This window comes from Pinus tabuliformis, chromosome 1_2 (genome assembly GCF_031772625.1).
Source record: "Pinus tabuliformis cultivar Carrire ecotype Pingquan chromosome 1_2, CPIR1, whole genome shotgun sequence".
Classification (NCBI taxonomy): domain Eukaryota; kingdom Viridiplantae; phylum Streptophyta; class Pinopsida; order Pinales; family Pinaceae; genus Pinus; species Pinus tabuliformis.
This window is the reverse complement of record NC_142298.1, coordinates 910,599,866-910,744,044: the sequence shown is the minus strand read 5'-3', so window position 1 is coordinate 910,744,044 and position 144,179 is coordinate 910,599,866. Positions and strand designations below refer to the sequence as shown.

The following is a 144,179-nucleotide window of genomic DNA, read 5'->3' as shown; positions in this document are numbered from 1 at the left end:
CTTCCACCTTTTAGGGATATGCATTATGAAAGGAAAGAAAAAAGTCTTGGCTCATTTTTTTTAAATCTAATTGCTTCTTTTTAAAATTTTAATGACAAGATGATAGTGGATTACTAGATTTTGTTTTAAATCATAGTATCAAGATGATAGTGGAATAATGGGTTCTTTGTTAACTTAGATGTAGTGGATTATGTAGCTCTGGCAATGTGGATTATGTTGTTGTTTAGCTAATGTGGATTATGGTTTTATTGTTCAGCTATAAATCTGACTACATCGTCCTCCATTGCAAGAGGACTATTTTCACATCCTACAATCCCATCCCTTTGTTGGAAACAAAAATGGAAATCTCTGATAGATCAATTAGTAATTCCAGAGAGATAGTGTAACCACCCGCTCCCACATTTACCCACTTTCACTGGCATGCTAAGGTAACACATGAGATGGAGAGCTATTATGACATGACTCAACCTCCTGAGTACAGTTAAGGAAGTGGAATCGACAACTGAGACCATACTAACCCTCCTCAGGAGCTACAAGACACCTAGGAGCCAACCAACCACTTCCAGTGCCCAAATCCTGAGTTGGAATAAATTTTTACTGACCCGGGTTCCCATGTGGTTGATGGCCTCTAAGCACATCATAAGCCTACTACGTAGTGGTTGTGACCCGAAATGTTCAATTCAGAGGGTGCGGTCCCAAATTCTGAGCCTAAATTCCAGGTCAGCCTCCAGACCACTGCCCAGAACTCAGTGAGACTTTCTAGAATGAATAATGACATGTGAACAATGCTAAACATACAAATTTGAATCAGAAACTTGACCTAACCAGGCCTAACCATGACAGTCATTTCGTCAAACATATCAAGAACATGTAATCTACATGTCATGAATGCATATTTGAACATAGGGGTCTAATACTTCTTTGAGAATCATCAAGAAGGTCTAATTCCCTCTCATAATAACTATAATAACATTTGTTAGGTCATGCATTCATTAGCCATTCATTAACAAATCAAACATATCAAGAGCCATAGTTAGAACCTGTTATGGAACCATGCTTATAACCAACATATAACCAAAATAAGAACCATGATAGAATAGCCATCAAAGCGACATAATAACAAGTACAAGTACTCATGGAATACAAGAGAAAAAGAGATTTTATTAACATATGCAAAAACCAACCATGTCAGGGACTTCCACGTACCACTCGACCATAGATTGGGTTGAACCAAATCTTTCTTTCAGCCAATCACCCCCGTGTCATATTCCAAGCATGAATGTGGGACTCAAGACAAAATCTACCAGGGCTTCCCGGAGATCAAACCACCTCCACCCTGAGGCTTTATCGCAATCCTGCCAAAACTGGTCAAGGGATTCCTAGGCCCAAAAAAGGGTATAAACAACCAGGCTTTAAAACAATCCCACCAAAACCGTGGGATTCCTAGGCCCATAAAAATAACATACACTACCAGGCTTTACCGCAATACCACCAAAATCGGTCAAGGGATCGCTAGGCCCAAAACAAGCCTTGATGCCTCCGGATTTCTTCACAAATACCTTGAGGAATTTTCCCATCTCCACCCTTAGGCTTTACTGCAATCCCACCAAAACCGGTCAAGGGATTCCTAGGACCTTGGGAATTTTCCCGAGACCACCTCACTTGATTCCAAAACCATTTGGAAATCCAAAGCTCAACCAAGTAAAAGAATCCCATCACACCATGGCTATTTGGAAATGACAAGACAAGGTTGAAACCAGTGTCACACCTCGCAAAACCCATGCCAATGACATCAAGAGAACCAAATACATACATGCATGTACCATGCATTCACTAACTAGCTAGGAATTCACACATGCAACCTATTACCTGCACATATTCCTGTTGAAGTTGCTTGATCCAAATTTTCCTTACTTGTCCCTTACTTTCCTTTGATTTCTTGACCTTCCTTTGCCTTCCTTTCTCCAATGCTAGAGTGCTCCAAGAATGCTTTAAGTGTGCAATAGTATGAGAGAATAGAGAGAGCTCCAAGCTAAAACTGACCAAAGGTGTTGAATTGATCCTCATAAGCCTTTTTATCATTGTGGCCTCTATTTTCTTCATTTTCCTCTATTTTTCCTTCAATTTCCCTCTCATTCAAACTTGTAACCTTTCATCTCCCTTTTCTCCCATTTTCCTTTATTTTCATAAATAAAATGCCAATTAATGCATCTTTGTCTTTCTATAGCCTTTGCCAATTTCCTTAACCATAATAAACCAGATGAACACCCACGGACGTTTTTTCCCAACATTCAACTTGGAATACATGTTCCATGACCTTGGTCTTATTTTTGCCTTTATTAATTTTATCACATGAACTTTTAACTTGGGGTTGTTGCAGATAGCTGATAGTACTTATCAAATGCTAAAGGTGGCACTGGCATTGAAGGGTATTGTAACAATAAAGGGATCTCGATTCTTTTGATTACTTTCATTTTTGAATTCCCAATGGCATTAGCATTCCCTCGCATCTCTTCCTCTCCTCTTGGGGTTGTTGAGTTGTGGTTTGTTTAGTCTTGTTTGGTTCATTTATTTGGAGCTCCATGTTATGTCTGTATGAGTCTCTTCTAGTCTAGTTTAAGTTGTCTTGTTTATATTTGTCTACATGTATATATCATTTGTTTAATGTGCATGTGTGCTAGGAGAGGTGGAGGTAGGACTTCTTGTAGATACTTTGTTTGGTATGCATGTGCACTCTAAGAGGTTGTGTGCATGTGTGCACTTCAATTTTCAAATTAGTAGAGGAGCACAAGGACTCAAATGCAATTAAGTGAGGTACATGCTTTGTGTGTCAAGTTTTGATTTTAAGGGCATGATTATGTTGTTCATGGAGATCTAAATCCTTATGCACATTGTATGGTTTAGGCCCCTAAGAATGATAAATATAGCATTATCCTTTATAGTGACTCTTAGTATGAACATTACTCATATCCATTCATGCCATCTCATATCCCACCTAAAGTAGCAATAAAGTAAGCCCATAAATACTAACACATTTGAGCCTCTATTGTAGAATGTCTCTATCTTGTCATAGATGAGAGTGTTCCTTTGAAGTCTAATGGTTTTCCCTTTCCTGATGGTTTAGAGTATGATCTTCGTGGTCACGGGAAAATATTTCTCTTAACCTTGCCTTTGATTCGAGTGACATGGGGCAATACCATGTGGTACATCTTGAAACCATGAGGATGGATCCATTGACCTTTTCTCATTTATTTCCCTAACCTACTCTTATTAATAGTATTTATGCCATTAATATATTGGACTTAGACTCATGGCATGCTACCACTCTTATTGTTTATCTAAATTATCCTTCTTTGAGGTCTTCCATGCACATATCCTCTATCTATGGCCTTTGCGTAATTCATATATTCTATGGGATTTCTATGCCAATGGGTATCTAAGCATCCATGATTCATAAAGATCCTCACATGAATAAATATCCTTTTGGTTCTTATTGATGACAAGGTATTATTTATTTTGGAGAAGGACAAATGCCCGCGAGCTTTATTTTTTTGTTTAATTAAACTTTCTTTGCTTTTTTTCTATGTAGAGTGATGTCTAATCCTTTGTAATACCCCCAATGGAAATTTTAACAGTAGATACCATAAATGAACTCGAACAACAAAATGATTGTAAATAGACACACAAACGAAAAATTGATGCACAAATAGATGTCAATAAAATCATTCATCCATTTTATTAATCCACTGAAAAGAGTACATCAACATGAAGGAATAGTGGAACCTTAGCTTTCCAAGAAAGCAGAGCAAACCCAGAAAATATCTCTGACCCAACTGATGAATGGCTCCGGCAATGATGTATATGGCCCAGTGAGAAGACTGATGCAAACCAGTTGCTGCAAAACTGCTTTCTCCAAATATCCAATGCAGCACTGTGAGATTTCCAAGTGAAATATCCTCAAGAGCATTGGGTTTTCTTCCAAAGCCCACTGGCACACCCGAGGGTTTTTGTCCTAGGGCTCCCAATGAAGTATAGAACCGAGTTCTTAGCCTCTCATACAAGAAGAAATATCAAATCCAAGATGTCCCTTAATGGCCTCCTCCTCCTCTTTTTATAGATCTGATGGACCCCTCTAGAACCTCCCATTTTATGATTATTTTAATCATTGAGCACTTTTCCCTCTTTTTATTTCAATTAAAATATTATTTTTAATGTAGGAAAAGGGTAGATTGGCCACAAAGCCTCCTAAGATCTCTGAAAATCACTTCTAACCATTCCATCCTGTAAATCTTCTTGTTCTTGTTCCAACGAGCTATTACACTAAGGTGTTTTGTCAAGTATTCCTCTCGAAATGCCACCTTAAGCGTAATTAACTGAGTTAGGCACAATAATAACCCTATTTTTTGAAAGTTGTCGGAATGCGACAGAAAGAAAGACAAGTTGTGAAAATGATGGAATACGCCAAACGACTGTCATAAAATCCCATAGAAACTCCTCAAAACCACATGAAACATCTCCAAAAGCCCATAGGATTGCTGATGAAGTAAACCTACACCTGTGACGTGTTTGCCTCCAACCCTGAAAGTCCATCCTAACCATGCCATGAGGAACACAAGAAAAAGGAACATTACAAGTCCTCCCACCCCAAGATTTCTTGCCCTCAAGCAATGCAAATTTTTGGACCAATTTGGTGGCCCAATGTAATTGAGACCCAATGCTCGGATCCCATACAAACCACTGATGATGCTTTGCCTCTGTGTCAACCCACCATGAGCGGACCCCTCAATGCCCAGATCCTAGACCATTCCCTTACTGAACCTGTTATCAACCAATCTTCCTGGACCCCAATGCCACCAAGAATAAGCATCAATGCTCCATGGCTACTTTTGTGTTATAACTCTAACCATGAGTGTTGCTCCATCCGTCGTGTACCAACTCATCACCTCTCTCCAATCAAACCCTTGGCATAGACCAAGGTCAATCTCACCATGTTGATGTTGTGTTGAAATATTGATGAGTGGCCAGCCTAGATCACACTGCCAACTGGAGCATGTAGTGTCCCTCACATCTAAGGGCTCCTACAGTGAAATGCTCCTAACTAAAAATGACACTCCATCAATAGGGTACCAACTCATGATCTCTCGCCAATCCAATGCATGGACATCTGTGTAAGAAACAAGTCTACTAAGTTGATATGCATCATTGCTCAACTTAGGATGCTCTATCTGGTCAATCAACAATATCCATCGAGAAAATTATGCCTCTCTCCCTATAATGGGTACAAGTGGCCAAACTGTGTTGCAAGCCCTATCTATGTTCTCCTAGAGAGGGCTACTCCTTGAATACCGCAACTCTGCCAACTCCGTGTGCATCCACTCACACCTCATAAGTGATTCGGACCAAAAATGGATGGACCACCATCTCCAACATCTCCTCCCTCCTCTGATTGGAAACTCCACACTCTTGTCATCTATTAGCCTCCTGCAAAACTACCCTATCAACCTCCAACACCTCCTGAGAACAAGTGCATGCAAATACTACCACCTTGCTAGTTATTTGTACATTTGTCTGCTCCTCATCAATGACTGACCCCAAGGGTGGTTGCACATCCTCCTCCATCTCGGGCTCAATATGAACCTCCAAATGGCTCTCCCCAAAAGGTTCATCATGCATATTGTGCACATCATCCTCCTCAGCTGACTCATGCTCCACCATATGCTGCTCATGTTGAATCATCACTGGTGACTCAACATCCTGAATGTCTCTAATAGGGTCCACCAAATTCTCATCATACACACCAGAATATAAATTGGGCCTGTTGTCAACAACTCCACATGAATCATGCTCCGAAGAGGAATCCTCATCTGAACCCATGGACTCATCCAAAGAAGAATACTCACCCTAAAAGCCAGAATGAATCTCCTCCTACTCTACCTCTATCATCTCCTCAGTGTTACTCAAGCATGAGTGGTCAGGTCCCCAAGGTCCATTGCAGATGAAGCAAGTCCCTTCCTCATCAGCTGATTCTTGTTGCATGATCCACCAAACCTGAGCAACTCCTCCCTGGTCAATTGTCTTCTGAACAACTCAATGTTCTGCTCAACCAACCGTTCGGCTAGTTCATAAGAAACGGGCGAGGCCAGCTGTTCTCTCCTCTAAATGGACAACAACTTAGACAATAACTTCTTGCAGATGGCATTACGATCTCGCATAACTGAAGACAAGATGGATTGCATGTGTGCTTTGACCGTGTTTGGATGATGTTTATAAATGCTAAAAATGGATTGGAACATTTGAAGAATCTGGTCATCACTCTCTAGATCAAACATGATGTCATAGGTACGAAGTTTGGCCATCTCCTCCAAAATCGAGAGCTTTTTCCCAAAGGTAAGACCCACAGTGCTATCCAAGTCCTAAAAGGTCTCTACTACCAATCTTAAAATTCTCCTCATAACATCATCATTATAAGGAGGTACAAGTGCGGTCAACTTCATAATGTTAATGATACAGGTTGCAACTAGAAGTCTAACCCCTTCACAAGGTTCCTCCAAGAACTTGTGTTGTATGAGAGAAAGCATACCTGGTTTTAGAGCCCAAATTAGTTTTTTCCCTTCTAACTGGTTCACTTCAGAAAGGAGTGCATCCAGTTCATCCAGTTTGAAAAGGACTTTCCATGTGACCTTCATGTGTTTCAAATTTGTTCCAAGTGCAAGGATTTTGTGTCAAATCTTTGGCTCCTTCTGCAAATCTCTTGGCTACTCATGGTTAAGAATGGCATGGATCTCTTTTGAGAAACGTCTATTGGCCAATTTTGTTTTCTGATCTATATTGCATCCCATTGAGGGAATGTTGTGTTGGTGCATGAGACATTTTAAATACTCCATTGTTACAAGGCTTATGGCAATAGTGGCATACAAGACAACTGCAATAATTCAAGACTGGACATTAACAAGCTAAGGGCCCTCTGCACATGATGTTTATACTCAATCCCAATTCTGCATGTATAGTGCAATATGCAACATTTCAAATAACCCCAGAACAAGAGATGTTCAGACTATACTCCAACAATGCATACTCTGAGTTTAGTGTGCCTTTAAATGAGAGATTTCATCATACAAGTGAAATGTCTACTACTATAGGTGTTTTTATTTTATTACACTTAGATAGAAACTTCAGTGATAATGGTAGTGCTATGCAATGTTATGATTTGATTATAAACTCAGAGAATAGTCAATGTTGGTACAGATGTATCAAACAATGAATCTTGGCATATCATCTATTAAGACCGGGAATACTTTAGTGTATCACGATATATTTTTTTGTTCAGTATGTCATATTAAGATTAGATTAAAACCTTATTTATGTTCAAATATTTTGAACTAGTATTATGTGGGATGTAGGTGTGCAGAAGAAATGTTCAAGGAAATGTATGTGAAGGCACAGAAAATTTTGAAAGAGATTTTCTCTTGTTTGCTTCATGCACTTGGCTTGAACGCATTATGACAATTAGCTTTGCTTCGTAACTTCAAAATTGCGTGTCAAGTCACTCGTAAATCAAATTTGGTTCATATTTTTTCGCAATTTGATATCAAATAAAATGAATCGGCATCAACATAGTGGTGGGGACTAGCTTAGCCATCAATTTGATTCATGGTGGAGGTAGTTGAGCACGTCTCTTCATAATATTTATTTGCAACTGTCCTTGCGCAATATTTTATTTACAGTTATTATTAAGAGTGTCTTAGATAATTTTATGATCACAGGTAATTCATATTTATTTTATATCGTGAATTTACATTTCTTATGACACGTATATCAATGATATTAAAGCAAGAGCAAAGCACAGAATAAATGGACAAGATGGTTTTGGAACTTCGAGATTTATTTCCATTACTTCCCGTAAATGTTGGTTTTGGTATCTTTAATTGTTACTTATTGAGAGTGTCATATGTAGAAATTTTCCCAAGAGTAATAGTAAGAGCTGGGGGTTGTGAAGAGAGCCATGAATTGTAAAGTTAAATAGGATTTGAGAACGTTATTCATTGACATGATATTTTTTAGTGCAAAGTGAAAATGGGTAACATAGGAAGGAAAGAGACTATTTGCAATTATATGATTAACTCACTTACTCATATTGATGAGAAATTTCACTAGTTGAAAAAGTATGAGTGGTATGTCCAACGAAAAAAGAAAAATAGAAGGAACAATATTTGGACTAGCAAATTAGCGAATGTTGCATGTGTTTTAGAAGTCTTTGCTTTCAGAGAAATTGTTTACCTATGCACAAACAATTTTGATTCAAGAGAAAGAACAATTATGCTAGAAGCGAGGAAGATTCCTCTAAATTCCAAATCATTCAGATGGTTACACAAGTTACCGGAACCGAATAAGTGTTTAAAAATGCATGATGTAGGTAGTTTCGTGAAGTCAAAAGAGAGCAAGGTCGACATTATTCAAGAATTCATTTCCCCAACTTCTCATGTTCCTTTTGATCTTTCTCTGCAAGATATTTATTTGTTTAGACAGTTGTTTAGGGACTTCTGATTGCTTTTTGTTGGTGTGATGGGTTGAGAAACTACAGCAAATGTTCCAAAATGTATTTTCTATATGATTTATCACTCATACAAAAAAAATTGTATATTTGATTAAGCCGATGTCATTTCAAATGAATTATATTTTCAATTAGTTAATTTTTCCAAGAGAAATAGATTCTTTATGATGGCATATTTGATAACAATTTTCGTGCCAAGCCATGTGTTTGATAACTTACCCTGTAATCCTAAACTTAATTTTAGTGAGGAACCAATGCAGTTCTGGTATCCTATATTATGGAAGCATTCAGCTTTTTTGATTTTTTGTTTAATTCAATATGTCTTTGTAAATCAAGTCAATTACATGATAATTGGACAAGAGCCTCCTCAAATATCTGGATAGGCTCAATCTTTCCTATTTGAAAAAGGCGAGCATGAAGAAAGAGAAAGTAATACGGTAATTTGAATTTATGGTTTTGAAGATAAGCCATTACTACTACCAAAAAAAAAAGTTAGATAAGTATTTTGTTGTTGAGTTTGCAGGCAATACCATCGTTGGCTAGTTATATTTGAAAAAAAAAAAGAAAAAAAATATATATTTCTTTTTCATTTATTGTTGGAGAAGTCACTGTGAAGAATATGGCTCATGCTATGAATCTTGCAAATTCTTTAGATCCTTTTAACTTAAGTGAATTTTAAGTCATTAAAGGCTTCGATCTAAGAGTTTTTTTTGGTGTGCACCTAGAGTCTGTTAGGTATGGGAACTTGTTTCCAAGAACTACAGAGAAAAGCGAGGAAAGTCAGTGCACCAACAAAAAATCTAGAGTTGTTAATAAATGCTAAAGGGATTGTTGAAGAAGATAACGTCAGCGTGGGAGAAAGATACAAACAAAGAGGCACAAAACCTATGGGGAAATTTAAATCTTGCACATGCAGTACTAGTTTGAGTTCATCTACAGTCAAAAAAAGAGAAAAAATACCACAAGTGAAAGATTGGTTAATGGTGGGATATCAGATGGTGAAGATGATGAAGAGCCTTCTCGTAGAGTCACTCCTAAAAGAGTGCACATGGATGAATCAGCCAAACCTAATAGTCCATGCAAAATAAGGATCATTGAAGAGGCTATGGACATGGAATTTGATAGTGTTACACTACCTAATTAGGTTAGTACTTGTTTGCAAGAAAATTAGAAAATGATGGAGCAAATTGCCGAAGAGGTCAGTACTTTCGATGACTGCCATGTCACATTGCAAAATGAAAATTATGAAAAGGTTCGTAAAAGATTGAGGATTGAAGGAGTAAAGGTTTGAAACAAAAAGGTTATTGATCGAGAAAAAATGGGTGGTGATGTGTCTAGGGTTAAAATGGCAGGGTTCATGAAATTACATCAAGCTACTAGTGATGTGCTTGCGGAGTCTATTATCCAATGAGAAGCAGAAACCTAAAACTAAAAGCAAGAATAGAAGAGCTAGAAGATTCTACAAACACAAATCCTTTGTTAATGATTCCACTATAAATACATGCACCTCCATTGGAAATTTACACTCCTAGAACATCCCATAGATTTGATAAACTCGTCAACCTCCTTAATACAATGAAATTGTATATTATTGGTAATAGATCTAAAAGACTATGAATTGTTGAGTATGCATGACAAAAATATTTCGATCTATGGCATTTATTCCACAGAATTATTCATCTGTCGAGTGGGTCAAAAGTGACCTCGAGGGAGATAAGGAATCCGTAGACAATGACTTAATTTTAGTCGCAATATTGATTTATTGTCTGATCTGGAGAAAGAGAAACAAATACTTTCGGATGTTGATAGAATGAAGCAGATCAAAGTTGCATGCTCTTAGAGAATCGTAACATCAAAGGACATTATTTCTAAATGTGGAAGCATATAAATTAGAAGAGCTAATGTGTACATCTAAGTGGTAGCAATTGTTTGAGCTTTAAAATGTCCATGCATTACATATGATTCTGGATTAATTTCGAAGGACAGGCTCATGTATGAATTTAAGAAGCTAAAATAATCAAAGGCAATAGAGTTCAATGATAACTAATTTTACTGCAGAGGAAATTAGGAAATGTCTAATTACTTGTGTTAGTGTTAACGAAGAGTACTATGCCTTGGTTGTGCAATTACAAGAAGTAGGGAGTTTGAGGAGGAGATATTTAATGAACGTGTCAAATAGTATATTTTTGTTATTGCAATGAGATATTTCATTAAATCTAAAGTGAAGGAATTCCTTGGATAAATTGTGATTATGAAAGACAGCTAGTAGTCAAACAATATCATATTATGCTTTTTCATATTGTAAGTGTTCTAAAATCTTAGAACATTTTTTTTTGTTTATATTATTTATTTATTAAAGTTTCTTGGATACATTACTATGAACTAATCTAATTCCTGGATGTAGTTTGTCATTTTTCGTTGCAAATGCCTTTTTGACATTATGGTTCACTAGAGCCCAATCTCAGTCCCCATTGGGACAAATGAATTTACTTTTGTGATTTAAGTATCAAGATTTTGGTAAGTGCTTTATGGAACAAATATCGTTCTCTTTATCAAGACTCTATAGTCAATCCTTATTTCAATTCTTATTATTGTGCATTCTAATTCCTAGTATGTTTATCAGTTATGTAAATAATTATGAGATAATGTTTTGCATGAAGTGTTGTATAGGTCTGAATTATGTGACATTGTGCAAAAACACTAATTGAATATATGTTTTTCAATATTTGCTTTGATCTTTTATATATTAGCTAATGTCCTGTAATTAATGATAATCAAAATGAATTTCTGAATACTTTGTTCTAATACTGAGACTATTTACCAATTTTGTTAAGAATTATTAGATAATGTTTTGCATATGAACTTGTATAGTTGTGGATTCTATAGCGTTCTCCAAGAACACTGATTGAACATAAGTTTATGAGCATATGCTTTTGAGATTTTATGTTGTATGTAATGGCCATTAATTAATGACAATGAGAATGAACATTTAGCAAGTATTTTGGATCTCATATATTTTTTCCATATGTAATGTTTATTTTAATCATAGCTATGGTGATTGGAATTTGAATCTGAATACATTTGTTGTTGTTGTAACTGTGTTGGTTAGTGTTCAAGGCTTCTCAAGCACAAATATTGATTACTTTGTTTCAGTTCTGAGTTTGTTTACTATTTTTGTGTAGAATTCTAAGATAATGTTTGTTCATAAGTTTTCAAGGATATACTTTGAGACTTTATTGATTTTTCTAATGGAGTGTGAAGGAAGAATATTGATAACGTTGATACATTGTGCAGAGTGCAGAGGAAGCTTTCTTCCTCTGCATCTCCACACTCGTTTCATAAGTACGTCGTGATTCAAGGCACAACCAAGCTATCTACATATAGTCTTATTGTTATAATTGGTATTGTTTGCAATGCAACAAATTCAACTCATTAATAAATATTATTGATCTTATGTTTTCGAAATGAAAATTTGGTGGTGTGCCACTTATGAATATCACTAAAGATGACTAGCAAGATTTTTTAGAAGAGAATCATTGGAAAAAAATATTTGGTTGTATGGAATTTTTGCACACAAAAATAGAACAAAAAATGCTTGAACGATTTGTTTTGTATTTTACAAAACACGAGTAATAATTTTGATTTAGCAAATAAATGCATCCATGAATATAAAGAATTGTGCAGAATCTTTATCATTGGGTGGTGTGCGAAGTGCAGTGAAAACTCCACACAATGAAAGCTCTTTGTGTTATGCATACTAAATTATTTCAGTTAATCCATCTGCTTAATATGAATTTCATTCCACATAATATGGAGGTGTAGTTTTTAGAAATGAGTGTGGGTCAATGTAAAGAAATTAAGGTATTGACTCGCGAGTAATCTTTGCAGAGATCCAAATAGGTCTAGGATTTAATGATATTCAAATATATAGATACTAAGGATAGTGAGATGTATTTAGCATGATACAAGTTATAGAATAGTACCAAGTGTCTGACGGTACTAAAAGATCCAATTGTAATTCTTATTGATTTCTTGAGCTTCGTTTCTACTTTTGATTATTGAAATTGTTAAAGCTTGTGCCCACAAATTTAAGTCCCCAAAAAATTAATGCATCAATTTCACTACCACATACAAATGTGCAGATGTGGATGTGTCGAAGAAACACAATAAAATCTTGTTACGCATCTCTGCACTTCGAAGAAATATATTTTGTATTGCTTGTGAAATATATTTTATAGAATCTTGAGCAAAGTTATAAAAAAATATCATAAACGAAGATCCTAAATACTATATGAATCATTAAATCCATGTAATAGTTTGCTTGTAGTTGGCTATTCATCATAGTGATCAGTATCGTCATTTCTTTTCGTATCTGTCTCATATGCATATACATCCTTGTTTTGATCAAAGACAACAAGCATTTTCAACAATTCAATTTTATTTGAAATAAAGCTTATCGTTTGGAAATTTTATTAATTAAATCAACTTCTCTTTGAATTTCCCATTACAGTTTATGCATAGTCATGATAACACTTTGACTTTCAATGTCAAATGCATCATATTAAATGTTTACAGATTTGTTAAAACTTAACCAAATGTTGCCAGTTTTCCAATCTTTACTTGTAACAGCATCCTCTTAATATTAAATTAAATAATATTTAATGCATGTTAAGATATGGAACATTGCGCGGAAAAAGCCTTTGTTCTTTGCTCTGCACACTTATTCTCTCACATAACACTTCTTCCTCACACACATTAAAAAGACAGTTAATTGAATATTTGGCAATAAGTATTTAATTCACAAATGTAAGAACACAAATTCATGTAGTATTTGTAAGCATGCGGAAAAATGGATGTGCAGAAGAAATTTTCTGACAAGAAATTTATGCGTAGGACCGCAACATTACACATGAAAGTTTTTGTCACATTACGAAATAAAGTTTATGTTCCTTGCTTTGCGCACCCGTTCTATCGTACAACACTCATTTCTTACACGCATCAAAAATACACTTCATTTAATATTTTATATTAAGTTTCTGCTTAAAGTTTAAATATTTTCATGTATACGAAATAAAATTCCCTCTGTAACATCATCCCACATTATTAATTGACTAATAATATGTATTTTCGTGGGGGAGAGACATGTGCGAAAGGAGGACCAAAACTTTGCATAAGAAATTATTTGTTTCTTTCTTTTCACACCCATTCTTTTGCACAACACTACTTGTTCACGTGCATTAAAAGACACTTAATTTAATATTGCATAATAATAGTAAGTATTTACTCCATAAATGTGAAATCACAAATGCATTCGTTATAGTATCCTTGAATAAGAGTTTAAAATGAAATAATAAAAGATAAACACATTATTAATACTTATCTTATTGTCAATGTCAGAGCACTAACCGAAGAAACGTCCCAACCCCCCCCCCCCCCTTCATTGGTTTCAATTGACATCATTAAGGAAATGCGTATGAAGCTTTCATTGTAATGAGTGCATAAGAAGCACAATGCAAGTGGAAAAAGCATAAAATTGCAAATTAGTGTCATGTATAATGGAAATATATTTCATTGTGTGGAGTGTGTGTTCATATTTCGTCTTCCACATAATGACATTTACTCAATACTAAGATGTTCTACATTCTTTCAACGAATCAACACGTAATGGAAAACAGGAAGTGTTTCCATGTACAAAAATGTTGTTTGTATCAAATAGAGCCAAATTAAATCGACATAGCAGTGGACGCCAGCCGAAATATGAACTTGTTTTGTAATAGAGGTAACTAGCCAAGTTTCCACACAATATTTCTTTGTGGTTGTCCTTGCACACCTTTCGACTTAGAGTTATTATTGACAGCATGTAGGCTAGTTATCATTATCAAAAATAATTCACATTTAGTTTGGTTCATAAACTTATGACACTTAGGATATGTATATCGATGATATTAAAGCGAGAGCAAAGTGTGAAGTAAATGAAGTAGATCGCTTTGGTATTTCGAGATTTATTTCTACTTCTTCCCGTAAGCATCGACTTTTCTATCTTGAATTTTTATTTATCGAGACTATCATATAAAACAAATTTCACACACAAAATAGTAACATATAGTAATTATTTGTGGCATATCGAGAAATGTGTACTTAAAGGACATTGAAAACGTTACTAATTGAGAGAATATTTTGAAAGTACAAAGCAGAAATCGCTAGCAGAGGAAGGAAAGAAGTTATTTTCACTGATACAATTAACTCACATGTGCTTATCGATGAGAGCTTTCAGTGGTGATTTGTGTATCAATGCTATGTGAATCTATCAAAGCAAGAGAAGAATAGAGATAATATTTGGTCTAGCGAATTAGCAAATGTTGCATGTGCTCTAGAAGTCTTCGACTTCATATAAATCATTTATTTATGTGCAAACAATTTTGATTCAAACACGAGAACAATCATGCTAGCAACAAAGAAGACTTCAATTACTCTGGAGGCATTCAGAGGCATATTCAAGTTACCGGGACTAAATATATGCTTAAAATTGTTGGAAGCAAATTTTTTTCTAGAGTCACAAGCAGGGAGCATGAACATCATTCAAAAATTCATTTCGCCAACTTCTCAGGTTCCTTTTGATCTTTCCATTCTAGATATTTATTTTTTTAGACGGTCATTTAGAGACTTTTGTTGGCTCTATGCCTGTCTGATGGGTCAAGAAACTACAGCCAATGTACCAAAATCTATTCTCTATCTGCTCTATTATTCATATAATAATAAAAAATGTTTATTTGACTGAGTTGATCTTATTTCAAATAAATTAGCTTTTTAGTTAGTCATTTTTTCCAAAAGAAATAGATTTTTTATGATGGCATACCTAATAATGACACTCTTCTCGACCCATGTCTTTCATGACTTACCCAATAAACCTAAATTCAATTCTAACGAAGAACTGATGCAGTTATGGCATCCCATATTGTGGAAGCAGGAAGCTGATTTAATTTTTTATCTAATACAAGATGTATTTGTAAAGCATATCATTTACATAATAACTAGACAAGAGCCCCATCAGATATATGTCTAACCCTAAATTTTCACGTGAGGAAAAGGGGTACATAAATAAAGAGAAAATAATACGATTATTCAAATTTATGCATTTATAGGTAAACCATTGTTGCTTCCAAGAATTTTTATAGATAGGTATTTTTTTGCTAATTGCAGACAATATCGTGATTCGTTAGTTATATTTGAATAGAAAAAAAATTATTTGCCATTTACCCTTGGACAAGTCACTATGAATAATGTGGTTCACATTGCAGAGCTTGCAAAGTCCTTGTGTTGTTTTAATTTAAGAGAAGTTGATTCTCAATGAGGATTTGATCCAAAAGGCATATTTACCACACACCTAAGTAGTGTTAAATATGAGAACTTGTTTACAACAGTTGCAAAGGAAAGCAAAGAGAGTCATAGTGCTCCAAGAAACAATCAAGAACTGGTAATGAACATTGAATAAATTGTTGAAGTAGTGAGCATCAACACGGAAACAAAGAACAAACAAAGAGGCACAAACCCTCCGCAACATATCCACCTTGCACATCCATTACTGGTCCAACTTTATCCTCTAGTCAAAGAAAAGAAAGGATACTGCAAGTGTAAAATTGATTCACATTCGGCTATCAGGTGGCGGAGATGACGAAGAGTCTCCTTGAACATTTATTCTAGCCAAAATGCACACGGTTGAATCAACCAAATCTAAAAGTGCCCCGAAAATAGGAAGCATAGAAAAAGCTACGAACGTGGAAATTGAAAGTGATGTGCTACCTGATTGGGTTAGTACTTGATTAGCAGAAAATCAAAAAATAATGGAGCAAATTTCCAAATAAGCCATTACTTTTGATGATCTCCCTATCACTTTGAAAAATGAAAACTATGACAAGGGCAATAAGGAAACGAAAATTACAAAAGTAAAGGTCCATAATAAAAAGGTTATTGATAAAGTACAAATGGATGTTGATGTGGTTGGAGTTGCATCTAGCAGATTGATCAGATTGCATCAATATATTTGTAACACACTTGCAATGTCTATTAGTCAACAAGAAGCAGAGAACTTGATACTGAAAGCAAGAATAAAAGAGCTAGAATATGCTCAAAATCAGGGTCCTTTGTTAATGACTCCACTTGCGATACGGACACTACCATCGAAAATTTCTACTTCCAACACATCCCATGGACCTAATAAAGCTTTGAAACTCCTTAACACAGCCAAATATCCTATTATCACTAATATATGCTAAATATTAAAAATCATTGAACATGCATGGCAAGTAGCTTATGATATGTTATGTTCAACGCTGGCAATTAACTCATAATTTTGCCAATTTGTTTAAAAGTAATATTAAGGAAGAAAATCATTTCTTTAACAATGACTTACTTTTAGTCAAAGGCTTGATTTGTTGTCTGATCTAGACAAAAAAAAAAATAGAGGACTTCCAAATGCTAATCAAATGAAGCAGATCAAAGTTGGATGGTCTAAAAGAATCAACACACTAGAAAACATTATTTTTGAATGTGAAAGAATAAACAATAGAGAGGTGATGTGTTTATAAAGGCAGTGCAAATTTTTCAATATCTAAATGATCCACAGAACATACGTGATTCTGAATTAATTACAAGAGATACACTAGTATCTGAATTGGAAAGGTTAAAAGAATCAACAAAAAGAGAGTTTGATGATATAATTGATTTTGTAACTACATAAGAAAATAGTAAATGGATAATTATTTTTGTTAGAATTAATGAAGAGAAGTTTGTCTTGGCTACTCAATTACAAAAAGAGGTTATAGAAATCGAGAAGCAAATATTCAATGAACATGTCAATCTAGAGATAGTTGGTCCATTGAAATATTTCATTAAAGCTATGTTACAGATATTTCTTCAAGGCATCATGGATCTGAAAGGCAATTGATAGTCAAACAATCATCGTATATGATTTCACATATAGTAAGTGTCCTTAAATCTTGGCACAATTATTTTTCTGTTTTCTAGTATTTAATTATTGAGATTTTCCAATTGTGTTAGCATCACATAAACTAATTGCTCCATCCATTTCCTTGTTTTCTTTTGAAATTGCCTTTTTTTCATGTTACGGTTCACGAGAACCCAATCCCAGTCCCAGTTAGGATGAACGCATTACTTTTACGACTAGGTAGCAGGATTTTATTGATTTTTTTATATGTTAAACATAAATGTAGGTTCAGTTATATAATCCCTTCCATTTGCACATGTCTTCCTTTTACCATGTATCTTTGTTTCAAAGATAAATTATAATTTGTTGTATTTACTCGTTTTCCTGGCAATGCAGGAGTGGATAGTTAAAGGGAAGATGTCATAATAGCATAGTGAATGATTTGATGAGTTGAGTTGTTGGGAATTTTATTTACCAATATAACTAACTTCCGTCGTAAATCAGGGTTCTTAAATGGATCTGAATTCTATGATGTTTCTCAAATAAATTAATAGAACATAATTTTTCGATGATATGTTTTTAACTTTTATATTATATTTGATCTTATATTACTGATCACAATGAAAATGAATAGTCAAGAATAGTTTTAGATTTCAGATATATGTTTCATGTATAATATTTATTTTAATCATAGCTATGATGATTGGAATTTGAATCTCGATACAGTTCTTGTTACTGTAATTGTGTTGCTTAATGTTCAAGCCTTATGCTTTGAGATCTTATATTATATCATACATACATCTGGAAATAATACATAATAAAAAATTAGTTAACAAGTTTTAATTTTAGTAGTTCTATTTGCTATGAAGTTCGAATAGTGTTGAATGTTTTAAACTTTTAAATTTGTGCGGAGTGAGGAGGTATGGGAAAGGCTTTCATCATGATTCCTCCATATCTCCATATTTCGCATAATGAAATCTTCGTCCGCACTTTGAAATGAAATTGATATACTAATTTTGTGCAACTTGGATTTCTGGGAATATAGTTGCTTAATATAAAATGTTTTAATCTTAAGCACAATGAGGACTTCCTCCACTTTGTTTTTTTGTTTTCAATGAACATGTGAACAAGAGAAGTTGCATAGAGCTATGAAACTTTATTCCATGGACAAGAAATTATTTTAACTTTAAACATAAAATTAGTATATAATATTAAATGAAGTCTTTTTTTAATGTGTAACTATTAACTATGTTCAATGGCTCTTAGTACAGAGATGCAAAATAGGCAAAATGAAAGATTATTCAGCATATCTGCACTCCACATAAATTTAAATCATTAAAACATATAAAAAAAAATCGAACTTTACATTAAAAAAAATTACAAGAGTTTCATTGTGGAAGTGTGTTATAGACATTTTTGGGCACTGCAACCCCAAGCATAAAATGTCCATAAACCAAGGGCTCCTAAGTCCCTAAAAGTGTTGTTCTAACCCCTAAAAGATCAAGGTCAACTGATTACAGCTTCTCCCAGAAGTTCTCCATGAAAAACTGCTCAGAATTAGTCAAAACAGGATCATTTCAGCTGCTCCATAGGCAAAGTGCGTTGCATCTCACCTAAACACACTGTGTGAGTGCGTTGCATTTCAAAAAGCCCTTCTATGGGGTGCGATGGGTGAGAAATGACAAATGGCAGTGTCATTCCGCGAGGTGGAGAGGCAATGGAAGCTTCCAGAAACTTCTCCTGTGACACTTGCCTCCCTGAATTCGACCAAGGATGAGTAAGAGATCATCAATCTCCAAGTGGAAGCAAGAACTATCAGAGGGAAGACACTAATCAAGTCACAAGCTGAATCATCTCCCTTACAGATATCTATATATGGATCCCTCATCCCAGAGATCCGGAAGCTGGAATTTTGCATATTGTAAGGAATTGTTGTTGGTTTCTTGAGACAAACATCAGATTGTTGGGTGATCTAAGCTTTGTATGAGATGAAGAGGGGCTTCCTTGCTGAGAGGATGATGTTGGGTTAGAACAACTGGTTGTAACTCCCCTTGGCTCTTTCTTGTTTATCAATAAAAGCTATTCAAGTTTTCCTCCATACTCTTGTGTCATTTATATTTACTGCATTTGTATGGTCAATTTACATCTAATCCTAGATTGTTTATGATTATAGATCCATGTTCTTGTATAGTGCTATGCTATTGTGATCTTACAGGTACTCTGTGGCTGGGCGTGCAAGGGAACAAGTAGCGAAAGACTATCAAGGAAGAGAGGAATCGAACTAGGAGATTAGCGTAAGACAGAGGTTGGTCTTCTTTGTTATTCTCTATCTATACTTCATAAAGGAAAAACGAAAGTAGCTTTACGTTGTTTGTTTCTAAGGCAGCTATCACACCTTAGTGGGATAAGCAGTTCTGAGTAGACACTTTTCCCTGTAACAAAATGGCGACTCCACTGGGGATAAATTAGTTTGTTTGTTTATCTTTCTTGTCGTCTATTTCATAAACTTACAGACGGAGCCTGAAGTCGAGCCAGGTAGCTTTCGAACTGCATTTGCTATGTAAATGCAAAGTAGATAAATGTCGCTTCAGTCAATCTCCGGGATCTGTTTATGATTTAAACAACTGATTCACAAACTCTCTAATTGCCCCTTGCGGTAGCTCTTAGATCCTCCTTAGATCTACCCCTGCTTGTTGCATTACCGATTACCTTTTGCTCGGCCAAAACCCATGAACTGAACTGCAAACTGTGACCCGGAACCCAAGCAAAGTCTCGTCTCTGGCCCAGCGCAGGTACTGTTATGAGAATCTGAAATTCAGCGCACTTCCCGAGTGTAGTAGGTGCGCTGCATTTCAAATTCCCTGTGTTACAGGTGCACTGATCAGACTAGGCATTGTGCAATTTTGGTTTCTGTGATTCATTCTTTCCAGTTCTATTCATGAATTTTGCTACCTGTGATCAGTATATCTCTGTCTGAAACCCCTTTTCCTTACTGTTATTCCACCTCCTTTGTACAAAAGAACTGTAAATGTTTTTGTGTGTTTGTTGAGTCATTTTCAGTTCTCCTTTGCAAAAAGTAACATAATCGCACTGTCATCCTTTGATTTGAAAGTGTCGCAAGTGTTGTTTTCAATCATAGGAAAGAATTTGATTGTTGTAGATAGTCGATTATCCTGTTACTATTGTTTTTGGTCTGAATTTGTAATTTTTCTAGGGTCGAAAACAAGTATTCATTTCAAAATCGTAAGGTGTTGCGATTGCCTCCATTTTTTATTTCGAAAAGAAACTTGTTGATAATTGTCTCTTGAAAAGAAATTCAAATTTGTGCATCAACTTGCTTTTTATCATTCATATACTAAGAAATTCGAAAACAAATACATGCATGTGCATTTGCATTTAGACTATCTGATTGGTTTGATTTAGGAAAGTGCATTTAGAGTGTGCTCTTTGCTCTTTGTGAAAGAATTATGTCTTTCTTTCCTTAGTAGCTAGGATTTTCATTGCACAAAGAAGATAAAAAGATTGTTTATCATCTTAGGTTGCATTTTAGGAATTATACTACATCTCGCGGTGAACCTGAAAGGAAAACTTCATAAACAAGATCAACTATAAAATAAATTCAATGAATCTAACAACGCTTTGGAACCTAACGCACAACATTTAGAAGTCTAGGCTAGAGACGTATTCCGGCGTCGTAAAGCCTGGTAACTGTTGTTCTCACTGATGGTTGGGTGATTCCTCCACTTTGAGACGATAAGTGTCAGTACGGACTTGTGCTCCCACGTACCGTAGAGTATATTTTGGGAGACCACAATAGGCTTAATCCTTTATCCATAGGAAGCCGTGTCTGCCGCCCTATCGATCGCAATGCACTGAACACAGCATTCGGGAAGATTGACTGTCGTACCGTAAAAAGTATTCTGCAGTTTTGCGATTGGTTTGGTAATCCCTCTACCTAGATTTCCAAAGCAGTCCCTTTCATTCCTTTTCAGACTCTTTAACACAAAAGGTCCATCTGAGCACTTGTCACTTCAGGCTCATTAGAAATCGAAGGCGACTAGAGTCATCTTTTTTTTTTTCTCGACTCTTAAAAATTGAAAAAACAAAGTTGTGTCAAAACATCTAAAATTTATTTTAAATGGAATATTCATCACCCTTTCCTACGTTGATCTTGGGTTGAGAAAATGGAATCCACCAACCAAGGAATTCCCCTTGGGGGAAATCCTAGTCCCTTCTCCTCTTGGGGAGATGTTGGTGCACCCCATATGGCCACATTGTCGCTTCCAGGACTGACATTCGGCTTTCCTGTATCGCTCTTCTCAACCTCTGTCGTTTAGAACACCGCAATTCCTGAACAATCGAGTCAGCAACTAGACAATTCCAGAGTTACCCACCGACCTTCTACTTCCTCCAATTCTTCCTCTCCTCCTTCTTCTTCGCTTGATAGAGCTGGTAAAGCCAAAATTCAAGTACCTAAGAAGAAGAAGGAAAAGAAGAAGAAAGAGAAGAAGAAGAAGGAGCCAAAAGCGAAAGGGGGCAACCAAGCATCGTCTAGCGAAAATCCACACACTGCACCGACCAGGCCTAAATTGCCATGTGTCATTTGCAAAGGAGACCATTATCATAGAGATTTTCCTTGCATCCCTCGGATCTTAAGGGACTGGTCTCCTCGTTTGCACAACCCGGTGTCGTCAACCTCTGATGATCATGTTGAAAACACACCGTTAACTAGTGAAAGTGAAGCCCCAGGACAAAAAGGAAAATATAGATTTCCTTGTAAATTGTGCGAAGGCGACCATGTCGTCCACCATTGTCCCTTCTTAGACGAGGCGAAAAGAGTTTTGGACGATCGTCCGGTTTCACCATTACGACTTCCTCCTGGATATAAAAAACTCTTGTCGAGTCTGTCACTAGTTGAAAAACCGACTGACCCGCTCAGGTGGTCGGCTAAAGCATCTATCATTGAAGACAACCCATCTAAACCCATACCAGAGGAAAGTCAAAAGGTCGAGGTGGCAGTTGACCCGGTCTTGCCTTCAGAGGTTCCATCTTCAGATGATATAGTCACCGAAGAGAACAAGGATGACACCGTCCAAATTCTTTTCGTAAGCACAGACTCCGATGAACATGGGGCCAATTTACCCATTCCTTTACCGCAGGAAGGAAGTTCGTCAGAGTCGTACCCGGCCGTCTATTCGGTCCCACCTCCAAGCAACCTAGTTGTCTCCTTTGACTGGAATCAACTAGGCAGACCCCGTTTACCGGCTAGTATACCATTCTGAATCATTGTTCAAATATATAGAATGGTTATGGCCGGTACCATCATAGATGAAGGGGCTTCTGTGAGTATCCTTTCCTCGACTGCTTGGAAAGCGCTTGGTTCGCCATCGCTTTTGCCTGAGATAAGAAATCTAACAGGCTTTGACAAAGGAACCAGTCGACCATTAGGGATCCTTCCCAATGTACCCATAACATTGAGAGGGAAAACCGTTCAAATGAACGTAATGGTAGTTCAAGGACCCCTGGATTATAATCTACTCCTTGGACGAGACTATATTTATTGCATGGGAGCGATTGTCTCCTCACTCTTTAGAGTAATGTGTTTTCCACACGAAGGAAGAGTGGTCAAGCTCGTAGACCAACTTTCATTTCCCGGATCACACAGAGCAAATAGTCATATGCCATCCCTGAATGGTCTTTTCACGCAAGAAATGTCTCAATCCCCAGTCCGTCCACCTGATGAGCGCGAGTGATTCGGGGGACATGACTGAAACCCAGGGGGCATGCACCCTGGTCTGCTTCGGCAGGAAAACTTCGGGTATAGGGTAGGTTTCCGTGAGAGTATATGACCTCCGTACTCCCGTCCGTGATTGGAAGAGGGAGTTGGACTGGAATAAGATTCTCTTGTCAAAGTTATGTGGGTTGGCAGGCATTGCCACTCACCTTTGTTTATTTCGATAAACATCGCCGAAGAAGTGTTTTGTTTACTCCGTGAATAGAACAATCTTTGGTAACCTGTAATAGGTATACCTTTCCTGATAAAACAAATGTTTTGTTAGTGATTTGAAGGGTGACCTTGAAACTCTGTTTTATACCTGGGGGCATGCAAACCTTTTGGCGTGCAAGCGAAGAGCGACTATTTATTTTTTAAATTTGTAGGTCCTCTAACCCTTTAAACTCGTAGGATTGGTCGTTTCCTAACTTGCATAAAGAAAGGATGTGGGGCAAAACTCTAAAAGTTGTCATTTTTATATATGAGACATTCTTATTATACGACTGGATTAATCGAGCAGTTTTAGCGCGGACTTCATGCTCGTTAAAAAATAAACATAAGCAATGAGCACATGTTCCTCCAGAGTTTAAGCTCATTAAAAAATGAACCAATTTCCGGTAAATAACCATCATGAATGTAATACTTCAGCCTTTAAAGCCTTGGTCGTGTTTGCACCATCACCTCCACTCTGTATTGGCCGATCATTCACCTCCATTTGATTGTTTACCCATTTTGAGGAACAGCTGCGAAGAGTGATCATGTTAGCCATCCTTGTAACACTGCCGTGATTGGAAAATTCCAAACCTTACCTGGAATCAGCTGCTACCCTTTTTATCACTCGTTCCTCAAAAGACGAGTCTCCTTTAAGCTCTTTTCAATTGACTCGTAAAATATGAAAAGATTGTCGAGCCATTGGCCTCTCCAGCTCGTTAAAGGGACCAGAAGTGTTATCCCTCCTCTAAATTTTAATCTTTTTGGACCTGAGGGATTATTACACAAAAAGATCGAGCGCTTGTTTTGTTCGGCTCGTTAAAAGGATCGAAAATTCATCCCTTCTGTATTGTTTTATACTTTTTCGGACTTAAGGGATTAGATGACGAAAAAGGAATTTTTGAGTTTCCTTTACGTTCCTTTTCAGACTCTCTAAAATTGAAAAGGACCGAGTTATCTTTGTCGTTAAACTCGTTAAAATTTTAATAGCGACAAACTTGTCTATAGACGAGAACGTTTCACTATCGCTAGGCTCGTTAAAACATAGCGATGGGTTTGCCCGAAGGGCAAATTATAGAACAAGAATATGTTATCCTCCTCAAGCTTGACAAAAATAAAGAGGTACTGGTCAGCAATGACTGGGGAAAAATTGGGAAGAAAACTTGAAGAAACTTTGTTGGTAGCAAGTCGCTCTTGAACATGACACTTTCACTCCGCATCCAAGTCAGGTTGGGTTGTTTCATTCACCGGTCACATCACCATAGTCCCATCATACCATCCACATTTGGGGTTAATGCTACCAATCCATCACGTCAGTGTCGCCGATATGTTCAAGAGAAGTCATTCAGAGAATTCACCTGTCTCTCACCCGCTACAATACATTTACACTCCATTTTTTCATGACCGCCACCCTGAACCTTATATCACCAGATCGTTTTCACCTCCATTAAAAACATTTGCTCCGTTCCGTGTCATTGATGTGGGATTCATTAAGGCCCTCCTGTGACGGATCGCTTCTTGTTGACATCAGCTCATTATCCAAGAAGTCGATCTAGGAACACCCCATTCAGTACTTTGAAGCTTGCATGCCTCAATGGCAAGTTTCTCACTTCCGGCGACAGGTTTACATCGATGGCCTTCGACCGAAAGATTTTGCGTGGTGTTCGACGCCAAGTCCTTTATTCACACCATGTGAATTGTACTGCAGTACCTTGAGGGTCATTATCATTATCGGTGATTCCTCTCGCGCCTGTTAACAGCTTACATCATTGGCTGGTAATCAGGTGATGTCTTTCCATGTTCGACTCCAGAACATCTCTCACATGGATCGACTTGTACTTTGAGTGAAGATCGAACAAGATTGAAAACCCTGGATCTAGTTTCATCCATCCGGGCTGCGATATATATTCAGGGAAATAAAGACATTAAATGTACATTGTTGCTACACAGATAATCATCCAATCAAAGGGATGATGGCTCTACTAGAATCATCAGTCTACACTCAGACGATTGTCTGTCCTATGTACATGAAAATGAATTTATAAAGTTGAGCATGGGAATACCTGCCTCAGCTAGATCATGAAAATATTATGAAGATAATGTATTGTATTGTATCTTATTACAGATCTCCTCCCAGCTTGAAAGAACTTCGGATCCTCATAATAAAGCATTTCACCCGACATCAAAAGATTAACGACCTCATGCTTTAGGGGGCAACTGTTATAGACATTTTTGGGCACTGCAACCCCAAGCATAAAATGTCCATAAAATGAGGGCTCCTAAGTCCCTAAAAGTGTTGTTCTAACCCCTAAAAGAGCAAGGTCAACTGATTACAGCTTCTCCCAAAAGTTCTCCATGAAAAACTGCTCAGAATTAGTCAAAACAGGATCATTTCAGCTGCTCCATAGGCAAAGTGCGTTGCATCTCACCTAAACACACTGTGTGGGTGCGTTGCATTTCAAAAAGCCCTTCTATGGGGTGCGATGAGCGAGAAATGACAAATGGCAGTGTCATTCCGCGAGGTGGAGAGGCAATGGAAGCTTCCAGAAACTTCTCCTGTGACACTTGCCTCTCTGAATTCGACAAAGGATGAGTAAGAGATCATCAATCTCCAAGTGGAAGCAAGAACTATCAGAGGGAAGACACTAATCAAGTCACAAGCTGACTCATCTCCCTTACAGATATCTATATATGGATCCCTCATCCCAGAGATTCGGAGGCTGGAATTTTGCATCTTGTAAGGAATTGCTGTTGGTTTCTTGAGACAAACATCAGATTGTTGGGTGATCTAAGCTTTGTATGAGGTGAAGAGGGGCTTCCTTGCTGAGAGGATGATGCTGGGTCAGAGCAACTGGTCGTAACTTCCCTTGGCTCTTTCTTGTTTATCAATAAAAGCTATTCAAGTTTTCCTCCATACTCTTGTGTCATTTATATTTACTGCATTTATATGTTCAATTTACATCTGATCCTAGATTGTTTATGATTATAGATCCATGTTCTTGTATAGTGCTATGCTACTGTGATCTTACAGGTACTCTGTGAAGCTGGGCGTGCAAGGGAACAAGTAGCGAAAGACTATCAAGGAAGAGAGGAATCGAACCAAGAGATTAGCGTAAGACAGAGGTCGGTCTTCTTTGTTCTTCTCTATCTATACTTCATAAAGGAAAAATGAAAGTAGCTTTACTTTGTTTGTTTCTAAGGCAGCTATCACACCTTAGTGGGATAAGCAGTTCTGAGTAGACACTTTTCCCTGTAACAAAGTGCGAGAACCTTTTCATTTCCCTTCTCTTGTATCTTCGTATTTAGCATAATGAAAGGTTCTTTCACACCTTTGTAGAGCGATAATCACACAATATACAAACGTTCACCTCCGCACACATTCCCCTCCGAACAAATTAATTGATATATAATATTGGTCAGTATTTACTCAATATGAGTTTCTCGACTCTACAAAATGTATGAATCCGCGGGTCCTCCACATTTCATACAATTTATCAAAAAATATTAATATTTCATTATAATTTTAATACACAATGTTAGACAAGTATAGAGTGCGAAGGTGCATATAAGGGGTATGTGTAGAGAAAGAGGAGTGTGGAGAAGCACTTTGTACAATGAAAGCTTCGACTCCACCTACATGCTCTGCACAATGAAAACGTTCACTGCCCTTCCACACTCCACACAATGAAAACATTCACCACTCCTCTGCACTTCGCACTTCTTGCACACCCTTACTCGTTCCTCCGCATATTTGTTCACCCCCCCCCCCCAAATCCCCCTTATGATCTGAGTTCGTATCCACTCTATTCATCTCGCACAAGAATCTCGAGTATTTCTATTTATTTTCTTTAAATAATCCATATATTTGTGCACTAGAGATATCTTGCGAGTTTTTAAACAAAGCAGTGGTTTAATTATTATAGACTCATATATTAAATCCGATTTCTTTTTTTTAACGTAATTAAATGTAAAAAGCGAGCACAAATGATAATTGCAATAAGATATACTTGTTCCTTCCCTATAATCATTACCTAAGCTAATTATTGTATCTGAATCAGGTGCTTTTAACTCAAAAGTATCTAAAATTTCCATGAAAAAATCTGAGCTACCAATGTTACATTGTTATTTCGTTTTCAATTTCCCAAAATTTAAAAACAAAGACATGTAAATAAAGTATACAATATGTTGCAATTAATATTAGACCATTCTTGGAAAGCTATTTGGAATAGTAAGTGGTGGCCGAAGATAGCCATATTTGCGTGGCTAGTTGGAAGAGAAAGAATCCTAACATGGGATAAGATCCAGAAGAGAGGCTTCTTCGGACCCCCGAGATGCAGCCTTTGCAAAATGGGGACTGAAACCCAGGAACACATTCTGAACGCCTGCCCATTCGCTCAGCATCAATGGGAAGAGGTCAGAAGACTCTTCGGAAAATCAAATAGAGACCCCAGTGACATAAAAAAGACCATCTTTCAATGGGGTAAGGGACAATTTTCATGTAGGGTTGTAAGGAGAATTTGGAATCTAGCGGTAGGATTTGTGATATGGTTCCTGTGGAAGGAACGAAATCGAAGGATTTTTCTAGACAAGATCAATAATCCAGAAAGGATATGGAAAGGAATTCAAAAATCAATTAGAGAAACTATTCTGGCCGAGATCTGGGAGGAGGAAGATTGGAAAGCGAACCCGGAAGAAGGAAGAATCTTAACAAAACTAAATATGGAATTCGGCATGGTATATCCTAGAAAAGAAATACAGCAACGAGCTCAAACTCAGAGTCCAGAACAGTTCAGATACCCTGGGAAAAATTTCATTAAGTTGAATTTTGACGGGGCTTCCAAAGGGAACCCAGGGCCGGCAGGCTTTGGGGGCATCTTTAGAGACAGTGAGAAACACACAAGATGGGTGTATGCGGAATGGGGAGGCGAAATGACCAACAATGAAGCAGAACTGTGGGCTGTTTATCAAGGTCTAAGGATAGCAGTAAGGAACGGCTACACGAATTTGGAAATAGAAGGCGACTCACAGATAGCAGTAGAAATGTTACGAAAACTCAACAACGGGAAAGACTGGGAGCAAGTAGCTAGAAGCTGGAGGACGGCTGGGATCGTCCAAGACTTGGCTGAATTATTAAAGAGAATAGAATACAAAATCATTAATCACGTCAGGAGGAAAGGAAACAAGGCTGCAGACTACCTTGCAAACTGGGGGAGTAAAGAACAGGAGGAAAAGATCGACAACAGCTGGCCAACAATAAGGAATAAACCGGGATGGGATGAACTCACCACCATAATCACTCAAGACCATAATGAATCCGCAACTCAATAAAAAAGACACCCAGAGACCCCCGATCGGGGTGATAATGACGGCGATCAGGGCAATTAATACAGATCAGGTAAGGAAGGATGACGAGGCAAAAGGTATTCAGGTAATGATGAAGGTGGACAGAGAGATCACCAGAAAAGGTATCATATCGAGGAGGGACGGCGATGAGGTAATGAAGGAAGAAGCTGGTGGAGGTAATGCGGCAGAGATTGGACGTGGGTACGACTGCACAGAAGAAGGACGAAGGGAGGTGGGCGGTGATGAAATCGGCAGGTGGCAGGTGAAGCGGGCGAGGAGAGATGAGGAGAATTGGCGGAGGAGACATCATAAAGAAGGAAGGCGAGACAAAGAGAGGAGGACGTTAAATGAATTTGCAGAGGAGTTGCGAAGAAGCAGGGTGGCGAAAGCTCTGGGTAGGTTAACAGAAAGGCAGAGGAGGCTGAGAAAACAAGCAGGCAACGCCGGAAGGAAGAATCGAATGGCAACAAGGAGGAGAATGAGAAGCGACGGGGACGAAGACAACAGAGGACGGAGAAGCCAGGAAAAGAAAGGGAAAGGAATCGAGGATGGAGAAATGGCAGAGAAGTATCAGACAGTTCAGGACGATACTGAAGATGAAGTGGAAATGTTTGATTCGGACCAGGATAGAGTGGAGCAACCGCGAAAGAAGATATGGAAGGACGTGGGGTCAACAAAGGACAAAACACAGGAGGACAGGGAGTATGGAGACAGGAGTAGCAAAGGGCGAGAGGAGGGAGGTGACTTCGGAAGCACCTCGGGCATGAAGAGTCGGGGAGGCAGGGGAAATTACAGGAACAGAGGAAGAGCAGGATGGGGACGAGGACGATGCAGCAGAGGAAGAGGATGGTCGGAAGGGAAATGGGAAGAGCATGAACCAGCACCAGCAAGAAAATACAGGAAAACACTGAAGAAGAAGATACAGTTTGCGGAGCAAGCCTACTGTGAGAACACCAATAAGGACATCAGAAGGATAATTCAGCAACTGGAGGAAGATGCGACCCAGGGTCAATCAGGATCAGAAATGGAAGATTGGGAATACCTCCTACCGGATCCAGGGAACACGAGAGGACGCATGACTCTGTATAAACAGGCCTTGCATGTATACTGGGTCATGAAAAGGCTGTTGGCTAAGGCTATGGAACAGGTGGCCATGGAGATGGCAGAATTGTCCCAGGGAATTCCAAATTTGAAGAAAGAATTGCAGAACATTCAGGTCACTCTGATAATGCAGGATAAAAAACTAGAAGAGATACAACAGCAGATAAAGGAGATCAACCCGGGCATAAAGAAAGAAGAGGAGCAGCAGGAAGTCATGGCGGTTTAATACTTGAAGATATGTATATGCTGTCTATAGTTTTTTGAAAGCGGTTGGATAGTTTCGTTTCTATTTTCAGTTTAGAATGCAAACAAGAAGCAGTAGTAATCTTTTCGAATGTTTAGTTTACATAGCCTGGACAAGAAGAATTAGTATTTTTTGTTTTTGGATGGCTGTCAAAAACTTAAGGTGGCCAATAGACTCGGTTTCCCCTCGGGGCGGGTTGAGGCCACCATGAAAATGTAATGGTTTCAATTCGAAGTAATGGAAAAAGAATGGTCCCTCCTTAGCTTACAAAAAGAAATATTGGACCATTCTTAATATTTCATTATAATTCTAATACATATTGTTGGGAAACCACATGTGTGGAGCGTGGAGATGCGGAGAAGGGGTATGTGTGAAGATATGGGAGTACAAAGAAGCATTTTTCATAATAAAAATTTTGACTCCACTTCCGCCCTTTGCACAATGAAAATGTGTGACTACCCCTCTGCATATTTTTTTAATCCCCCCCCAACCACCTTCGTTGTTAACCTCCAATATCAAGATTCAAAATTACCATCGCGATGGACAATTCATAAGATCCAACATTATGCACAGTGAAAACTTCGAACCTATAATAAAATTTATCTTTGCATCTCTTAGTGCAATTGGATCATAATGGACGAAGCTATGTAAAGATGTCTTTTATTATGTGGAATAAGAAGGTGTGAATGAAAGTTGTGTGAATGTAGATTTCATTGTGCAAATTACGAAGATGTGAATGCGTAAATAACGATAGATTGTGGAAATACGGGTATTCTCAAATAACAATAAAATGTAGACCCCACAAAAAGAAGCATGGCCTTACTCAATTAACTAGCAGTAAAGGGTGGAGTTAAGGGAGTACAAAGAAGCACTTTGTGCAATAAAGCTTTGCCTCCACCTTCGCATTCCGCGCAATGAAAATGCTCATTTCCCTTCTGCACTCTGCACTTTCCGCACACCCTTTCTCCTTCCTCTGCATATATGTTTAGCCCCACCCCCTCCATTGCAAAAATGTGTGCACAATCAAATAATGATAAAATGCGGGCCTCGTTGAAAGAAGCATGTCCCTAATAAATTAATTAGTGGTAGAGGGCAAAGATAAGGGAGTGAGGAGAAGCACTTTGTACAATAAAAGCATTGACTACACCTCTGCACTCTACACAATGAAAATGTTCACTTCCCCTCCGCACTCTGCACTTTCCACACACCCTTTCTTCTTCCTCCACATATATGATAGGTTCCTATAATGCTAGTGTATTCCCCCGTTATTATTGTCATTGTAGTCCCTTATTGTTATTGTTGTGCCCCTGTTGTCCCCATATTGTTACTATTGTGCCCCATAGAAGCCCACTATTGTTATTGTTGTGCCCTTACATTATTATTGTTATGTCATCTCTAACTATATTGTGACCCCTTAGACTCCTATATATAGAAAGAAGGTTTTGTCATTTGTATCATCTAAGAATTGTTCATTTGTGTAATGTAAATGAGGTTTCCCCCTTAAAGAGGCTAATTTTGAAGTCGTTGATCTATCTCTTATTCTATTTTGTGAGTTGGTTGCATAAAATTTGGTATCAGAGCTTGTCACCTATAACCTTCTTTATGGCTACAATATTTGGGTATGATAGCTTTTAATTTTCAAGAACTTTTCTTGAAAAAAAATTGGGAATGAAAGGAAGTTGAATTAAGGGGTATCACAGGGAAACTGGGAAAGATAATCATCTCTAATGGCATGAAAAAGCTTCTAAAGAAATAACAACGGGGTGTAATTGCACAATTAGGTTCACTAGAGGTTCAAAAAATATTGTCAGAACTTGACGAGGAAGGAAGAATCATATTGGAACCTGAAGCAATTATAGAAACAAGAACTCAAAAGCTACAAAATCGATCAATTTCATAGTATCTCATCAAGTGGAAGAACTTACCCGATGAAGATTCCACATGGGAGGATGAGAATTTTATACAGAAGCATCCAGAACTACTTAAGCGTTGAGGACAACACTTTTTTGAAGGAGAGGAGCATGTTAGGTCCCTATAATATTGGTGTATTCCCCCATTGTTATTGTCATTGTAGCTCCTTATTATTATTGTTGTGCCCCTATTGTCCTTGTATTGTTATTATTGTGCCCCATAGAAGCCCACTATTGTTATTGTTGTGCCCTTACATTATTATTGTTATGTTGGCGCTGATTATATTGTGACCCCTCAGACTCCTATATATAGAAAGGAGGTTTTTTCATTTGTATCATCTAAGAATTGTTCATTTGTGTAATGTAAAGGAGTTTTCCCCCTCGAAGAGGCTAATTTCGAAGTCATTAATTTATCGCTTATTCTATTTTGTGAGCTGGTTGCATAACAATATATGTTTAGACCCCTCCCCCTCTCCCTCCCCCTTATGGTCTGAGTGTGTATGTACACTCTTCATCCGGCACAAGTGTTCTGAATATTTTTGTATATCTTCTTTAAAGAATTCATATATCTATGCACCAGATATCTCTTGGGAAATGAGTTTTTAAACAATGCAGTGGCCTTATTATTACAGACTCAGTTATTGAATCGTATTTATTTTCTTGAACATAATTCAATTGCAAAAACGAGTACAAACGATAATCGCATTCAGACACACTTTTATGTGCTCTATAATCATGACCTAAGCTAATTCTTCTATCTGAATCAGGTGTTGAATCTGTATCTGAAATTTCCACGGGAAAATCAGAGCTAAAAATGTCACATTGTTATTTCATTTTCAGTTTCCAAAATTTTAAAAACAAATACGTGTAAATAAAGTATACAATATGTTGCAGTTAATACTTGCCCATTCTTAATATTTTGTTATAATTCTGAGACACGTTATTGGGCGACCAGATGTGCGGAGTGTGGAGTTGCGAAGAACGGGTATATGCGGAGATAAGGAAGTGCGGATAAGAACTTCGTACGATAAAAACTTCAACTCCACCTCCACACAATGAAAACGTTCACTGCCCCTCCACACAATGAAAACGTTCACTACCCCTCCGCACTCTGCATAATGAAAACATTCATTTCCCCTCCACACTCTGCACTTCCTTCACACCCTTTCTCCTTCCTCTACATATCTATCTGCAATGTTTTGATCTTTCGCATAAATTTTTCATCGAGAAATTTCTTCCACACTCCCGTTCTATCTTCTTACATTTATGAATTAAATACTAATTATTGAATATTTAATTGTGTCTTTTAATGTGTGTGTGGAAGAACGGGTGTGCAGAGCAAGGACAAGAAACACTGATACATTTTGCAGCGCCCTCACCTCAAATGCGAATGCGTAAATAACAACAAATTGCGGAAAATGTGGGCCCCGCAGACAAAAGCATGGCGTTAATCAATTAATTAGCAGTAGAGGCAGGGACTATGTTGTGTTGAATCTATTAATATTGTTTTATTTAAGTTGGAAGGAACTCTTATTCAGTGTTTTTCACATATTTTTATTTTTCTTACCAAGGGCAATTCTTGGAAGAGATTTGTAGATGACACAAGTGTCGTTTGGTCTCATGGTCATGTTGAGTTGGATCTTTTCTTCCGTCATCTCAATAATCAATCCTCCGCCATTAAATTCACTATGGAAAAGGAAGTCAATGGTTGTCTTCCGTTCCTGGATGTTCTCATCTCTAAGAATATGGATGGTTCCTTTTCCCACCAGGTATTTCGGAAGAAGACTCATACTAATCAATATCTCCATGCTAGCTCCCATCATTTCCCTGCTCAGAAGTTGGGCGTTCTCAGCACGCTTGCTACCCGTGCTTTAAGAATATCTGATGAAAAGAGCTTGGAAAAGGAGAAGGCTCATCTCCTAGATGTCTTTGTTAAAAATGGTTACAGTAGACACCTAGGTCAGAAAGCCTTCCTCAAGGCCCGAAAGGAGCCTTCAGTCCAAAAATATCCTAAAGATCGGGTCATGGGGGTTCACCTACCTTACATCCAAGGGACCACTGACAAGATTGCCAAGATTCTTAAGAAGCACAATGTCCCCGCGACCTTTAGACCTCTTAATACCATCCGTAGCTCCCTGAGATCTGTAAAAGATCCTGTCGACCCTAAAGACATGAAGGGTGTCTATGTCATTCCTTGTTCCTGTGGGACACCATACATTGGTGAGACCGGTCGTTCTATTAATCAAAGGATTAATGAGCACTCGGCAGACTTAAAGCATGGAAGGGCCAAGTCCTCGGCCCTTGCAGAGCATGCCGAGAAGACTAAACATCATGTTTGTATAGAAGAGGCTCGTGTCATTGCAAAAGTTGCGCAGTTTCACCATCGAAAATTTAGAGAGGCCCTTGAAATCGAGAAAAGGCCTAATAATCTTAATAGGGATGACGACTGGAAGATTAGTAGTTGCTGGATCCCAGCCCTGTCTTCCTAACCTCTTCATCCCTGCTTTCCTTTGTTTCGTGTTATCTTTTATCCTCCCTTGATCAGGTTTGAATTATATTGTATTACTCTTTAATATAATTAGTAATAAATGAATTTTTCACCCTCGGCCAATTTTCCTAGAAAAAGAAATTAACCTTATAATAAAAGTTATAGCATTAACAATTATAAATAAAAATAAATAAATAAAATAAAAAAATGTAGCCCTAGTAATAATATTAGTCTTTTAATAAAATTATTCAGATTATAAGCTAGTAATATTAGCTAAAAGTTAATAATAATAATAATATTACTATTAATTACTATATCATATTAGTAATATGATATTAGTTTATATTATTATTACTTTATCATAATAGTAATATTAGTATTAATAATATTAATATTATTTTATATATTAAAAAAAATATTATTAATTTTCTTAATTTCAATTATATTTTAAATTTAAATCTTACTTTTAATAATAGCAACAATGCGTATTTCATAATAATATTATTAATATCTTTATTAGACAATGGTCACTTAAAATTTGGGATTTACCATAAGACTAAGATCGTTAATATTAATATATTTATTCTATTAATTTATATGAATAATATTATTAACAATATAAATAATTTAATTAAAAGTTTTTTATCAACCTTGATCCCTCCCCGTGGGCCTTAGTCAAACCTAGCCGTTAGAGGTCTTGTTTATCCGTTACTCAGTAAATTTAACTTATCGCTCAGATTGGTTCTTCAACTTGTCCTGATGATGAACCACACTGGTTGGTTCGAAACGCGTCAACAAATGATTTTTTATTTGATTTTGCCGAAATTGTTCTCACAAACATATTATGGATCACAAAAGTCTAAATTCTATAACGGCCATTCTTGTTATATAAGAAAGTCAGTTAAAGATATCTAATGGTTAGATAAATTACATTATTAAGAAGCAAGAAAAGAAACATGAGTACAATAAAAACATAAGGCATGTAAAGAAGTAAATGACCAATCACATATAGTTTGAGTTTGATATTGAGGAAGGATCTTAAGAGTCAAATGAGGGGATTCTTAAAATCACACAAAGATATGTAAAAATGTTAAAATTATGTGTTAAAAGCAAAATTTATGTATATTTTTATAAATGGAAATATTACTAAATATTTCTTCATCGCATAAGAAATGAAGTAGTTAATGATTAAGTTCAGAAGAAAACAAAAATGACAGAACAAGACATTTATTAAAAGGCACTAGAATATAATAAATTAAATTTTGAAAAAATTAGGAGTGACAGGAGGGGGGGATTTTAATCAATAACTGAAGTAAAGATTCATGGGGCCTAGCAAGAAAAACTAACAATCAAGCTGAGATGTATGGGCTCCTGCAAGGTTTATTCATCGCCAAAGACAAGCGTGTGGAAGACATAATCATCTTAGGAGACTCATTGATTACGATATAGTATCTTCACAATGAAAACTATCCAAAAGACAACTCTCTTGCTAGGGTGCTCCATAGAATCAGAAATTTAATGGCATATTTTCACTCTAGGAACTTTTATCACATCCTCATAATCAACAATATGGAAGTCGATATGAAGGCAAACCGGGCTTTTCTATCTAGAAGAATCTGAGCTTGAAATCAATGAGGATAGGAACATATATCTGATCCCCTAATTGAATTAATGTATCTAAAAGAATGGATCTCCCTTAGCCCCTTTTACTATTGGAATATGGTTATATCAAGAAACATTATCAAATATATTACCTTTCCCATGTATCCCTATTCCCTTCATTCCATGCTCCTTGTAATTATTGCACTCAATCCAATCATGCATCTGTGAGGTTTTATGATGGCATGGTTTCTTTTCAAAACGTGTCAAAGTTTCGTAATTTTTCATCATGCAAAGGAATTTCCATCTGCCTCGCATGGTTGAAATATCAGTACTCACCTGCTCAAACATTGGAATTACCCTCCAATCAGTGTAATGATGAGCCTTCTTGGACAATGAACAAGGAAATTTATTATGGAGATGTAATTCGTGTGGAATAATAGGGGATGTAGTGTTAAATTGGAAGGATGCCTTTATTTTGTGTCATTCCATTCTACTATTCTCCCTTCAAGTGTGTCCTCTTCCCAGGCGATTGTGAATTTAGTTTTGGTTGGACTCCCAGATTTAATTGTGGCAGTGGTCTCCCTTTTGGAAACTTTGTGAAGAGCTCCAATTCAGACTTCAATTTCTCAACTAGGTAGTGTCAGGGTGGGTGATGCATTCCTTCTCGTGGGAACTCTAGCGTTCTAAGTTTGCTAGTTCATAGGCCAATCTGCCAAAACCGAGACAGTCTTAGCTCATGGGTCTCAGTCTAGCATGGACCTCATTTCAGGAATGTACATTTGAATTTCCAATTTTTAGTTTTGTTCTCCACATAAAATTGGGTCTGGATGGAAATTCCAAAGAATTAGGCTCCCAGATTGTTAATTAGAAAGTTAAATGTGTTTGTGACATCGTTGGTTGACCCGTCTCCTTGGGCGTCTTCTCCTTCTGGAAATCATTACAGGTCTTTGTGTTTGGGGTGGTGACACCACCTTATGCCCTCATTTTACAAGTTATGTTTGGTTTTTCCTGCGATTATGTTAACAGTATATGGGACTTCTGTCAATTCTCTAGTTCAAATTCATATTAGAAGGCTTATCGTGGAACGCTCGTCTCTCTGTATCAAAAGTCTAGAAGGCAACAGAAGGTCATTGGAGTTGCCGCCTACTGTCAACAATATGTGTTGAGTTTCTGCTTAGGGTGGTATAATGAACACCGATTCAGACTCAAATCCCTCCTTAACGGGCAGTCGATGTTCTCATTTTTTTCTTCCCATGAAGCACTCCACGAGGCAGATTATGATCTTCAAGTTAAATTCTATCAAATGTCTCACACCTATATTGATCTTACAAATAAGCTTCTGACTCTCCAATTTCAGTTTTCTCGTTTGGTTGACGAAGTCGATGCACTCAGGAATATTGTTATGGACCTTAAATTAAGTAAATAAGCTTAGGAAAATCTCGACAAGCATCAGGATGATACAGGTAATCGAGAGATAGATCTCAACAAGACAGCTACAGACAGTGATTAACATCTCTTGCAAGCTCGACATGTGGATTTTTGACTTTTTGTAATCATGTAGATTTGATAATAGTATGTCCTTTTACATGGATTTTTTACTTGTGTAATCATGCAAATATGATAATAGTCTACCCTCTGTTAGTTTTCTGGGGTATTTTTATGTAGAAGGTCAGTGTTGTCCATGAATAATAGTTAAAAGTGAATATTGAAGATGTATCCTTGGTGTATTTTGGTGCGACTGGGCATAGCTTTAACCATGAATTATAGTCAAAAATGAATATTGAAGATGTATCCTCCATGTATTTTGTTGCAACTAAGCATAAATTTAATACAATATTACTCATTTCGGTATTAAAAAAAAATGGGAAAATAAAAGTTTGAATAGTTGAAAGTGAAAGTGATGAGATGGTGTGTAAAAAGATAATAATAAATCATATACTAGTACGTGATAAAAATCAAATAGTTGGTAAATGCCCGTAGGTATCAAATCCATGATAAGCATCAAAACACTTACTCCATGATACATTTCAAATTACCAAGATTTAAAAAATTATAAAAATTAATTAAATTATAACTTTAATATTAATAATATTATTGATTATAAATCCCCCAAGGAGGATCCCCAGGAGCACCCGAGCACCCTCTGCCCCGCCCTTCCCTCCTTGATATGATCCTAGCTCACACTAAAAGGTGTTGCAAGTCTCACTATACTTGGCACATTCCATGTGGATCTGCCACTTCATCAATCATGGAACGAAGTCGTCACAAGGTTAAATGTCATTTGAATATTGTAGGTGGCATAGGAAGGCACATGAGGATTCAACAAGAGAATTCTATCAAATTCGCAGAGCTAGAGGAAAATTTTGATAGTATTGACTGCAAGTTGTTCATTCTAGCCAAGAGATCAGCCAACATCTCCTTCTCCTAAGATGAGGGTAGTGACAAGCTAATGAAAATGCTTAGAGATTTTTCTCATTAGTTGTAATGGCTCACTAGTTTTTTTTCTTACAGCACTAGTAGTGTTTTTTGTCTTCTCATGTTGATGTATATCAAGGTCTAGCACGGGGAACTTGTGTTTATAAGTTTCTATTTACAAGATGCTCTAGTTAGACAAGGTCTTAACAGCCCAAGACTATGAACTTATGTTATTGGTCTAGTTTCCCTTCAGACAGACCAATAGCAAAAAAAAATTGGTCTATGTAATCCTCATTTGACATAATACAAAGTGCCTAACTTCAAAAATATATACATATATTAATTATAAAAAGAATTAGTATATGAGTTAAAGATATATACATTTTAAAAATAAAAAAAAAAAACATATAACAAGATTCTCAACTAACAAGTTTTCTTACGATACCATGGCCACTATCATGACTTATCAATGCCACATGTCTAAAAAGCCATAACTCATTTCATATGACATCTTTTTTAATTAATCACTTTTTGAAAAAGGTAAAACGAGCATAACTACTTTTGAGATAAATTTCAACCTTTGATATGTGTCTACTACTCTGAGAATATTTCAAAATATTCCACACAATGCATATAATAATTATTAATAATTAAATTAAAATTCTTGAAGCCCTGTTCCAAAATAGACATGCCTATCGACATAATTAAAAAATCATAGTTACATACTTTGAAGGTAAATTAATCATTCTTGGGTGTTTCTCTTTGTTTAATAGGTCAACCATTATTTTAATATGTCAAAGTTATAGACAAATTAACCAAAATCTAATATTAGGGTAAATGATGAATTTACGTAAGTGTTAAGTACACAATTATATTAACACCACTTCTACTATTGTTGGACTTTCTATATCCTCTTTTTTAAAGGAAATGGGGGAGAATATTGAAAATATAAAAGGATATGGGCATAGTGGATCATTCTAGGTAGATCTGAGAATTTTATCTAATAGAGCAGGGTTGGTCATGGTGTTTGTAAATAATATTTGACGTACTTTTACAAGAGGACGTGTTTAGATCTATTTAGAATGTATAGATATGAGCATCCCAAGAACAACCTTGGTCAACACACACCTGATAAATGCAAACCCAATTTTAATTAGTTCGTTATGGGAACATGATATTCCTTATCATTGCTTTCATGTCCAATTTCAATCTTATTATCACAAGTTCCGCAAATTAAGTGTGAGATGTTAAAATTGGCAACTAGGGCCAAATTCCACTTTGGATATCTCATTTGATGGAGATGATGATTGCATTGAATTCCTCTTTCCGAGAGGACCAAAATCGACCTAAATATCATCAAATTTGGGCAAGCAGAAATGTGTTTTTTAATTTATCCTCGTACATGTGCAAATTGTTCAGGTCGGCCACATCATCATGTAGGCTCATGAAGCCCAAGAGACATGGCACTTCACCCTCAACGACTTGTATAAATACAAGTGACCTCACCTCATTTAGCATCATCATCACTCACACATTTTTCTCTCCTCCTCTCATTGGTACTTCACCCTCAACGACTTGTATAAATACAAGTGACCTCACCTCATTTAGCATCATCATCACTCACACATTCTTCTCTCCTCTCATTGGTTCATACAGTGATTGGGTAAATCTTTTCACTCACACGTGTGGCACAGAGGATGAATTTCAAGGCCAAAATTTTCAGAGTTTTCTGCAGTCTGGCTAGGGTTTGACTAGCATTGACTTTGGCTTTTTAAGCATCTTTTGACTTCAATTTTCAGGGCAAATTTTTGTCTCAGCAGACTGCATTTTTTGTCACAGGAACTAAGGCAAAAGGAGCACTTTGACTTGTGTTGACTACAGGCATGTTTGACCACAAGGTTGATTTTTGGTTGACCAAATTTGACCACAGATTTTATCGTTGTTTTGCGCTGAATTTGACCAACAAAGAAGGCCAAGTTTGACTTCAGATTTTATCATTGTTTTGCACTAAATTTGACCAACAAAGAAAGCCAAGTTTGACTAAGGTTGACCGAGCTCAAAGAGGTAAGTTTGACTATTGCGTTGACCATATTTGACTTTCTGGTTAGGGCTAAATTTCACTGTAGTTGACTGCAAATTTGATAGGGTTGTTCTGACTTTGATTTGGCAAGTCAATATTGACGTTTTGTACTCTCTTTATTGAACATTTGATATAATAATAAGAAGAATTAATCAAAGGGTTTTCCCCACATCCATCCGCCAAATTTGGTATCCTCTTGTCTTGGCTTGCCTTCTGTATTTTATTTTATGTTCTCTCTACATTTACTCTCAATGTGATTTATGGTTACTGTGATTGCTATTGGAAACTAATTTGGAAATTTTCATTTGGTTGCTTAAAGTACACTGAAGTAATTGTGCTAAGCATAGAACATACCATTGTTAGCTAAAATTAACAGATGTGTTCATGATGAGAGTTGTTCTAATTGTCACTCTCGTAGCTTTCTTGAATATATCAAACATTATTGTGATAAAGAGAACAAACAATTTTCTAATAATTTGACTTGTGTCAATGGAGCTTGGCAAATTTGTGAGGATTTTAAGTTGTGAGACATGTCATATGAACTATAAACTCTATTTATATACATTATATAGGTTATAAGTGCATTCAAAACCAACAGTGTGAAATTGAGATAATTATGCTTGTGTTTGTAGATAACATTGGTACACTTTAAAATTCTATAAAAGTATTAGTCTATACATTGTTACGTAGCAAGATTGATAAATGTTGAGTCTAAGGATTGTATTTTACCTTAGGTGTTTGGGTATATTTGATTTATTCGTCATTTTGAAAGAGATAAAAAAGAATGATCTTAATAAATTTTTGGATAGAAATGCTGTAAGGTAAATAGAGGGAATTCAAACAATTAAAAGGAAAGCATGCACCTAATTCAATTCAATTGTTATTGTGTTCAATGGAGACCTTTCGCTACTCGATCTTAATAAATCTCTCCATGCTCAATTTTGTCTGCTAAGAATATACCTTAGGTCAATTAATGCTCATTATAATACTTGTGCTCGTATCCATGCTAAGAAAATCACTAGGTGAAGATTAATTATGCCTTTTGTTGGATCAAAATAGATAAGGATATGATCAATGAGCCCTTTGAAATGTGAGCTCTACTCAATATATATTAGATAGGAATGGTGCCCAAATCCATCCACTTTGCTTTAATAAATATCTATATGTGTATCCTCAATAAATCAATCTAATCTCAAATAGGAATGGTGCTCTCTTGGTAAGGGCTTCAAGAATCTCTATAAAGCCAAACGTTAAGAGGTCTCTTTGTGCTGAATCTCTATAATCAATCTAGTTTTATATAATAAATTGGCCTACTTTTCCTTGAAATATTTTTCTATCCATTGAGAAGTGACACGTTCTTCTTAAAAAAAACAGAAATCTAAATAAAATGGAATATACAAATAAAACTAAATAAAATGAAATATACAAATAAAACTAATAGAACCCCAACTTAACTGAAATCTTTTACACTTAATTGTTTTCATTTTTTCTTTGCTTTATATATTCAATTGTTTTCATTTTTTCTTTGCTTTATATATTCAAAATAAAGATAGATTTATTATAATTAAAGTTATAATATATGTTTATTGTAAGTTTTTAACAAATATTTTTTGTAATCTTAGATTATTTAAATTAAATTTCAAATTATGTTAATCAATATACTATTCCGATATTTTGTCAATCTAATTGGAATAATATAATATTCAAATAAAATATGATATAATATAATATTCAAAATATATAAGTTTACACCATGTTATAATTTAATTATATTTGAAAGTTTTAGATTATTTATGTATATTTAAAAGTTTTGGATTATGAAACCCACTGTTTGATTTTTTAGACTTTTATAATATAATATTATATATTGATTTATTCAATTTATTAAAAGAATATATATAGTAACGTATTCTCTAATTCAACATTTAACTTTTCATTAAAATATTTTATTTTTCTAACGGCTATTTTTAAAACTGGATGCATCTCTCCTATTTAAACAAGATTACAGATTAGTTTTTTCCAGTTTTTCCCGTCTTGACAATGAACCACATTAGATGGTTCAAAAACTTATAACGTGATTAATCCGAAAACACTATCAAAATCAGAATACATCACAAAAATCTAAATTTAAAAAATCATAATAAAAAAATATTTAAACTTGGAATATATATATATATATAAACTCATTTTAATTTTCCCTCACATATAACTACCAATCATTTACTCTCTCAAGAATACATAGCCATCAATAATCATATCTCACAATATATATAAATTACACACTTTTATAAGAAATATAAAAGTTCTACACCTCTGAATGACCAATAGATTTAACCTTAAAACTATCTAGTATCATTTATTTTTCCCTAGTTGATTTATTACCAAAAATTTCAAAAATTTCTTGCATTTCAAATCAAGATTCACATATATAAATCAAGGACATTGGCAATCACTTATACCAAATATCTATGTTAATAAAATAAGTCTGTAATGACTAAGATAAACTGAATCGATGTATACAACTCAACTAGAAAATCAGTTACAAAACCAAGAAAGTCTAAAAGACATTGAGAATGACACTTAAAAAGTAGACTATTGTTATGGTTATCATTCAACTATCCAAAGAAAATGATAGGATGCTATCTTCACTATGGTCTCTAGTATAGACATCTCTCTAAAGTGGTTTCTAAAGTTGTATAGATAATGGGCTAGTCCCCTTAATTGCATTTTGGAATTCTTATAAAATACCGCTCCATAAATTGAGAATCAAATGAGCCTCAAATAAGCAAATTGGACTACCGTCTAATGTGCTGATTGAATTTGCTTCTTCAACAATAACTTTATTCGTCATTTGGGCAATTCCATTTAAGTGGCTGACAAGGTAAATATATTGGTGTTTATTAGAGAGTGAGTTTAATTAGTTCTTAAGAGTCTCACGGTATTGTTGTAAAACAAGTTATACAGCCACAGAACTCGGTTTGAATACCCGCTCAAGCAAATTGATACCACGGATCCTCACAAAAATTAGACAATACACATGCATTAACACGGGTACACAGAAATGAATTTGAAGACTTTTTAGAAAAAACTGAAGGAAAACAAACTGAATCTGAGTGGAAATCTCCTATTCAAATGGTGTAGGCAACGGAGAGAGCAGTTACTTAAGATAAAGAGTAGGGTATTTTGATTTAATAACATGTCCGGAGAAAGCTTGATGGCAAGCCCATGAATAGGGGTTAATAGTGGTAGTGGTTGAAAGCAACCATGTCACACAATTACAAAACTGGCCCAGTTACAGATTCCCCTAGTCACATATCAAGAATAAACACAACTGATAATTTGTTGGGCTATCATGAGAAGATTTTAACTCAAAAAGTGATACAATTTATCTGAAATACAAGAGTGAAAAAGTGTTTACAATGAAATGAAAAGGATATCAATGCACTGCAACCTTCAAAATATAACCATATTACATTTTCTACGATGGAAGAGCAATGGGGTATAAACATCAATGAATTTGAATGTCATGTTTTACGTTTTGGACAGCATATCTTCTATCAGCTACAAAAGCAATGGAAATCCTTTATGAATTTATCATGGGGGAATCACTCCATCGTCTTCATGAAGAAAATATTTCACCTCTAATTGGGCCTCAAAATAGGTTCAGAAGAGACATCATCTTGATGCTTCCAAATCCCACTTGCGAAACTCACTAGTCTAAAGGGGAAGCAATCAACATCAATGCAGAGACAGAAATCGGGATTAAAGGGTCACACGACTAAAGAGAGGCATTCACAAAACACAGGTCCTTCAGAAGCTCTAAATCACAAATCCAATAGAATTGACAACTAATCGGGTTACTCTGTTTATGTCCTGGGAGATTGTTCCCTGTAAATTCAAGTTAAAAGTTGTGATATAAGCAACACACAAAATAAAGAGCAAAAAAATATTGATGCAAGATAAGCAGTACTTAATAAAATATATAGCTAGGAATTCTGCTATGTATACAAATTTAAGTTTGTCAAATACAAAAATGATAGTATTTTGGAGAAAACCTACTAGTTAATGATTCAGATTAAAATTTGTAAGAGAACCAGAATGGAATACAACTTCCTAAATGTAATTAGAACTAATATGCATTATTGAAAATCATTCAAGCTTCTGTTAAAAGACCATTTAGCTAGAACGAAAAGACAAATTATGCTAGGACTCTCCCACCAGAATAAGAGGATCTACTATGAAATGGTTACACGAACCTGACCACGATTATTCATCAATGCAACCAGAAAGTTCCCCTCTCTTTAAAATACTTGGAAATGTAAGATATGAACAACTCTACCCAGGAAATTGATAATCTGGAATTTTGAAAAAGATGGGAGACTCCATGAAGATTGCCATAATGATTAATTCAAACAAGTTCTTAATGGAACACCAATCTTGCTCCATGACAGTGCACAAACTTGGTCGTTACCAAATCAACTCTATAGATGTTCCCACCCTTTAATTTTACAAATCAAGCTACATCTATGTTTTGGAGCCAACATTCATGAATGACAGGAGAAACCTGTTAGTAACATTCTTGATGCATAAATTATTTATTGCCATTCCACCCCTTTCTCACAGCTACCTCCATGTTGTACCACCAAGGCGGATCACATCTTGACTGCTTGAATCCTTTGGATGGGAAAGAACGTTTTCATCCTCTTTTTTGGCAGTTGAATCCCCATATAGATCATGCAACTTAGCAAGATTACTGGGTAAAGAGCTTTTCTCTTTAATAGTTTCCTTTAAAGGACTTCGTTGCCGTTCAGCACTTACACTCCTTTGATGCCTCCGTGGACTACGACTTCTACTCCTCCAAGAATCCCTATCACGAGATCTTCTCTCAGTTTCTCTTTCCCTTAACCTCCTATCATTGTCCCTGTCCCTACCTCTATCTCTGCCATCTCGATCATAATCCCTACTCCTTTCATGTTCTCTGTCACGCATGCGAGCATAATCCCTGTTCCTCTCCCTGTCACGCTCCCTGTCATAGTCTCTGGTCCTTTCCCTGTCATAATCTCTGTTCTTTTCCCTGTCATGTTCCTTGTCTCTGCTTTTTCTGCCTCTTTCATCTCTATCACGATCCCGATCATAATCTCTACTCCTCTCCCTATCATGGTCCCTAGCAGGATCCCTGCTCCTCTCCCTGTCACGATCCCTGCTCCTCTCTCTATCATGATCCCTGACACGATCCCTGCTCCTCTCCCTGTCATGTTCCTTGTCTCTGTTTCTGGTTTCCCTGTCTTGGTCTCTATCCCTCTCCCTTTCTGCATCACGATAACGATCACCATTGGTTGATTTTGGAATAGCATCACTGCCATTCCTGTCACGAGGCAGTGTTCGACGCACAGGTGAGGCATCTCGGGTAGAAGCACGATGTGGTGCACGCTGGCCAAATGACACAGATAAAGCAGCTTTAACTGATGGTGGCCTTCGGGCAGTGTCATCTGATCCATGGCGATTAGTATCACCAGTCACTCCTGCATGCCGAGTAGGAAGATTCATTCGTTCCAAATGAGCAGTAATTTGACGCATGATAGGTACCGGTATGCGAGGAAAAAGTGTATCAAAATAGTACTGCACAGAGATTGAGTCAGCGACGAGCGTGCATTAGCAAGCTTCATCACAAATATGACATGCCATTATAAAGGTAAACTTTTTGCAGTCAATGAATGACGTATCTCCATACAGATGAAATCAGACAACAACAATTTGAAAACCCATCAACCACAAACCCCACCACCCCACCCAAAGAAAGAAAAAAAAAATCCAATAGAACAAGCAAATCAGTTATGAAATTCATCAAAAAAAGGTTCTACATATGTGAGACTTGGCAATGACTTTTTTATGTCAAAACTGTCGGAAGATAACCATAACAAAATCACATTCCTTGTCCCCTTACAGAGAACAGTACATCACCAGCAAAACTTGACAATAATTCTGTATTTATTTGAATAGGGGCAGTCTATATATAGACTGAAATTAAAACCTTACAATAAAAGAGGGAGAGGACTTTTTCTGATATCCAGTAACCATACAAAATGTGCCTGTCAGCAAAGTAAGTTGCTGCAGGCCAGAATAAAAAACCCAAATCTTCATTTAAGCATGTTGTAGGAAATCAAAATTGTGTGGCCTGAGCATTCAGTTCCATTCAAACAACGAACATAAGAAGTATATCAAGATAAGGAGCACACATTTTCTGGTTTATAAAGAAAACTAAACAAGCAGAAGAAAGGAATACATTTATATCACAACAAAATATATAGATAGTATGGACACAAATGTGATGATTATTACATGATATCTACCATTCAGATTTCGAGAATAGTAAAGCACAAAAATCCAACATAGCAGATTGGTTCACATAACATGTTTGGACCATGTATCACTTCTTCAAGATCAACATTACAAACCTTTTACAGCGATGCTGATAAAGATCTGCTCGCGTTCTCTTTCAATAACACCTCCAGAGGATGATCCCATGCTCAAGGCTCACATGAACAACCATGAGTGGTCAAGAGAGCAAGACAATGAAACTGACATCCAAAATCTTTGCACCGAGATTACATATTAAATGACTGAATGTACTTCTCTAAAACACCAATCTTGAAATGGAAGCACCATACCAAAAACCAAATAAAGAATCTACACTTGCACAGGTAATTTCCTGAAGTTGCAAACAAAGATAAATTCACGGCATGGTCCTATGAGAAGGATTATAATGGAGTACTTGAAAAAAAAAAGTACATTAAGACTAATTTTGAAAAAATAAAATAAACTTTCAACCAAATGCATCAGACATCCACAACACAAGCTCATTCTTCCTTGGAGCGATACAGCTTTAAGGTTATGATACTAACCTGGCCTAGAAGTAAATCACGAACATAAACACCCATTGTGGTCATCCTTCCATTTGATCCTGGAGAAAATTCCTTGAAAAGGATATTACAAAAATAATGAAGTCAATAATATAGTGCTGTATAAAAGTAAGAAAGTCTAATAAACCATGTGATTAGAATATATGAAACAAAAGATAAGATTACTCGAGAGATTTAGCATATCATGCAATAGGTAAGTACTCCTAAAAATGAAATGAAATGAAATTATATGTATACTCTTGACGAAAGAAACGTCAATAGAATTCCAAGTTATGAACAGTACAAGTAGCAAAATAAGGAGTACCTAGCACATCGCCCAAGTAAACAAAAGCCACACTAACAACAATTCAAGTTCCAGGAAGGTAATACAAGGACAACCAAAAAAAAAATTAAAGTTGAAAGCTAAGGGTTTCACTGTAAAAAATCATAGGCAACATTGCAGGAACCAAAACTAGATATTTGCATTAGAAGTAGTGATTTGAATTTGTTATGAATATAATTTATAGAAAACATAAAAATAATGTAAACAATAATAATCATAATTAATGATTAAACTAACTAATAGTTAATATTGAAGAGACATGTCCATTTGTGAAGGGGCGCCTGCCTAAGCATATAAGCAAGTCCTCACCTTCATTTGTAATCATCTCATCAATTCTTTATATAATATTCAATATACAATTACTTGTCCTACAATGGATGTCTTTGTCTTCGAAGTATTCTAAAGATTACTCCGCTGCGTATACGAACCTTGTTCGTTACATTGGTATCAGAGCATTCCTCTGAAGTATACAAACTTTGTTCATTACATTGGTACCAGAGTTGTTCGATCCTTTGGCCGCTCAACCACTACACAACAACAGTCTGGCCCAGCCTGGCCTTTGGCCATCAAACTTTCGTCAACATTGTTGTCGTCAAGATTCAAGTGTTCCACTACATAGATTTCAGAGTTTCTCCATTCTGCCATCAAGCCTTTGGCCATTAAAAAAAATCAAAAAAAAAGTAGAATATAGATTACCTTTCCAAAATAAATTTAATAAAATAAAAAATTGAAAAGAAAAAAAGAATTATATATAAGGATAAAAATAAAGATTTTAAAAAAAATCATATAAAGAAGAAACCAAATACAAAAATTATAAAAATATTATAAAGAAGAAACCAAATAGGAAAGGGAAAGGGAAATTTCAAGTCAAAAACATAAAAGGAGAAATTGTTAAAAAAAAAAAAATCAATATTGAAGGAAAAATTCAATTTAAAAGAATTTTTTAGTTTATGAATTCAAGAAAAGAACAAAAGATGAGTTCCACACAACAATCATTATTTTGGACTAAATGTCCGTTTTGTATAACATACATTGAATATCCATGGATTCCTAAAAATTGTGAATTATGTTGTCCAACATGTGGAAAATTATTTAATGCAAAAGAATGTCAAGATGATGCACTGGTGCAAATGACAGAACAAGAGGAAAAACTTGCAAAATTGAAACAAAAATTAACAGAAAAGGACAAGGAAATTTTGCGTCTAAGGGACCATAATAAAAAACTACTTGAGAAGGTCAAGAAGTCCAAAGATTCCAGCAAAAACACAAAAAAAATGAAGGAAGAAAATGAATGTCTCGAGAATAAATTCAACAAGAATCTAGCATAAAAGGAAGAAGAAAATTTGCGTTTAAAAACCCTTAATCAAATGTTATTAGAACAAATCAAAATTTAAAGATGAGAAAGATACTAAGAATAAAGTCAACAATCTAGAAAGCAAAGAGCTTTTACGTCTAAGGAATCATAACCAAGCCCTGCTTATGCAAATAAAAAAGCTTAAAAGTGACAAGAAATCACTAAATGACAAATTAGAACAACTTACTCAAGAAGAAGTATTGAAGTCTCCAATTGTAACAGTCCAAGTCAAAGATAAAGGAACAAATACCGATCCAATCAATATCACAACTCAAGAAGAGGATAAATCAGTTGAAGTGAAAACATACTCAAAAGTTGCAGTCCAAACAACAAAAATTTCAAGTGAAGATCTCACAAATAATCAAGCAATTTCTGAACCTGAAAGAAATCAAATACCCCCAATAAAACAAGAAATCACCACAAACAAATTAGGGCAAGATCAAACCGCAAGAACCCCTTATCGACATCCAAATCACAAGAGCAAACAACTAAGTCAGTCTACATATTTGAACCATTCAGAATGGAAGCTACAAATTTATGTTCCAAGGAATGCAACAAAATTTATGTTCCAAGGAATACCGAAGTTTGCAAAATCCAATCCTATGATAACAATTCATTACAAAATTCCAGTGATTGGAAGATTCCACAGAAGATTAATCAAGGATAGTCAGATCCATTCTCAATCAAACAATTTAGTTTATCGCTCAGAGGATCATATCGTCTTGTGTCAACGAAGATGAAAGTAAGCATAGTTTTAAAAACCAATTGGCATGAACCGAAAAATGGTCGAATCGGTTGGTTCATTAGGGAACTGAATCGAATCAGGCAAAAAAACCTAGTTTAAGGGCTGACTTCGCCAAAAAAATCACAAAAATTAATCAAACTGGTCGATTTATGAAAAAACCGACCGATAAATGGTCAACCCAACTGGTTTTGTCATAAACCGGTCGGTTCATTGCCAAGGCCGCTGCAGATGGTGACGAACCCACAGAGTCTTTTTTGAAGCTTCTTGGGTGTTTTGGAGGGAAAGTAATGGTTGTTTCTGTTATGAAACCAGCTCACAAAAAGATAGAAAAGAGAGATCCACGCCTTAGAATTCAGCCTCTTCGAGGGGGCAACCTCCTTTACATTACATAAATGAACAATTCTTGGATGATACAAATGACAAAACCTCCTTTCTATATATAGGAGTCTAAGGAGTCACAATATAATCCAGCCGACCTAACAATAATAATATAAAGCCACAAAAATAACAATAGAGGGATTCTATGGGGCACAGAAATAACAATATGGGGGTAATAGGGGCACAACAATATAAATAGGGGTATAACTACAATAGTAATGGGGTAATCACTAGTATTATAGGGACCCAACATGCCCCTCTCCTTCAAAAAAGTGTTGTCCTCAACGCTTGAGTAGTTCTGGATACTTCTGCATAAAATTCTCATCCTCCCATGTGGAATCTTCAGCGGATAAGTTCTTCCACTTGATAAGATACTCTGAAATTGATCGATTTCGTAGCTGTCGAGTTCTTGTTTCTGTGACTGCTTCCGGTTCCAATATAATTTTTCCTTCCTCGTCAAGTTCTGGCAATATTGTTTGAATTGGGAGCTTGTCACCTATAACCTTCTTTAAACATGAAACATGGAAAACTGGGTGCAATCGAGAAGCTGCAGGAAGCTCCAATTTGTATGCCATAGTACCAATCTTTTGCAACACCTTGTACGGACCATAATACTTTGGTGATAATTTATTATCCTTCTTAGCTTGCTTTAGGGACATTTGCTTATATGGTTGTAGCCGTAGGAATACCCAATCACCTACATCAAAACTTCTTTCACTGCGATGTTGATCTGCCTGTTGTTTCATTCTATTTTGTGCCAACACGAGGTTATCCTTTAAGAGTTGGAGGACTTGTTGTTGATGTTCGATGTGATGTTCCACTGCCTGAACCTTAGAATTTTCTCTTAAATATGATGTGATGGATGGTGGTTGATACCCATAAAGTGCCATAAATGGGGTCATTTTTGTTGCTGTATGGAAGGAAGTGTTATACCACCATTCAGCCAGAGGCAACCATTTGACCCATTGTGTCTGTTTATCAGATACAAAGCAACGAAGATATCCTTCCAAACATTTGTTTACTATCTCAGTTTGCCCATCAGATTGAGGATGATAAGATGAGCTATGAGCTAACTGAGTACCAAGACAAGAAAATAATTCTGTCCAAAAATTTCCAGTGAAAATGGGATCTCTGTCACTTACAATAATCTTTGGGTTTCCATGTAGCTTTTGAACTGTTTCCATAAATGCAGTAGAAACTGTACTGGCTTTAAATGGATGTGATAATGCACAAAAGTGTGCATACTTGGTAAGTCTGTCAACTACCACCATGATGACACTCTTTCCCTCAGACTTGGGTAAACCTGTGATAAAATCCATTGAAACCTCCTCCCAACGTTGGCTTGGAATGGATAAAGGTTGTAATAGACCTGGTGTCTTAATTGTTTCAACTTTATTTTGTTGGCAAACCAAACATTCCGCCACAAACTTTTGAATATCTGATTTAAGGCCATCCCAAAAAAATTCCTTCTTAACCCTGTGGTAAGTTTTTAAAAATCCTGAGTGCCCTCCTAAGGGAGAAGTGTGCAATTCCATAAGAATCTTTTGTTTTAGCTGGGAATTCTTACAGAGGTATAAGCGATCTTTGTACCATAACGAATCATTTTGCCAGCTAAATGTATCAGAAGTACTGGAATCTTGTTGTAGCTTTCGAATAAGTGCCCACACTTCTTCGTCATTCTTCCATTCCTCCCTTGCTTCGTTTATCCAATCTGGTTGGATAATAGAAATGGCACACAACAATGCTTCCACATCCTCATCCTTTCTTGAGAGTGCATCTGCCACCACATTTTGCTTCCCTTTTTTGTAGATGATTTCAAAGTCATAACCCAACATCTTTGTGACCCACTTTTGTTGCTCTTCAGAGGATAATCTTTGTTCTAAAAAGTATTTAAGGCTATCATGATCCGTTTTTACCTTGAAGTGTCTTCCCATTAGGTAGGGTCGCCATTTCTTAAGTGCATGGAGTATTGCCAACATTTCCTTCTCATAAATAGCTTTGCTTAAAAACTTTCCCTTGATTGGACGACTTTCAAAAGCAATGGGTCTTTCATCTTGCATTAGAACAGCACCAATTCCATTTCCTGAAGCATCACATTCCACAATAAAGGTTTTTGTGAAGTCCGGTGTAGCTAAGACCGGTGCTTGGCACATTGCCTCTTTAAGATGTTCAAAGGCCTTTGTTGCTTCCGAAGTCCATGAAAATGAATCTTTCTTCAATAATGTTGTTAGAGGTGCTGCTATTCTCCCATAATTCTTAACAAACTTGCGATAATACCCTGTCAACCCAAGAAATCCTCGCAGATGCTTTATGGATGTGGGGATTTTCCATTCCTTAATGGCTTTAATTTTGCTAGGGTCTACCTTAACTCCTTCATGAGATACAATATGACCCAAATATTCCACCTCCTGGACTCCAAAGAAACATTTGGATCTTTTTGCATATAATTGTTTCTCCTCCAATAGTTGTAGCACCCTGTCAACATGTTCAACATGATCCTTCCAAGACTTGCTGTAGATTAGTATATCATCAAAAAATACTAACACAAATTTTCTAAGGAATGGTTTGAAAATTGAATTCATCAAACCTTGAAATGTTGAAGGTGCATTGGTAAGGCCAAAAGGCATGACCAAAAATTCATAATGACCCTCATGAGTTCTAAATGCCGTTTTCGGAATGTCTTCAATCTTCATTCTGATTTGATGATATCCCGAACGAAGATCCAACTTGGTGAAGTAAATTGATCCATGCAATTCATCCAGTAATTCATCAATGACAGGAATGGGGAACTTATCTTTAATAGTGAGCTTGTTGAGCTCCCTATAATCTGGACACATGCGCCATGATCCATCCTTCTTGTGCACCAATACTACTGGAGCTGAGAAAGAACTTTGACTCGGTTGAATTATACCAGCCTCTAGCATTTCTGCAACCATACGTTCAATTTCACTTTTTTGGACATAGGGATATCTGTACGGCCTGATGTTTGGAGGAACACTTCCTGGAATCAGATGAATAGCATGATCATGATCACGCATAGGTGGGAGACCTTTGGGAGTCTCAAATACCTTGGAATGATTGTCCAGGACTTTTTGGAGATCTGGAGAAATAGATGATTCCAATGTGGAAACATCTAGCGAACATAATTGTGCAATTACACCTCTTTGCTCCTTTTTTAGAAGCTTTGTCATGCCATTAGAGCTGATTATCTTTCCTGGTTTCCCTGCAATACCCCTTAATTCAACTTCCTTTCCTTCCACAGAAAATTTCATGAAAAGTTCTTGAAAATTAAAAGCTATTGTACCCAAGGATTGTAGCCATTGGACTCCTAGTACAACATCAGCACCTCCCATTGGAATGGAAAGCATTGGGCTAGTCAATACATATTCTCCCATGGATAGCTTGATATTATGGCACTTTCCAGAACAATTTATTGTTCCTCCATTTGCAATCATCACTTGACACTCTGGTGCTGGATATAGGAAGCAATTCAATTCTTTTGCTACCCTACAATGAATAAAATTGTGGGTGCTTCCTGAATCAATCAACACTATTACCTTTTTCTTCTTGATTTGTCCTTCTATCTTGATGGTTTGAGGAGTGGTAATTCCCGCCAATGCATTACAAGATATGGTCGGATTTATTTGTTCTTCATCTAGGCTTTGTTCCTGGAATATATCCTCTTCTTTTGACCTTTCTTGCTCCTTTTCTTCTTCCTCTTCACAATCTATGTAGAATAATTTCTTCTCAGCACACTTATGACCTTTTGTGTATTTGCTATCACAATTGTAACAAAGCCCTTTTGCTCTTTTTTCTTCCAATTGTTGTGGTGTCAACCTTGTAGGTTGTGGAAGACTATGGGCAACAACACTTCCGTCTTTATAGTTGTGAATGGTATGCTTCCTAGTTGCCATAATTTTGCTTTCCATTTTTCTTGCTAACCTGAATGCCTTCTCTAATGAATCAGGTTCCCAAAGGCGCACATCATGTTGGATATTATCCTTTAAAGACCCTATGAACACATCAATCCTATGCTCCTCTGGAATATCTTTTACCCTTATGTTCAATTTTTGGAACTCCTCAATGTGCTCCATTATTGAACCCTTTTGTTTGAGACTTATCAATTGGCTAAAAAAAGTGTTGCTTTTTGTATCCTCATAATGTGCTATCAATTCTTCCGTAAAAATTGCCCAAGTGATAAATTGTTTACGAGAACAAAGCCATTGATACCATACAAACTGATTTGGTTCCAAATATAAAGTTGCCATACGTACCTTTTGTGTGTTTTGCACATTATTGAGATCGAAGAATTGCTCCATCTGTAATATCCATGTGGCGGGATCCTTGCCATCAAACTTCCTCATATCGATTTTTGGAACATGGTGAGTCTTCGATCCAACATTAGAGTCTATGGAATCATGATTAACATTTCTTTTGTTCTCATCATGAGTTTCCTTTACTACCTTTTCACCATTAGTGACCCTTTCTTGTAGCAACTTCTTCAATTCTTCCATGTCTGTCTTCAAATCTATCTTCAAATTTGCCATCGAATCCTCCATCTTAGCTTCCATGCCCTTTATCTTAGATTCCACGCCATTTATCTTAGCTTCTGTTAGCTTTTGTGAGCGTGACATTTGTTGCACTTGTTCTTGTAATTTTGATATATCATGTAGCATTTCTTCCTCTTCTTCATGAGTCATGCTAGAGCTTTCAGGTTCCTTACTAGGTGTTTGCATTTTCTTTCCTCGGGGCATCAGTTACCGATAATAATGCTTTACTATGCCCTTTGAATTCCGTTAAACCAAGCTTACACAAAAATTAAAAAAAAAACTACACACCTTTTTTCACTTTATAGAAGCCTGATATTGAATCTGATGTATCTCTGTAATTTCGGATCATCCAGTTCTGAAATTGCTACCTGTAGTAGCCTTCTGCGTCCTCTTTCCAATGCCACAAGTCTGAGCCAAATTGGATTCTCCAAGGAAGAGTTATGTGAAATCTCCCACAGTGACTTGCTTTTAGACTGGTTCAGTAGAGCGAACTTGTACGACGTGCCACGAGTCACTGTTTCAACCTTTGAATCTGAAACACACATACAAGAAACTACAGTCCGTCCTCTTTCTGTACCTTCTTACGAAATTTCAATCCGATCCCCAGAGAGAAAGTTATGACGATTTTCCCCAGGTCACCTGTTTTGAATGTAATTCAGGAGTCTGCAAAAAGACCAACTTCCTCAGATCATATCTCCGCAAATATCGCGCGAAAAGCTCTGAAATTCGGACCCAAGGTTCAGCGCGATTTCTTCTCAAATGGGTTTTTTTTGCGACTTCTGAAACGTCACAGAAAAAAAGTTATAGCGAAAATGCCACGATGACCTGTTTGGAGCAGCGAAACCCTAGAATCCAAAGCTCTGATACCAAATGTTATGAAACCAGCTCACAAAAAGATAGAAAAGAGAGATCCACGCCTTAGAATTCAGCCTCTTCGAGGGGGCAACCTCCTTTACATTACATAAATGAACAATTCTTGGATGATACAAATGACAAAACCTCCTTTCTATATATAGGAGTCTAAGGAGTCACAATATAATCCAGCCGACCTAACAATAATAATATAAAGCCACAAAAATAACAATAGAGGGATTCTATGGGGCACAGAAATAACAATATGGGGGTAATAGGGGCACAACAATATAAATAGGGGGTATAACTACAATAGTAATGGGGTAATCACTAGTATTATAGGGACCCAACAGTTTCCCTCCAAAAACACCCTCTCTAAGCCGTTAAAAGGAGCTCCACCCCCTCATTTTCCTTACACATCTCATTTGGAGTTTTGTAAGTTTCATTGGGAGCTTGGAGTTGAATTTTTGCTGGAGTAGTGGAACAACAGTGAGTTTGAGCAAAGTAGTAGCCACCATGCCTCCAAAAGCCAAGGATATTGCATGGACTCATTGTGATATGATTGATGGCAAAATGATTTGCAATATTGCCAAAAATCTATTGAAGGAGGGGGTATTAACAAGTTCAAGCAACACTTGGTTGGGATAGGAGGACTCTAGAGGCCATTTAGAACCTCATTGATTATATATTTTGTTGTTGATGTGTATTGCACTTGGTGCCATTTTGATATTTTCACCTTTACAAGGTATATATATGAGCAAACTTTGCATAATTTGTGTCTATTGGTTTGGAATCATGGTTTTAAATCTTAAAAACAATTTTTTCAATTAAAAATTAATTAGTTCATGTGTTCTTTCAAACCGGTTCATTGAGATCTAACCAATCCCAGTTTGAAACCCAGTTTATTAGGTGGACCCGTCTAGTCACCGGTTCCGGTTTTTGAAACTATGGTTCTGAGATAAGAAAATATTCGAAACGGAAAAGAGATCAAGCCCTTTCATCAGTAAGATTTGAGGACAATGCTTTCTGAAGAGGAAGGCAATGTTATGAATATAATTTATAGAAAATATAAAAATAATGTAAACAATAATAATCATAATTAATGATTAAACTAACTAATAGTTAATATTGAAGAGACATGTTCTACGGACATGTCTGTTTGTGAAGGGGCCCCTGCCTAAGTATATACGCAGGCCCCCACCCTCATGTGTAATCATCTCTTCAATTCTTTATATAATATTCAATATACATTACTTGTCCTACAATGGATGTCTGTCTTTGAAGTATTATGAAGATTACTCCATTGCGTATACGAGCGTTGTTCTACATTGGTATCAGAGCATTTCTCTGAAGTATATGAACTTTGTTCGTTACAGAATTCCCTAGATGGGTACATCAAATGTAACTCACCCTCCAACTATTTATATCCTCTATGACAGTTTATTTCCTATTCTAGATTACCTTGCATACCTATCAGTAACTTTATCTCACACCCAAAATCTACCATTGCAATCATTTATAAACAATACACATGTATTAGTGTGTTGATAATATCCCAGTAATAACCAATGAGTACAACATATAAGAGAATAGTTAAAAAGAATAGCAATACATTGAAAGGAACCAGTCTTTGTCTGAGTCACTGGAAGAACATGCAATGCCATCAATCACGGTTGAGACCCTGACATTGAACCTTAAGCTGAGAGGAGATATGGTTCGACTAACTGAGGTGGTGTAAGAGTATACCTAGCAAATATTTTCCTACCATCCAAGGCTGACATACTCGTGGAGGGGGAGAACCTGGTGAGATAATCTTGCCTCCATGCCCCAAAACCTATACGGGACCCATCAAAGCTCTAAGTTTAACCAAGATAACAGAAATCAGAAGACCAACTCATGATTGTGACTTAGAACATGCAGGAAACAAGTTTTTCAGAAACAGTGGCAAGTCAAACTTAAGTTGTAGTTCAACTCGGGACAAATCACAAATCAAGCTTGACTCACAATTAGTCCCAAGTTTGACTCGGTTTAAACCAATATTCTATAAAATGCCAAACGACCATGACTTATTTATTTTCTCTTTTCTGTTTGTTTGTCCTCTCCCACAGCAAGCCACAAACTGACTGAGAAGATTCCAGAAAACACACCAACACATCTAGGGCATCATAAAAATGACATTGCAAGGTTTTGCTGTGAAACATGCAGCGCAATTTATAATTTTGCACCTAAGACCACATCTACATGCTCATTTCAACCTTTATTTACTGATGTTAGTAATTTAGGGGTTTTAATGCTGTTATTCAGGTTTTTTGAGTAATTCCTTTAGCTGTTTATTTAGGGTTTTTTTCCTGCTATTGTTTTCTCAGAAGTTTCAAGGCTGCTAGCCTATTTGTGTCCACTGTACACTGTAATAGAAGGCATAAACCAGAGAAAACAGCAGTAAAACCTCTTTCCTAAGTTAACAGGAAACAGATACATATCAAAATTCAGACAGGGATCTGCCAGACTTTTGAAACGCAGGATCCAACTACGGTAGCGAAACACCACTTACAAAAAATGCAATAATATTTTTTAATTCAAAGTTAAGAATCAAAAACTTTCATGAATCACAACATTAGACTGAAGACTGAAATCATAATGCATCATACCTCGTACAAAAAAGGATAATTGTAATTACAAAATTGAGTGTCTCATCAATGAACACTCTATTAATACAATAATTTAGAGTGGGTCTAACTACATAACGTGAAATGGGTCTACATCCTCATCATCTGAATATTTCAACTCTAAATCATGATCAACTAGTCATCTTCATTGAAATCTACCTTAAAGTCTAAAGATTCTCAGCTAGGTATGATGGTAAATGAATGTCATACACTACTTGACATCATGCTATTGTCTATGTATCATGCTGTTCTATGCTATCAAATTATAAAATATATCCATCCTGTGTACACAACGAAAACCAAAACTATGTATACAGTATATAGTATTATCTATCTAGACCACAGGGGCCAGCTCAATTGGCGATCGCCGTCTTACAAAGTATTATTTAACCATGAGATTCAAGGTTCAAATCTCCTGTGGGTCAAGCCAACCAAAAAAATGATAGTATTATCTATCGAATGTCTCTGAGCTTTCACACTAGCATAATCACAAACTGAAAATAGAAATTTTAATATCACATTCCTTTCCTGCTAGCATTATCGTATGCTATATAACCCACAGGCAACAGGTAATTAAAAATTTACCTATACAGCAATACATCCTACAGGTTAATAATAATTAATAAGTAATCTACCAAAAGCCTAAATAGAGTATCTGTGTCTAGGGTTTCAAAGGTGGTCAACATCCTTAAAAATATTTTAAAAACAACTCGAACACTAACGAACAGGATCTGTTTTGGCAGCATGAGATCTGTTTCTGGGCTTGAAGTACCCATTTATGTGGCAGATCCTACAATGATCTGGGTGCGATCCATATATCCTATCAGGATCCAAAACGTGGACCCGAAGATCCAGCCTGAAGCCCCCGTAGATCTGGTAACACCACCTTTTTCCATGAACTTTTTAACTTCTAAACTGTAACAGCCACACAACCTTAACAGAGAAAATGAAAATGCCAAGGGAGAGAAACTCTGCTTGGATTTACTGTCAACAGTTTTCAGCCAAGGGAGAGAAACTCTGCTTGGATTTACTGTCAAAAGTTTTCAGCCAAGGGCAAAATTTAAATGTGAATTTTGCACGGATACATGTAGTGGCAGTCCGCACAAATTTGAATACCACCTTCAATATATTCCCAGCCATGACATTGGTCATTGCTGTCCTATTGATGAAAAATGTTAAACAACAAGAAAACTTGTCCATTGAAACCTTTAATGAGGTTATGGCAAGAAAACCAAAATAAATATAGAAATGGCAGCAGTTGGAGTCGGCCAAAGTTTTCTAAAAACCTCATTGTCCCTCCCTTCATATGAATCTACAATGCCATGCCCGAATTTTCCAACCACCGCTTCAAGTCAAAACCAAATGCAGCTTACTCCCTTTCCTACAAATATCAGATGTAGGGTGGAATATACACACATTAACAACTTACCTATACAGCAATACAGCCTACAGATTAATAATAAGCAATCTAACTAAAAGCCTAAATAGAATAACTGCTGCTCAAGGTTTCAACTAGGAGGTCAACATCCTAGAAAATATTTTAAAAACAACTCAAACTCTAATGTTATTTGCTTGGGATCTGGCATGTGAGGGCCAGTTTGGAACAGGATGGGGCATGGGATTCATTTTATGTGGCAGATCCCAAATGGACGGGATACATATCCTATCTGGATCCGAAATGTCGATCCACAGATCCGGCCTCAAACCACCACAAATCTGGTTGTTAGGATATTCCGACACATAGGATATAGTTAAGTTCAACTTGGTCTAGTATAGAGTTAGGTTAGAGTTAGGTAAAGTGTGTTTCTTTACCGTTGTACATTTTGTAACTTACAATCCGATGGTCACGATATGTAGTGATCCGACGGTTCACTCTCACCTCGGTATTACCGACACTTGATCCGTGGCTTGACACCCAATTGGTCCATGAGTTCTATTTAAAGCGCATGGAGGGTCATTGTTCGGGTAATCCGTGCATGAGAGAAGCTTATGTAAATTTTCATTCTTTGATTAATAAATTCCCTGTAGTACCCACGTTGGGACAGGCCGTGGACTGTTTCCCTCCTTGCACTTTGAGGGTTTTAACCACGTCAAAAATACTGGTGTATTGATCTGTGATCTGGTTGTGAGCGGTGTCCTTTTGGTATTCTTTCTGAGGAACTTACCCTGTAAATTCCTACATGGTATCAGAGCTATTTGAGGGCCGCGTCCGTTGGTGATCCAAATCTGAAGCCGGTAGAACTGCATGCGGCTGTCGTTTCCTAGATCTGTTGTTTCTGACTGCTTTCGGGCCGAGAGGACTGCTCTGTTGCGTTCGGAGCATCTGTTCCAGTGAGGAACCCCTTTCGTTTCACGCGAAAAGGTTTCCGGTAGCCCTAGCTGCGTCATTTTTCAGATCGGGAGGTATACAGTGTTTTTTGCAGTTTACTGTTATTTCTCTCTGCTTATTTCGGTCTCAGTTTATTTAGCTTTTTTTTTAACCGGATCTATACCTTCATTTCTGCGTATGCTCTTTGCCCTGCGACTCTGTGCGATCTGGGCAAATCAGAAACAGAAAGGAAGGATTTTTCTCATGCGTATGCTCTTTTCCCTGCACCTTAGTGTGATCTCGGAAAATCAGAAACATTGAGAAAAATATTTAGTTTTTCGGCTAAAGCTAACTTTGAGATTTTTTTTTTAAATTTCTAGTTTTTTGGCTAAAGCTAACTTCGAGCCGCAAGGTTCGTTTTTCTTTGCATATTCGTGTTGGGTTTTGTGTTTTGTAGGGAAAAAGAGCTTTCTCAAGGCAAGCACGCAAACCAAGGCCCCCCCCCCCTCTCTCTCTCTCTCTCTCTCTCAAATTTTTTGTATAGATCAATTGGTTCAAAGCTATTTTAAGAGAGTAGAGGTCTTGGGTTCAAGTCTCCATTTTGTGGGGGCGGATTTTTTTTCATTCCCGCACATTCGCGCACTTTGCCGGCAACGTCAACAAATTTTTTTTCAAAAAGCCATAACTTCTTCATCCGGAAGCCTTTTTCAGAGCCGTTTTTTTTAAAACCGCCTATTTTTTCGAGATCTATCCATTGGAACACTTACTTTCAGCATCTTCAGCTTCAGTTTTTTTTTTAAAATGGAAAGTCCATGCCAAGTCATTCTTGACAGCACTAACTACTTCCAATGGGTAGCCTACATGGAAGATTTACTTAGAAGTAAAGGTCTCTTCAGAATAGCCACAGACCAAGAGAAGAAACCAAAAGATGAAGACAAGGCTGCAAAATGGGAAAATAGACAAGATCAAGCACGTGGTTTGATAGGGATGTCTATTTCTCCTGATCTTAGATTCCACATTGCAGAACTTGAGACTCCTCATGAAGCATTAGAAAAACTCGCTAAAGTTTTTGGGATTAAAAATGAAATTAGAGCCCATCAACTTGAAAATGAGTTGCTTACTTTGGATCCTAATAATTTTTCTTGCATTGAAGATTTCTTGTCCAAATTCAAGACCCTTAGATATCTCTTGGAAGGTGTTAAAGTTAAGAAAGAAGATGGTAACCTTATTTATTCCATCCTTACTAAGTTGGGACCAGCCTACTCTGTATTTGTTTCCACTTTCCATTCTACAAGGGAAGCTTTCATTTGTCAAGGAAAAGACTACAAGGCCCCTTCCTTTGACTCCTTTTGTGATTCCTTAATAAGAGAACAAGAAAAACTCTTACACCTTGGTCTTCTTAATCTTGGAAACTCTTCCACGAAAGCGTTAGCCGCCCAGCAGCAACCAAATTCAAAGAATCCTAAGAAGTCATATCCTCAAAAGAATGGTCCTAAACCATCTCAGCCTCAAAATGAAAGATCATTTCAGCAAAATGATAAGACCAATAAAAACAAATGGAAGAAGACTGATAGACATTGTAACTTTTGTAATCGAGATGGCCACTTAGAATCTAAATGCTTTAAGAAGATGGAAGCCTTGGAAGCCGCAATGAAGAAACATAACATCCATGTGGAGCCTACTTCAACTTCAACTTCCGGAATGGCACTTTCTGCATGTCGTTGTCAATCATCTCAGTCTGGTTATGCATTAAATGTATCTTCTTCTTCTTCTCATTCTCATGAGTGGCTCATTGATTCTGGAGCCTCTTATCACATGGCCAAAAACCAAGCCATGTTTTCTTCTTTAAATGATTGTAACACCAAAAATATATATATTGGTGATGATAGATCTCTTAATGTTGTAGGGACTGGAACTGTTCATCTAGACAATGGTCAGTTTAATGATGTATTATGTGTTCCAACTTTATCCTGCAACCTTCTATCTGTCTATCAGATAACTCATTCAGGTGAAGGTAAAATTGTTGAATTTTCACCTCATGATGTTGTAATCAAGGATCTAAAAGATCCTAAACAGATTCTAGCTACTGGTCTTGCTGATGATTCCAAAAGGTTGTATAAGTTTCACAACTTTGGGTCATCAAATCTTCCCTCAGTATTTGTTGCTCATAATGATGAAGTGAGCAAACTTTGGCATGAGCGATTTGGTCACTTAAACTATCGCTCCCTTCAGCATCTATGTAAAGAAAATATGGTGACAGGTCTTCCTATGGTATCTTGCAGAGATGGTGTTTGTTCCGGATGTGTACTCGGAAAACATCATCGGGACAGTTTTGACAAACGTGCCTCTTGGCACGCCTCAGCCCCTTTACAGCTTGTGCACAGTGATTTATGTGGTCCTCTTCCTGTTGCTTCATTCTCTGGCTGCAAGTACTTCTTAACTTTCATTGATGATTTCTCCAGACGCACTTGGGTATACTTCTTAAAACTCAAGAGCGAAGTATTTAACACTTTTTTGGCCTTCAAAGCCTTTGTTGAAAAACAATCTGGACATCAAATTCTTAAGCTAAGAACTGATAATGGTGGAGAATATGTTAAAAACACATTCATCAACTTTTGCACCGAAAATGGAATTCAAATGCAACATACTGTTCCATACACTCCACAACAAAATGGTGTAGCTGAAAGGAAAAATCGCACCTTAAAGGAAATGGCTAATTGTATGCTGCAATCTAAAGGACTCAGTCTTAGTTTTTGGGCCGAAGCAATTAATTGTGCAAATTATATAATCAATCGCACTCCTACTAAGGTTCTAGAGAATATCACTCCAGAAGAAGCTTGGAGTTCCATTAAACCAGATGTAAGTCACTTTCGTGTGTTTGGAAGTGAAGCATGGGCCCATATTCCAGATGAAAAGCATAAAGCTTTAGAACCTAAGAGTGAGAAATGTACTTTTGTTGGATATTCTGAAGATGTAAAAGGTTATAGACTTATTCCATTTAAGTCCAAAAATGTTATCATTAGAAGAGATGTAAAATTTGATGAAAATAAATCGGCCTGCGAGCCTAGTCCGGCGGATGTGCCACCTCTTCCTATCTCTTCTACTTTTGAAAACATTTCTTCTTCAGATGATGAAAGCGAGGATGATAATCCTCCCCCACCTTCTCAGGATCCTCAACTTCCAAGATGGGTCCGTGCTACTCGGGATGCAGCAGGTGATCTTGCCGGTGATCCTACAGATCAGCGACGTACACGTTCTCAGTTTGAAAGAGCCTCTTCTTTACTGGCTCAAGCTCCAGTAAATCATGATCCTGACACTTTTGCAGAAGCTTCAGGCCATCCACATTGGGAAGCAGCTATGAATGAAGAATATCATTCATTGATGACAAATGATACATGGGATCTTGTTCCTCTACCAAAGGGACGCAAACTTGTTAGATGTAAATGGGTTTACAGAACCAAGTATGGACCAGATGGGAAAGTTGATAAACATAAAGCTCGTCTCGTTGCTAAGGGCTTTTCACAGGTTGAAGGCATTGACTACACTGAAACCTTCTCCCCTGTTGCCAAAATGAACTCTATCCGCCTTGTTCTTTCCCTTGCTGCCTCTTTAAAATGGGAAGTCCATCAGATGGATGTTAAATCTGCCTTCTTGCATGGGGACTTGCAGGAAGAAATCTATATGGAACAACCCATTGGCTTCATACAAACAGACTCCAGCCTTGTTTGTCGACTTAAGAAATCCCTTTATGGCCTCAAGCAAGCTCCTCGGGCTTGGTATGCCAAAATGGATAGCTTTCTTTTAGAATCTGGCTTTTCTAGGTGTCATTCTGACAATACTGTCTACACCAAGAAAGTGGGCAACTCTCTTATCATCCTTGTTCTTTATGTTGATGATCTTATTCTTACTGGTAGTGATCCCAACCTTATAAACCATGTGAAGTCCAGCCTTAAAAAGAAATTTGAAATGACAGACTTAGGACACTTACACTATTTTCTCGGTCTTCAAGTCTTGCAATCCCAGGAGGGTATTTTCCTTTCCCAGTCCAAGTATGCTTGTGATATTCTTCGTCATTTTCACATGGAAGACTGTAAGCCAGCCCCTTCTCCCTTTCAGTCTGGAGTCAAACTTTCAGTCTCTTGTACTTCTCCTGAAGTTGATGCTACCTTATACCGTCAACTTGTCGGAAAACTCTTGTATTTAACCCATACTCGTCCTGATCTTTCCTTTGTTGTTGGCCTTGTTGCTCGTTTTATGCAAAACCCCCGTGAAAGTCATTGGAAAGCAGCTAAAAGAATACTTCGTTATGTTCGAGGTACAGTACAGTTTGGGATTCATTACAGTGCCAAAGCAGCTCCTCTGTTAGTTGGTTTCACTGATTCTGATTGGGCTGGTGACCCTGATGATCGGAAGTCTACTGCCGGTTATGTCTTCACTCTTGGTTCAGGACCTATTACATGGGCTTGTAAGAAACAGGCTGCCATTTCTCTTTCGTCAGCAGAAGCAGAGTATCGTGGTGCCGTGGAAGCTAGTAAGGAAGCCTTGTGGCTTCGTCAGATCCTATCAGAGTTTGGCTTTGAGCAGCAGCATCCAACCACACTTTGGTGTGATAATCAAAGTGCCATTCAGCTATGCAAAGATCCAGTCCAGCATCAGCGCAGCAAACACATTGAACTACACATGCACTTCATCAGAAAGCTCATTCATGACCATGTTCTTGAAGTGCAATATTGTCCAACAGATGATCAGGTTGCAGACATCTTCACAAAGGCTCTCACAGAGGCGAAGTTCACTAAACTTCGATATATGCTTGGAGTTCAGGAAGTTGTCACTAAGGGGGGATAGGCTCTAGTGCCTCCTTCCTTCTCCTATTGTGTCATATTTGTAAATCCTTCAATCCTATCCCAAGTTGTTCTTAAGGGGGGATGTTAGGATATTCCGACACATAGGATATAGTTAAGTTCAACTTGGTCTAGTATAGAGTTAGGTTAGAGTTAGGTAAAGTGTGTTTCTTTACCGTTGTACATTTTGTAACTTACAATCCGACGGTCACGATATGTAGTGATCCGACGGTTCACTCTCACCTCGGTATTACCGACACTTGATCCGTGGCTTGACACCCGATTGGTCCATGAGTTCTATTTAAAGCGCATGGAGGGTCATTGTTCGGGTAATCAGTGCATGAGAGAAGCTTATGTAAATTTTCATTCTTTGATTAATAAATTGCCTGTAGTACCCACGTTGGGACAGGCCGTGGACTGTTTCCCTCCTTGCACTTTGAGGGTTTTAACCACGTCAAAAATACTGGTGTATTGATCTGTGATCTGGTTGTGAGCGGTGTCCTTTTGGTATTCTTTCTGAGGAACTTACCCTGTAAATTCCTACACTGGTAACACTGCCTTTTTTCCATAAACTTCCCAAGGTTCTAAACCATAACAGCAGCACAATCTTTAAAACAAAACCTTCAAATGCCTTTCTTGGATTTACTGTCAAAAGATTTCAGCAACAGCAAAAACTAGATGTAAATTTTGCAAGAATCATTGTAGTGGCACTCTACACAAATTCAAATGCCACCTTAAATACATTCCCAGCCATGACATTGGTCCTTGCCCAACTGTTGACCAAAAATGTTAAACACCAAGCAATCTTGGCCATTGAAACCCTTTATGAGGTTAAGGCAAGAAAACCAGAATAAATACAGAAATGGCAACAGTTGGAGTTGGCAAAAGTTCTAAACCTCATTATCGCTACCATCTATTGAATCTACAATGCCATTATCTAATTTTCCAGTCAACCCTTTGAGTTGAAGCCAAATGCAGCTTACTTCCAGTCCTAGGGATATTAGATGTAGGGTGGAAATATACACATTTTTTACTCCCCACACACAACCTAGTTCCCAACCTAGATTGGAAAGCAAAGGTTGGACAAAGAATGTCCATCGCAACCAAAGAAGGCCATTCACAAATTTTGGTATTGTTCAATCATTCCCTTAAATTGTGTCCAAAGCCCTTACTAGCAATCTACAATTGATGCAGTTGCTCTTATGGGTTCAAGGTTCAAAGCCCTTGCATCTAAGAGCCTTTTGACTAAGTAGTTGTTAGAAATTACTGATCACATCAAATCTAGTACTTGCCAAGTATCACTCGTTGTGAGGAAAATCATGTTGGACCATCATGAGTGATGGATGAATAGATGATCCATAGCTTTAAAAACTAGCCCAGTCCAAACCAGTCAAATAGGTCAATTGGATAGGGGTTAGGGTCAAACCAGCCACCAAACCAGACCAGTGCACCAGTTCAGTACCAAATCAATACAAACTGCCAAATCCCATCCTAAACTGGTCATGCCATAAAAACTTAACTCTTAAACCCTAAACAAAAAACTAGTACTTGACAAGTATTGCTCATCGTGAGGAAAAGCAAGTTGGACCTTCTTGAGTAATGAAGGCCCAACGTGGTTCGAACCAAAACTGGTCAAACCAGCCAGTCAATTAGGGCCTTGGGTCAAACCAGCCATTGTTAAAATATCCTAAAACCAGATATCTAAGCAAACAGATCAGATCTAGTTACTTGCTGGTAATATTAACAGTTGCATGCAGCGGAAAATGAGAAAATAAATTACACAGCACACAAATATTTCTGCCCTTCTAGATCAGTTCATCATTCAAAATTTTCTTCAAAACCTACAAGAGCTCCCTTACAGGGAAAAATGGCTCTGAGAATTAATCAAACGAACAGCAAACCTTAAAATTTCAGTTTGCCCAAAAATCGACGCAATCTGCCCTCATGTATGGCTGTACAGAATCCATGCAGACGACAGTACAGCCTGTTATGCTGGGCTGTAAGGCTGCTCTTTTCCTCGCTGCTAACTGGCTGTGTGTCCTTGCTGAAATCTTCACCAATGGCTGAAAATCAAATCTCTGATTTTCTCCTTCACTCACATGACTTGTGAAATGAATGTTCAGTGTGTCTTTGTCCTTTTGCCCTCTCTTTATTTTATAACTTTGACATGAGCCAAAAACCTAATCTTTAATGTTTGAGATCTAACCGTAAAATCAATGGCTCTGTTTTAGTTAAATTACTCTTTTAATTAAATTACTAAGTAACCCACATTAGTCACTTCATTAATTAAAAATCACTTTAATAAAAGAATGTTCACTTTATTAACTAATTTATAAAATAAACTGAAAAAGCATAGGATATTTGTAATGACGATTTCCATAAGTAGGCACCCTCATGGAAATACATGTCTGACCTACAATCACTAAGAGCCACCAACCCAGACCAGTGCATCGGTTTGTACTGGTTTGGTGCCAAGTTGATACAAACCGGTCCAAACCGACCAGTGCCATCTTAAACCAGTCACACCATAAAAACCTAACTCATAAACCCTAAATCTTAAAAACTAACTCTAAACCCTAGTAATGTTGGCAATCAATGGTAATATTAAATTCATAGAGTAAAAGGAAAGGAAAATAAAAGAAATATTAACTTTTACTTCAATTTTTAACATTAAAAATAATTGTTTCAGGATGTTTGAAAGTGATCCCAACCTTATCAGACTTTATATGGAGAAAGTAGAATTTCATATCCCACCCAAAATTCAGCAGATTTAACAGTTTTCAAGATGTTAGTATTGGTAGGATGCAACATTTTCATTGAATTCTATTATGTATAAGGGTATGGGATTGGCATTTAACTATGTTACCAGATCCACTGGGGTCAGGTTGCAGAAACGCAGATCCGAAATGGATTCAGATACGGATTTGTCTGGATGTGTGTGGGATCCGCCAAGAAACAATTCTAAAATATCTGTGAAACAAATCTTGCATACCGGAGTCATTTCACCCATCTCGGCCACAGATCTTGTGGTTTATTTGGCAGCAACAAACTTTGCAACACGCATCACTAATTTACTGTTCGATTCTTTGCGTTTTGGCATCTTCTAAAAGGAAATCCTCTTCGCCCATCTAAAAGGAAATCCTTTTCACCCATTATAATAATACCCAAGGCATGGTGACTGTGTGTGAAAGCAACGCTCTGTATGAGAGAGACATTGTGTACAAGGTGACGCTGTGTATGAGGATGCGAGAAGGGGGGAGACATGATACCTCCTCTCCTCATCTTCTCAATGAGGGTTAGGCAATGATCTCCTCGCCTTCTCTCCTCATCTTCCATATGAGAGCTAGGTTCTTGATCTCCTCTCTCACTAGAACAATCACTTGCCTGGTCTCCTGTTGAATGAAATCCATCCTAAAGATACTCATCAGCACAGACATGTCAAACAAACAGTTCCCAATAAGAAAACCTATCTAATGCTATGGACACCTCTTCATCTTCCAACTTCACCTCAATAGCAACAAGTTGATCTCACAACTCCATGGTCTTTGTTATATAGCTAGCCACTATGTCTATATCACTTGTATATATGGCAGTGAGCTTCTTCTTCAGTAGTATCTTGTAAGAAACATTCACATTCTGGTAGAGTGACCAAGGCTTGTCGGCTTCTTCATAATGGGAGTGATCAAATAGTCCTTCACCAAACTAAGCATGATTCTCTTCACTTTAAAAGCCTTCTTGTTATGCTTAACACACTACAGCTGATCAATAAGGATTGTAACCTAAGTTGGAATAACTTTTTAAGCGGTCATACTTTTTGAGAATAAGACTATTCATCTCTACAACTCTCGAAACCACACTTTAGCAAATGGATCAGGCACAGATCGCATATCACAGGCAAAAAGCAATCTTCGAATCAATAAAAGGCCCTAGACATCTCACCCAACAAACTATAACAGATCCCAGAGCCACTCAACAGAACCAATCAGCAGCATCCACAGAAGCTAGGGCATCACACCAGGTGAAATCCTCTGAAAACTCCCTCTCATAGGCTGCAGCCTTCTACCTATTCCTGGAAGATTTTCCGATTATTGTATGTAGATTCGACACTCAGAAAAAATAACTCAAAGGCTAGGAAATGGAAACATTACACTACATTAAACTAAGAACACATCCCTCCAAAAAAGTACAAACAGGTCTGAACACTCAATACTTCATCTATATATATCAACTAAAAAATACAATGCTATAGCTCAAAACTCGATTTCTATCACTCCGACCATCTTTCTCACTGGAATAAATAAACCACCCTACCACCATGCTTTTATTGATAAAAACAGATACTTAATGATTGCAAAATTGTTAAAATTGACAACTAGGGCCAAACTCCACATGGGTCACATCTTAGTTATGACAGCTGATATTTTTCTTGGATTCTTCTCTCCGAGAGGTGTAGGATTGATCTAAAGATCATCCAATTCCGACATGTACAAATGAAGTTATGAATTTATTTTGATTATGGACAAATTGTCAAGGTCAGCCAGCAAACTTATGTAAGCTCAAAAGCCCAACAGTCACGTCTATTCATCCTCAACGTTTGCTATAAATACATGATGCCTTAGCCTCATTTGGACACACTCATCCTCACACATCTCTCTCTCTCATCATCTGATTGGGTACGCATTTTCTGGGCAGCTCTCTCTCACGCATGCGAAGGAAAGGAGCACAAAACTCTGTTTTGGGCGTTGACCAAATTTTAGTAAGTGTTTTGACCAGCGTTGACCTGTTTGACAGCATTTTTGGACGAGATACTTCTGTTTGGGCAGGCTGCATTTCTGGTCACAGAATTCAAGGTCAAACATTGACTTTGACCAGCATTGACTGCAGCTAGGGCTGACCGCAGGGTTGGCTGTTTGACCAGGTTTCACTGGACTGTTTTGGGCTGTTTCGAGAGCTGATTCATCTTGCTGTTTCGAGGACAAAGTTCACTGAAGTTGACCACTTTGTTGAAGGTCAAATCTTCCCTGTTGACCAGCGTTGACTTTTCTGGTTAGGGCTCTTTTACAGCTGTTACAAATTGGAGTTGTCTTTAGTGCGACTTTTTGGAAGCTTTTACGGTGGGTTTTTCCTGTCAAATTTCTCTAAAATCCGGCAGGAATTTATTGAAATCACAAGTTTGATGGGTAATCCTGTGCAATCGAAATGCCCTAGGGGTTTTCCAGGGTGCTAAATCCATATATACAGTCAAAAAACTAGTTAAAATAACACAAATCAAGATTTCACCTCAAATTTTTCCACCGGATTCTGGCACTGGAAAGTCCAAAAAGTCGCACTAAAGACAACTTACAAATTATCAAATTTGTAAATTGTACTATCTCTCTCTGCTGAACTATTGAAGACTAAAAGAAAATTTGATAAAAGGTTTCCCCAAAATGGTGTTTGTCCCTGGCTGGTGCCACATCTTGTGTCCTCTTGTTTTGGCTCGTCTTCCACGGTTTATGTTTATGTTCTATCTGCATTTTACTATCATGTTGATGTGATTACTAATCTAGATATTGATATTGAAAGAGATTGAAGTAAAATTGCTCTAAAGCATAGAACATATCATTGTTGCCTAAAATTAACATGGTATCAGAGTTGAGATGAAGACAATGCCCAAGCAAGAGTGAAAGAGCAATCACCAAAGACAGTTGGACAAAGACAAACGGCTCAATGGGTTCCTCATCCCACTTCCCAGCTGAAGACAAGCTCCATGATAAATCTGACTATCATGGATGGAATATGTCTCTTGATTTGACCTTGGAAGAACAAGAAGTGAGCCTCCTCCAAATGCACCGGCTGCTGCGAAGACCAAGTACAATAGGGTTAAAGTCAAAGCAAAGAAGATTATCAGGGATTCCATTGACAAGCATCTAGTGGCCTACATATCCGAATTGAAGACCTCCAAGGAGTTGGTCAGCATGTTCAAGGTTAGTAATGCTAATCAAATTATATTTCTCAAGAATAAGTTGAAGGATATTAAGAAGGGCAAGGACGAGGATATTCAATCCTATTTCTTGAGGATTACTGAGATCAAGAATGATCTGCTTTCGATTGGAGAAGTCATTCCTGACAGAGAACTTACTCTCACCACCCTTGGAGGACTCCCACTTGAGTGGTATGTATTTAAAACCACCATCCTCAACAATGATCGAATTCCAGGGTTTGAAGAATTGATGTCAAGATGCATTCAAGAAGAAACAAGAATGGTGGAGCAATAAATGCCTTCTAATAGAAGCAACCCCACTGCATTCTCCGCTCATGCCAAAAGGAGAAATAATGCAAGGTCTAAAGGTCATTTCCATGGAATGCTTGGATCTAAGGGAGGAAGGAAAGGCAGGTGCTTTGTTTGCAATAATTTTGGCCAGTATGCAAGGGAGTGTCCAAATAGAAGGGACACATCGCATGATGATGATCACAAACATTCCAGGGGCAACTTCAACTACAACGATCAAAGGAATGGCAGGTCCAATGGCAAAGGAAACAAGAATGCGGGACATCAAGGAAATGGTCGACCCTCCAAGAAAGCAAGGAACTCCAGGTATGAAGAATCAAATGTTGTTAACAATAAGCAAAAGGAGTACTATCTTATATTGGCCCTCTCCACTGCCTCTCCACCGGACACTTTGGGGAATTGGCTAATTGATAGTGGTGCCTCAAGGCACTTCACCAGATACAAGGAAGCTCTCTCTAATCTGATAGAAAAGGAGACAAACTTGGAGATCATCCTTGGAGACAATGCCACCTATCCCGTGAAGGGAGTAGGGAATGTTACCCTTCAATTGAATCAAGGTAACACTATTCATTTGCTAGAAGTACTATATGTACCTGATATCAAGAAAACTTGGTGTCCCTTTCGTCCATGGAGGACAAAGGATTCAAGGTGGCATTCATCGATGGAAAGGTACGTGTTTGGAAAAGAATTTTTAAAGATGCTTTTACTCTTAGGTTCAGGGTTGACACTTTGTATCAAGTTGGAGGAAGTCCATTGGGAGCCATGTCTTGCGACACATATCTACAATTTGAACTATGGCATTGGAGGTTTGCCCATCTTCATTATAAGGCCCTACCCAATGTGAGACAGATGGTGATAGGTATGCCCAAGTTCAAATTAGAGCATGAAGGTGTATGTCCGGGATGTGCCGAACGAAAACTTACAAGGGGACAATTCCCCTCAAGTAATAGCAAGGCCACAGATATATTGCAATTGATCCACTCTGACATATCTAGTATGATGCCCGTAAACTCTTTGTGAGGATAATTATATTATCTCACCTTTACGGATGATTATTCTCGCAAGACCTAGATCTACTTCTTGAAGAAGGATGAAGTGTTCACCTGGTTCCAACACTTCAAAGCCTGATCGAAAACCAATTTGAGAAGAAAAACAAGATATTGAGGACTAATAATGGGACCGAGTATGAATCCAATGAATTACAAGATTATTGCAAGGAAGCTGACATTAAGAGGGAGACTACAGCGCCATACACTCCTGAGCAGAATAGTGTGGCTGAAAGGAAGAATCACTCTATTGTAGAAGCAGCTCGTGTGATGCTTCATGATCAAGGTCTTCTGAAGTTCCTATGGGCTGAAGCTGCAAATACCGTCGTGTATGTTCAAAACCGATGCCCTCATCAAGCATTGGCCTCCAAGACTCCCAAAGAAATGTTCACTAGTAAGAAACCCAATGTCTCTCATTTTAGAAATTTTGGAAGTCTCATATATTTTCATGTGCCAAAAGAGAAAAGAAGCAAATTGGGTGCATATAGGAAGAAAGGAATCTTTGTGGGCTATAGTGAAAATTCTAAGGGATATAGAATTTAAGTGGTTGGTCAAAAAGAAGTTGAGATAAGCCATGATGTCACCTTCAACGAAGATATGGCCCTCAGGAAGATCAACAACCTTCCTAAGGAAGGACAAAGAAGCTGACACCAGTAATCATGGTGCAAAAGAAGACGAAACGATGCCTGATGTTGATGAACCTATGGATCATATTGATCCCCCTCATGAGCCCTCCTCCTCCAAAAGGAGACCCTCATGGCTTAGGGAGACTCTCGAAGATGTTGATAAACACATTGCACCAAGGGGGACTTTCCGTGAAAGCAAGAAGTCGAACAAGTATCAAGGATATTTGACCGCCATGAGTACTATCATTCAAAATGAACCTTCATCATTCGAAGAAGCCGTGAAGCAACAAGTATGGAAGGATGCTATGAATGAAGAATACAAGTGAATTATGAAGAATGAAGTATGGGATGTGGTCCCTAGACCCCAAGACAAATAGGTTTTCACCTCTAAGTGGCTCTACAAAATCAAGCATGGAGCTAATGGAAGAGCAAAAAAGTTCAAGGCTCGCTTTGTTGCTTGAGACTTCTCTCAAAAGGAAGGTATAGATTACGATGAGATATTTGCACTTGTTGCCCGATACACCACCATATGCTCGATCATAGTCCTTGCTGCCTCCCAAGGTTGGAACCTACATCAGATGGATGTAAAGACCGCTTTCTTGGATGGTTCGATCAAAGAGGAAGTCTATTTGGAACAAGCCGAGGGGTTTGAGGTTCATGACCGGGAATCTCATGTATGCAGGTTGAAGAAAGCTCTCTATGGTTTGAAGCAAGCACCCCGAGCTTGGTATGGGAGGACCAATAGCTATCTGATGAAGCTGAGATTCACTAGAAATGAATCCGATCCAAACCTTTAAAGTTGAAAATGATAAATGTCTCATTCTAGTAGTTTATGTGGACGGCCTCTTTCTGACAGGTGCAAACCCTCTCATTCACAAATGTAAGAGGGACTTGGCTTCTGAATTTGGGATGAAAGACCTGGGACCAATGCACTACTTCCTAGGGTTGGAGGTCTGGCAAAAGCCAGGTGAAATTTTCCTATCTCAAGGAAAAGATGTTGCGAAGATATTGGAAAGATTTGGGATGGTAGACTGCAAGCCTGTGACTACACCGATGGAACTTAACCTTAAGAAGTTATGTGGTAGTGCTGCCAAACCTGAATTGGGAAATGCTTTTGAGTATCGTCAACTCATAGAAGCATTGATGTTCTTGGTGAACTCCCGTCCGGACATATGTTTTTGCAGTTAACACATTGAGCCAATATATGGTTGAGCCTCATCATATACATTGGATTGGTGCCAAGAATCTTCTGCGATATCTTCAAGGAGCAATCACTCATGGACTAAGATACATTGTCGAAGATGTGAGGCTACATGGTTATTTTGATGCTGATTGGGCTGATAGTATGGTGCATCGCAAGAGCACTTCTAGATGTTCTTTTTCTTCGGGCTCTGCTTCAATATCCTGGATGAGCAGGGAGCAGAAATTGGTTGCCTTGAGCACCGCTGAGGCCGAATACATCGTTGCTAGTATGGCCTCCTGTGAAGCTGTCTGGTTGAGGAAGCTCTTCAGTGAGCTGTTTGGACATGTGTTGGATACCACCGTGATCCTCTGCAACAACCAGAGTGGGATCCGATTATCAGAGAATCACGTGTTTCATGATCGCTCCAAGCATATAGATATCAGGTACCACTTTATCCGGGATATGGTACAACGAGGAGCAATAAGGCTCCATCACATTGGGACTGGTGAGCAGGTCACCAATATTCTGACAAAGCCCCTGGGAAGGTCAAGTTCTTGGCCTTCCAAGAACGACTTGGATTCATGGATAGACCCTCATATGAGGGTCCTATATGATATGGACATTGAACTCTGGGAGCTCCAAGGGGCTTGGGGTACTTCTTAGAGCGATGAGCAACCATAGGGTGAGTGGTTCAGCCTTCCCCTAGTGATTTGTTGTGTATAGGGTGAATGGTTCAGCCTTCCCCTGTGATACCCCTTGGCGACATGTAGGCAGGATGAGTGGTTCATCCTTCTCCTGCTGAGACATCCTACCCATGCAGCCTAGGACTCATGGGAAGTACCTCTCATTTGGCCAATGAGTAGGGAAATGAGGGTAGAGACCATAGTACTACCAATGGACGCATTGTGTACTATCATACTCCCTATGCTGGGATGACCGATATTGATCTGGGATCATTGGAATTGACTTCGGGTCAGTAAGAGTGGTATGAAACACTCTCTTTTGATTGGAACTGACTTCGGGTCAGTAGAGAATGGTATGATACATTCTCGATCACTTCTTTTTCATAGTTCAGAAGAGCAGAGCAGTGCATTGATGGCAGAGATAGTACAAACTAGCAGATGGAGTTCTCCCTAGTTGAAGAGGAGTGTTAAAATTGGCAACTAGGGCCAAACTCCACATGGGTCATCTTATTTATGATAGCTGATATTTTTCTTGGATTCCTCTCTCCAAGAGGTGTAGGATTGATCTAAAGATCATCCAATTCCAACATGTACAAATGAAGTTATGAATTTATTTTGATTATGGACAAATTTTCAAGGTCAGCCAGCAAACTTATGTAGGCTCAAAAGCCCAACAGTGATGTCTATTCATCCTCCACGTTTGCTATAAATACATGATGACTTAGCCTCATTTGGACACACTCATCCTCACACATCTCTCTCTCTCTCCTCGTCTGATTGGGTACGCATTTTCTGGGCAGCTTTCTCTCTCACACATGCGAAGGAAAGAAGGACAAAATTATGTTTTGGGCATTGACCAGCAGCATTGACCTGTTTGACTGCGTTTTTGGGTGAGATACTTCTGTTTGGGCAGGCCGCATTTCTGGGCACATAAATCGAGGTCAAACATTGACTTTTACCAACGTTGACTACATCTAGGGCTGACCGCAGGGTTGGTTGTTTGACCAGGTTTGACTGGACTGTTTTGCGCTATTTTGAGGGTTGATTCATCTTGTTGTTTGGAGGCCGAAGTTGACTGAAGTTGACCATTTTATTGAGGGTCAAATTTGCCCTGTTGACCAACGTTAATGTTGAAATTTGGTACCGGAGGACAGGTAGTTCCCTTAGGCTTTGATCTTTGGCCTAGGGAAAAGTGTCCAAAAGAATTTAATTTTTCTCCTAAAGTGACTTTATAATTTTATAAAGTTAAATCTAATTTAAAAGTGACTTTAAGTGATAAAGTTACTAAGTCTAATTTTAAAGTGACTTTTATAAAGTCAATGAAAAATTAGAAAGGAAAAGTGACTTTGGAAATAAATGACTAAGTGGATCTTTATTAAAGTGGGGTGAATTAAAAAATAAAAAGTGAGATTTAAATGAGCATTTAATCTCAACCTTAGATCTCAATCTATTTCAGCCATTGGATTTAGGGATCACCCAAAAGTCACTTGGATCACCCAAAAGTCACTTGGGGTTAGATTAAAGGAGGAAAAGGTCATTCATTCTTTCATGAGCAGATTGAGAGAAGGAGAGCAAGAGAGCAAGGGAGATTTCTGGATAGTGAGCTGCGGAGTTTCAGAAGCGGAGTTTCAGCAGCGGAGTTTCAGCAGAGCGGAGTTTCAACAAGTCTGTACAGCGGAGTTTCAACAGGGCGAAGTTTTAGCAAGGCGGAGTTTCAGCAAGGCTGAGATAAGTTGTAAAAGTTTGCTTGCTGATTTTTGCTGAATATTTCTCTTACTGTAAAAAGGCATTTTCCAGAAATAAAGAAGAGCTCTCAAACTGGTTTTCCCCAAGAGTTGTAGGGGGTTTTTCCAGGGTCACATTGACCAAAAATCTCAGTGTTTAAGTTTTAATGGCTGTTTATTACTGCTGATTTTTATTTATGCAATTTCCAGCATTCTATAAAATTTCCAGAATTTGTGTTTTCAGCAAATTTATTTTTTTCAGCTTGTTAAATGTATGGTTATGGGAAAGGGCATTTAACTATATGGGAGAAATAAGGAAACACTGAAAATCGGGGTGGGAAATGAGAAATTTCTACATGGTATCAGAGCTTGAGTGTTGAAGGACAGTTTGGGACAGCAAAAGGAAAAATTACAGCTGTTGATTTTTCACTCAGAAAATTCCAGCAAGCTGATTTTTTTCATAAACAGCAGTTTTATCTTTACTATAGCAGTGCTATTTTTTTCAGTTTTAGGACAGCAGGATGTCATTGGGATCGAGGGTGGAGGATAGGCTAGATGGGCATACAAATTACAGCGTTTGGAAGGAGAGAATGCAGAGTATCTTTGAGGAGGCAGAAGTCTGGGATATCATGGTGCATACCACACAGAACCCTGTTGTTGTGGCTACTGATGCTACTCAGTTGACAGCTTATAATAAAAGGAACAACAAGGGTAAGAGGCTGATTCTAGACGGAATCAAAGACCATTGCATTCCTCATGTGAGAGGAAAGAGCAATGCCCATGAGATGTGGACAGCATTGTCCAATCTCTACCAAAGTACCAATGAGAAGCAGAAGATGGTCCTGAAGGAGAAGTTGAAGAACATTAAGATGGGTAATGATAGTGCAGTTGGATATCTCACAAAGATTACTAAAGTGAGAGATGAGTTGGCAGCGATTGGAGAGGCCATTCCACCCACTGAGTTGGTGCGGATTGCAGTGAATGGCCTCCCCCGTTCATGGTTGAACTTTGCTGATGGGGTTTGTGCACGTGAAACCCTTCCCACATGGGAGAGGTTTTGGGATGATTGCATTCAGACAGAGATCAGGAAAGGTCAGCTTGGGGCAGCCAAGCCAGTTGAGCAGGATGAGGATATAGCACTGGTGGCAGGAGGCAAGAAAGGCAAAGGGAAGAAGCAGGCTTCCACAAGCAGTGGTGGGGGCAAAGGCAAAGGTAAAGGTAAACAGGGGAACACACAGAAGGACTATTCCAAAGTGAAGTGTTGGAATTGTCAAAAGATGGGACACTATGCAGTTGTGTGTCCGGAGGAGAAGAAGAAGAAGGGGAAGAACCAGGACGTGGCAGCTTCAGCAGAGATTGAGGACTTTGCAGGTCGTTTTGACCGGGAGCATGCTTTTCCCTCGATTAGCGAAGCATCTTCAGATATCTGGTATGTGGACAGTGGGGCTTCACGTCACATGACAGGAGTCCGTGAGTACTTCTCAGAGCTTTCAGAGAGTGGCACTGATATAGAGGTAGTACTCGGTGATGACAGAGTTGTTAGAGCAGTCGAGGTGGGGACACTAACATTTCAGAGGAAGTCCAAACCTCCCTTGAAAGTGTCAGATGTTTTTTATGTGCCAGGGATGAGCAAGAACCTCATATCCGTCTCAGCGTTGGAGGACAGAGGATATGAGGTACTGTTCAGGGGAGGACAGGTGTTGATGTATCCCAGGGGCACTCCAGTTGATTCAGCTAGAGTGATAGGTGTACGCCATGCAAAGGTGTACAAGTTTGCATTCCAGCCCCTTTTGGCATTGAGCAATAGTACTGACAGCAGAGCTAGCAGTTCTGAGCTGTGTGAGATTTGGCACCGCAGGATGGGACATATGTATATGGAGCCTTGAGGACATTGCGGGAGATCACTACAGGTGTGCCAGATTTCAGTACTGATCACTTTGATACTTGCAGAGGTTGTGCGATGGGCAAGTTTGCCAAATCCCCTTTTCCTAGCAGTGACAGCAGAGCGACTGGGATACTTGATTTTATTCATTCCGATGTGAGCGGTCGGATGTCTCATGTTTCCTTGAGTGGATATGAATACTATGTTTTATTCATTGATAATCACTCAAGGAGGACCTGGATTTATTTTTTGAAGACCAAGAGTGAGGTCTTCAAGCGATTTCAGGAGTTCAGAGCTCTTGTGGAGACACGGACAGGTCGAAAGATCAAGTCCCTAAGGTCGGACAATGGAGGAGAGTACACCCTTGGAGAGTTTGTTGACTATTGTGCGGAGGCAGGCATTAGGAGGGAGTTCACTGTTCCTTACAACCCCCAGCAGAACGGGGTTGCAGAGAGGAAGAACAGATCCATCATAGGAGCTGCCAAAGCCATGTTACTTGATCAGGGGTTGCCATTGCTCTTGTGGGCAGAGGCCTGCAACACAGCTGTTTACTTGCAGAACAGGAGTCTGCATCGTGCCTTGGGGCACATGACTCCAGAGGAGGCTTTCTCTGGGAAGAAGCCTGATATTGGTCATCTTCATATCTTTGGATGCATTACATACTCCTATATACCCAAGGAGAAGAGGACCAAACTAGAGCCCACCGCAGAGAAGGGTATCTTTGTGGGCTACAGTGAGACCTCAAAGGCCTTTCGGATTTACATTCCTGCACAAAGGTGAGTTGTTGTTAGACGGGATGTGAAGTTCGAGGAGGACAGGGCCTTTAGGAGGTCACGGGAGTTAGGGTATCTGGATCAGCCAGACCCTCAGCAGCAGTTGAGTCAGTCGCAGGGATCCAGTGGGCAGGGATCAGGAGGATCAAGAGGTACATCTATGAGGATGTCAAGTCCATCAGTGAGCAGTGGTGGCTCACCGAGCCAGAGGGGTGGTGCTCCGGGCAGGATGCAGAGCAGTTCACAGAGCAGTTCACTAGGGAGTCCACTGATGGACAGTTCACACAATACCTCAGCTTCTACAGGTTCAGGTGCAGGCAGGAGGACAGCAGGCAGACAGTCAGGAGTTCAAGCTCCTAATGATAATGAGGAGGAGGAGTTTCATTCTCCAGTGGGAGAAGTGCGCTCAGGGAAGAGGAAGCCCAAGTGGCTTCAGGACACCTTGAGAGATGCCTCATCTGTTGCTGAGCCGAAGAGGCCGGTCAGAGAGAGTAGACCACCTGAGAGGTTTTGTAGCTATATGGCGATGGTTACCAGCATCCTTGACTCTGAGCCTTCTAGCTATGAGGAGGCAGCTAGCCAGCAGGTCTGGAGAGAGGCCATGCAGGAGAAGTATTCTTCTATCATGAAGAATGTTTTTTTGGGAGGTGGTGCCGAGGCTTGAGGGCAAATCCGTGGTTACTTCCAGATGGCTTTACAAGGTAAAGCATGCTGCAGATGGGAGCATTGAAAAATTCATAGCAAGGTTTGTGGCTAGAGGGTTCTCCCAGGTAGAGGGAGTTGATTATGAGGAGACCTTCGCTCCCGTGGCTCGATATACTTCGATCCGCTCCATTATATCGATAGCAGCAGAGATGGGTTGGAAGATCCACCAGATGGATGTGAAGACTGCATTTCTCAATGGCTTCATACAGGAGGAGGTGTACATTGCGCAGCCACAGGGCTTTGAGGTGCATGGGAAGGAGTCCCATGTGTGCAGACTGAAGAAGGCCCTTTATGGCCTGAAGCAAGCTCCCAGAGCTTGGTACTCCAGGATAGATACATATTTGCAGGGGATGGGTTTCACAAAGAGTGAGGCAAATCCGAACCTTTACTTTATTGTGATTGGTCAGGAGCCTCTCATTCTGGTGTTGTATGTGGATGACTTGGTCATTACAGGTGCAGAGAGACTCATAGAGCACTGCAAGAGAGATCTTGCGACGAAGTTTGAGATGAAGGACATCGGCTTGATGCATTAATTTTTGGGCCTGGAGGTGTGGCAGGACGAGGGGCATTTCTTCCTGGGGCAGGGGAAGTATATTGTGGACATCCTTAGCAGATTCCACATGGAGGATTGTAGACCCATGTCGACACCGATGATCACCAACTGGAAGAAGCTTTATGCTTCGGATTCCGAGTTGGTGGATCCCACATTGTACAGGCAGCTGATTGGTTCCTTGATGTATTTGGTCAACACTAGAAGAGATATTTGTTTTGCAGTCAACACGATGAGTCAGTTTATGTGTGAGCCTAGGAAGGTTCACTGGGCGGCTGCAAAACACATTTTGCGGTACTTGCAGGGGACAATGGATTATGGTTTGGACTACAGGCAGGGAGATGGAGCGAGATTGGCAGGATACACTAATTCTGATTGGGCAAGTTGTGCTTCTGATAGGAAGAGCACTTTAGGGTGTTGTTTTGGGTTGGGTTCAGCAATAGTGTCATGGTTCAACCGGAAGCAACAGTCAGTAGCACTGAGTTCAACGGAAGCAGAGTATATGGCAGCCAGTCTAGCTAGTTGTGAGGTTATCTGGCTTCGCAAGATGTTGTTTGGCTTATTTGGTCAGCCGTTGAGACCTTCAGTGATTTACTGTGATAATCAAAGTTGCATTAAACTCACGGAGAATCCAGTATTTCATGACAGGTCAAAGCATATCGGGATCAGATATCATTTCATCAGAGACTATGTTCAGAAGGGAGCTGTGAAGCTTGAGTATATTTCCACTGATGAGCAGGTTGCAGATATTCTTACCAAAGCCTTACCACGAGGCAAGCATGTCTACTTCAGAGACAAGATGGGTGTGGTGAGGAACACCTTCCTTGGTAAGAGGGAGTGTTGAAATTTGGTACCGGAGGACAGGTGGTTCCCTTAGGCTTTGATCTTTGGCCTAGGGAAAAGTGTCCAAAAGAATTTAATTTTTCTCCTAAAGTGACTTTATAATTTTATAAAGTTAAATATAATTTAAAAGTGACTTTAAGTTATAAAGTTACTAAGTCTAATTTAAAGTGACTTTTATAAAGTCAATGAAAAATTAAAAAGGAAAAGTGACTTAAGAAATAAATGACTAAGTGGGTCTTTATTAAAGTGGGGTGAATTAAAAAATAAAAAGTGAGATTTAAATGAGCATTTAATCTCAGCCTTATATCTCAATCTATTTCAGCCATTGGATTTAGGGATCACCCAAAAGTCACTTAGATCACCCAAAAGTCACTTGGGGTTAGATTAAAGGAGGAAAAGGAGGAAAAGGTCATTCATTCTTTCATGAGCAGATTGAGAGAAGGAGAGCAAGAGAGCAAGGGAGATTTCTGGACAGTGAGCTGCGGAGTTTCAACAGCGGAGTTTCAGCAGAGCGGAGTTTCAACAGCAGAGTTTCAGCAAGGCGAAGTTTCAACAAGTCTGTACAACAGAGTTTCAGCAGGGCGGAGTTTCAGCAAGGCGGAGATAAGTTGTAAAAGTTTGCTTGCTGATTTTTGTTGAATATTTCTCTTACTGTAAAAAGGCATTTTCCAGAAATAAAGAAGAGCTCTCAAACTGGTTTTCCCCAAGAGTTGTAGGGGGTTTTTCCAGGGTCACATTGACCAAAAATCTCAGTGTTTAAATGTGTTTTAATGGCTGTTTATTACCGCTGATTTTTATTTCTGCAATTTCCACCATTCTGTAAAATTTCCAGAATTTGTGTTTTCAGCAAATTTATTTTTTTCAGCGTGTTAAATGTATGGTTATGGGAAAGGGAATTTAACAATATGGGAGAAATAAGGAGAAACTGAAAACCGGGGTGGGAAATGAGAAATTTCTACAGTTGACTTTTCTGGTTAGGGCTCCTTTACTGCTGTTACAAATTATCAGATTTGTAAATTGTACTATCTCTCTCTGCTAAAATATTGAAGACTAAAATAAGATTTGATCAAGGGTTTCCCCACATTGGGGTTTGTCCCTGGCTGGTGCCACATCTTGTGTCCTCTTGTCTTGGCTTGTCTTCCACTGTTTATGTTTATGTTCTATTTGCATTTTACTATCATGTTGATATGATTGCTAATCTGGATATTGATATTGGGCTAATAAAGAAATTGAAGTAAAATTGCTCTAAAGCATAGCATAGAATATATCATTGTTGCCTAAAATTAACAAAAATAGACCACCTATGGTGCAAAAACAGGAAACCCTTACTTAAACAAACACTTAGAATAGAGAACAACCTACTCTGCAGATGAATGCCCAGAATAACGTGCCCAACACTAGGGAGTGACACCCAGCTATTTCTAGAATCTCTGCTAAGAAAAGTGCCTAACCTAAAATAAGAATAGCAGCTAACTAAAAGAAGGAAAGACCCTATACTAATTATGGAAAAGCCAATTCAGTTCTAAAACAAAAAAGCATATTCTAACCACAGAGAAGAATTATAACTGGAAGTACACTAGACTGGTACATGCATAATATAGCTCTCCACGTGACTGTAGCTCGCATCCCAAAGCAACTAGAATTGCATCCCAAGAATGTTGTGTACACATCCAAAGGTAAGTAACTGTTGTGTCGAGGTTTGGAACCTGTGTGTGCACATAAGGCTGTACACTGTTGTACTATGCCTCTTTCATTGTTGTACCCTCTACCCACAAGCAAGACTGAGGTTTCCAAAAATGCACCTCCCTTGTACCTGAACAAGGTCAAGGGCATACTAGATCTGTTGTATCTGTCTTCCATCACTGTTGCACCATGTTGGACAATTCTGAAGAACAACAGATATAATTTGATTAATGTCCAACAAATGACCTCAAAAGTAGGTCAATGGGACTACAGAAGAGTACAATCAATATGAATGCAACGTGGGAGTGCAAGCATAGCTCCTACAGAATGCTGAAAAGTAACATAAAGAAAGAAAGAAACAAGCGGTAGTATTGCCACGACACGCATGTAGACAAAATTATCAATAGTCCTGCCAAGAAAGAATAAGTGAGATAGGAAGATCTTGGGATATAGATAAAGCTGCCAAGGGCTTCTGAGTTTGATGACCAATGGCGAGGGACCAAACTGGGCAATGGCTCGCTGACAAAACGCTGCCAAAACGCCTCGGTGGTGTTTCTTGATTTGAAAATGCCATCGAAACACCTCCAAAACATTTTGGGGGCATTTCAGCCCAAATCTGCCCCATTTCCGTGACATTTTTGCTTTTGTTGGCTCACTCAAGCACCCAAGAAGGTTGTGGGGCCCTTCTATGGCCAAAATAGATTTAATATAACACTAAATTTTACCTATAATCACTCCACACATTAATGTATCTCTAAATAATTTATCTCTAATCAATCCACGCTCTAGTTCTGCTTAATATAGCAACTTGTTCTATTTTTGTTAATGAAATCAAATACATAAAAAAATCACATACATACATATATATATATATATATATATGATGTTTCACCCGACATTTCCATTTTTGGGGATCATGTTTCCAGCCGTACCCGTTTCGGAAACTTCCAAACACTTCGGCGTTTCATGCAACTTAGTCTGCAACTAGTGGTGGGTTTGGTCATATGATTCTTGGGGAGAGAAGGGGCGAGAGGGTTGTAGGAACAGGGGATACTCCTAATATCCGAGATCAAAAGAAAGAAACTCTGAATATATCTATGACTGCTCCTAAAGGACTAGAAGTAATCAGATAGGTTGTGGATGCCCTACTCTAGCTGTATGGAGCTTGTCCCTCTATGCCTTCGCTGCTCTGAGGACATGTGATGTATGGTTTGGCATCATCGATCTAGTCTCAATGTATTTGTCAATCCCCTCTCCCCCAAAGGGGGAGGCTGAGAAAAGATGCAAGATCTCACCCTTCTATCAGGTGCACCCTGAACTACTGCCCATTGTGGTTCTAATCTAATGCATGAAAGCATGAGGTGATTGTCATAGTCATCCCAAGGCGAGCCATGGTGTGCAAGAACTAAGATATGTGGCTGAAATTCTCCCTAATGAAGAGGGAAAAGTCCTAGAACCTAGAGAAGGTAGAAAGGAAGCCTCTTGAACCCTGATATGCAGAGTGATAGCATCCTCTAATCTCATACAATAGGGGGCACCTAAAAATGAGGTGTGCCTTTTTCTTTGGCTACTGTAGGTGGCACATTTGGCAAATCCTATCCCCCCATGGTATATGGTGATCTATCCCTATTCAAAATCTATGAGAACTAACTCGGAACTATCCCGACAGGATACTACTAAACAAATGCATCCAATGCCTGTGTAAGGGGGGCGAATTGTGATGCCATCCTGCAGCTCCAAAAAATGTTGTAGGTAGAAAGACATCTTGGAACCCAGGTTCATAGAAGTCCAAGTGACCTGAATGTACAATCTATATATATTCTCATTGATGACTCGATTCAGTACCTTCTGAGTTAGCAAGAGATGCCTCACCGCATCAATGGAGAATCTTAATTGAGAAAGACGCTATAGAGAGATAGTCAATGACTAGAGAAGTCGAGATGTCTCTAAGAGACAACCTCAAACATACCCAGAGGTGGGGGGGGGATTCGAGGTCAAAGCCTTTGATGAGCGAAGAGCAAGATAGGCACACCTTTCTCATGGTGACAGAGTCATTAACAAACTTGACTCTATGAATGAAAGGACCAAATGAAATATGATCTTGAGGTGAAATAGGTGGACACCAAACTCTCCCTGAACAATGGGTTGTGATACTATTCATTTACAGCGAATGATGCGTCTATGAAGCCGGGGATGGACTCTCTCCAAGCTTGGACCAATCTCCCTGTAACAAGGTCAACACAGAGACTTCAAATTCATAAAGAATTGTCAATCTAATAATCGCCTCCATGAGATGAAGTTTGAACGAGTTGTCCTGAAATAAACTCTGGGAAACATTGTCTCTCAATGAGATCTGTAAGAAATCTCTTCAATGCATTAAAGACCAAAACCTCGGTTTTACCCAAGTTGACCATCAACTGTTGAAGATCACAAAAGTTGGACAATGTGTCAATCTATCTCTTATGCAAGCCCTCAAGGGTGGAAGCCAACAAGACCAAGTCATTGGCCAGAAATCAACACCTAGTGTAGATACAACCATATCCTTACTGGATATGCTAATGTAGGAAAGGCTCCAGCGAATCATTATAGATTTGAAGAGTGTCAATGAGAGTGGGCATCCCTATTTTAACCCGATGGTACTCTAGATGGAATTGTACAAATCGTTTGCCATACTGAGTTGTCCCAAAACCGACTCATACAGTCTCATAATGGTTGCCAAGAGGGTCTCGGATATGCCAATGATACAGAGCCTTCGGAACAATGCCTCCCTCAAAATCGTGTCAAATGCTTTCCAAAAATCTACAAAGCAACTTTAAACCTTTGAAGAGCGATGACAAGCTTCCTCAATAATGGCTTAAAGAGTGAAAATATGATCAATTGTTTGGTAGTTTGAGTGGAAACCAACTTGTCCTTGAGCCCTAAGATGACAACTCTTCAACGAGCAACTTGTGTAGGACTATGCCATAAAGTTTTGGAAATGTATGACCCACCATGACAGTTTGATAGTTTTTTGAATCAAAACTACTCCCTAATTTCTGGATTGGATGAATAATATATCTCGTCCAAAAGGGGGGGAAACCTAAACACATCACATGGTTAAATACATCAGCAACATAGAACTCAAGACACGGGATGTCATGTTTAAGGAATTCGACTTGAACCCCTTCTTCATCTAACAATCTGTTCGTACTCATAGCTCTAACAACTCTCTTAATGTCCCCCTCAGGGCAAAGGTGGCATTGGGGGGGGTGCAAATAATAGGTTGTCCAAGAATGTCATAAAGGGAGATTGTGTGGGAGAAAAAGGACTTGGGGTCAAGATTGAGTTGCATGGCGTGGTGTCTAAGAAAAAGAGTACACCACCAAAAGGCTTTTGGGCAGCAATGTAGGGCCTCACAAAGTTCCCATCTCCTCCAAGAGAGAAAGGTTTGCTTTTTATAGTGAAGGAGTTGACAATAGGTTTTGCGGAGGCGACGAGAGGAAGATGGGCCTATTAAAGTTTGTAGCTCTTCCGCATAGGCCTTGTGTCTAAGCATGCAAAAGTCACCCAAATCTCCTTAGAACGCTTGCTCTAGGTTGAGAAAGGTAAGAAAAGGAAAGTAATTTACTTTGGTGAATAAGTTTTAATCTTAACCATCAATCTTAGGAGAGACGAGATCTAATATCAATCGTCAAACACTTTGAGATTAGGGTTAGGGTTAGGATTTTGGCTTAACGTAAAGTTATAAAAGATACACAACAACGCCACTCGCCTTAGGAGTGTGATACTCAAGTGTGCCAAATTTGAGGAAGGTGCAAGGAGCAACGAAGGAGACAAATCCAAATCAACTGAGGAAATAGAAGGTTAGATCTAGGGCTTGATCAACTAGATAACTCCAGGATTATTGTTGTATATGTAATTATATGTAATTCCTCAGTTGGGCCATTATCCCAAGACTGGAGCCCAAGTAGGTTCTAAGTTTTATTAATGATGAATTGTTTTGTTGGGAAAAATTTTGTTTGTGATTCATGTGATTCAGATCGTTAATTACTTCCACTAAATATTTTTTGTTAGGACTCTAACTGTGTGTTTATTCAAAAATTTATTGCTTGGAAATAAATATATAGTGTTGGGTTGTCGAAAAATTAACATAGTATCAAAGCAAAAACTTTGAATTGATCTCATAATCGCTGGTGCCAAGTTCATACCGGATTGTCAGAGCCAAATTCAGCTATGATCGTACAAACAAAATTTTTTTGGGCAAAAGCAAATCAGTCAACTGACCGAAGGGAAAAAAAATTAAAAGGCCAAGAAATTTTTTTAAAAGGAGGAACAGTTTTAAACAACAAAAATATATACAACTGGGTGGCTAATAGTCCTGATGACCCACCTAACAATCACCTAGGATGACAAGGCAGCAAGCAAGCATGTGTTGAAAAGATTGGCTCCGCATCAAGCAGGCATGTGTTGGAAGGATTGGTGGAGCCACTAAGACAAGAAAGGGATTCAACCGATCAACGCTACCATCAACTGGAACTGTTGCCAGCAAGGGGTAGGTCAGCTGCAACAAAGGGTGTTGCATGAAGAAGGCTGTGAGAGTTAGAGCCATAGAGCACCCACTTGATCAAGGGATGAACCATTGTCGTTTGGAGGGCACGACTATGTGTGGAATGTAGGAATTTACAGGGTAAGTTCCTCAGAAAGAATACCAAAAGGACACCGCTCACAACCAGATCTCAAATCAATACACCAGTATTTTTGACGTGGTTAAAACCCTCAGAGTGCAAGGAGGGAAACAGTCCACGGCCTGTCCCAACGTGGGTACAGACAATTTATTAATCAAAGAATGAAAATTTACATAAGCTTCTCTCATGCACGGATTACCCGAACAATGACCCTCCATGCGCTTTAAATAGAACTCATGGACCAATCGGGTGTCAAGCCACGGATCAAGTGTCGGTAATACCGAGGTGAGAGTGAACCGTCGGATCACTACATATCGTGACTGTCGGATTGTAAGTTACAAAATGTACAACGGTAAAGAAACACACTTTACCTAACTCTAACCTAACTCTATGCTAGACCAAGTTGAACTTAACTATATCCTATGTGTCGGAATATCCTAACATCCCCCCTTAAGAACAACTTGGGATAGGATTGAAGGATTTACAAATATGACACAATAGGAGAAGGAAGGAGGCACTAGAGCCTATCCCCCCTTAGTGACAACTTCCTGAACTCCAAGCATATATCGAAGTTTAGTGAACTTCGCCTCTGTGAGAGCCTTTGTGAAGATGTCTGCAACCTGATCATCCGTTGGACAATATTGCACTTCAAGAACATGGTCATGAATGAGCTTTCTGATGAAGTGCATGTGTAGTTCAATGTGTTTGCTGCGCTGATGCTGGACTGGATCTTTGCATAGCTGAATGGCACTTTGATTATCACACCAAAGTGTGGTTGGATGCTGCTGCTCAAAGCCAAACTCTGATAGGATCTGACGAAGCCACAAGGCTTCCTTACTAGCTTCCACGGCACCACGATACTCTGCTTCTGCTGACGAAAGAGAAATGGCAGCCTGTTTCTTACAAGCCCATGTAATAGGTCCTGAACCAAGAGTGAAGACATAACCGGCAGTAGACTTCCGATCATCAAGGTCACCAGCCCAATCAGAATCAGTGAAACCAACTAACAGAGGAGTTGCTTTGGCACTGTAATGAATCCCAAACTGTACTGTACCTCGAACATAACGAAGTATTCTTTTAGCTGCTTTCCAATGACTTTCACGGGGGTTTTGCATAAAACGAGCAACAAGGCCAACAGCAAAGGAAAGATCAGGACGAGTATGGGTTAAATACAAGAGTTTTCCGACAAGTTGACGGTATAAGGTAGCATCAACTTCAGGAGAAGTACAAGAGACTGAAAGTTTGACTCCAGACTGAAAGGGAGAAGGGGCTGGCTTACAGTCTTCCATGTGAAAATGACGAAGAATATCACAAGCATACTTGGACTGGGAAAGGAAAATACCTTCTTGGGATTGCAAGACTTGAAGACCGAGAAAATAGTGTAAGTGTCCTAAGTCTGTCATTTCAAATTTCTTTTTAAGGCTGGACTTCACATGGTTTATAAGGTTGGGATCACTACCAGTAAGAATAAGATCATCAACATAAAGAACAAGGATGATAAGAGAGTTGCCCACTTTCTTGGTGTAGACAGTATTGTCAGAATGACACCTAGAAAAGCCAGATTCTAAAAGAAAGCTATCCATTTTGGCATACCAAGCCCGAGGAGCTTGCTTGAGGCCATAAAGGGATTTCTTAAGTCGACAAACGAGGCTGGAGTCTGTTTGTATGAAGCCAATGGGTTGTTCCATATAGATTTCTTCCTGCAAGTCCCCATGCAAGAAGGCAGATTTAACATCCATTTGATGGACTTCCCATTTTAAAGAGGCAGCAAGGGAAAGAACAAGGCGGATAGAGTTCATTTTGGCAACTGGAGAGAAGGTTTCAGTGTAGTCAATGCCTTCAACCTGTGAAAAGCCCTTAGCAACTAGACGAGCTTATGTTTATCAACTTTCCCATCTGGTCCATACTTGGTTCTGTAAACCCATTTGCATCTAACAAGTTTGCGTCCCTTTGGTAGAGGAACAAGATCCCATGTATCATTTGTCATCAATGAATGATATTCTTCATTCATAGCTGCTTCCCAATGTGGATGGCCTGAAGCTTCTGCAAAAGTGTCAGGATCATGATTTACTGGAGCTTGAGCCAGTAAAGAAGAGGCTCTTTCAAACTGAGAACGTGTACGTCGCTGATCTGTAGGATCACCGGCAAGATCACCTGCTGCATCCCGAGTAGCACGGACCCATCTTGGAAGTTGAGGATCCTGAGAAGGTGGGGGAGGATTATCATCCTCGCTTTCATCATCAGAAGAAGAAATGTTTTCAAAGATAGAAGAGATAGGAAGAGGTGGCACATCCGCCGGACTAGGCTCGCAGGCCGATTTATTTTCATCAAATTTTACATCTCTTCTAATGATAACATTTTTGGACTTAAATGGAATAAGTCTATAACCTTTTACATCTTCAGAATATCCAACAAAAGTACATTTCTCACTCTTAGGTTCTAAAGCTTTATGCTTTTCATCTGGAATATGGGCCCATGCTTCACTTCCAAACACACGAAAGTGACTTACATCTGGTTTAATGGAACTCCAAGCTTCTTCTGGAGTGATATTCTCTAGAACCTTAGTAGGAGTGCGATTGATTATATAATTTGCACAATTAATTGCTTCGGCCCAAAAACTAAGACTGAGTCCTTTAGATTGCAGCATACAATTAGCCATTTCCTTTAAGGTGCGATTTTTCCTTTCAGCTACACCATTTTGTTGTGGAGTGTATGGAACAGTATGTTGCATTTGAATTCCATTTTCGGTGCAAAAGTTGATGAATGTGTTTTTAACATATTCTCCACCATTATCAGTTCTTAGCTTAAGAATTTGATGTCCAGATTGTTTTTCAACAAATGCTTTGAAGGCCAAAAAAGTGTTAAATACTTCGCTCTTGAGTTTTAAGAAGTATACCCAAGTGCGTCTGGAGAAATCATCAATGAAAGTTAAGAAGTACTTGCAGCCAGAGAATGAAGCAACAGGAAGAGGACCACATAAATCACTGTGCACAAGCTGTAAAGGGGCTGAGGCGTGCCAAGAGGCACGTTTGTCAAAACTGTCCCGATGATGTTTTCCGAGTACACATCCGGAACAAACACCATCTCTGCAAGATACCATAGGAAGACCTGTCACCATATTTTCTTTACATAGATGCTGAAGGGAGCGATAGTTTAAGTGACCAAATCGCTCATGCCAAAGTTTGCTCACTTCATCATTATGAGCAACAAATACTGAGGGAAGATGGGATGACCCAAAGTTGTGAAACTTATACAACCTTTTGGAATCATCAGCAAGACCAGTAGCTAGAATCTGTTTAGGATCTTTTAGATCCTTGATTACAACATCATGAGGTGAAAATTCAACAATTTTACCTTCACCTGAATGAGTTATCTGATAGACAGATAGAAGGTTGCAGGATAAGTTTGGAACACATAATACATCATTGAACTGACCATTGTCTAGATGAACAGTTCCAGTCCCTACAACATTAAGAGATCTATCATCACCAACATATATATTTTTGGTGTTACAATCATTTAAAGAAGAAAACATGGCTTGGTTTTTGGCCATGTGACAAGAGGCTCCAGAATCAATGAGCCACTCATGAGAATGAGAAGAAGAAGAAGATACATTTAATGCATAACCAGACTGAGATGATTGACGATGACATGCAGAAAGTGCCGTTCCGGAAGTTGAAGTTGAAGTAGGCTCCAGATGGATGTTATGTTTCTTCATTGCGGCTTCCAAGGCTTCCATCTTCTTAAAGCATTTAGATTCTAAGTGGCCATCTCGATTACAAAAGTTACAATGTCTGTCAGTCTTCTTCCATTTGTTTTTATTGGTCTTGTCATTTTGCTGAAATGATCTTTCATCTTGAGGCTGAGTTGGTTTAGGACCATTCCTTTGAGGATAAGACTTCTTAGGATTCTTTGAATTTGGTTGCTGCTGGGCGGCTAACGCTTTCGAGGAAGAGTTTCCAAGATTAAGAAGACCAAGGTGTAAGAGTTTTTCTTGTTCTCTTATTAAGGAATCACAAAAGGAGTCAAAGGAAGGGGGTTTGTAGTCTTTGCCTTGACAAATGAAAGCTTCCCTTGTAGAATGGAAAGTGGAAACAAATACAGAGTAGGCTGGTCCCAACTTAGTAAGGATGGAATAAATAAGGTTACCATCTTCTTTCTTAACTTTAACACCTTCCAAGAGATATCTAAGGGTCTTGAATTTGGACAAGAAATCTTCAATGCAAGAAAAATTATTAGGATCCAAAGTAAGCAACTCATTTTCAAGTTGATGGGCTCTAATTTCATTTTTAATCCCAAAAACTTTAGCAAGTTTTTCTAATGCTTCATGAGGAGTTTCAATTTCTGCAATGTGGAATCTAAGATCAGGAGAAACAGACATTCCTATCAAACCACGTGCTTGATCTTGTCTATTTTCCCATTTTTCGGCCTTGTCTTCATCTTTGGGTTTCTTCTCTTGGTCTGTGGCTATTCTGAAGAGACCTTTACTTCTAAGTAAATCTCCCATGTAGGCTACCCATTGGAAGTAGTTAGTGCTGTCAAGAATGACTTGGCATGGACTTTCCATTTTTTGAAAAAAACTGAAGCTGAAGATGAAGATGCTGAAAGTAAGTGGTCCAATGGATAGATCTCGAAAAAATAGGCGGTTTTAAAAAAAACGGCTCTGAAAAAGGCTTCCGGATGAAGAAGTTATGGCTTTTTGAAAAAAAATTGTTGACGTTGCCGGCAAAGTGCGCGAATGTGCGGGAATGAAAAAATCCGCCCCCACAAAATGGAGACTTGAACCCAAGACCTCTACTCTCTTAAAAAGTCTTTGAACCAATTGATCTATACAAAATATTTGAGAGAGAGAGAGAGAGAGAGAGAGAGGGGGGGGGGGGGGGGGGGGGCCTCGATTTGCGTGCTTGCCTTGGGAAGCTCTTTTCCCCTACAAAAACACAAAACCCAACACGAATATGCAAAGAAAAACGAACCTTACGGCTCAAAGTTAGCTTTAGCCAAAAAACTAGAATTTTAAAAAAAATCTCAAAGTTAGCTTTTAACCGAAAAACTAAATATTTTTCTCAATGTTTCTGATTTTCCAAGATCACACTAAGGTGCAGGGAAAAGAGCATACGCATGAGAAAAATCCTTTCTTTCTGTTTCTGATTTGCCCAGATCGCACAGAGTCGCAGGGCAAAGAGCATACGCAGAAATGAAAGGTATAGATCCGGGAAAAAAAAAAGGCTAAATAAACCGAAACCGAAATAAGCAGAGAGAAAATGACAGTAAACTGCAAAAAAAACACTGTATACCTCCCGATCTGAAAAATGACGCAGCTAGGGCTACCGGAAACCTTTTCGCGTGAAACGAAAGGGGTTCCTCACTGAAACAGATGCTCCGAACGCAACAGAGCAGTCCTCTCGGCCCGAAAGCAGTCAGAAACAGCAGATCTAGGAAACGACAGCCGCATGCAGTTCTACCGGCTTCAGATTTGGATCACCAACGGACGCGGCCCTCAAATAGCTCTGATACCATGTAGGAATTTACAGGGTAAGTTCCTCAGAAAGAATACCAAAAGGACACCGCTCACAACCAGATCTCAAATCAATACACCAGTATTTTTGACGTGGTTAAAACCCTCAGAGTGCAAGGAGGGAAACAGTCCACGGCCTGTCCCAACGTGGGTACAGACAATTTATTAATCAAAGAATGAAAATTTACATAAGCTTCTCTCATGCACGGATTACCCGAACAATGACCCTCCATGCGCTTTAAATAGAACTCATGGACCAATCGGGTGTCAAGCCACGGATCAAGTGTCGGTAATACCGAGGTGAGAGTGAACCGTCGGATCACTACATATCGTGACCGTCGGATTGTAAGTTACAAAATGTACAACGGTAAAGAAACACACTTTACCTAACTCTAACCTAACTCTATGCTAGACCAAGTTGAACTTAACTATATCCTATGTGTCGGAATATCCTAACATGGAAAACAATGCAAGAGATAAACTGATGACAAATCGAGGTTGAAGCCTTGGCGGTGGTGGTTGAAGTCCGATTGCCAGATTGATTGGAAGATATAGTGGCAAGGACACAGCACCATCAGACAGGAAATCCGTTAGACAGCAGGTCACACGACAAAGCAGAGCGTAACTACAGGGGTTTCCAACCAACAGTGCTTGCAAAGGCAATGGCAAAAGAGATAGGTCGACCTAAGCTAGGAGCAACAACTTGCAACGGCCAATGGTAGAGTGGTCAATGCCTGCAAAAAAAAAGTCAGAAGATAGCCACTGCCAGTCGAGTCGCGTGTAGGCTAGCAGGGTGAGTTGTGGGTTGTTCATGAGTAATCACAGGAATCGGTCGCAAAGGGATGCCAAGATGTGGGTGCCAACAAAGGACTCAGCCAACTGGTGGCAAAGCAGACCAAGGTAAGTCAACAGCAATTGAGAATCGATCTGGCAATGAGAAGAAGTGGTTGATGGGTGCTAGAGGTGGCAAAGCATTTGCAGGCCTGAGGGGCCTATCATCGAAAACGCCAAACTGCACAATGGGTAGGGAAACACCGCAATGCACTCAAGGTTCAACAGTTGGGACACCGCAAGCTAGACCGATAATCATTTAGGCAGACTCGACCATTCAAGCCCGCAAGCGACAGTCTAGAAAAGTCACAATGGGGTCTAGAGATCAAGTTGGGCTATAGGCAAGCAAAAGAAGTAGGTGTGACCTTGGTCAAGCACCAACAGTGCAAAGGTATGACCGGGTTACTACTATTAGAAGCCAACCAAGGCAAACCAAGGAAATCGAGAAGACAAAGCTAGCAGAGCCGCAAAGGAGCTTAGATAGAAGCCCAAGTTTGTAGGTGCATGTTGTGTTAAAATTAATTAGTGTAATTGGACGAAAGGGCACGATCATAAGATCATGCCCTTTTCCGAAATGGTACCCATGGCGGTATATAAGCTAGGGACCCTCATTCTAAAATCATTGAGTTATTAATGAAATATATATGTTTATGTCTGCGTTTTTATAATCCATCTGGTATTAGAGCGGGTTTACGACTCTCGGCAAAAAAAAATTGTGTTGCACAGTTCACTGCTCCATGTCACATCATCCTTCTCCATCGCACGCGTCTCACTGTTTCCAGTCGCTTGTTCCCAATCGCCAACCATCTTCGTCCCTGCATTGCCCCTATCCACCTCTCTCATCATTCCCCATCACAGATTGTATTATCGTCTCGTGCTCCTAGTTCGACCAACGTCCGCGCCCGACCATATTCCTTTCCTTGCCGCAATTTCACAGTCAAGATCTCTCTCAAACTTGGAGCGTCACGCCCTTTTCAAGTTGCCACGCCTTTTGAAGCCACCATTTTTGTTGCCCCTTGTCGTTGTGGCTTTGTCCCACGTCCGTTGCTATCCCTTCGTCACTCCTCTCAGGCACTTTTCTAGCGCTTTACATACCCCCGACATACATCTATATTAAGTTTATAATTATTAAGCATTATATATTAATTATAATTTTTACATAGTGTTTAATTAATAATTAATTATATTTATAATTAATAATATAATTAATTAATTAATTAACTATTTATTATAATTATTATATAATTGTTAATTATTATTATTTATATACATATAAAAGAGTAAAAAAAAATTAAGGTCAAGTTAAGGAAGAGGGTCAAGCTGGATAAGTACACTCCACCACATACCCAATCAATGCCTTCATCAATATCGATGGTTGATTTTAATAAAAAATTGATAATCTTGAGACTAAGGTGACCGGACACGCCGAAAAAATCGAGGAGCTCCAGAATACAACGAAGAGAATAGAAAACTAGCTCGAGCAGAATCATAATGAATTTAAAAAGGATAATGCGATCCTTTCAAATAAAGTGGATCAAAATCATAATCAAGTAATGGCGATGTTGCATTGTATTTGTGAAAAGTTGAAAATTACTATTGATCCAATACACCCTAAAATAACAAAGATACTCAACATCCAGATTCTTCAGATACATCAAACTCATCAGACTCACATCCAACCGAGTCTCCAAAAGCATCTTCCATGCCCAATCAACAAAATAGTAATACGAATTTTCAAAATATGCAAGCTCTGGAATCAATACTCAAATATGCAGTTCTTGAATCAATACCCTTTCTTCACTCCACCAATTGCTACATATCAACGAAGAGCAAAACTTGAGCTCTCCAAATTTGATGGTAATGAGAAATGCAGTGTTGCATGGTTCAATAAAGCAAAAGAATATTTCAAGATTTACGATATTAATAATGACAATGAAAAGATCAAGCATGCATCCATGCAAATGGAAAGCGAAGCATATAATTGGTATATGTGGTAGAAAAAGATGACACTTGCTACCAGTTGGAAGAAATTCAAAAATGCTTTCTTTAAAAGATTCCAAGGTGTCAAGGAAGAAGAGTTCTTCTCAACGCTCACCAGATTACAACAAAAAGTAGGTGTGGACGAATATACCAGAGAATGGGAAACTTTAGCTACATGAGTACCTGGACTATCAGAAACTCGTCTCATTCAATCATACATCATGGGACTTAAACCCCATCTCCAGGCTGAGCTTGAGCTTCATGACATCACTTCTATAGAAGATGCAAGACATGAGACAAAAGTTGTTGAAAAGAAGCACGAAAAGATGTTGTGGCCAAAAGTTGAAAGAGTATATTCAAGACAAAGATTCCCCCAAACTACGAACACGGATAATACAAAATATGTTCCACCACATCTTTGTGTGGGAGAAAAAAAATGGAAATGCAAAGAATGAAAGAAGGTAAGTGCAAACGTTGTGGCGAAAAATGGGACCCTAAACATAGATGTGTTAAGGGAAAAGAAACCAAGAACCTGTATACATGTGAAGCAACCAATGATTCAGATAGTGAAGAATTAGATGTAGAAGAAGTTGAAGATTCTCCACAATTTTCTCCAGAACCAGATAACGAGAACATTCCGCGAGTGTCATTATTGGCCATGACAGGTATATCTCAGCCCGAGACATTAAAGTTAAAAGGACATATAAAAAAAGAACAACGTAATGGTTCTAATTGATACCGGTAGCACCCACAACTTTTGGACTCAACTATGGCGAAAAGGCTCAACATTTACGCATTTCCCATGCCCAACATGAAGGTTATGGTAGCTGACGGTAAGAAAATTGAAAAAGTAGGGAAATGCCATAAAGTCAAATTATAGATTCAAGACTATAATTTAGAATCTCCATTCTAAAGCATACCATTAGGAGGAGTGGATGTGGTCCTAGGTATTCAATGGCTACAAACCCTAGCCACTTACTTTGTCAACCATCAAAACCAATTTATAAAATTTAAATTGGAAGGGCAGAAATACAAGTTATATGAGTTCCAACGCCTGAGAATCATTGTATCATCATCTGAGATGATGAAAATTATTCGAAAGGGAGAACCAGCTCATTTAGTGCAGTGTCATCAATTAGAAATGCTAACTTCAAATATAGTTAACGAACAGTCACCTAAAGTTCAAGAACTAATTCAAAAACACGAGAAAGTGTTCCAAGACCTTCCAATGATGTTTTCTCCTAGAAGAGAAATCGAGCATACAATCGAAGTCAAATCAGGATCAAATCCTGTCAACATCAAATCGTATTGATATCCACATCATCAAAAAACCAAAATTGAGAGATTAGTCCAGGATCTTTTAAAATGTGGTATTATCACAAAATGTAGAAGTCCATAAGCTACTCCAGTTGTATTAGTTCAAAAAAGAGATGGATCGTTTAAACTTTAGACTATGTGTAGATTACCAAGGGCTAAACAAGATAACAATTAAGAACAAATTTCCAATTCCTTTTATCGATGAAATGTTGGATGAACTACATGGAGCTAAATACTTTTCAAAATTGGATTTGAGATCAGGGTACTACCAAATAAGGATAAGGTTGGAAGACATAGCAAAAATTGTGTTCCATACACATGAAGGTCACTATGAGTTTAAGGTAATGCCTTTTGGTCTAACTAATGCTCCAGCAACATTCCAAGCCACCATGAATGAGATATTTTGTCCATATCTAAGGAAGTTTGTGTTAGTGTTCTTCGATGATATTCTAATTTATAGTAAAACATGGAAGGAGCATCTACAACATTTAGAGCAAGTTCTCACTGTATTAGAAGAGCATCAATTTTATGCCAAAAAATCCAAGTGCACTTTCGAGAAAGAGGAAGTAGAGTATCTCGGACATATAATATCCAAGGAAGGAGTAAAAGTAGATCCTAATAAAATCAAGGCTATAAGAGAGTGGCCCAAACCAATTAACATATCCAAGTTAAGGGGTTTCTTAGGGTTAATAGGATACCATCTAAGGTTTATTAAAAACTATGCCCATGTAGTTGCTCCTTTGACAAACCTTTTAAAGAAAAATTCATTTCGTTGGGATGAGGAAGCAAAAAAGTGTTTAATTCCCATCTCCTCCAAGAGAGAAAGGTTTGCTTTTTATAGTGAAGGAGTTAACAATAGGTTTTGCAGAGGTGACGAGAGGAAGATGGATTTGTTGAAGTGTGTAGCTCTTTTGCATAGGCCTTGTGTCTAGGCATGCAAAAGTCGCCCACATCTCCTTAGAACACTTGCCTTAGGTTGCAATGCAAAAGTTAGTAAAAGTAAAGTAATTTACTTAGTGTATAATTTTTAATCTTAGCCATCAATGTCAGGAGAGGCGAAACCTAATCTCAGTAGTCAATCACTTTGAGATTATGTGGCTGATGGGCACAGGTGGTGGCTGAGCATTTACATGCTCAAGGGGCTTGTCAGCAAAAAAGCTAGACTACAAACTTGGTAGGGAAACACCGCAGTGCACTCGAAATTCAACCGCTGGGACACCAGAAGCTAAACTGATATCCATTTAGGCAAACTCGACTAATAAAGCCTGCAGGCAAGAATCTGGAAAAGTCACAGCAGGGTCCAGAGATCAAGTTGGGCTATAGGAAAGTCGCAGAAGTAGGCCTGAGCTTGGGCAAGTGGCAGTAGTGCAGAGGTATGACCGGGTCACTGCTAGTAGAAGCCAACCAAGGCAAAGCGTGGAAATCGAGAAGACAAAGCTGCAAAAGAGCTCAAACAATAGCCCAGGTTTGTGGGTGCAATAAAGACAGGGCAGAGAATCGTGTCGTTAGCAAACTGTCGCATTGGGCAAGATCAAGGAACTGCGGCATGCAATTAGCATCGAGGAGTCATTAGGCAGAGGATCTACCATGACAAGTTGTTAGTAGTAGTGTCGATAAGGTTCCGCGAACAGAACATGGTACGAAGGGCAATACCAACAAAGTTTGCCAACAAGATTAGCAGAGGTCAAACCTCAGAGGGAGAGAAGGAGACCGTACCAATCAAACGATTGGCAACAAAATTTGTCGATGTTAGAAGGACTTAGCAAAATATTGGTGTCAGTAATAGAGATTCAACAAGAGGCTCTGAAGATTGAGTTAATAACAAGGACTTTGCATTCTAATCTAAAAAATGGGCAGGAGCCTGCTTCCAAATATGTCAGGACCAATTGGTATGAGCTAACATTGATGGATGCTCAAGAGAAACCTCCTAGGAGCATGGTTGGAAGAAACATATCTTCATATTAGCTTCCAAAGCATGTAACAAGGAATTCTTCCAGTTCAAAGGGAGCAATTATAGCAATGGATGGCGTGGTGGTGTTGAGGATAAATTTAGGTGGAGGAGAATCTTCAAAAAGAACCTCCCTCACTAAGAGGGAGTCTTGAAGTTTGTAGCTCGAGCAAGTAATTTTGCATAGGCCTTGTGTCTAGGGATGCAAAAGTTGCCCACATCTCCTTAGAACATTTGCTCTAGGTTGAGCAAGTTGCTAATGTAACTTAGTGTTAAGTTTTGAAGATGTTCTATGCTAAGAGCAATTTCACTTTTCTCACAGCAATCATACAAGTAGTTAAGCAAAATGCAGATAGAACATATAAGCAGATCTTACAGAAGACAAATCAGAAACAGGAAAAATGTGAGAGATTGTTTCGGCGGTCAACAGGATGCTTCAACCAGCAAAGTCTCCTTTGGTCAGCCAGCCCAGATGTGTCACAAGATCCCTCCAACTAGTAGATGAGTCAACCCAAGTCAATTCTACAAAAGTCAACGCTGTCCTGAAAAGTCAACGTAGGGGCAGCAAGCTAAAAGTCAACGCAGCAGCAAAACGGTCAACCCTTTGATCTCGATTTTTGTGCCAGATAGTACGGCCTTCAAAAATCGAACTTTCCACCAATTTTCAGCTTGATTGGACCAAGCGTTGACCAAAGTCAACGCTGGTCAAACTTTCTGCGAAACCCTAGCAGCAGAAAATCCGTACGGTCTGTCCTCTTCGTCCTTCCCACGTGTGGCTGAAATTCGTCCTCCAGGTAGCGTACTCTCTAAGATGAGAGAGGAAGATGTGAGTTGAGTTGTGATCAAATTCTCTCCAACTTTTCCTGTATATATATCCATCAATGAGGGTGTGTGACACATCTGTTGGGCATGTGAGCCTACATTACAAAACTGGCTGACCTTGCACATATAATTTATTAAGAATAATAAATTCACAATATAAGTTCTGCTCATCGGATTAAGACTATTTTTATATGGATTTTACACCTCTCAGAAAGAGGAATCCAACAAAAATATTAACCTCTTAATCTGAGCATCAGAACATGGAGTTTGGACCTAGTTGTCCAAATTTAACACTCCCTCTCAACTAGGGAGAACTCCATTTATTAGTGCAATCAACATCGTGAGTCATCCCGCCGAAACTTGCTTTGCTGGCTTCTTTATTTCAGAACAGAAGTGGGTCAGTCACAAAGACATCATTCCCCGACTGACATAGTCAGTCCAGAGGTCCCAGACCTCACAAATCTTGATCCCAGATCAAGTGGTTGGACCATGTCATCCTAGATAGAGAGTACGGCAATCTCTGATGCGTCCATCAGTCTTTGCTAATAGTCTCTAACTTTTCCACACCTCATTGGCCAAATGAGAGGTACTTCCCATGAGCCCTGAACTCAATGGGTAGGATGCATACGGGGCACAGATAAATGAGTGGCGAACCAGCTCAATAATCACAAGGGTGGGGCAAAAGCATTATGAGTGCTTATAGCTCCGAGAAGCTATCCCCAAAGCCCCCCAGAGCTCCCAGAGCTCATCGTCCAACAGGACCCACATCATAGGGTCTTTCCACGACGCCAAGACTCTCACGGAAGGTTAGGAACTTGACCTTCCCCAGGGGCTTAGTGAGAATATCCGCGACCTGCTCATCAGTTCCTATATGATCGAGCCTTACGGCGCCTCGCTGTACCATATCTCGGATAAAGTGGTACCTGATATCAATATGCTTGGATCGGTCGTGGAACACAGGATTCTCAGTCATATGAATCCCACTCTGATTATCACAGAGTATCACAGTGGTATCTAGCACATGTTGGAACAGCTCACTAAAGAGCTTCCTCAACCAAACTGCTTCACAACAGGCCATACTAGCAGCAATGTATTCGGCCTCCGCGGTGCTCAAAGCCACCGACTTCTGCTTCCTGCTCATCCATGAGATCGAAGCAGAACCAAGATTGAAACAGCATCCAGATGTGCTCTTACGATCCACCACACTGCCAGCCCAATCGGCATCAGTATATCCACGGAGTATCACACTCCCGGCAGTGTATCTCAGCCCATGGTTTATCGTGCCCCGAAGATATCTCAAAAGATTCTTGGCACCAACCCAGTGAAAATGATGAGGCTCAACCATCTGTTGACTCAAAGTATTCACTGCAAAACATATGTCCGGACGGGTGTTCACTAAGAACATCAAAGCTCTTATGAGTTGACGATACTCAGTAGGATTGGCCAAGATAGGCCCTGCAGCGCTGCCACTCAACTTCTTAAAGTTGAGTTCCATTGGTGTCGACACGGACTTACAGTCCACCATCCCAAATCTTTCCAGAAGCTTCACAATATATTTTCCTTGAGAAAGGAAAATCTCTCCAGGTCTCTGCCAGACCTCCAGGCCTAGGAAATAGTGCATCAGTCCTAGGTCTTTCATCTCTAACTCAGCAGCAAGCTCCCTCTTACATTGATGAATGAGAGGGTCATCACCTGTCAGGAAGAGGTCGTCCACATACAGCACTAGAATGAGAGGCTTTCCTTCCACAACCTTAAAGTAAAGGTTTGGATCAGCATTGCTTCGAGTGAAGCCCAGCTTCATCAAGTAACCATCCATCCTCTCATACCAAGCTCTGGGTGCTTGCTTTAACTCATAGAGGGCTTTCTTCAACCTGCAGACATAAGTGTCTCGATCTTGAACTTCAAATCCCAGAGGTTGTTCTACATACACCTCTTCCTTTATTGCACCATGCAGAAAAGCGGTCTTGACATCCATCTGATGAAGACTCCATCCTTGCGTAGCAGCAAGGGCTATGATGGATCGGATGGTGGTATATCGTGCCACAAGTGCAAATATATCGTCATAGTCAATTCCTTCCTTTTGAGAGAAGCCACGGGCAACAAATCTTGCCTTAAACTTTTCAGCACTCCCATCAGGTCCATGTTTAATCTTGTAGAGCCATTTAGAGGTGACAACAGATTTGTCCTTCGGTCTCGGGACCACATCCCAGACATCATTCTTCATAATAGCCTCATATTCTTCATGCATAGCATCCTTCCAGACTTGATGCTTGATGGCTTCCTCAAAAAAATCCAGGTTCAGATTGTATAATAGAACTCATGGCAGCTAGATACCCTTGGTATCTACACGGCTTCTTGCTTTCTCGGAATGTCCCCCTTGGGGCAGCATGACCCTTAGCATCTTCGAGGGTGTCCCTGAGCCATTATGGCTTCTTTCCTAGAGAAGGGGAAGGATCAATAGGGTCCATAGGCCCTTCAACATCAGGCATAGTCTCATCCTGGGGTTCTTCCAGATTTCCAGGTCTTTCTTCATGATTTTCTTCAGATCTAGGAAGATCTACTACTTTCTTCAGGGAAGCATCTTCGTCAAAAGTGACATCATGGCTTATCTCTACTTCCCTTTGACCGGGTACATAGACTCTATATGCCTTAGAAGTCTCACTGTAGCCCACAAACATTCCTTTCTTTCCAGTAGCATCCAGCTTACTTCTCTTTTCTTTCGGCACATGAAAATAGACAGGACATCCAAAAATTATAAAATGTGAGACATCAGGTTTCTTACCAGAGAAAAACTCTTCGGGAGTTTTGGAGTCCAAAGCGGAATGAGGGCATCGGTTTTTAATGTACACAGCAGTATTTGCAGCTTCTCCCCACAGAAACTTTGGAAGACCCTGGTCACATAGCATGGCACGGGCAGCTTCCACAATAGTCCTATTCTTGCGTTCAGCAGCACCATTCTGCTCAGGAGTATATGCAGTGGTAGTCTCCCTCTTAATGCCAGCTTCTCTGCAAAAGTCTTTGAACTCATTTGACTCATATTCAGTGCCATTGTCAGTCCTCAAAATCTTGATCTTCTTTCCGGTCATATTTTCCACCAAGGCTTTGAAGGTACGGAACCACATGAAAGCCTCATCCTTCTTCTTCAAGAAGTATATCCAGGTTTTGCGAGAGAAGTCATCAGTAAATGTCATATAGTAAGAACATCCCCCTAGGGATGTTACAGGCAACATACCGGAAAGATCAGAATGGACCAGTTGCAATATCTCAGATGTCTTTGTGACACTTGAGGGGAAAGGTCCCCTTGAATGTTTTCCTTCAGCACAGCCCTTACATACACCTTCATGATTATTTCCAAAATCAGGCATCCCTGTCACCACCTTCCTTGCTTCGGGAAGAGCCTTGTAATGAGGGTGTCCAAATCTTCGGTGCCATAGTTTGGTTTGACGGATAGTATCACAAGTCATAGCTCCCAACGGACTCCCTCCAACCTGGTAGAGTGTACCAACTCTAAAACCAATTGAGATAGCTTCCTTGAAGCTCTTCTTCCACATGAGTACCTTTCCATCAGGGAAAGTTACATTGAATCCTTTGTCTTCCATGGCAGATACAGACACAAGGTTCTTCTTCAATTTGGGTACATAGAGTACATCTTGTAGATGGAGGACTTGTGAAAATTGAAATATCACTGCTAGGCATAACTGTCATGAGAGTAAGTGATACTACAATAAGTGCAGAAGATCACTGTCAGAAAACTATGTCATATTGTCATGTTTCACTACAGAAGATGGGGTCTGATAATAAGCCCACTTGACTACCCTTAAGCTCTTCCATATATCCATTTTTAAGACTCCAAAGCATCTGCCTTGTAACAGCCCTTGTTGTCCCTCTCAAGGGACTATACTTGGAGCTTTACCAAGCATCTTCTTACAGCCCATTATACCAGAATTGCAAACTGTCTAATCTTGACCATAATATCTGGCAAATTCATCATTACAAAAGACAAGCACATACCTGTGATAGACGTCATATTTCTGTCCACAAATACATTTCGACCAATGCACAGACCCTGAAATTTCGGCCCTGGTTAGGGCTTTCTGTGGCTGCTACGACAGCCCTACTATACAGCCTTCAAACTTTTTTAATTACTGCGTTGATGGTCAAGGGTACTGCGGCCTTCTTCCTGCTCCTTGTTGGGCCTCTCGGCCCTCTCAAAACAGAGTTTTGTCCCATTGTAAAACTCAAAATCACTCAGCGGCCTGTGCATAGAGAATAACCCTTGTCTTTATGCCCAGAACTCCTCTTTACAAGCTCGGCTAGCCTCCTTCCTTACTCGGCCAATCAGATCATAAACAAAAGACACAGAAATACTCCTCTTCGCACTTTGGCCAGAGCTCTTAAGCCTGCGGATACTTGACTCTTCATGACTGCAGCCTCATGTCCTTATGACTGCGGCTTCCTTTACTGCCTAAACATATCCTCTACAGCTGCGTTGTATATCTTTCCGTTACAACGTGTATATCATTGATAGCATATATAATCCTTTATGTACAGCGACACAAAGGCATCCATTGACATCGATGATGATTGCTATAGATAGAGTTTGTCTTCACCTCAGCTCTGATACCATGTTAAGTTTTGAAGATGTTCTATGCTAAGAGCAATTTCACTTTTCTCACAGCAATCATACAAGTAGTTAAGCAAAATGCAGATAGAACATATAAGCAGATCTTACAGAAGACAAATCAGAAACAGGAAAAATGTGAGAGATTGTTTCGGCGGTCAACAGGATGCTTCAACCAGCAAAGTCTCCTTTGGTCAGCCAGCCCAGATGTGTCACAAGATCCCTCCAACTAGTAGATGAGTCAACCCAAGTCAATTCTACAAAAGTCAACGCTGTCCTGAAAAGTCAACGCAGGGGCAGCAAGCTAAAAGTCAACGCAGCAGCAAAACGGTCAACCCTTTGACCTCGATTTTTGTGCCAGATAGTACGGCCTTCAAAAATCGAAATTTCCACCAATTTTCAGCTTGATTGGACCAAGCATTGACCAAAGTCAACGCTGGTCAAACTTTCTGCGAAACCCTAGCAGCAGAAACCCTAGCAGCAGAAAATCCGTACGGTCTGTCCTCTTCGTCCTTCCCACGTGTGGCTGAAATTCGTCCTCCAGGTAGCGTACTCTCTAAGATGAGAGAGGAAGATGTGAGTTGAGTTGTGATCAAATTCTCTCCAACTTTTCCTGTATATATATCCATCAATGAGGGTGTGTGACACATCTGTTGGGCATGTGAGCCTACATTACAAAACTGGCTGACCTTGCACATATAATTTATTAAGAATAATAAATTCACAATATAAGTTCTGCTCATCGGATTAAGACTATTTTTATATGGATTTTACACCTCTCAGAAAGAGGAATCCAACAAAAATATTAGCCTCTTAATCTGAGCATCAGAACATGGAGTTTGGACCTAGTTGTCCAAATTTAACACTTAGCCTAAGTTTAACTTGGGAAAAAACACATATTAATATGTTGGCTTACTGAACTAATAAAACTTAAGAAAACTAAGGCGAGATCTAATCTCAACCATCAATCACTTTGAGATTAGGGTTAAAGTTAGGGTTTTGACTCAATGTAAAGTTATAAAACCAAGGCTAACGAGAGGGAGAAGACGCACTACAGCGCCACTAGCTTTAGGAGGAGCGTGACAATGTTCCACCAAGACTCTGGTGCGGAGAGACGCGAGTGCAAGGAGACGCACAGGGGCATGTGGGAGTACCCTCAAATTTTAGGGAAATTTCGGGGGTGCAGGGAGACATCGAGGTATATATATATATATATATATATATATATATATATAATTCAAGTTCATATTCATTGTTCATTGTTCAATAATGAAAGCATAAAAATATTAAATAGACAATAGAATCATTGTTCCATCCTCATCATTCATTTGATACATACATCATTCATATGACATACTCAAGTCTCATTATTGAATTATTCATACATACCATGAGACTCGATAAAAATAAAATAAAAATCAATAATGAAATATTCAAATACATTGATCCATATCATTCATCATTCTACAATCTACATTAATTTAAAAATTAAACTCATCATTCATCATTCTAGAATCTAAATTGAAAGCAAAACATACTAGTATATTTTCAAAGTTTGAACACTAAATTTATATAACTCAAAGTTTGAACCTAGGTTTTAAACTTTTAGTTATTTAATGTTTTTTTTGTTTTATTTAGTTTTAATTTTAAATTTTTTTAATTGTTTTGAGTTTTGATATTTTAATTTTTAATTTGGGTCTTATTACACAAATTTAAAGGGAGGCGCCCATAAGCACCCTTTTTGAAGGGGGACGCCCAGACGCACCTTTTTTGGGGAGTCTAGACTCCCACACTGAAGGGGGACTCCCAGACGCACCCTTTTTGGGGAGTCTAGACTCCCACACTAGGGAAACGCACCCCCTTGCCTCTCCCCGAGACTCCCCAAAAAGGGTGCATGGGGAAACTCACCCTCAAGAGACTCCCCATCCCGAGTGCGAGGGGTGCGTGCACCTAACCCTAGGGGAGGCGTCCCAGTGGAACACTGGAGGGTGATACTCAAGTGTGTCAGGTTCACGAAGGGTGCAAGGAGTAGAGAGGGAGACAAATCCAAATCAACTGCAAAAAGATCTAAGGACAAATCTAGGGCTTGATCAATTGGATAACTCCAAGTTTATTGTTGTATATGTAATTCCTCAATTGGGCCATTTATCCCAGGACGGGAGCCCAAGTAGGTTCTGAGTTTTATTATTGATGAACTAATTTGTTGGGCAGAAATATGCTTGTGATCATGTGATTCATATAGTTAATTGCCTCTGTTGAATGCTATTTGTTAGGAATCTACCTATGTTTATTCAAAAATTTATTGCTTGGAATTAAATACCAGGTGTTGGGCTATCGAAAAATAAAGGTCATGCATGAGGGAAAAACAAGGTTGTTTGTGAAGAGATTTACATTGATTATCAAAACAGTTGTTCATCGATAGGAGTAAGGGGAGGTTTATGGCGTGTTGACAAGTAGAGTGGGGTAGGAATTAAGGGCTACCTCCACGAGGACAATGGAAATCATCTTGTATTTGATTGTGGTTGTCCCTGATGACATGAATTGGTAAATGGAGGGGCAACTCCTTGAAGTGAGTGGTGAGTCAACGTGGCCTCTATCAAAAAGGAAGGTAGCACGAGCGGTGGCAGGGTGGACTATGCAATATCCTCATCAAGTTAATTGCCCACATAAGGACATAGTAGCTATCTAGCCTCGTAGCCTATAGTCATTCAAAAGGGGGAATTATTATTTAATGTTACTTACTAACATTAGATAATAAAATTAAATTGTGAAAAATGGAGGGAAACTTGCAAGTCACTCAAATTTGAATTTAGGATGGAAAAGCCACAAGAAGAAACTATACAAGGAAGGGAAGAGAGTCATTATGATCATCATGGATTGTTCTTCTAGCTGAGTGCTCTTGGAAGGTTCTATGACCCTTGTCTATGATTGGTTGCAGTGGTGAAAGATTCCACCCTAGCCAATTTTTTCATCTTTTCCTGCTGCAGGTGACCAAGTTCTGGCTCGAATCTATCTTTTTGAGGCAGTGAGTGGATGGAATCTATCTTTTTGAGGCAGTGAGCGGCATGAAGCTATCTTTCTGAGGCAGCAAGTCACTGGAATCTAGTTTTGCTGAGGCAGCAGAGCCTGGTAAAGAGCAGCGGATTGAGCTGTCTGAGTGAGCGAACGGCAGTGAACTGTCTAAGGCAGCGGGGATGGCTGGTTTCTAATCTCCTGAAACAGCAAACTGACATAAGGCTAAGTTCAGGGCAGCGAGTGGCCTAAGGGGCCCCACTCTGGATTCTAAGTTTGCAGCTGGCACAAGGCTTAGGCAAAGAGGGTCTAAAGGGTGAATTCAGGGTGTCGGCTGTCTAGGGATTGACGCAGCAAGGGTTGAATACTGTGCAGGATAGCAGCATAGGGTATAAGGCCAAGTGCAAGGCCGACTGGCGTGATTTTATGGCAGCAGATCAGCACAAGGCCAAGACAGGGCCATAAGGGGTAACAATTGTTGAACCAGGGGTGGTTCTGGGCCTAAGCAGCACACGGGGGGGACTGTAGCAGTAAGCTGAGAGGCATCAGTTAATCTAAGGTTAGGGAAATTTGTGTCCCCGGCTATTGATGGATAGAGCAAGGATGGCTATAGTTTTGCAAGCCTAGAAATTGCATTTGTGTTGATATCCCTCTTAGGAAAACTGTGGATCTTCGTACTGCATAGTAAGTCTGCTATTTGCTTGTTGAATTGGCCCTACTTTATAATGGTTGCTTGTGGAATCAACTGTTGCTTGAGTTCTTTATTATACTACTTGTACATTCAATAAAAGATCATCGCTGTTTTATAGATTGATGAAGTACTGCAACACTGTTATACAATACAATTTTGTCATGTGTTTATTGAAACCCTAAATCAGAATTTCAGACCAAAGGTAATCTATCTAATCTGTCTAAGAGGGATATTACAGACTAGGGGATGGGAAAAGTGGGAGAGGAGATAGAGAGGGAGAAGGTGAGGGGACTATGTTGTGCCAAGGGGAGCCGAGCGACTGACAACTTCTGCATATGTGGGAGATCTTTGTCGGCTAAGACAGTCCTCTACGCTGCCCCCCCCCCCCGGTGGGGGAAGCAAGTAAAGTCACCAGAACCAGCAAAGCAATGAAGCCTAGAGTCCAGTGTCACTGTTCACCAAATGTGACCAAACTTCAAAAAACACCAAGGTATAATCCCAGAAAACTTCAGAGAATTGAGACCCTGTAGCCCCTTACCCACCTTCTAAGAGTATAAGAGTATGGGAGAGCCTGAATGGAAAACAAACACCAATAGAACATGGGGATCTTCAAAAATAAAAAACAGCCCAAAGAACAGCTGCAGATGTTCAACAACAGGAAGCTGCTACAAAGAAGCCTGCTTTGGAAACATGCTTTACAACCCGTAATGTAGGACCCAGATCATGAGATAAACAGGAAGTGTGTCCAAGGTCACATCATGGATAATTCTGGGTCTCAAAACCACTGCTGACTAGAGACACACCAAGGAGAAAGCCCCAAGCTGTCCCTTTGCGGATGCCAGTGTAGTTTCTAGAAGCCTCAGGATCTCGAACCCTTGTAAGTGAAACTTGCAATTAGAATGTCTGATTATTTTCTGTTGTCTCATGATATCTGACCTACACACAGTGTAGTTCACATGTTGACCGTGTTGTATTTGCATGGAGAGATTATCCGGACATTATATATTTACTTAGGTATACATATAAAGTTATTTTATACAAAAGATAGGAGGCCAATAATCATAAATTCCTCAACCAGAAACAAAACCATAACATTATGAGAAAAGGAATATCTGTTATCTTCACCAAAAGAATGAGGGAATGAAAATACCTCCTCGTCCTTAACATAAGGCTCAACCCAACCCCATAACGTCTTAGGATCTGCAACATAACGCAGGTACAGGAAACCAATCTGCGGAAAATTTCAAGACAATAAATCATTCAAACAAAAACTTGGATAAGCATAGAAACGAGAACAAAAAGAATCGCATAACTCAATATACTCCAAGCAGTAAAAACATCTTGAACTTCTAGTGAAGAAGAAAGCAAAAGAATCCTGAGCAGTAAAAACATTTTGAACGGTAAAAAGATATACTAGAAGAAAACCAAACACACCATCAGACCTGTGTAAGCAAGCATGTTGAAGGTACAAAAATATTCATATAGCAACTTTGATGTTATAAGGGCATGTTATCTCAATTTAATTCATTCGTTAATCAGCACTATCAGCACTGAATAAACCCTATTGATCAGCTCATCAAATCATGATGACCAGTGTAAGTGTCATAAGGCAATAAATCAACTAATTGTGAAATAAAGACTCTCTCCATCAGAATTTCAGATACATAATGGCAAACTGCAGCCATTGCATATAAGAACAACCTTGCATTTCCAAATAAACCAATCTTAGATGCACATGAAAAAGATATAAACGTTCAACGTGTACCATGCATCACACTGGAAAGAGTTAAATGTAAACCACAGAAACAAACAAACACGCCCCACTGCAATTTCAAATACACTATGACACACTGCTATTGATATCAGTTATGTCCATATTCTCATGACTATAACTCAGTGTCTAGGACTATACTTAAAACTGGCTTAGACTTACTCCACATAAAGTGGTTCAGTTTATCTACTTAACCATAGCAAGAACACACAACCAGAAGAAACAACTTCCTATCCAGTTTCGCCAAATGGGGTACACCATGATTTTAACAGAACCCATAATGACTATAAGGAACCCAAAAGAGCAAGAAAATTAATTAAAAGCAATGACAATAAATATTTGTCATGATTGACATCACAAATAAGTTAATAACAAAACAAAACAGGTGTACATGAAAGGAAATTAGAACAGATCCAAATCTTACACATCTTATGTATGGAGAATCCTCGTGCTTAAGAAGCCCATGCATTTGCTTCACTGTCAACTTCATGGTAAAAAATTTGTAGAGAAGACAAAATGCTGTAGACGGACCCCTACAATTCCCTGTCATCCATGGTTCTACATGATCAACTTGATTATAGATCTCATCAATAACTTCATGGTAGGTCTTCAGCCTGTACAGTTCCTTGAAGTAATCTGAAGACAGGATGTTCATACAGAGAACCTTTTCAAGCAAAGAATCAATAGGCTTCCCACATGTTTGTACTTCCATATTCTCCCCCAATAAACTTCCTTGAGCACAAAGTTTGATGTCCTCCTTTGTGAATGACAAGTTATAAGAGACGAAAAAATACAGCAAGGGATTCTTCGAATTGGCAAGGTAGAATATAAGAGTACTGAACCTCTCTCTCCCTCGATCCTCCTACATGATCTTTACTGTGCTCTTAGCAAGCTCAGAAAATTCTTCTGCCCACATGCTCTAATATTTCCAATTAATTTGAACACTGAAAAAACAACGGACAACAGATTCTCCCTCAACAAATTAGAAAAGTCTAGACTTGTAAAATAGCATAAGTTAAAGCACTGAAATATTTTCATACCTTTAAGATGCATGTACATTGCACCGATATCATGACCAGTTCTGAGGAATATATTCTGAACAGATGCTTAACTAACACAATTTTCACCAATGTCTGTATCTGTGCAGTGGTCAAGGCCAAATACAGAAACCACTTCACATAAAATTGAGGTCAGGATAGCCCATGTGATTCCACTTTCAAACTATCAAGCCTGCAACCAAACACATCAGAAAGTCATGCATTGAGCTTTACACAACATAAAAAAGAAAGTTGGTTTTCTAATTTCTACCTATCAATAACAACTTTCTTCAAAATTAACAGGTCAAACACAAGACACACTCATAGGGTATGCACAGTCAAAATCAAGAAAACGCTGGATCGTATAATATGCTGAACGGATATATAGTAAATAAAGATGAAATTTAAAGCTTAAAAAGGTTCACAAAAAACAAGGAACAAAATCAAACTCATGGATCAAATTCATCCCACAATAAACCTGCATATTGACATACTGGACATGTTCTGCAGTCAATAGTCAATATTAACCAATTGTTGATCACAGCAAACGAGAATTTAAAGGAGATTGTGAAACTTACCACAAGCCATTACATATCTTAAGATTGTTGAAAACACACACAACACATTTAGGGAGGCACATCAAGAAATGAACACCATGATACAGAACATATTGACATTTTGACATTACCAACATGCAGAATGTGAACAGGGTACTTGCCGATGAAGAATTTGTGAACCTTGAGATGAGCCTAGGGGCAATGCACGAGTGAGGGATACTGTAGCATCTGAGGTCAAAACAAGGAAACTCCAATGGGATCTCTGGCCGCTCCTCTGTGTCTGGGAAGTAGACTGCCATGAAGGAGATGCTCTACTATGAGTGCATCTACAGCTAATCTCTCTAATGCTCTGAGAGAATGTGGAATGATGTACAAACTAGTAACGTTGAACTGGTCTCGATAATATTGGTTGGCCTCCCAAAGGGGGAGTCTGAGGAGAAACCATAGTATTCAAAATCAGACAGGTCGGACCTGTAACCAGTCAAAGCGGCCGGTTCATTAGCTGCCATGGTCAAACTGGTCATTAAATTCAGATAGTAGTCTCGGACGCCTAGGGTTTCATTCACCTGCATTCAAAGCCTAGGTCCATGTTACCTGAATGCATAATCTGTAGATATCCTCTATTATAGTCTTATTCAATATATGTATAGTCGACAAAGATGGCTTGATGCATCACAGGAGAATCCAAACAGGGGAAAGCACTCTAGAGAGATACTGATCGACTAGAGAAGCCAAGACACCTCTAAGAACCAACCTTGAGCCCGACCAGAGGGAGGATCTAACGCGAGAGCCTCTAAGTAGCAAGGTGCAAGGTAGGAATACCCCTCTCTCCTTGTGGTAGAGTTTATGAGAGATCAAAGTCTATGAAAGGTGACCTAAATGTATGGTCTATACATATCCTCTTTGATAGCCTGATCCACTATTTGTCTTGTCGACAAAAGATGGCTTAATGCATCAAGGAAGAATCCGAACAAGCAAAGGCGTCTAGGGAGATACTATTCAACTAGAGAAGTTGAGATGCCTTTAAGAACCAACTCTGTTACGAAACAGCCAGAAGTTCATTTTCTATAGTTTGCATGCCAATCTGGTTTCGATACTTAAGAACAAAAATCCATATTTGTGGCAATGTGGAAACAAAGGACAGCACATGGAGATTTAGACGCTCTGACCCATCTAAGCCAACTCTGATTATAGTGGCAATTGGCATCCAGGGTGACTCTGTGGTTTACCAGGGATAGCGGGCCCTCATTTAGCTACAACAGATTACCCTTTGATTGTGCTATAGTATGAGAAGGAAGTTGCGGATTAGTAGAAGGCAAGCATTGGCTATGTTACGAATCACCATACGTGGAAGCATGATTTACTGTAACAACATTGAGGCAGTGGAAGTAATAAGGCCGGAAGCTTTGTTACCATAATGAGAGTCTACTCTCATTCCACAACGGACAAATAAATATCACGAAGCCACAAGTAGGTATTGGCTCTGTCACGTATAATCTTACATGGATATAAAAAAAAAACTTAGGAGTGAGATACTTTGCCGCAGTGTGGGTCCCTATGATAGTTTGAGGCTGCGGAATAGATTTAGTCGAGGACACCTGCGACCGACTAAGGTGACGGGAAGGTTAGACGGAGACTTTTGTAACCATAACTACAGAAGAACTCAGGCAGGTTGCAGCTTGCATTGAATGAGGCACGAGTAACGTCGTCATACTCAATTATTCACAGGTGCCAAATCAAGTCAACACAAGGGTATTCTCAGGCAAAATTTTCGAGTGAGTGTCACAAAATAGTAGCCTGTAGAGGAATCTTAGTGTAATAACCAGTCATATTTAGAGGATTGGATTACTGGATTTGTTTGCTTTATGAATATACTGGTGGATTTGGAATTGTTTGTCAGCAGTCAACCATAATACCATGTGGTTCATTGTACAATCATGATATTGCTAGCAATATAGAATAGTATCATTAGTTGGTCCTATTGTTCGTTGGATGATGTTTGAAGATAGAGCAGCTAAACAAAATCTTTGACAAGGATTATGCAGATTCATGGCAGAAGTTAGAACAGAAGCAAACAGAAACCATTAATCGATTGCAATATTGGAACAGAAGGGCTCTTGAGGAATTAGAAAATTTTAACAAAAGGCTACAGCGTCCAAGGAAAACGATGCGTATCAATCCCCGGAACCTGATGATAAGAGCACAATGACTTCAGATAATGATACCGGCATTTCCACTAAGAATATTACAAGGTCTTCCATGAAGCAGTCTGAAGGCAATGGTAGTGTTGATGACAAGAATAAGACTGGAAAAGTGGAAATAGAGAATACAGTTGTTGATAAAGTGAATTTCACTAAAAGAAGCGAGATGCAGGTGAATGAGAGCATGGTAAATATAGGGGTAGTACAGTCGAACCTGAGGAAGTCAATGAAGGGCAAGATGGTGGGAAGGTAGAAACAAAGGAAGATGATGACAACAGTTTTTGGCGTAAAGGATTCGCTATCATATTTGACGATGGACCTCTTGACGATGAAGATTTGTCTGAAGGTACCAGTGGCCTTGATGTTGACATGGAACATGTTGGTTTTGGCTATCCCTATGGGAAAAGAAGAAAGAGTTGGCATGAACCACCGGAAAGGACAAAAAGGAGTCGGCCCTTGGTCAATGACTAAAGACAACATTGGAAAGGATCTTACCCAAGTTTGTCTTTGCGTCTACTTCAACGAACCGTTTTCTTCCCTGCAAAAATGTTTTGAGGATTTAGAGTATTTTGATCTTATTGATCAAGCATATAAATGGGGAAAGAAAGGGAATAACTTAATACGGATATTAAATGTGACAACAATTGCAGACAATAATTTAGCTCAGAGGGTGGAAATCAGTCGAAGACGAAGCAAGTGTTGTTCATGAATGAGTTTGGCAAAAACTCCAGAGCAGCAGAGCTAGGTCCAAATCTGGGGAGATAAGAAGATGCCTCCCATGGCAACACTTGAACCTCATGATGGGCAGCCTGTTGGCTCAGTTGCATTTCTAACAGTACCTCATCATCCTGATCCCACAGTCCTTTTAACTGTTGATCCCTTTAATCGAGAATTGAAGTTATGGGTGTTTCAAGTTCATCTGATCGGTTATCGTCGTCAGATTCAAAAAATTGGCAGTGTATTCAAACACTTGAACGCAGGGGTTCTTTAGTGCCAAGACATGAGATTGTTTTTTTAATCAAGTTTCAGTTATACCTCGTACAAGCCTGATTTTACTGACAAATGCCAAAAAAAATGCCATATATGGAGTACACATACAATATGGTTCTAAACCTGCAGCCACACGCATGGGCTATCTAGCAAAGTTTTTTGTAGTAATGCCTATTTTAAGTCTAACTGCTACAAGCAAGAATGTTGTTCAGACCCAAACAATTCAACAGTATGCCCTGGACTTGTCTCAGTGTCTGCTACTAATTGTAGAACCTATAACTTCAAAAAAGGATGGGTCTGCCTCTCGAATCTTTGAGATATCTACCTCGTCAACTTTCACACTTGTCGAACCATCTCAAGGCAACAATGAATCTCAAGCGATAACGTGTGATTCCCGAGCAAAATCCCCCAAGCTTGTGAATGCTGCCGAGAAGGCATCCACAAGCAGAAGCCCTGTCTTTGTGAGTTTCATGGAATCTTCTGATATGCATAATCCATTGGCCATGTATGATATGGGTTCCAAGTATGGTGTCTCTATTTCTCCAGGTATTCTTACAAGCAATCCCCCTTTATTTTCTCTAGCTCCTATTCCTCTAAGTCCAAGATTGTCTGGAAGATACTTACATCCAACGAGTCCATCTAGAAACTTTGAACAGACACTAGCTGTTGTTTCTTCTGCTGGAGACCCAGAATATTTGTTAGTGAGAAAAATTGACAATGTCCTTACAAATTTACCTGATATGGATTCTTCGGAGGCAGTTGGTAATAGTCGCAAGTTAGACAATTGTTTAAAGAAAGATGATGAAATGATAGGACAAAGTCACCTATGTGCTGCAATGATTCCGAGCATAGCAACACTTGACTGTTGAGTAAGCTCCAGCCCAACATATCTTGTAACTCCATCACAGCTCCTGTGTATGGTAGTGTTGTCTGAAAATATGGCTTTTACAAACGAAACAAACACAAGGGATAATACAGAAGTGGAGAATATGAAACTTGACACTAAAGTAGAAACTATAACTAGCTTGAGTCAACTACCGGAATCATCTTCAAAGAGGGAAGTAGAAAGTGCATTTGTTCTTACAAATACAGTGGACAAAGCATTAAGTTCTCAAACTTCAGAACAAAGTAGTGGAAACGCAAAAGAGTGTTGTTTTTTACAGAGTCTCTCAATGTACAAGAAAATCAAATTGCAGAGGAAGTTCGATGATAGAGAACCGCCTTTAAATGTGTGCACGAAAGATGTTCAAGAAAATCAAAAGGATACGACTGAGTTTGCATTGATATTTGCAACATCACGGTGTCTTTCAGGTGTGAAAGGGAAGGAAATCAAGAAAACTTGATCAGAATCACGACCTTCATCTTCATCGAAAGCAACGTTGAAGGCACATTTTGTATGTTTTGGGCAATTAGATATTTCAGGAACCAGAATTTACTATTATACAGCCTGTGCTAGTGTGGGTTTCAAGTGTGCTTCGGATGCAGTAGCAGCTTATAAATATGCAACTCGAAATAACTTGTTAGGGAAAGTTGATGTGAAGTTTAGGCTCAAGCAAGTCTGTCAACCGAAAGAGGAAATTGTTTTATTACAGAGCAGCTCGAAATCACTGAAGAAGGGACCTTTGGCCTTCCAGAGCAATGTTGAATCCCTCATGCATTTACCATTACTAGATATGTTGAAAAAAAGTATTGAAGATGTATCGCCTTCATTGCCAGATAATGAAATACAAGATTTGAGTCCTTTAGGGTCATCTGATGGGCTTAAGGTTGAAGAAGCATTAGGAGATTGCACTCCAACATCGGCCATCATCGTTGGTCCAATTGACGTCCTGCTTAAAGAAGCCAAATGAATTGAGGAATAACAGTGCTCGAGAATCTGCATGTGTGACATCCCTACTAGAAGGCAATTAATAATCAATAAAAAGTCAACAAATCACAGAAGTCAAAATACCCTTATATGGAAGATATCAAAAAATGCCTCTAGTGCATCGAAGAAGGGAAAAAAATTGGGCAGTCGCACGATTTGTCATTGCTTGAGAAAAAACAATGTCGTGAAGGGGGGACTGTGATGTCCCTGAGAAATTAATTGTCGAAGGGATGAAATAGCCTATTGATCCCCTTAGGCTACAATCCTCAATAAAGGGGAAAACTTGGAAAAATTCCAATTTTGTGCAAGTTTTGGGGCAGTTGGGCAGGGAAAGCCAAATTTGGGGTTTGAGTAAGAGGGTTGAATTCGTTTTGGATCATTTATCTTTATTTATCTTTGAGCTTGAAGCTCTGAGGGTTTTAAGACCCTTTTCTCCTATCAATTTCAGTGGTAAAAGATTCCACACTAGTTGATAAAAATCTTTTATCTTTCTTGACTTTTCTCTTGTTCTAGTACAGAAATTTCTTCTTAAAAAGCAGAACCATACAGATCTGTCCGACTACACAAGATTGAAGTCCTCTGTGAGTGTCCTCCATGTCAACCAACTATGTTACTGAACAGCCAGATGTTCATTTTCTATAGTTTACATGCCAATCTGGTTTTGGTACTTAAGAAGAAAAATCTATATTTGTGGAAACATGGAAACAAAGGACAGCATGTTGAGATTTAAACGCTTTGACCCATCAACTTCAGCTCTAATCAGTGTTGATAATATCGGTATCGGGAAAATATCGGCGAGGGTCCGGAAAATATCTTATCGGAAATATCGGCGAAAATATCGGCAAAATATCGGCAAATATCGGCAAGCATAAAAAATGCATAATATATTCATTTTTTTTCAGATTTCTAAACATATAAAGCAATAACAACATGAACTAAACACATTGGCACATAAATATGAAGAAAACACTGATATATATGATGTCAAATAGAAATGATACATCAAACTTCAAAGGCGATACCAAATCCTGCTGATCCCTGATAGTGATAAATTGATAATTGTCCAATCAAGGACTCAAATCGAACTGCATCATTTGAAATTTTGAAGATTTAAAAGTCTAGAAATTAAGCATTTACAAGGCCGAAATCCTTATGTTAATGAGCGAGGTTCCGAGATCAAGTATTGAAGTCTGAAATCTATATTAAAATCTGAATAGTATCTCATTTCAGAAATCTGAGAACTTCAGGAGTCTGTACATTTTTATGGGTAATCAATTCAAGGAATAGAATATCTCATTATGGACTAAAAGAAGCCTTTTTCAAGCCCGCATAAAATTTACTTGTTGACTGATCAGGACCGAATTGTTTGAAAGCCTTATAAGCCTAGCTGAAAGGTCAAAAATTTGAAGCCACAGTCTCTTATTGAAAGAGGGGATGAAAATGAGAGTTTCTTTCTTCTACATTTTTTTTAAAACTTGGTGGAAGCCTTCCACTGCCATCCCATAGAATGAACATTGCCCATGTTGTTAATATATGAGACAATTAATCAAGGTGCACATGTAGCTTTTGTGGCAAAAGTAGATTAACATCCATTAATGTTCGTCTTCAATGCTAGGTATTTATAAGTTACTGCCCTCTACAGTCTAGGACATTAATAATTTAATACAGTATGGGAAAAGAAATCTACATATACAAAGGTTTTATCACAAAACTAGAATATCATCCATTTATGTTCGACTTCACTGCTTCCAATTTATAAGAAGGTCTCTCTACAGTCTAGAATTTAATACATTGTGGGAAAATAAATGTCTTACATTGTCTCTATACTGGATTTCATTGCATGATCCAGTAAACTGTCGTCAATAGTTTCTTAAGATCTCGTGTATTAAATACATTATGGAATTGCATACTCGTCACAAGTATATATAAAGTTTAAAGTTTAAACCATGGTTTAACATAACTTGTTCAAATTAGATGCCATCGGGACTGCTAGAAACATTGTTTATTACCCATTGCTCAAAGATGTATTGACCAGGAACTAACAAGGAATGCCTAATGTGGAAAGACTGGGCATACGATCAAATCATCACATAACGTTACTTAAATAGTTGAGTTTTCTTTGGTTGCAATGAACCTGTCACTACACTTCCATGAACATTACAATATTGGTCTGGATGCCTGCCTTGTTCAGTTTAAATGCTTTCGTTGGGAACAAGCGTTACCAAATACACAGGTTGATATTCCTATGTCATAAGGTTGATATTCCCCAGAATGAAACTATATATATTTAAATGAGCATCGATATGGTTTTGCGGAGCAGTGACACTTCATTTCTGGTTATGCTTCTCAATAGATATATCATATTACCAATATAATGTGTTGCAGGCTGCAGCGTTGCGTTAACGGTTGTGTTATTGAACAGTGAAGACCATTTTATAACCCGATTAAACCTAACCCGCGATATTTGCAGTCGTAGCGCGATATTTATGAAAATATCGCCGAAATTTCGGAAATCTCGCGAGAATTTAAAAACATGAAAATATCGCGCTATTTTCCTGCCGAAATTTCGTTTTCACCAAAATCGCGCGATATTTACGAATATCGCCGAAATATCGGCGATATTATCAACACTGGCTCTAATTATAGCTGCAATTAGCATTCAAGGTGACTCCATGGTCTACCTGGGGCTCTTATTCAGTTACAGCAGATTACTGTGTGACTATGTTATAGTATGAGAAGGAAGTCGCGAATTAGTAGAAGGCAGGCACTAACTCTGTCACGAATCACCATAAGTGGAAGCATGATTTACCGTAACAACATTGAGGTGGTGGCAGGGATAAGACGGAAAGTTTTTGTCACCGTAACGGGAGTCTACTCTCATTCCCCAACGAACGAATAAATATCACGAAGCCACAAGTAGGTACTGTCTCTGTCACATATAATCTTACGTCGATATAAAACAAGGTTAGACAACAAGATATTTTGTGGCAGTGTGGGTCCTTATGGCAGTTTGAGGCTGCGGAATAGATTAGTCTAGGACACCTGTGACCGATTAAGGTGACAGGAAGGTTAGATGGAGATTTTTGTAATCGTAACTACAAGAGAACTCAGGCAGGTCGCGGCTTGCGTTGAATGAGACACGAGTAACATCGTCGTACCCAAATATTCATAGGTGCCAAATCAAGTCAGCGCGAGGGTATTCCCAAACAGAATTTTCGAGCGAGTGTAACGAACTAGTAGCCTGTAGAGGAATCTTAGTCTAATAATCAATCAAATTTAAATATGATTGGATTACTAGATTTGTTTGCTTTCTGAAAATACTGGCGGACTTGGAATTGTTTGTGGTCACTCAACCCTAATACCATGTGTTTCATTGTACAATCATAATATTGCTAGCAATATAGTTGGTTCTATTATTAGTTGGATAACTCAGCTTATTGACAACTGTATTATTATAATTGTGTGTCATATAGGTTATTACTCACTGTTGTATGAATGTTTGTACATACTCAGTGATCAAATTATATAACAAAAAAAGCCCTAGCCAGAATAGAAACCCTTGGGTAAAAATTGCCCTAGTACACTACAACACAGGTCTCAAGAAGAGAGGACAACTACTGCCACAAGTGACAAGAAGAGGCTTGATATCTCACTGCTCTACATTCTAAAGTAGTATAAAATCTATGGACCTCCATCTGCCAATTGCATCCTTAATCAAACAGGACAACTAGAAAGTAGGACTCAGGAGGTGATCCTCCTTAAAGACTCCTGCCTTACTTGAACACCCAGGGTCTGAGATCTGAGACTAAACCCTTATCTTATGTAAAGTGCATGGCACTTATGGTTGATAAAGTGAAAAATAGTGGAGAGGGAGTTCCCTTATGTTTCAATAAAACTATTTTTGAAAGAATATAATATCACATTTCACCAAACATCTTAAAAATAAGGAGAGATGTAAAACCACTGAATATCCAATATTTCGCATACTAAGTGGCAATGTTGATTTTTTTTGGATATACCCACAGGGATTTGAACTTGGAATCTCACGATTTACATAATACTTCATAACATGGTGGTCGCTAATTAAGCTACCCCCCGTGGGCTATTGCATTGTTGATTGTTGTCTAGTATAGTAAATGCAATTTGAATTTGAATTTCCCAAAATACCTGGTTCAAGAATACAATTTTTATGTGACTATTTGTACCTTCTCTGCACTAATTTGCTTTATTGATGCATGCTTGCTTTATTGATGGGTGCTAGCCTTAGCACTACTAACAGAGATGAATTATCTGCACTAGGGATTTTGATGAAATATATTGCAAAAAAAAGGTGTTTGTCATTTGCGGGAGTTGGGGGACTCCAAGTTGCTGGTGGATTGGGAAAATGATAAATTGCCATATTACGAACTTGGCTCTAGTATTGTATTGGAAAATATGGTAGCCATGGCTGGTATTTTCATCTTGAAAAAGGAATTGGAAATTTGAATTTTTAAATTTGCCGCCCAAATATTTCAAGTCAGCCTCATGATGTTTAAGGTCAATTGGGCCCCCAAGAGGCACTCATTCGACCCCCTCCCCAAGTCTATAAATAAGAAACATTTGCTCCTCATTTGCATACATCGAATTGGTCTTATGCATCTCTAATCCAGCGAAATTGCAATATCAGTTCATCATTAGGTTACCAAAAACATCTAGTTAAAGGGAGGATACGCCATTGCCCATTTCAAAAATTGAAACACAGGGGATATGGCTTGGAAACGATACTAAAATATTTCCAAGTTGTATCCAAAAAACTGGAACGTTTCAAAGTTGTTTCCAGTTGTTTTAGCATGATCCTTAAACATGTCTCGATTTTCTTAAACATATCAACTGCTACAAGGCAAGTTTCCAACCAAAAAGGGTGATTTTTAACATGAAAAAACAAATAAATAACCCTCAAGGCAAACTATGAATCCTTATAACTATAATGAACCTCAAAGTGTATAAAATCTAGATTGAAACCCTAACCCTAAATTTAATAATGTAATTTCCTTTACAAGTTTGTCCAATGCTTTCATTTTGATTCTTCACATTGCCTGGAATCATCAATAACAATATCACATATGCATTTATAGTAAGTAGACTTAGATAGAATTTTTGAAATGTTTTCAAACATGCATAACTATTTTAACGAAGGCATGCCTTGAATACACCTTATCACATGTAATATTGACAACTCCACACTAGAAACATAAGCTGAAATTACAACTCTAGTTGCCAACATCATCAATGTGGAATGAAGAATGTAGGTTATAAATCTTCAATTTATTCCCACCCAAAAAGTATGGCTAAACAATTTATGTTAATGAAAGAACTCTAAATGACATATCCTTTATCCTATAGTAACTAAAACAAGTGTTTCTTTACAATACTACTCAAAATATGTCTAGAAATTGATTTGAAATACTTTAATTGTTTCAAAAAATAATCTAAAGCTCAAACTAGCCTTCTATTAATACTCAAATGTTATCAATATTGGACATCTTCAATTGCCTTCATTATGTGGCTTGAGATTTCTATTAAGTTCGCACCTACTCATATTGTTGTAGAGAAGACCTTGTACACAAAATATCATATTCTACTAGGGGATAATGCATCTACACTGTTCTCTAAAGGTGGGGTTGAGACTAATTTTATTTTAAAATCTCTTGCTTTCCTTTGAAGTATTGAAGCGAGCATTCTCCACCTCCTTTACAAATTACAAAGAGATGTGTAATATGGTTTGCTTGCTTGTTAGAAAAAACTAGCTTATTGGACTTGGTATATATTTATTTATTATTAATATTTATTTATAATAATTTAATACGATTATTCAGATTTAATTATTTAAATCGTAATAATATCATTAACCTTAATACTCTTATTATTATTATTATTACGCTTACTATTATGATTTGTATTTTTTATATTAAATTTATATTTATTTATATTATATTTATTATATTTTCTTTTTATATTCTTTTTCCCTTTACTACATACCCTATCCTCTCATTTATTCTAATTCTTTATTATTTCCCTCCTAACTATTAATTTCTTTGACCTTTGATCTACTCCTCTAGTTCTTAGGACTCCTCCCCCTTTTTATACCCTTGTTGGATCATATTCTCTTCATTCAATCATCCTAAAGATGAACCACATTGCTTGGTTCAAAACGTGTCGACAATTAAAACATTTATGTGATCGATCTAAAAGACAAATTTATAAATAACTCTACTCACAAAAGCCTCCATTCAAACATAAACTATACTTTTTGAAAGAAAACAAAAGGACAATGAAGTTTTGTCATCTTACTCACTCCTTTCAACCATCTATTTGTAGTCCACCACAACCATATTTAAGAGTCTACAATCTAGACCCAAAAACTACCTCTATAATATAGCACGCTACCCATGGAAAAAACCTTCAAGACAACAGCCTCATCCTACCAACAGACCATTCATCGCAAACCATCAGAAACACACTACAAGAAGTCCTCAATGTTTGACCACATCACCACCTTGCCCAAGTCCATGGCAAGAGATAAACAATGTCATACCCAACCAATGCAAGTAGGGCACTATCATTGTCCCCACCAATGACATGCTCGTGCTCGTGCTCGTGCTTGTGCTTGCATTTGCAGCGATGCTTGCAAAAGTGGTAGGGGCCAAGTGTAAATCCTTGCCAACTTTGGCAAAATAGATACCCCACTTACAATTTATTAGCCAAAGGGTGACTTTTATAGTGTGGCGAGATGTTTATAACCATTGAATATCTCATGTCAAACATTGTCGCACACTTGTCTTGACCAAGAGCATTTGGTCAAAAAAATCCACGGAGGAAAATTAAACTCAAATATGAAGCAATGGGTGCAAAGTAGAGTGCAAAAAGTGTATCAGTATGCCATACTTTGTAACCTATGTGTATACCATATATTTTACATTTGAGTTTCGCATGCATTTGACGGTCTTTACTACTTGTGTATTTTATATTTTTGTCTAATTGACAATATCCATTATAAGCAATGGATTAATTTTTATTCTAAGATAGTTTTGTGTAGATACTAAGATAGCTAGTCCCCACTGGCCATCCCGTCGCCATAAGGATCAATACAAGTTTAGTAAGTTTTTCTATACATAGACTGCGAGTGTGCGAGCAATCGAGAAGGTACATTGGCACGGTGGTTTACACATCCACATACTTGGAGCTTCAATTATGGTAGCAGTTGGGTAGGAACAACACTATAATGTTAAGAAGTGAGAGGATAGCCACAACGCAGCTGACTGAAGGAGCTTGGATCCACTTATAATCTACCAACGATGGCAGTTTTCCTTCAGGGGTTTCAACTCCGGGATATGGCAAACATGCACACAAAGGCCATAATTCTCGTAGTGCATCACAACAGTTGGAGGTTGCCTGCGTTCTTGCACATCACTCCTTTCCATGAATCTTTTTTATTCTGGTTCAGCTTCTTCATCCTTTTTCCCTGCAACTATTTTCAAGATTTGCATCATTTTATGTTCTCTTCATTATCCTCTACATGTTATTTCGGTTTCTAGTCCTCTATCCCCTTCCTCGACCTTGTGTTCTTCGGGGGCCATCTCTCGTCAACTTCTCTCTAAGCTTTCCTCCTTTCTGAAGGTTCTAACCCCATAGAAAAATTAACTGCAAACAAATTTTCAAAAAGAACATAAAAAATATATATAATAGCAAAAACAAAAATATACATAGATTTTTCTCATGGAACCCATTACCGAGAGAACCATACTGATTTTTCAGTATATTCCTTTCAATGTAACAATACATTATATAACATGCCAAAGCATTCATACACCCCCAATCCATTAACCCTTGCCCTCTCTTCTATTCTTGCCCAGACTTTCCTAGTTTTACCCTTTGTTGTCATCTTTACCCATCTTTCGGCCCTCCACCTATTTCTTTTGCGCACTCCCTCTCTCCTTGCCTTATCCCTCCCCCCCTTGTATCCCTTGTTGTTGCTCCCTTCTCCATAATGATTCTGCATCGACTAGTTGGACCTTCACATCGCGACTGAAGAGACAAACCTGGGGCTCCCTCTTCTCCTGTATTTAACCCCCTTACCCTGAGAGGCACCCGCACTCAATCCTCCACTAGAGCCGCTGTGGAGAATATAGAGATATAAAACTTGAAGTCATCCAGAGGGCAATCTCAGATGTAGAAGAGTAAGTCCAGCAAGCTCGCAAGTTTATTCCTAACACTCACGTGGAGTGGGAAACCAGAGATTGGATCCCTGATGTTAGCAATTCCACTAGAGCTAGAGCCAAAACATTTTCCTACATGCAAACTATTAACTTTTATTCGCATGTTAAAACTCTCATGGTAAGTGTTCTCACCAACAAAGCGACCACTCAATAGGAACTTATCATCTACATGGTCGAGCTCCTAGAAAAAATGAAAAGTGTAACTAGGAAAGTCACTCTGTTGGCCAAGCGAATCACTAGCACCGAGCCCTCATCGTTAGACATTGATGGTGATCCTTAGTTGCTTGATCAAGCACATAATCTAGCTGAACAAGATATTTCAAGGCTCGAGCTCAGGCAATATCTTATTTTTCAATGTGGCTATGTTTATCAATTTATGCAGGGTTGTCTATGTAGTTTTTCTTCATGTCTAAATGCAATCAATTATCAGAATCGAACCGATAGACCCCCTGAACCAAAACCAGTAAAAAAACCGGACCAAAACCACATAAGATATTCAAATTTTAAAGAAAAACTTATATATCCATGTGCATCCATATGAAACCAAACCATTTATACACAAATAAGCAGAAGTTCTCATGACCACCTTCAAACATTCTGAGTCATTTCATGTTAATGTCAAAAATTTAAGTGAAAAGATGAAAATGAATGATAAAGGAGATTGTCACACTTTTACTTTAAGAATTTTACATTACCATGAACTCCGTAGCATTATTAGTGCAATATGGTCAAAGATTTTGCTTCCCCTCTCATAAATCATTGCTTTTTCAACAAAACCAGTGTCATACAAAACCAGCCAGTTCGATACCAAACCAGCCGATTCAGTGAAAAAAAGGCCGATTTGGTACTGAATTGGCCAAAAATGGTCTAGTTCATCGATCAGAACCGTTTTTGTCCTCCAATCGATCAAAATGGCCAGTTCAAACTAGTTCGATCTGATTCTGATAACATTGAGATCAGCATATTAGAAACAATAAAAACTATCTAAAAAATTGAGTTTATGCTATTGGTCTAGTTTCCCTTACGGCAAACCAGTGGAGTCTATCAATATTGTAAATATGTGTTTTTTGCAATAATATAATATCTCTAACCTTAAAAAAAGCTAGGACAAGTAACCTTCCATGCTTTAAATTTTTCATATTGGAAATAGATTGTAGTATACCATGACAATAACACTTATGTACAATAAATTTTAGCTTCACATGATAGGAAATGGTCAATCCCTTAGGTTGGTTGCCTTTATTGCTAGCCTCACTCGATGTCCCTATTAGGACAGGTGCCTTAAGGAAACTCTCATTTGTTGCATATTAGAAGGATCTTAGAAGGTAGTTAGTTACTAATAGCAGGATTGCTACCAATCTCCTATAAGCAATTGTGTTTGTCTCAAAAAACTTCCAAAGGTGATGGTGTATAGATCTCTTGGCCATTCATAATTATGTAGCCATTCATTTACTCCTAATTTTTATGCACGGTATAATATGTTATTCAACACAACCTTTGATAGGGGGCCACACTGTCCACATTAGATTCAAACTTATACTTGAAAACATATTACTCATGCTTCCATGGCATATATTCAAAATCATAATTTGCACCACATCCACATGGAATATATATATGGGCAAATTTCCCTGCAAATTTACTTGTACTAGCCCAACTTTCCTTTTTGAAGGCTCGCCATGTTTGCTCAAAATGCAAGCTTGTAGAGCTCATGCCGTACATTCCCGCACTGCCAAAGGACCTGCTAGTCATGAGCCCTACAAACTTCCATGAAATGACAACCAATTATAGGAAAGGCCATTCATAACTACTCAACTAATTATCATACCCAAATTTGGTAGCCACCTTTGCCTGCCTGCCTATTTTTTAATGGCAAGTTTCACGCTTGACCCTGCACTTCAATTGTTGTTGAACCATGCTTCCACACCACATATCCTAATAAATATGATTTTCTCTAGTTTCTATGCACAATATATTATATTATTCCACCCAACTTTTGACAATGGATTTCACTCCCCACTTTTTCTTAAACCTTTAAACTAATGTTTGAAAATAAATTACACATGCTACCATGCAAAATCTACTATAAATTATCATATGTACCTAGTTCAAATGCATTATATATAAGGATAAAGTTCCCTGCACAATTATTTGTATTGCCTAACTTTTCTTTTTGCAAGCTCACCATGTCACCCTAGAAAAATGATATATGCAAACCTAAAGATTGCGTACCATACAAACCCACCATGCAAGTCAAGAACAATATTGCAAGAACCCCCCCCCCCCCCCACCCAGAATTGTCCTCCCCACCCGGTTCAGGAGGCAAATTCGCATCTCGAATGGATCTGCCAGCAATCCTCAAGCAAAACCACATTTATAATTCTGCCCTTTTTCACAATTCCTGGACTTTCGGAACTATGATGGTTCTGAACTATCATTCTGCAAAGCCTGAACCGTGGTTCCACAGCCCCAAATCGCAGTTCCCCCACAATTCCAAAAACTACTCACACAATTCCATGGGGTTTTTTTAAGGGAATTTTTGAATTGTTACTTTAGGAACTATGCTTCCCCAACACTTCCAAGCTGCCCCTTGATTCTCCCTAGACACTTTTGCTCTGTAATGGTAATGTTAAATTCTTAATTTATCCCTTTAATTTAATTTTTAACATTACCGTGAAATGACTCAGGATGTTTGAGAGTGGTTCCAAACTCATTGAACTTCATAAGGAGAAAATAGAATTTCATATCCCATTCAAAAATTCAACAGACTTAACAATTTTCAGGATTTCAGGCTCAATGGGATTGTGGCTGCGTGGCATTTCATTAGATTATATCATGTATCACCATATCATGTATGGGGGTATGTGATTGGCATTTAATCAAGAGCACCAAGCCCTATACATACCCTAGTGTTAGTGGTGTTGATTGTTGAACTCCTTTGTCATGGCCTTAGCAAAAATGTACCCTTCACTCAAGTCAAAATCATTGATCAAAAATGTTAAAGCCTTTTCTACCATATCATAAGGCTTGGATTAGGCTGTTTGATCAAAATTGGGCAACGTTGACTGACATCCCTAGAGAATCAAAGTAGAGGCAAAGGCTAGCCAAGAGCAAAGGAATATAGATTCTAGATGGTTGATGCATCCAAATGATTGATCCTCAAATCATTAATCATTGATGTACAATGGATGCCATATCAATCTTGATTTATGTACAAATATGCATGTTTTCATATCTTCTACAACTAATTTGGTATTTTCATATTTTCTACAACTATTTATATTTTAGATACTTCCAACAATTTTTGGAAAATGACACTTCAAACGCTTCGCTTCGAAAAAAACATCTTTGCTTCGTGCAACATTGCATGAGCCATACAAACTTCCAAACCATTACAACGAGCATGAGGAGGAAAAGATTAAAAATTATTACTATCTAACAAATTCTTGTATCCAAGATTAAAATTTGGCAGATACCTTTTCCTGACAGCTTATTTTTTATGGCAGGGTTTTGCTCTTGGACTTGGAGGCATGAAAGCACTCTGAGCATGTGACATATGAGCCCACAATACCCAAAGGACCTGCAATGTCTGAGCCCTATGAACTTACAAGACATGACAGCCAAGACAAGGATGAACAAACACCCATAAAAGAGATCATGCATACATATGTGTGTGTAGCATCTTAAGAATTTTCAGGATTTCATGTTTTTGAACCTCAGATAAGATTGGTTAACATTTTTGAGCTGTAACATATAGAAACCAATTAGAAGCAAGTTATCTACCAAATTTCAAGCTTGCTTCTACCCTTTTATAGCTAGTAGCTGTTTAAGTATGTTTATTTCATTCTTGGTAACATGTATGACCCCTGTTATTTAAATTTAAAATGTCTTGCTGTTATGCTATAATGAACTTTGTGTGGTTTCCAGACCCGTTGACTAGTTTGCTTGCTTGTGCTTATCGATGTAGTTTTCCCCCTTCGTTGGTAGCTCCTCAATTCCATTTTTTTGGGAGGATAGTGGCACGTCAAAGTCACACAACTTGAACCCAGCAATGACTTGGTGGCAAATGCAAAGTGGAAAAGTCTACTTCTTAATCCGCAATAACTAGGCTTATTAAAATCAAGGAACATACAACCTAAAAAACAGGAAACATAAACTCACCAAAACTTATTGATCAAAACTGGGTCTGACCAATTTTGACTGAGAGGAGAGTTAAATTGTACCCACATAGTTGTAATGAGTCCTGTTTCTATGTGGCATGCACATTTTTGTTGGACAACTCTTTATGGCAAAGGCAAGTGCAAAGTGAATTTTGCAACTGGGCAATAAATCACCAGCTTACTAAATAATCAGGGAATATGCTCTAAAAAATCATATAACATAAGCTCGGCAAAACTTATAGAACAAAACAATATCCGACTGGTCCAAAGGGTTGCATCCATCAGTAAAAAATGAGAAGTTTTTTTTACCAGTGACCAAAGTTCAATTCCCAGGAGGGTGTGTCCAAACCCTGAGGTTGGCATCGGGACGCCCAAATATGGTGGTCAAACGTGTGAGGCATCTATTGCACTCTCCATACCCACATAAGCGGATCAATGCCTGCCCTCCTGTAAACGGATCAAAGCCTGCCCTCTTAAACGGATCAAAGCCTGCCCTCTTGTCTTGTCATCCTTGAGACAAGACACTAACCATCATTATAGCTACTGCCATAAAGCACGAGAAACTGAAATTTCGCTTGCTGCCTTGTATTCATAGCTTCGGAATATTTGGTTCTGAAACCCTTCTTCCGAAATGTTTTGCCATGTCATTTTAATGCTATTCCAATATGTAAGGGCAGTATGTCTGTCAGGCCTAGCATGGCGGGAACTGGAAAGTCAGGAACATGAAACATTTGAAGCCAGAATATTTGCTTTTCAGGATAGACTACGCACAATCCCAAAACTTTGTATCAGAAGCTCTACAGCTAGGCCAAAGCCTGTTAACTATTTTTTAACAGTGATTGACAGATTTTTGCCAGCAATTTTGACTGAGAAAGCAGTTAATTTATACTAAAAGAGTTATAAAGAGTCCCGTTCCTGTATGTCATGTACATTGTTGCTGGGCAACTCTTTAATGCAGTGGCACAGAGATTATAGTTGTAGCTTACTTTTAAAATTTCCTAATAAACTTTCTTGACTTTGCTGTGGCTCAATTTTGTACAAGTCTCAGTGTCTGACAAATGCATTTTTCCAGTGTCAGCACAGCATCTGGTAACTTGCTATATCCCACAAACGACCTAGGTAAATTTTAATGCTATCCACCGAATCGAAACACCGTGTGCATTCTATGCACTTAACCTGAGCAAAATCGTATTGGGGGTAAACATCCTTAGCAATATAACTTACAGAAACTTACGAATGACAGAGTCGAAGCAGATCTTGTAACTTAGAAAGATTGTAATCAAAAGCTCAACATTATTTATAGGGCTCATTCAAACTGAAACTCGTGCATATTGAAAAAAATTAAATAAAATAGCAGTGAAACCCTAATGTGCTCCAACTCTCCATCAGCAGTAAAATATTTAGGACAAACATATTAAAAAATTATAAACAAATAAAAGAATTGAAGATAAAGCCTGCAAATTCTTGAAGTAGCTGAAGCTACCTATTGAACTATAGAAAAATAATAATTTTCAGTAGAATCTAATGGCAGGTTGAAATTATTTCGGCGCAGATTCCAAAAACAGAATAAGGCCGATTCCCATCCATCTTTTCGGAAACTCGAACAGTTTCTATCCTCCGGGGAGAATTTAGAAGGCGAAAATGTCAAAATAAAGCCAAATTCAACCGCGAAAAAACTCACCTGCACCAAATTTACAGGTGCCCTGGATCTCAGACATACAAGAAACGCGAATTCAGTCCGATCGGAGGAAACATCTGGAGATTTGAGATGGCTGGGTGGGGCGAACGAAGTTGGGACCCTTACAACGAGGGTTTATATGGCCGCACATCCCCCAAATCCGTTTTAAATGGAAATGAACGTGTTGGTATGGCGAAAACGTGTTTCTGAATGTGGTTTACTCTGTTGATTTTCTATCTTTCAATAGTTGATTTTATTCCCTCCATTATATTTTACTTTTTAGCGTTGCGAATTATAATAATAATAAATACGTAAATAGCCAGAGAAAATATGTATCATTAATTAATAATAGGTAGAATTTCCATATAATAGAATCGAAATATAATAAGTTTTAAAACTTTTATCAAGAGAAAATATGTATCAATAAATACATATTTTTGTATTTTTTTCTTTTATATATCTTTTAATAGTAGGTAGAATTTCCATGGAAACATAATAAGTTTTAAAACTTACATCATCATATATTTTCAAAATGTTTTTTAATAATTATGGTTGAGTAAGGAAACACACACTCATATACATAGTGTGCTTTATAAGTAGTTGAAAATGTTCAAATAGATAAACATGTTGTATTTTAGGAGAATTAATTCATTAGTGAATGATTATTTTATGATAATTTATTTTTGAGATAAAGGTTTAATGTTTTGTTTGGTTAACATTTTGATTGGTGAAATTATATAAAATTAAAAATATAAATTAAATTAATTAATAATTATAATTATTAATAAAATAATTTTTTGAATTAAATTACATAAAAATAAAATAAAAAACATAAATTTAATAATTATATTTATAATTACAATTAATTTTAACTTTGGGTACGAGATCAAATCTCTTTTCACTCTAAAAGAGGTTTGCATATCAACAGATTTGATCCCTTTGGCCGCTTTGTGATTGAGAGTTAAAATGGATCTAGGCTCATTTAATTTCTCCCTTTCAATAGGCTACATTCCAGATGGATCATTTTTCTTTTTATTATTATTTTATTTTTATTTGTTATTTTATTTTATTTTTTCTTTATTTTTTTTTACCTAGTTAAAATGTTTACATTACATTTAATCTTTTTAGTTGATTTTATTTTTTTTATATAATTTGACTTAGTCAAAATGTTAAACATTACATTACAACATTTCTACCATATTGGGCTCGAGAAAACCTCTCAACACAATAATTAATAAACTCTATGGTTAGGGGAAGGTTGGAGCGGAAGGGGCCATTTTTTGGTCCCGGTGAAAAATGGTTTCTCAATTTGCTTAGGGACTTGGAATAGCCACTAATAACCAAGCAAAGTTTCTAGCCCTATGGAAGGGATTAGAGATTGCCAAGGACTGTAAAATATCTAAAATAAATGTCTTCCTGGACTCAATGCTCACCATATGACAGTTCACCAGAGCCAAGAAGACCATTAGCAGTGAATCTGTGACCCTAAGTTAAAGGATCCTTGCCTCAATATCTCATTTTGAACAGGTGAATTTCTATCATGTGTTTAGACACCTAAACGTGGTTGTTAAGGAACTTACTAAAAAGGGTGCTAGCATGAACCAGGGATAAATATAATTAAACTAGAGATGGGTTTTTCTCTCCAATCCCTTGACATGTTGAGTACTCAAAGTATAAACTTGACATTGTGGGAGAGAACTTTCTGCCACTCTCTCCACCCTCTGAAAATATTGTGCATGTCAATGATCAATCAATTATTATCCAATGGAATACAGAACCTAGCAACATTATTTTTCCCAGTCATCCCTTCCTCATCTCTAGTCTTGAATTATCAAGGTTCTCCCTAGGTGTCAAGCAATGGTGTACAGGTGGCCTCCCTCTCCAACATCATTCCTTATTAGAGGTCTTGTCTATTTATTTTGCAGGAGGTATGGGTCATTATAGTTTCACCTGGTTGTGACACTCAATGCAATTTGCCTGAGAATGAAGTTAATTCCTCCATCCTATATCATCCCTTTAACATCGCCCATCCACATAGGTGAAACTCCTATGGAATCTTGGGTCTTATCGTTGCAGGATGGTTTATGTCAGAGCTTGGGCTTTCTCAATATACTAATCCTTCCAAGCCTTCAACTTTCATCATGTTATATTGCAGTTGTTCTATGTACCTTGGCTTGTCATTCTCCCTTCCAATTATCTCGCTAGACTAAGGTTGTTGAAGCGATTATTCTTGTTCTAAACCATAGAGTTATGAGCCCTCAATTTAGAATGGCACGCAATTCTAACTCTCAAGAGAACAAGGATATGTCGACTGTGATTAATAAGTTGTTGGACGCCTCCCAGGATTTACTTGTCTCTATTCAAAAGCTTGAAGACATGGTCGAGAGGCAAAGGTGCTCCTTCCAGCTCTTCTTAGAGCCCAAGTTACTCTCTCATCATGCCAAAATGGAAGACTCTTTAGATGGTATGAAGGAGGAAATTCACTTACTTACCTCTTGGGTGGCTATGCTGGAAGTCTCCTCATCCATTGGTGCAAGAGTGATACATGGAGGTACTGGTTGAGCTATTGCATACCGCAAAAGGACTTGTCGTCCTAGAGGGCCCGAAGAGGGTGGTCGTAGCACTAGGTGAACTTTGCTTTTTGTCCTAGAGACCATTTTGGTTATGTGGTCGGTTTTAGTTAACTCTACCTATTTGCTATGATTTTTTGTAAATGCATTTTCATGCTTGGGTCTTTCTGCAGAATATATAGTGGCTATATTTTCTACATGAACTGGTTTATCATCTCAAGGGCTAGTAAACTCTTTGTTTATTATGATGAAGATATGTATTTTGTATCAAGTACCAGATGTAAGGGTTCTAGACCCTCTCCCGACTTTTATTAATATAAATATCCTTACTCATTCCATTAAAAAAAACTCCAAGGGTTAGCTTAAGTGGTCTGGAGCTAGACGTGAAGTTCTTTGACATTGTTGATTATCACGAGTTCAACTCTCCTCGATACCCTTAAGGCGAGGCCCCATAATCAAGGCCGACAATTTACCCAGTTTACCATCCATGAAATGTGGAGAAGTACTCTGGGGTTTTTCGTGCTTTCATTCCAAGTAATAATAATACTAATAAATATAATTATAATTAATAATTGCCTTGAAGGGGCAACTCAATCGGTGATCAAAGTGATATGAAATCATGGAAACTAAGAGATCCAAGGTTCAATCCCCCTATTGTAACCTGGTCTATGGAGAGGATAGGTCGTAGGCCCCAAAGATATAGTGGTGACAACCGAAATCGACATTGTAGCACGCAAGTACAAGACTGACCCAGTTGTTAGATATAAGTGGACATAGGCTTGTGTGTGGAATAAAACATGTGCGGAAGAGGGGTATGTGTGAGAGAACCTTTACTCCGCACACATCTTCGACTTCGTACACATGTTGTTCCACACAACTACTTCCGCAATTGGATCTTTTCTATAAAAAAATGTCACCTTAAAAAACATTTTGTATATAGGTTTAATTAAAGTTTTCAAATGCATAAGCTTTTAAATTTGTAGTGTTTGGAATAAAGGATGTGTGAAAGATGAGTATGTGAGTGAGAACCTTTATTCCACACACATCCCCGACTTCATAACTATTGTTCCGTACAACTACTTTTGCAATTAGATCTGTAACAACCCTGGTTAAAATTCCATGTCAAAAATATAAGACCACGGTCATGGGACATGTATTCCAAGTTTAATGGTGGGCAAAACGTCCTAGTGTGGGTGTTCACTTCGGTTTATTATGGCTAAGGAAATTGGCAAAGGCAATGACGAAAGCTTTGGAAAGGCAAAATGGCATTTTGGCACATCTATTTATGAAAATAAAGGAAATTAGGAGAAAAGGGAGGTGAAAGATCACATGTTGCATGTGAGGAGGAAATTGAAGGAAAATAATACATGAAGAAAACAGAGGCCTCATTGATAAAAAGGCTTCTGAGGGTCAGTGGGCAAGCTTGGTTAGTTCAGTTTTGGAGGTCTCTCCATATTCTCTCTCTCATACTCTTGGACACTTTGAGTTTCTTGGAGAACTCTTGGAGGGGTGTGGCATGCTTAGAGTTTTGGAGTAAGAAGGCAAAGGAAGAGCAGGAAAGCACAAGAGGATATTGAGATCAGTAGCTACAACGGGTTTTGCTTTTAGGTACCGAGTTGCATGTATGTTTTCCTCACTAGTTTTGGCATGCATGGCATATGCATGTGGTTTATTGGTCATGATCTGTCACTAGCATGTTGCCGGGATTGACAGTGGATTTGCCTAGCCTTGCCATTTCCTGGATAGCCATGGTGATTATGGATTTATTTCCTTGTTTTGTTTTGGTTGGTTCTCATGTTTCCTTTAGCTTGGGCTGAGTTACTAGTTCCTGGAAGCCCTAGTTGGAAAAAGGCTCTGGAAGCCCTATGGTTGGGTGAAACATGGTAGTCCCATTCCGAGTTTGGATTTTGCATCATCAACATGAGGTTATTTATCCTTGTATTTCTACGAGTATTATATTGGTTTATATGTGGATCATATGGTTGTGATTTCCTTGGTATTTATGTTATTATCATGTTGGTTACGTATATGTTTTATGAAAATAGCTATGCATGGCTCTCGTCATGTTTTTACTTGTAAATGAATGAACAATGTATCTACGGCCTAATGGATGAAATGGCAGCTAATGTGTTGAGCATCAATGTTGCAAGTCTCCTCTTCCATTGCTGCAAGAGCGATACATGGAGGTACTGGTTTTGGGGCTCTTGCAGACTACAAAAGGGCTTGTCGTCCTAGAGGGCCTGAAGAGGGTGGTCACAGCACTAAGTGAACTTTGCTTTTTGTCTTGGAGACAATTTTGGTTATGTGGTCGGTTTTAGTTAACTCTATATATTTGTTGTACTTTTTTGTAAATGCATTTTCATGCTTGGGTCTTTTTGCAGAATATATAGTGGCTATATTTTCTATATGAACTGGTTTGTCATCTCAAGGGCTAGTAAACTCTTTGTTTATTATGATGAAGATATGTATTTTGTATCAAATACCAGATGTAACGTTTCTGGACCCTCTCCCATCTTTTATTAATATAAATATCCCTACTCGTTCCATTAATAAAAAAAAAACTCCAAGGGTTAGCTTAAGTGATCTAGAGCTAGACGTGAAGTTCTTTGACATTGTTGATTATCACGGGTTCGACTCTCTTTAATACCTTTAGGGTGAGGCCCCGTAATCAAGGTCGACAGTTTACCCAGTTTACCATCCACAAAATGTGGGGAAGTACTCTGGGGTTTTTCGTGCTTTCATTCCAAGTAATAATAATACTAATAAATATAATTATAATTAATAATTGCCTTGAAGGGGCAACTCAATCGGTGATCAAAGTGATATGAAATCATGGAAACTAAGAGATCCAAGGTTCAATCCCCCTATTGTAACTTGGTCTATGGAGAGGATAGGTCGTAGGCCCCAAAGATATAGTGGTGACAACCGAAATCGACATTGTAGCACGCAAGTACAAGACTGACTCAGTTGTTAGATATAAGTGGACATAGGCTTGTGTGTGGAATAAAAGATGTGCGGAAGAGGGGTATGTGTGAGAGAACCTTTACTCCGCACACATCTTCGACTTCGTACACATGTTGTTCCACACAACTACTTCCGCAATTGGATATTTTCTATAAAAAAATGTCACCTTAAAAAACATTTTGTATATAGGTTTAATTAAAGTTTTCAAATGCATAAGCTTTTAAATTTGTAGTGTTTGGAATAAAGGATGTGTGAAAGAGGAGTATGTGAGTGAGAACCTTTATTCCACACACATCCCCGACTTCATAACTATTGTTCCGTACAACTACTTTTGCAATTAGATCTGTAACAACCCTGGTTAAAATTCCATGTAAAAAATATAAGACCACGGTCATGGGACATGTATTCCAAGATGAGAGGTGGGCAAAACATCTAAGTGTGGGTGTTCACTTCGGTTTATTATGGCTAAGGAAATTGGCAAAGGCTTTTGAAAGGCAAAATGGCATTTTAGCACATTTATTTATGAAAATAAAGGAATTTAGGAGAAAAGGGAGGTGAAAGATCACATGTTGCATGTGAGGAGGAAATTGAAGGAAAATAATGGAAAATGAAGAAAATAGAGCCCTCATTGATAAAAAGGCTTATGAGGATCAATGGGCAAGCTTGTTCAGTTCAGTTTTGGAGCTCTCTCTCTATTCTCCCTCTCTCATACTCTTGGATGCTTAGAGTTTCTTGGAGCACTCTTGGAGGGGTGTGGCATACTTGGAGTTTTGGAGCAAGAATGCAAAGGAAGAGCGGGAAAGCACAAGAGGACATCGAGATTAGCAACTACAATGGGTTTTACTTTCAGGTACCGAGTTGCATGTACATTTTCCTCACTAGTTTTGGCATGCATGGCATATGCATGTGGTTTATTGGTCATGTTCTGTCACTATCATGGAGGATTGCCTGGATTGACAATGGATTTGGCTAGTCTTGTCATTTCCTGGATAGCCATGGTGATTGTGGATTTATTTCCTTGTTTTGTTTTGGTTGGTTCTCATGTTTCCTTTAGCTTGGGTTGAGTTACTAGTTCCTAGAAGCCCTAGTTGGACAAATGCTCTGGAAACTGTGTAACAACTTGGGTTGAGTTACTAGTCCTAGAAGCTTTGGTTGGACAAACGCTCTGGAGGCCTGGGTGGGTAGGAGTTACTAGTCTTGGAAGCCCTGGTTGGACAAACGCTCTAGAAGCCTAGAATAAGATATGGGTTGAGTTACCATAAGTGTTGGGGTGGTTCTCAGGGGTATTGTAGCTAATGTGGAAGGTTTGTATGATGTGTTTTCGTCGATTCCATTTCCTTGAGATCACATAGCAGGTTGAATCCAATCATAGTAGCCTTTCGTCACATGTTGACACCGGTTGGGTGGTTACTCGAATAGAGGTGGGAGGAGGGTGTTATAGAGTGGTATCAGAGCAGGTTCTCCCCTCAGACTAGATGGGCGATGTGTTGGTCATGCATTCATGTCGGTTGCATATGTGTTCCTTATTCTTGTAGTCCATGTGCATGTGTTCCTTATATAATCTTCATGCAATCTTATATACAAATGAGTGTATGGTTGTATATGCATTTGTTATGCATGTGAGTGTCTATATATTGTTATGCATGCATTGTCATGGTTATGGTTGTACATGTATGGTAGGTTAAACACGCATTGTGAGGTCATTGTATGCAATTAGGTCATCATGTTGATATTGGTATGTTATGATGCTAATGTGTTCGCTGAGATAGAGCAAGAGATGCAGATCATCAGAGTGAAGTTGCAACATTGGACCTTGAGGCAAGAGCATGTCGTCATACAGGTTTGTATGTTGGGCATGCAGATATGTAGGTTAAGGATCGTTATATGCATTATGGTTATGTGTTTGCCTTTCATTCTATTGATGTTATGGTTACATACATGATAGATACTAGTTGATTAGTATACTCATACGCACATGTGTCGGATAGTCATGAATGATAGTATCATGTGGTTGTATGCATTGCTATTGTTGTTTTATATTAGATAACTTTATGATTATGTTATATGTTGTTGATGAGTATGTTATAGGTTAACTTGTTGTTGTTTTATGCTAGTGGCTTGATGATTAGGGTTATTACATTAAGATCTTGACGTTATATGTAACATACAAAATTGGATTGGTCTATGAGAATGGTTAGGGTTATGACATTCAGGTATGAGTTAATATGTTGTGATATTATGTCATACTAATCTAGACCGACTGTGCAGATGTGATTATTATGTATGAATGATAATTGTTTATGAGTTTATGACGTGGACATGTCAGTTAGTGACTATTATGGATATCATGATCTTATTTATGTTTGAGCTGATATGTTGTGAAGTTATATCGTGCTAATCTGGATTGATTGTGCAGACAAGATCGCCTCCCCTGAGATACACTAAGGTATGAGCTTGCTTATTTCGTCTAATTTGTGCTTGAATGTTTGATTATGTCGTCTATTTGATGTTTGAGTGTTTGATTATGTCATCTAGTGGACTTTTTTAGCATGGTATGTTTGCAATTTGGTTGAATGTTTGATGAATTGCATAATATGACTATGTGTATATATGAGATTGCATGAAGGAATGATCTTGTTTTAAGATGATTGTACTAACACACATGTGTTGAGATAGTTGATATGTACTTGAGTGTAAGTAGGTGATAGTTGTAGGATTATGTATTATGACTGATGAATGTGAGTTGACTATGGATTATGATATGATTGTTAGTCTTTGTAAATGTTGATTTCAAATTGATAGATATGATTGTCTTGATATTTGGAACATGTGGTTGACATATGTAAACAATTGCAGGAAACATGTTTGGTATTAGCATGACAAGGTAACATCTGATGTGTTTTAATAACTCATAGTTGTGTGAGGTGACAATACATAGTAAGCCTCGATCGCAACAACATAAAAAGGTAAAATAAAGGAATTGGACAAGAATTCCTTTTGGTATGTTTGGAAACCACAATTCCAAACAAGTGAGTGCTTTGCATACAGGAAGTCTTCTTAACCTTAATCTTGTCTTACATTATGTGGATATGTGCTAGATTCATGAACATGTACTTGACAGGTATATTAGCTAGTCTGTAGTTACAGGTGGATTTGTCAAGGGAATTTGAGTCCCTTGAGAGATGGCATGGACGTGTTCAGTTGCAAGCAACGTGCTTGGCACATCAAGGTAAGGTAACCAATGTATTGTTATGTTTATTTATGCACTGACAATTATGTGTTGATGGCAGTATGATGCAAGGGATTGCATGGAAAAGAGGTTTCCATGAAATTCTGAAGAAGGCTCAGGTGTCATGGTGTCTGTTGTTAGTCTTGTGCTTTTGGTCATGTGTAATTTGCTTGCACTTGATTTGAAGTTTTGTTATGTCTACTGCATGATCATGCCACTTTTTTGTGGTGTCATATTGTTAGTGGTTTTCATGGTCTTCTTCTTGTTTGTTTCTTGTGCTTGCCTTTTAAGTTTTGAGTCTTTGGAATTGGTTGGGAAAGAGGAAGGTTAATGGAGTCCGAGAAGATCTGAATGAAACCCAACAGGTGAATCTCGATGCATGTACGAGGGCAGTTGAAGGCAAGAGTATGGCAACCAATTGGATAGGTTGGGTCCATTGGTGCAAATGGATGATGGAGGGACAATCATGGGAAAGGTAATCAATAAAGGTAAGGTGAATGGATTTGATGCATCATATGACTTGGTTATGTTGGGAATTATTGTTCTCGATGTTGTGCATGTGTTGCACGCATAAAGGGAGTTCTCTTAACCTTGACTAGTAATTATGTTGTGATCATGATTATGTTGATGCCTATATGTGTATACATGTATGTATGTATGTATGTCATGCTTGACAGGGTCATCATGGATCATGCGTATTTTATGCTAATATTTATATGTACATATGTATGTATGTATGTTGTTGACTGACTATATCATTATTATTTTATGTTGATGTTTATATGTATGTATGTGTATGTATGCATATCATTGTCTGACAGGATCATGATTGTTTATGCTAATGTTTATGTATATGTATGTATGTATCCATGTATCTATGTCACTATCCGACAGGGTCATCAGGGATCATTCTTGTGGAAGAATGATTGCTTATGTAGGTGAATGGCATGAAGAGGTTCTTGGTCTTACGAGGAATCAATTGGGAGGAGTAGCCCTGACAAATCTATGAGGTCAGTATCATGTGGTTATGAGTTGATATTATGTGATTATATTATGTCTATGTTATGGGTAGGCTATACCGAGGGATACATCAACGAAATGAAAGCGGTGTGGTTTGCGACATGCTGGGACAAGCATGTATAAGATACTGGAAGCAAGGTTGCTTGGTAGAGACAATATGGTTTTGGATTTGTGGTACTATTGTTGTGCATATATTGTATATGTTGTAAATGTTGCATCTGTGATGTTGTGCGCATGTGATGTTGTGTATATATAGTGCGTGTACATGATGTTTATGCAATGTTATGTACAGCGTGGTACAAATAGTGTTGCGTGAATATTGCATATGTAGTGTTGGGCATAGATGGTGCTATGTACATGTTAGATATGCGACGTTATGTGCATATGGTGTTTTGCGCATGTTGGATATGCAGTGTTGTGCACAGATGATGCTATGTACATGTTGGAATGCAGTGCTATGTATATGTGGTGTCGAGGCATGATTGTACATTTGGTGCTATGTACATATGGAGTTGTGTGCATGATTGTACAAGTGGTGTTGTGAGCATGTGATGTTGTGTATACGTTGTACATATGGTGTTGTGTACATGTCGTGCATATGGTGTTGTGTACATGTCGTGCATATGGTGTTGTGTACATGTGGTGTCGTGTACATGTCGTGCATGTGGTGTTGTGTACGTCTAGCGTTGTGTACATGTTGTACAGGTGGTACAATGTACATGTGGCATTATGTACACATTATACAAGTGGTGTCGTGTACATGTGATGATATGTACACATAGAGTAGGTGGTGTTGTGTATAGGTGGTATTGTGTACATGTTGTACATGCGGTACTGGTGTACATGTGATATTATGTGCATGTCGTACATGTTGTGTTGTGTACATGTGGTATTATGTATGTGCATGGTGTAGTCATGGTATCATGACATGTGTATTCGTTGTGTTGTACTTTGTGTACGTATATGTATTGTGTTGTACATCGGGTGTAGGTGTATGTATTGTGTTGTGGTGTACACCAGATGTAGGTGTATGTATTGTGTTGTGTTGTACACTGGGTGTAGGTGTATGCATTGTATGTGTAGGTGTAGGCTGCGTGTGGTTGTATGTGTGTGATGCACACTATGTGTATGTGGACATTGTTGAGGAGAAGGCACTGGGTGTTTGTCGGGTGTGGAAACCGATCGGAGTGCATACAAAATAAGGACAAAGGTAGAAGCTAAGGATTGATTAAGGATAAGTATTAATATTTTATTTCAGTTTTATTATGCATGTGATTTATGATTATGGTCTATGATGATTACATGTGATCTATGATTATGGTTTATGATGGTTACTTGTGATTTGTGATTTTTATCTATGATGGTTGTGTTTTGAGCTAACTTGATGTGATATATTTATACATGTTGACAGGAAGTAAACAAGATTGCAAGTGTACCTTATTGACGAACTACCAATGAGGTATGATTTGAAGTTATTTCAATTTATTTTAATCTAATGGAAGTTATGTGTTTGGTACAGGAAGCACAAAAATGCCTAGTTGGGTGGTTGAAACTAACTACAAGAATTAACAACATCAGTGAAAGGAATTGGAACATGCAACAGTATGTTGGTAAAGCACTTCAGGAGTAGGGCCATTGTGGGACATTGGTACCCAATAGTGTCCATTGACTTCCATGAGAATGTTATGACCGGTATGATGGTTTTAAGACAGGGATATGCCTTGGCTGTTGTTATCTTCCGATGTGAGAAAACCTTGCCAAGGGATGGACTGCCGAGGATGGGGGTGCCAGTGAAACTTGGAAGGTGTGTGACTGCACGGAAGGGGGTGACCGGATTGCCCGAGGGACTGTGTAATAGAGAAGGGAAAGTCGGGAATATATTTTTTTGGTCATTAGCATTACCAGATGGAATCATATGCACATTGAGAGTGCGCCCTGGAACAATGAGCCGATAACTATTCAACTGAGAGGATAAGTGGCGCAGGATGGTAGTGTTGGACATTGGATGCAACTTTGAATTTGAAAGTGGATTACTACTTATTAGGAAGGAGGTGAATCTTGATATTACTTCGAGGGTGGAGGTGTGAGCCTTTGGATTCCCTTGTTGCGAATGCAAGCATTGTATCCTTTTATTTGTTGGTTGAGCAAATGTGCATATGTGTGTATTATTGTAAATACTGTATCGAGCTGGATTTATAAATTTCCATAGACAATATGATTATTTTTTGGGTGAAGCAAATGTGTATGTGTGTATATGTGGTTATTATTGTAAATATTGTAATGAGTTGTGTTATAAAGCTCCAGTAAACGGTATGTTTGTCATGTTTTAGCAGATGGTCATTGTAAATACTGTAACGAGCTATGTTATAAAGCTCCATGGGAAGTATGTTTTGTTTTCAGCATTCCAAGCTGAATGGTGGGAAAAACATCCTAGTGTGGGTGTTCACTTCGATTTACTATGGAAAAGGATTTGGAAAGCCAAAATGGCATTTTGGCACATTTATTTATGAAAATAAAGGAAATTAGGAGAAAAGGGAGGTGGAAGGTCACAGGTTTCATCTGAGGAGGAAATTGAAGGAAAATAATGGAAAATTAATAAGATAGAGGCCTCACTGATAAAAAGGCTTTTGAGGATAAATGGGTAAGCTTGGCCAGTTCAGTTTTGGAGCTCTCTCTCTATTCTCTCTCTCTCATACTCTTGGACACTTAGAGTTTCTTGGAGCACTCTTGGAGGGGTGTCGCATAATTGGAGTTTTGGAGCAATAAGGCAAAGGAAGAGAAGGAAAGCTAAAGAGGACGTCAGGATCAACAACTACAATGGGTTTTTCTTGTAGCTACCAAGTTGCATATATGTTTTCCTCACTAGTTTTGGCATGCATGGCATATGCATGTGGTTTATTGGTCATGATCTGT

At 38.5% G+C, this 144,179-nt stretch overlaps 1 protein-coding gene across 2 annotated transcripts; it reads right to left on the bottom strand.

Annotated features, from left to right (window-relative positions):
* Positions 1-44,934: 44,934 nt before the first annotated feature.
* Positions 44,935-131,719, bottom strand: LOC149208913 (uncharacterized). 2 transcript variants are annotated; one of them, XM_089396205.1, is made up of 7 exons: positions 131,487-131,719; positions 111,779-111,968; positions 111,597-111,682; positions 111,163-111,542; positions 110,118-110,198; positions 47,564-47,635; positions 44,935-46,280 (listed from the first exon to the last, which is right to left on the bottom strand). In XM_089396205.1, exons 4-7 carry the CDS (start codon positions 111,448-111,450, stop codon positions 45,285-45,287), a joined length of 1,437 nt encoding a protein of 478 aa, XP_089252331.1. In that variant the 5' UTR covers positions 111,451-111,542; positions 111,597-111,682; positions 111,779-111,968; positions 131,487-131,719; the 3' UTR covers positions 44,935-45,284. The 2 variants fall into 2 exon arrangements, with proteins under 2 accessions (XP_089252331.1, XP_089252330.1); XM_089396204.1 differs by having other exon boundaries at positions 111,163-111,682.
* Positions 131,720-144,179: the final 12,460 nt, after the last annotated feature.

Bases quoted from the DNA above. Each gene is read 5' to 3' on its own strand.
- LOC149208913 (XM_089396204.1), bottom strand. From the start codon at position 111,450: ATGGAAGTACAAACATGTGGGAAGCCTATTGATTCTTTGCTTGAAAAG. The intron at 110,199-111,162 runs GTAAGATTTGGA...AATTTTCCGCAG, and splicing joins ATTCTCCATACATAAGATGT to ATTGGTTTCCTGTACCTGCG. The intron at 47,636-110,117 runs GTATTTTCATTC...ATCCTTTTCAAG, and splicing joins CTTATGTTAAGGACGAGGAG to GAATTTTCTCCAGGATCAAA.